This window comes from Haemaphysalis longicornis, unplaced genomic scaffold, assembly GCF_048455015.1.
Source record: "Haemaphysalis longicornis isolate Haplotype H1 unplaced genomic scaffold, Haemaphysalis longicornis Haplotype H1 scaffold_2, whole genome shotgun sequence".
NCBI classification, from domain to species: Eukaryota; Metazoa; Arthropoda; class Arachnida; order Ixodida; family Ixodidae; genus Haemaphysalis; species Haemaphysalis longicornis.
This window is the reverse complement of record NW_027526295.1, coordinates 114611555-114748194: the sequence shown is the minus strand read 5'-3', so window position 1 is coordinate 114748194 and position 136640 is coordinate 114611555. Positions and strand designations below refer to the sequence as shown.

Genomic DNA, 136640 nt, shown 5'->3' with positions numbered 1-136640 from the left:
GCGTTGATTTCGTCAATGTCGCCCAGTTCCGTATTGCGGAACTTGCTCCAGTTGACCAGTTTGTGTGTCTTGCTCTTGCCGCTGCTTGTTTCACCCTTGAGGTGGGCTAGCGGCAGTTCGATTTCGATAATGAAATGGTCACTACCTAGATTAATCCCCCGTGTTCCTCCACTTGGCGGTGCCACCTTCGGGTAGCAACCCAAAGGCTAGGTCTGGGTTCGTATCTCGGGTAGCCGACCTGCCTATCCTGGATGGTTGGGATGGGTTGGTTAGTAGTGTGAACCCGGCTGCCGCCGCGTCTTCGAGAATATATTTCCCTTTAGACGTAGTGGTCGTGTAGCCCAGTTCTCTGTCGGTCTCAGCGGGAGAGGCACTTGAGTTTCTCATCTTATCTATGCCGGAACGCAGTGCAGCTATCGCCGGGGCCCGTTGACCTTCTGCGAAACAAAAGTAGCGGTTGGTGTATGGGGGCGAAAAGTAGTCAACTCTAATTCTAAAGCACGTTCTTTACCACACCTTGATGTTGTCACAGATGTGTCGTCACATAGGCACAAATTCATGAAATTAGTTGGATGTTGGTGTTAATTTGCAGTGTTACGAACAGGACCTAAACCAATCGTGTCAATCGTTTTGTTTTACGCATCGTTTTTCACTACAAAGTAAACTTGCGAATTATCATTCAATTTGTATCCATTAATCTACTTAAGCCGGTAGACGAGTGGTTGCCCTGCTGTGTGAGTACGACGCCCTGCCCCGCCTGGGCCACGCCTGCGGACACAACCTCATCGCCGAGAGTGCGCTGGCTGCGGCTGTGGTACTGCGCGGTATTTTGCGACAACACCAAGAGCCGTGCGGAAAAGCACTAGAGGGAAAAGTGAGCCAAAATTTACGGCTGGCCGAAACGCGAACACTTAATGCCGACACGAAGTCCCTCTCACGTTTTTCCTTGGCTCTGCTCATGGCTCTTCATTTAAACACCTGTTCACTCTGTCTAAGAAGAGCATGGCACAGTAAGAACGGTTTTTTTTAAATCAATCCTAATGTTCACTCTGCATGCAGTAAAAACATCTTGAGTTTATCAAGGTGTCTGAGAAAATGGCTGCAGCATGCTCGTTTTAACCCGCAGGTTTAGCGTTGGATTTTCTTCGCTGTGAACGTTTAATTGCCGTTACTCTCTACGAAGTCAAAAAACAAAATTTTCTTAACCCTAGAAAGTCGATTGGGCGATCTCAGATTATCTCCATCAGTAACCAAAATGGGCTGCGGTTGTAGAAAACATGCAATGAGTTCTTGAAGCACGCTTGGTTATGCACTGTGACAGTAGATTCCACGGCTGTGACGGCAAGGGTTCACTTGCATGATTTATTACGTAGAAATCAAGAGTGTTTTCAATTGAGTTACACCACAATCTGTCTTCGCTACAGTATAAACGTTTGAAGAATGAAGTGACTTCAATGAAGAAGTTCTTATATTACCACCCCGCACATGCAGAGTTAAGTACACTGATGGTGACGTTGATTGGCACGTTGTTAATCTTAGCCTTAAGGTTATCAAACCTTAAGGGCCAAAACAGAAGAGGAAAGAACGGTCATGGGGGTTTTTCGTCCGCATCTTAAACGGAAGAAGCGGGGACGTCTCCGTTTCTGTGGATATTCAACTGAAAGACGCCTAGGTGTGCGGTGATGTCCCATACTTGTCTCTCGCTCGTGAAAAGCTATGATCACGTACCTGCGAAACACAGGTCAGGACCACACACAGTAAATACCGTACGCATTCGTGCGTATGAACATCTTTACCATCATCGCCCTTATCATTCAGGTGGCGTAGCAAGTTAGGCCTCTTAGCTCGACTGATGTCGTTAGACAAGTGAGAATCGTTCTCTCTCTTTTTGCTTCACTCTCAATCGAGAATCGGCTACGGAGAGAAGTGATTATAGCCAAGCCACAAGACATATACGGCCTTCGGAAACGCCAGTGGCAAACTTTCATGCTCTTTCAAGCTTTCCCGTTTTCTATTACGCATGCCACCATTTTACTTTTGTTGGGCTCAACTTTATAATAGATGGCATCCTATGGTCGCCATATAGCACCCAATACATGTACACCCTTATTTACCGTGACCTGCAGTGCTTCCTATAAAGCGAGAAAGTGGGGGCTGTAAAAAGTACCCACTTTTATATTACGTAAGTGCAGCCAAATATTGACAACTGCAGCACTCCTTGTACTCTGCAAGTTAAAGGGTACGTGCGGGGTGTTTCAGCAGGTTCACGTAAATGTTCAACTGCATGAGAAGCACTGTTTGTACGCTGAAAGCAAAGAAAAAAGGCAACACTAAAAAAAATCGCGCCAATCCACCCCGTGAATGTCATTGGAAAGCAAAGCTGTAAGCGGCACCCATAACGATTACCCATGCGACGTCACTTAAATTCGCTCACATCGCTCTACAAATAGTAAAACCAGAGAGAAGTGAAATGCACTTAACCACACCATTTATTACTTCAAAGGGATATTCTTGGTAACGTTAAATCAATGCATGATGCATGAACGGTGTTTGGTTGAGTTGTATTGGTGTAGCACAAGAGTGGAAACTTTTTTTATAAAATTAAAGTACGCTCCAACCCGGTGTTAGACGATCTCACTTCTCCGTCTCTGCGTTACGGACGGAGGCTACGAAATTTGCGGCAGAGAAGGAGGAGGAGGAGGAGTAAGAAATACTTCTGTTCATATTTCTGAACGGCTCAGAGTGCCGCCCTGGGGAGTGATCCCTTATTCTGTGGGGCCCACATGCTGCCCGCGCAGCCTGTGTTCTGTCCACCCGCTGAAGCTGGGTAGGTAGAGGACAGCATCATCTGGACAGCAGCATATCCCATTGCTCTTGTTGGGTAGTTGGCGGAAAGAGAGGAGGGTGCTCAGGGCTAAAGTCGCACATCCCGATGACGGGGCGGAGTGTTCCTACTTCTGAGCAAAATTTACATTCAGCGTCGTAGCGATTCGGATGCATTAAGTAAAGACGTGTAGGCTGTGGGAAGGAGCCCGGATTGTATGAGCCGTAGGGTAGTTTGTTGTACTCTGGAAAGGTCAGGGTAAGGTGGAGGTACGGCCTGTCTCAGAAGGCGATAATGCTGGGTTATCTCCCTGAACGTGACAAGCGGGTGACTGTCCTCGTGCAGCTCCATAGCACGGGAGGTAAAAGCGCAGGATTGTTGGGTGGGCGTATTTGTTGCCCTCCATTGAAGCGTGAGGGGGTGTCCAGATGAGCTGAATGGAACCGTTTGGGGAGTGGTTTTTTAGCACGCGCTGAGCAGGTCAGGACACCGCACCCGACTGGTAATTCCAGTAGGCTTGCTGGGAATCGGTGACTACCCTCCGAACCCCTGGTTGAGTGAGAGTCAAGGTGATGGCTGCCTCTTCTGCTACCGTCATTTCTTGGGTCCTAAGCGAGGTACACGCAAGGAGGTCGGTTCTGGAGGTAGCCACGATGATGGCGTATTGCTGCCATCGATGTTTGTAGGCGTGTGTGTAGATAACTGCATGCTCCCCACCGAGGGTGGTGTTAAGCGCTTGAGCCCGTCCTTTTCGGTGACCCTCGTCATGTGAGGGGTTCATATTTCTAAAGAAAGGGAGCATCTTTAGTTTTAGTCGCCAAGCGTCTGGGAGTACGTCAAGAGGAGTGACATTCTGGGCTGCCCAGTCAATCTGGTGAAGCATGCGATTACCCACCGCAGTTCTGAGTCGGACCTTCTGATTAGAAAGATGGCCTTCTATCAATTCTTCCACAGTGTTGTGGAGCCCCGTGCTAAGCAGCCTCTGTGTGGACGCACTCATGAGAAGACCAATGGCCTGCTCGACCGCCTTTCTAATCATTATATAAAGCATCTCTACGCCTTCCTTGTTGAGAAGAAGAGAGGGGGTTAACGTAAGTGACTGTCGAGAGGACAAAAGCTTCAATTAATCGAAAGGTACCGGATTCCTTTAGGCCTCGCTTCTTGGTGGCAATTCGGCTGATCATGTGTATGATTTGATTAATGCTGTTTTTGAGGCACTGCAAGTAGCCGTCACTCTTGTTGTTAGCCTCGAGATGTAAGACCAGAACCTTGATGCTGGGGCTTGGAGTGATGGCCTGGCCATCAAGGAGTATTTGAATGTATTCCTTGATTTGGCGTGCGGGCGGACGACAAGGAGCTGTGATTTTTTACGTGAACACTTTAGGCCACAGAATTTAGCACATTGGCGTACCAGAAGTGAGATGCCAAGCACTAATGTGAATTTCCTTTAATTTTTGTAACTCTTAGCACATGAGCAAGGTGCGCACATGGCCGCTAGGCGGGAGTGAGTGGTCACGTGACGCTTTCACGTGGCATTCAGCGAGAACGCATGGGGTAAACCCATAGATGTGCTTGGTGAGTACACCACCTGTCTTCCCCGTCTCCGCGTGGGCTCGTAGCTAAGTCGGTAAGACAACGGGATCTCGCTTTGTTAGTCTATTAGTTCCAGGTTCGATTCCTGGCGGTGCCGGTATATTCTTTATTTATTCGCTGGAGTTTTCTGGCGACACCAACGGTCGCGAAAGAACCCTTGGGGGGTAGAGGTAAAAATCTTTGCTTTAAAAATCCCCCAGAGCAACTAAATGTCCGCTTACCTGCTATGAAAACGAACGGCGGCGACACATTTCAATAACTTCTTTACGGGCACATCGCATTTGCGCATCTCTCTGCCTCTGTTTTTTTTTTTTTTGTATTTCAGCTCGAAATACTTCGACCGGCTTCCCTTCTGCCACGCGGTGTTTGCGGCTGTTTATTCGCTTTTCTTCGTCGTGCGGCGATAATCACGTCAGCAAGCAAAGTGACAGACGCCACAGCTTCCCTAGAATCATTGGCCTTCGGTGTTCCCCTCAAGAATCTGGCCTCATCATTGTACGGAAAAGCCCCCCTGCATTCAATAAAGAATCAGTTCAAATTACCCTCGATGGTCAGCTTATACATCCCAGACCTTCACTCAAGATGCTTGGTGTTACAATCCAGGCCAATACACGGAACGATCAGACATTATGCAAGCTCACCACAGTATTTACTCAAGTTACCCACATGCTTCGCCGAATCTCCAATCGACATCGCGGCGTGAAGGAGGAAGACCTTCTTCGCCTTATCCGCGCCTTCCTCATATCACGGGTCATCTACATCGCCCCCTACCTAACTCTCAGCAAAACTGGCACGGAAGCCATTATTCGCCTCATCCGCAAAGCTATAAAGAAAGCTCTTAATCTTCCTATGTCCACCGCGACAACTAAACTGCTCCAATTAGGAATTCACAACTCTGTCACGGAACTCATCGAAGGGCATCTTTCCAGTCAACGACTCCGCCTAACTCAAACACCAACAGGACTGCCACTTTTACAGGACCTCAAAATGTCAACTACGCAGACCACGGACAGAAAACCTCTTCCCCATATTGGCGTCAATCCATTCGTGTCCGCCCTCTTCCCAAAAATATGTATCCCACTTTGCACTCCGGTCGTCGACACGCCCGTAGCCAAGCCCAAGAACAAATCTACGGAAGCAATCGTAATGTTTTGTACACAGATGCCAGCCCTTACTCCAATCCGTCCCATCACTTAGCCATAGCAACCACTAAGGACAAGATCATCACCTGCGCCTCAATCAAGACCCCTTCTATCTGGGCCGCGGAAGAATTAGCTGTGGCCCTCGCCATCACTCAAACACCCGCAACGATTCTAATTACAGACTGTCAAGCCGTCTGTCGCAGCTTTTTATCAGGTTACGTGGCCTCAACTACGTGGAACCTCCTGGCTCAACACGCCCCCAACAGGAAGATCGACATTGCGCGGACCCCGGGACACTCCTCACTAACGGGCAATAATTTTGCCCATAGACAAGCCTGCGAACTCTCCTCCCAGGCCTGTGAGGAAACACCAAGTCTCGTTCCCCTGCTCACATTTCAAGACATCACCCAACATTACCGCACATCAAGACAACATTTTCCCCCTCCTCACCCGCAGCTTACTAAAACAGAAGAAGTAATACTCCGGAGGCTTCAAACAAACACCTTTCCTCACCCAACTTGGCTACATCGGATGTACCCCACCCAATACCCTGCCACCAGCCCTCCCACCTTCACCCACTTCCCTTCCCCTCCCTGAGCTGTGGCAGAACCTGACGACCAGCGCCGGCTTGGATGCACAACAACTCCTGGTGTCCAGGGCTGAGACAGCAAGGTCGTCCCATGGTCTCCTGGACTGAGGAGCCACTCCCACATCACCAGGCTCACAATAAAGGTTTTCCTCCTTCTCCTCCCTAGAATCAGGGTTCTCTGCAGTTAGTGTGCATCCATTCCATTCACGTGCGGTCACATTAAGACGTCACTCGCCACGCACCGTTAAACCACTTTGACCTTTCTAGTTCGTCGGTTTGTGAGGCCTCAGCAGCCGATCCGTGATTAGTACCGCCGTGCAAGCACGGCGTGTTCAACATCATATGAGGGAGAAAAAAGAGTGCGCAAGTGTAAAATAACCATGGGAAACGAATATAAAAGGAAATAAAATGATACTAAATTAGTAACCAAAATATCTGCTATTATGTGAGCTTATTCACCCAACCTTTTTCTTTAACCCGCGGCGGTGGCTCAGTAGCTACGGCGTTGTTCTGCTGAGCACGAGGACGTGGGTTCAACTCCCGGCCGCGGCGGCCGCTTTTCTGATGGAGGCGAAAAAACGCACGTGTGTACAAGATTTCTGCTTACGTTAAACAACCCCAAGTGGTCAAAATTATTCAAAAGCCTTCCACTACGGCGCGCCTCATCCCCTGCGTTTCGTTGGTGCATTCAACCTTACAATCAATCAATTACCGAAACTTTTTTATATTTCCTTTTATTTTTGTTTTTCATGAGCAGCTTTACGAAATTGCAGATACGTGTGGTGATAATGGACGCCAAAACCACCTGGACTTCATGAAGCCCAAGCGATATAGTGGTAACTACTGGTAGTCGTTATTTATAGAGAGATGCACCTACTTTATCCACTCTGACAACCCCGCAATACTGAAATTTTCTGGGGCTGTTGTTGACCACTCTCGTACCCCAGCGCCCAATTATTTAACCGTTCCGCCACAGCAATGATGACTACTTTCAAAAGGAAAGTTCTGGTAGTCAGTCCGGAGTGTATGAACATAATTACGCGGCAGGACTACCTTTTTTAATGTACCGACTTTTTTAATGTACGGACACTCGGTCAAAGAAAGAATTCATTCAAGTTGTAAGACTGGCCTGTTATGCGCGCGTAACCGTAGCCCACGCCGCACATAACGTAGTAAACATTCGCTGCAGTTTTATTTTGTAGAAAGCAGACTCGGTTGGTGTGGCTGATGCGGCTTACTACATTTATTTGAAGAGCGTAGACCCGGCGAGAAGTGGGAGTGGCAAGACGAGCTACCGCCCCGCTGCGCAGTCGTGTTCGATCTCGTGTGCAGCGCGTGGAACGGCTGACGCTGGCCAGGCACCGCTGATGATGACCCTGGCGCTCATGATGACAACGGCGACGGAGTCACGGCAGGGCTCCCCCCATTCCCCCCTCCCCACATTGAGCGCGTAGCGCGCTATGGGAAATAGAGGACGGATGTTGGGCAGAGCAACAAAACTATGTACAGGTGTGTAGACCACCGGTGATCAGTAAGTTGTTCTGTGGTCAATGTCTTTATACTGTCCTAGTAGGTCGAGGGAGGGCATCCGGTGAGTGCATTTCCCTCGGGGCGCCGGGCCTGGGAGTGGCGGAAACTAGCGTCGTGCGGCGCGGAAGCTGTAGCAACGCCAAGACATGAGAGTGATGCCAACCAAAGTTCGAGTGCACTGTCGGCGCCAAAAAACCTGCCAAGGAACCGGGACGACACGGCGTACGAGTGTTGGGCGGCTCCGCCATGTAGACAGCTTTGTCGTAGCGCGGAGCACGACCACGTGTGCGGCATAAGTGGCGCAGTCGCCACCGTGTTCGTCTAAGGATGGGCTACTGATGGGCCATTGACCATCGTGGCGGCTTGAAGTGAGGCTCCTCATATTGGGTCAAGGTAGGCGAGTCACGTAGAAGAGTGGTGAATGCCCTCCGAACTCGAACAAATAGGTGTAGATGTGGACGGACGAAAAGTCGCCTCCGCAGAGCGTGTGACATCCGCACTGTCATGGAAGGGTTGGGTTGATATGGAGTGATGAGTCGGGCGCAAGGTGAACGAAGCTTGTGAGTTCGCGTGTAGCTGCCCTGAATTGGACCGGAAGACACAGCGTCGTTAAGCGAAGGACCCGATGCAATGCATCAGATGGATAGAGAAGAGGAGGAGGATGACGAATGGCATCCTCCAGATTTTGAATTACCGTTCCCGACGAAATTTCTGGTGCAAGTAGTTCAGGAATGTTCATCTCAGTTCGTTCAGAGGCGGCCGCCACGTCCCGGTCACCACAGGTAGAAAGCAGATTCGGTTAGTGTGGGTGCTGCGGGTTCCTACATTTATTAGATGCGAAGAGTCTCATGCTCGTGGCTGTGTCCCTCCCTGCCTCGTTGTCGTTGTCCGCCGTCCGCACTCTACTGTGCATGCGCGTCTCTTCAGACCCGTCAGCGTTTGGGCTGACGTCAGCGCAGTCCACTATAAAAGGAAATACTTAGGCAGCGCCGGGTTTCAACCCCACAACTCTCTGGCCGCAACGGGAGGTACGTGGCACTCTTCCCACTGCGCTACAAACCGAGACGGGAGCATGTGCTACAAACGCACCTTATGTCCTTCGCTCATTCAAACTACGTCGAGAAGCTACTGATAGAACGAAGGCACGCGAAGCTGAACGTCAACGGAAACGACGAACTAAATACTAATGGGAACTTCAGTCGAGCCCATGGCTGCTTCACATACTACTCAGGGTTCCCCTGAGGGAATATGGTGTAATTTTTTTGAAGTGCGTAGGCCCGGCCAGAAATGGGAGTGGCGAAGACGAGCTACCGCCCGGCTGCGCAGACATGTTCGATCTCGTGTACAGCGCGTGGAACTGCTGACGCTAGCCGGACACCGCTGATGATGATCCTGGCGCTCACGATGACGATGGCGATGGTGTCGCTACAATGCATCCCAATTCAGCCTTATAAGCAGCGGTAGTTGTGCTAAATGAACACATTGCAATGTGACCAACTATGCCTTTATAAAGCGAAATTGGCTACCGCCATCTTGTTCGGCGAAGCGTTATGTCACCATTTTGCCGTAACATAAACTTTACCTCATATAACCCGCCGGAACGTGGCATGGCTGCGCATGGTCGGACATCGAACGATCTTCCATTGTCAATCTTAACTATCATAGAGTTTGTGCTACAGTCAAAATAGTGCCTGAATTAAATTGTTGGCGTCCACAGCTTTAAAGGTACGACACAAATAAACAAAGAGTTTCTGCTTCATTAGTCACAAAGTAGCGTTCGCAATTCGAAAAAAATTATCAACATATTTGGTCTTGTCGAGATATATGGCCATCTTTTTTGGTTGTCTTCGTGAACCCAGTTTAAAGGCCAAAATTGTAAATCATTCTCGTGCAACAGGATGATACTCGTAACGTCTTTTACTCTGCTCACTTGACTAGAAGCATAGCACGTTGAAAGAAATTTTATTCTTTTGTAGTTGTTCGCTGTATAATTATACTGCATCTTTTATAGCTGTTTGTAGCATGTATACTTTTTTTGTATTCCTCCATGTTGGCATAAAAGCCTCTTTAATACTCATAGTGACTTACTTATGCATGTACAATTCCGATGTGTTTTTCATATGTGTTTAATAACATTCCAGTCCTACGGTTGTTTATAAAAAAACAGCATGCACGCCCACCCCATTCTATACCTTTTGTTGGTAAAAGGAAAGTGCACTTCAGCCGCAGGAAAATTTAAAGTAATTGTTACCGAATAAAATCAAACCCTTCGCATGGTTGTTTCGGCTCACGTCGTTGCACTTATCCTCTGGTACAGCCGAATTTACGCGAGACAAATGGTATTGGCCGAGCAGGAACCCCATGCAAAGCTCACAGATATTCGGCTACGCGAGGAACACACAGTATCGTAACAACAGAAAAGATGTACATTTCTAATTTATTGGGCTTGACATTGCTTTCTTCGCAGGTAATTTATTAGCTTCAGCAATTATTCGCCGACACCGGCCGCTGGTGAGGTTGGAGTGCACAAGAGCCCTTTTGAAGCACGTACAGTTCACTGCTCTTTTTTGTCTCCCACGAGGCTGTCATGCAGTTTGCACACATCAGGCTCGAAGAGGTCGTGGAGCAGTGTGCCCTTCTCGTCGAACCAACTGGCGATGGACTTTTCCAGTTTGGCTTCGCAGGTCTTTTTTGTGGCGCCATGCTTGTACTGAATGTCCAGGTGGTAAATGTGGTCGAAACGCTTCAGCGATGAGCTTACCGTCCAGACGTTGTCGGGGTCCAATCCGGCTTGGTCTTTTTGCAGCGCCACGAGGAAGATGCTCTTTTCCACAAAGACCGAGTAGAGCTTGAGCAGGCCCATGAGCGAGAAGTAAGACAGTACGCAAGCGATGAGCACGGGTCTCGACTCAGGGAAAGGGTACAGAAAGTCCCACAGGAGCGCAAACCCTGCTGCACCAACGGCGAGGAGGCACAGAGCCAGCCGACAATCGACGAGTCGGTGGTTTTCCACGTAGTGATACTTCTCGGCGAACACTTTCTTCACCGCGTCGTCAAGAGCATTGCGCACGGCAGATCCATCCCATTTGTCAACTTTGACCGGCTTCTCGGCTTCTTTCTCTTTACCTGGCGCATCTCCAATGTTTTGGGTTTGCTTGAGAAGTGAAGCAGAGGAACGCTGCCCACGACGTGCCTTGGACACCATGGTGCACCTCCGCGAAGTAAAGCAGTCGAACGATTGCAATACCACTGGGTGATGTTGTCTTCTTCCTCCTCTTTTGGTCGTGAATTAAAGATTCATGATGATGATGATGATGCTGACTGGGTTGGATAATGGCACATACCCGCAATGGCAACTGGCCATGTCGAAGTAGGCTACTGCAGCATTAATAGTGGATACAAAATAATAACATTCATAAGAGCGAGTACAAAAACTACACTATGTAAATAGCGATGTTTAGTAGAATTTTCTTACGAACACTAAATACTGGTCCTCCGAGTGTGTCCTTATTTGTTAGAGTGTACCCCCGATGACCACCGTAATATATTTAGTTGTTCTTCCAGTGTTGGCGGAGCAAATTATACAAGGCAGCTAGAAATATCGTGTAAAGAGGCTTTATAATTGTTAGAATCGTGTGTGAGACAGTGTAGGCCGATTTTAATTATAAACTGGTCTAGCTCACGCAGCCTTGATGATGTAATTGGTGTGAACCCGAGGCGATGCCTGGCTGTGCCAATATATAAACGGGCGTAACACACATTAGGTAAGCCCAACAGCACGTTTTTTCTTTAAATCCTGATTCAACGGATTAAGTGTTGTTTGTGATAATTCATGAATTTAGTTTGTTGACAATAAAAAGCCTTACACATGAGCAAAAATGAGCCTGGTATTTGAACGGAAGTGCGACAACATGAAGAATTTGCGAAAGAAAATTTTCCTACGTATGCGATTTCGCCCGAATCGCTCGATATTTTTGGGCATTCCTCTTCATAAACGAAAGAACACGGAATTCTACTTACGGCACGTCCAACTTTCCCGCAAATGCTCAGTACCTCTAAAGCTATTTGGCGATATTCCCACTTTTCTAGGAACGTAATAAAAGAGCTGTGTCAAGCTGCTAAGCGAAATTTTGAGTGTGCAGTGGAACCTTGAAACCTCTCGGTGAACAGCTTAGTGTGTTTGTCCTACAGGTATTACATCTTACTCGTGTTCGCTTCTTTGGCGATGTAGTTTTGCAAATCCCCGCTCACCAATTTACATGTTCATGACCAATCTCGAAATGGCCTTTCGGGGTTTTCTCTGAGAAACATTTGTATGCAAAATCCAGTTGGATGAACGCAAAGGAAACCAAACCAAAACCAAAGGAATGAACGCATATTAAATGGCCTTTCGGGGTTTTCTCTGAGAAACATTTGTATGCAAAATCCAGTTGGATGAACGCAAAGGAAACCAAACCAAAACCAAAGGAATGAACGCATATTGTTGAATGTGTAAAATAAGCAATTTACCTCATATTCTCATTTCTCCTATTGGAGGCTAGATAGGAGAAAACGTTCCCAAGCAGGTTACAGAAATTCTTACCATGGATAACCGGCATTCGCAAAAAATGCCGTTTAATATTTCGATGGGCCTGCATTATAATTAGGAATGTAAAACATATTTGAAAGGTTTTTAGTTTTTCCGGGTTTCTAATAAAACAAATGCGGCCATATTAAGTTCCTACAGAATTATAGGAATGTATTGCTTAAATGTCAAGTCTCTACGGCCAACTTGGTCTGGACAACATGGCCGGGCGATGGTATTACCAGTTGCCCTTTTCACTCTGTTATAGGCCTTTATAGAAGACGTTTTGCCTTTTACCCACGTGTTGGGCCAATCACTGAAACATGTTTATACGCATTCGTATGGCTTATGTTTGCCAGAAAAAAACCGATTCGACATATTGAAGCTCCAAACAGACATACAGGAATACGTTAAAAGGCAATTTCGATTACCAGATACATATTCAAGCCAGAAGGATTAGTTAAAAGGAAAATTGCGAAAGCACTCTTTAGATGTTCCGCGCAAAGAGGCCACCATTTCTGCATTTGCCGCTTTAGAGGACAAAGGTGCCTGCGTGCCGAAGGCAGTCACTTCGGGGTGCGTCCCCGTGGGTGAGAAGGAAAGCCCCAAGATGGTTTTGTTGCTTCGAGGAGGCCCAGTCGATCTTGTAATATATCGGTGCCGTACGCATGGCTAATGTATTAATAATTTGACTTCCGTTGGGCTACTCTGGGTAACTAAATTATGGGATTCGCCAGATACAGGCATTTCGCTTGCCTATCGTAAATTCTACTACGGCTGGGTGTTAGTGCCCACGGCGATAAAAAGTTACACAGTAAAAGCTTGTTTATTCAAAGTACAAGGGGAGCTCTCCTCAGTTCCAATTTATGAAAGTCCGAAGTAACGAAATTCGAGACCAAAAGACGTACAATGCGACTGGGAACACTACACATAATTGCGTGAGAAAGTCTGCGGATGAAGCCTTCCTTTTATGATTGAACGCAAATGCTAGCACTTTTTGCTCTAACGAGTTAATGTAGCGGAGCGCTTCTACTTCAGGTATACTCCCGAACTGAAATATGAACTGCCTGCATTCTGTCCGGTCATCACTTCCGAGAGGTGGCCGCACTGGCGCTTCGTCCGCACCCTCCCCGTGGTGTTTGGCAGTGACAGGTTCTAGGCGTCAACCCTCAGACATGATGCCATCTGTCAGCACGCCCGATATTCGAGTTCACATTGACGCAAACTGGAAAGGAACTTCTTCCAAAACAGTCAGTCATGAGTGTTTTAGACAGCTTTTAACCGATTTAATTTCTCTTCATTTTTCTCGCCCTTCTAAAGGCGACGCATCCTCGTGTGTAGACAGCGGGTTCTCTAGCCGTGGTTCGCACCCAAGCTGCCGGTGCGGTGGCGCGTACATGGACTGATCGGTAGCGAAACCTAGTTCAAATTAACGGTCGTTATTAGATACCTTTTATAGATACCTATTATTAGATACCTTTTATTAGATACCTTTAATGACCGCTCGGCCGGACATATTGTACAGTTCGAATTATACATAAAGCCCAATAGCTGAATTTCGAACTACTGAGCTTTCAGTGTATAATGGTTTCAAAGCGTTTGCAGTGAAGCTGCGGATGGTTAGGTTTCGGTGGATTCTTGGCGTGCGTGCACAAGGACTCTCGAGAATACGAGGGTAATTCAGAAGTGCGAGACGTACCATGGCACGAGGCGTTCGTACGTGGGAGTTTGTTCGCTTGTTTCCTTGTTTGTTTGTTTGCGTGTTTATTTATTTGCGCCCTTCTGTGTCCGAATCTGCTTTACCTATGTAAGCTAAGGTTCTTAAAATATAATTTTCGCTCTGTTCTCGCACGAATGGGAAGACTGACGAATTTGCATCATTGAACGCGTTCGTGCGGACGTAGAGAGACAAGTTTGTTTGAGGGCTGGCAAATATTTGATGCAGAGCATCTGATTCCCTCGCCTTGTCCGTCCGGCGTCGTCGTCGTCGTCGTCGTCATCGTCGGCGTTGTCCACCCCTCCCCCATTCTTCTCGCCGCGCCAGCTGCGCTCTCCACCGTTCACCCCCTCTCCTCTCCGATAGCGAACACTCTCTCGCGAGGGGCATTGATTGGATTCGATTGGATTGGCTTGGATTGGCTTGGCTTGGCTTGGCCTGGCATGGGTTGGATTGGATTTGGATTGGATTGGATTAAAGTGGATTGTGTTGAATTGTGTTGCGTCATAGCCGCGGCACGTTGCGTCATAGCCGCGGCAGACGCGCTGGGGCCGGCGCATGTGCAGTACTCTCTCTTCCGCGGTTTCCTCTCCTTCGGGCGCGCTGCGCATATAACCGGTGTGCCGTTCTCCGGCGAAGCAACATTCACGCTTGGCTCAAACACTTAGAGTCCACGCCGCTTTACAAGCACGCCAACGTCGTCATCGACTGGGACCGGCTTACGTAGTCCCCTCTACGTTATGCGCGCTATAAAACGCGGTCCCTTCGCCGCTCCGCCTATGCGTCGCATCTACACAAGGGTTCCCGCGAGGGGAGGTGGGAGTTTTTCTTATTTAGTACAAAATTCTCACATGGTCTTAATTTCTTTCGAGTCGTGTCAATACATTAAAACTGGAAAGTGCGTGCTCAGTAATATTCTTCTTTAACAAGTCTATTTTGTTACGTGCAGTGAGAGGGAAAGTGGCCGAAATACGGGATTTATGTCGCCAATGTGGTCAGAGGTATTTGACAAGTGTGCGTTTTTATCGGTGTTGGTGCAGCTTGATGCCTTCTGGTGGCGTTGTTGCTCGCTTAGGCTACTTGCTCTTAACGCTATGCAGCGATTGATACTTAACACCGTATTTTAGCGCTGCTTTTTAACTTGTTGAATACTTAGAAAGTGCAGTGCATGAGTCGTAGGAGGCTCAAACAGTGCAGCACGAGGAATTAGGGGCCCGTTTTATTTTTGGGGTTTGTATTTTTAATGAAACCACCATCTCCGCATGCCCTAATTGTCCAAGGCCGGACTTTAATTTCAGTGATGAAGCGAGGTGTAAAAACCAATGCTCTTTAAATACTTTCCTCACCACCCATTGAACCAAAAATACCTTTATTTAGATTTTGGAGAATTGTTAATTAATTTCGAGTTAATTGAGGTCTATAAAAAGAAATGTACCACAACATATTATGAGAACACAGATGCTGCTAGTATCATCCAAGGAGCTGGAACCTGTAAAAAAAATAAATGGTGTGAAATTGAATACAACAAAAACAAATTTGTGCACTTTGCGGTAAATAACTCGTTTTTTACTTGGAAGGCCTCTGCCTATCCGTATTCTTTTGAAGTTTACCAGCTTACTGTAAAGTAACTATGCTATAGAAAGGATGTATTAAAAACTATGTACTTGTTAAAGAGATACTGTTTCAAGCTTTCCCTGTACTGCTGTTACTCGTACGCACAAAGAACATACATCAGTAGACAGGGTGTCGCGCCACACCTCTGGAGGCTTGAAATTAGTATGTAAATAAATTACAGAACAAATATCAATTTCAAAAAAGGTCAGCAGAAGAATGTTGATATAGCCTGATTCCGTGCGTTCTATACTATTTGCAGTTAATCATCCGTTGTGTCTGTCATCCGTTGGTGTCTGCGGTACGAATAACAAGCGATTCTATTGCGGAACAACGCTTGTTGGTTCATTCAGTGAGAAACAGATTCAAAACGCCTTTTTCGCTAAAACAAACTGCACGCAAGGCACAGATAAATTAAACGAAGCCCTAATAACGAAGCCACAAATAGCGGATCACGCGTATTGTCTGCTCGCCTGGCATCCTTACCCTCAACCTCTGGCGCGGTCGTGATGACGCCGAGTCAATGGCACTGCTGGAGCCGCTGCGCCGAGCAGGGCTTCCAAATATTCGGCGGCGATGACTACATAGCGCAGCAGGTTTATCGATATATTAATAGAATACAGAATGATGGCGAGTAACCCCACCAAGCCGTCGATGTCCATCTCATCGATGTGTTTTGAATTTTCCAAGCGGCGGCATTTTGTCAGGCTGTAAACCTGGAAATTTCAGACGAGAGAGTGTGTTTTAAATGATCGAATAGACGACATTGGATTCCTTCCAGTATTTACTCTCGGGAAGGGGTTGGTTAATGTGCGTGATAAAACAATTCTAGGGGAACGGTTCCTAACATAGAAAAGTATTGCCCATACATTCTGCAGTGCTCCCAATGAACATACAATTATAAGTGCTCCTTCGTCTCCATCGGGCGTATTTTCCTTTGTGAGCAGCGGGAATTGCTTTAAAATTTATATAAATGTCCGGTTTACTGCCCTTAATTGACAACTACTAGCACTTGTAGTTTGACGCTTTACCGATTGTTCGAATATTCGGTTGCAGCTAAACTGCAAATGGCCATACCGTTTTCACCTACGTTTACAAAAAAAAAATGTGCGCAGCATGCCCTAATGGTGCAAGGCCTGAGTCAACAGCGGAGCTTCCGACCACCTAGCTTTTACGTGGCTTGGCTAAGTTGCTTTTAGGTTTTGCCAGGTTATGTTAGGTTCTGGTATGTTGGCAGGCCTGCCAAAGTCGTTTTCAGGTTTCGTGATGTTATCCTAAGCTTGGCAAAACAGTTTCATAGTATCGCGAGGTTGTGCAAGGTTTTGCAAAGTTGTATTTAGGCTTTGCTAAGTTATGCGTGGCGGGTCTAAGTCTTATTCTCCTGCCGGCCGGTCGGTCCCCCACACATTACAGCGGTCACGATATGGGGGCACACTTCCTTAGCCACCACTTGAGTTGGATGCGGGGCGAAGCTATATGGGGTGAAGCTAGGTCATCACAAGCTGCGCCGCTGAATGCCGCCTTTTAACACTAGTTGAATCAGACCACATTTTTCCCACTTCAATATGAACCCACAATACCTCGCAGCTGCCAGACACAGCCAACACATCAGAAACATGGACCACCCTATCATTAACGGATCCTAAACCCGATCCCCAACCACAAGAGAGGCGGAAATCTGCAAAACAACCCCAGAAACGGTTTTGCCACCCTAATACACTCAGCATCTACACTGACGCATCTAAAACAGAATCCAGCACAACTTCGGCGTGGCATATACCGGCATTTAACTTCAATAGCGTTCATTCCTTGCCACCAGATACGACCATTAAAAGGGCAGAACAAGAAAGTATCATCCTCTCAGTTCGTCACATTGTTCATAACATATAATCTTTTTTAATGTAAAAACTCATACACATTCACATAGATAGTTGGGAAGCTTTCCTGGAATGTCGCCATCAACTATCATACAGCCTACGAGTAAAGAATATCTAAGAACTCAAGAGCATCCTTCATCAACAGAACATGGGTGCCCGGCCATGTCGGAATCCCCGTGAATGAGGCGGCCCATTTGGTTGCACGTGCATCGTTCCCAAACGTGCCCCAAGGCAGCTGGACGCCTTCGGACTGCGATAATGACCCTGACGAGCACCGGACCGCCATCAAACAACAACGAAAAGACATTCTCGCCTCCCTGGTAAACCACACTCCCATTCCCAAGTCCTATTCTCGCTATCAACAAGTCCGCCTCAGACAGCTAATGACACTTACCAACCTTTTCCCTGCAAAACGACAACAGTTTTTTTCTTTCGTCACCTAATCAAGGCATATGTATCCCCTGTGAAATTCCGGACACCACTGAACACATTATTTGGACATGCACCCAATTTCAAACTGAAAGACAGGTTCTCCTAGACACCCTTCCCGCTAACTTACCAAATTCCTTAAATGATCTCCTGCGTCTGTCCTACCCACCTAATTTAGCGAAGGCAGTGTGGGACACTCTGCTGCATTTCATATCCCGACCCACTATTTTCTCTTGCTGTTTCCCACCCATACCCATCGTGAACCTTAACTTATCGCTACCCCTAAGGGGGTCTGATGCACTAGCAAGAGACCCCCAGGTGTTTTTTCTACATTTCAATAAACGTTGAAAAAAAATATGAACCCATTTGGCTCTAATACTTCTGAAAATTCCTTCAGGCTTTTTTTTTTCTTGTAGGAATTGCGCACTGCGGGCTAACCTAACCTTTTTTCTTTTGGGTGAACATGTTATTGTTCCCCGCTGCTGCTAACCCCGCACCTCTCGGACTGTTGGGATTTCCCTGTAGTTCGGTTGCCGGTTCAACGGGGTAAAGGTCTCGGGATCAATTCACGGGACCCGGCTAACCGTATATTCTTATTCAGACGCGCACTCCCTCCCCACAGCCGCTTGTAGGCTCCTTTACCCCTCGCCACATTCCCTCACGCTTCTTGGCCTAGACGCATTTTCACCCTGTCCACTTCGGCGACCATTATAGTTTTCTGGTAGCGCTACAGGGTAAACCACAAAAGCTTGAACATGGCTCGGCTGGTAAAGTAATATGGACAACATATCCTTTCAGGTGATTGATTACGAAGGGAAGTGGCACATACATCGGCAAACAATGCACTTCGAACCTCAACGCCTTGGACTTATAACGGAACGTTAAATTAGGAGGATAGAAAACTGACGTTCGCTATAAGCATTCTGCCGCTCCAATTATTCAATCACGTGAGGTTGTACGAGGTACGATACACCAAGATACACCAGGATAAAAATCTTGAGCAGTGCCTTTTGACTAGGCTTATAGGTTCAACTGGTTAAATTACACATTGCGATATGACGACAGTGTAGATTTTTTCCGCATTGTAGCCTTTGCAGAAACATGACCCAGTTGTCGAAAACATTCGATGGAAAAGCCGCATATTGTCTCTTTTGGCTTCAATCTGGTGACCCAAATATGTTTCTTCTCTTTAAACGTGCGCCGCCCTTACCCTAGCGGGAAAATTCAACTGGATGTACGAGGTACATGATCACTTGTAATAATTTCTTTAGCACAATAAAGACATAAAGTGCTGTGCAAACATTGTATTTGCTAAATACGGGGGGGGGGGGGAGAACGTCCGGTATTGTGAGGCGTATTCTTGAGAAATCGCGGCCGTTGATGTTAGATAACAACCAACTGTTAATAGATAAAGTGTGGTCTCACAAATTAGGAAAGGAATATGCCTGTATCTACTTTCAGTGAAAGTAAAATTATATGGCTATTTGGGGACACAGATAACTTAAGGTATGTAAGCAGAAACGTGTCAACGATGCTTAGACGTCCACCTTTAATTACCATCGTCGAACACAATCAACGTCGTATTACGCTAGGCTGCGTGTAACCATGTAGTTCGTACTCCTGTTAGAGCTTGCAGGGGTGTAAATCAAAGTATTTGTGGCCTCCCCGCCACATTTACGGCCGGCCGTCGCATAGGCACGGCGTTGTAACCATAGCGAGAAATTTCTTGAATCTGGTTTGAGTGTATTCCAGTGTTTCATGCATTTCTTGCATTGAGGCAGAATGGACGTCGTTACTGCGTCTCCGTGTGATTACGTTATTAGATCATGCCCGATATTCTAAAGCTAATGTTTCAGGCGAAAGCAGCTAACCAGCACAGTTAACACAACACGCGTCCACAACACAGGACACATTAGAGGTAAGTTCAGACGGCATTCCTAGCTCGCAATCTGCCAACTTAAAGGTAATACCTTCGTTTTCTATATAACAACTAATCGCTTCCCAGCTGCCCACCTGAAACATATTTGGTGAGTTGTTTCTGAAAGGTGAGAAATACGGGAGCCAGGAGAAGAGGTCCCGTCTAAGGTATGCGTTGGAGACGTTGAAAAGAGGCGTGAAATTTAGGTAATCATCACGGTTGAACTTGAGATTTTTAAAGGTCGGCTGAAAAGAGAGAAAAAGAAAAAGAGGAAAAACATAGCTTTCCTAAAACACAAGTTTTAGGAAATCATTTCTATAACCGATTTTAAAACACCGGCAGGTATAGAAGACCGGTCAGGAGCAATGTGCGAACACTGGCACTTCAGCGCTACTGCAGCGCCATCTATGAAAGTGGGCGATGAACAGGATAACGGGAACGGCCGTCTGTGAGTTGTAGCAGCCCTGGTCGGCGTACTGTCTTTGGATTTAAGGCCCTGCTGTGCATACGTTATTGTCTTAATCATAAAACACGATTTAGGGGAATTGAAAGGTTTGCCTAAAATATTTAATATCTCAGAGAATAAAGCACCGTTTCCTGCCGAAAAAGCACTGGGTGCCACGAAAAAACACCAAATCTTTTTAATAAAATAAATTTGTATTTTGTCTGCATAGCCACTTTAAGCATCTCAATCTACTTTAGGGGAGCACCTTTAAACAACTGTGTAAAGAAAAAAGGATATCTATACCGCCAATCTTGAATGCGATTCATTTTTAGCTATTATATTAGAAACCTGAAAGCGAAGCCTAATTTGTACTACGGTATTTTAGGCTAAATAATTTCTTTTAATTCTCTCTTTCTAGATGATGACGCATGCTAGTCTAGGAACACGTGCGCGATACGAACCTGATTCGGTATTTCGGCCAGCAAACCATTCCGCAAAAGCCACACGGCGAGCACAGTAAAGCAGAAGGTAAGGACGAAAGCAATGCAGAGGACCAGAGCGTACAGAGGAAACAGGAGAAGCCATGCTCGGTGCGGCTGCGATAAGGCGAAAGCCAAGAACCTGACAACCTGCGAAGATAAAGGCAGAAGAGATACTCTGACACTTGAAGACTTATCGCGTCTTCTTTACATGTTTTTAGTCTAAAAATGTGCGACCTCCTCTAACTCACCGCAACAAAAGAGCTCGAGATTTAAAGCCGCGCCATAAAAACCTAGCACATCCTTCACCTTTATATGAACCTATATTTATGCCATGAGTGGGACAACACGGTTAAGTTCCGGGATATGTAAAATTTTGTTGTAGTGGTGCTGCTGGCACTTTAAATGTGTCTTCACGTGTCTGGGTTTGTACGGTAAATATTGCTACTTTCTGGAACACCAGTAATTCATTCGAATTTAGTATCGGTAGGCGAAAGACAAAACCACCGACAGACATTTGCACCAAAGTGAAATATTGGGTAACGGAATGCAAGACACCTAAACACAGCAAAACTGCAGTCACTGGGTATTTCACGGTAAAAAACTGAAATACCCTTTTGAGCATCCGTAAATAATCTAGAGAAGATAAACACGGAACAGTTTTGACACCACCCCCCGATGGGAATGAATGGTAGATACAATTTCGGGAAATAAGCCGTACAATCCTTGAAATCTGCCATGATGGTGACAACTATTGGGCGGCCTTAGCACAGCTTCCCAATAATATTCTGTTTGCACATAAGGTAATGTAAAGTTGTTTTCTTGCAAAAGTAGCGCTACGGTGGATTGCAAAAAGAGGAGATACTACGAACACTTCAGCGAACAACTACGACAGTAAAAACATGGGATAGCTAGGTCTAGTAAGAATACGTAAATTTGCATCATATGTTGTTCTGAGAAAGAATCTACGGGTGTTTGGAGGCTAATTTACTACCAGACCAGCTGACGTTTTGAAAACGTGATGCCGATTCTGTGTGTCTTCGTAATAGCATTGAGGGACACTTTCGCGGGGCGAAACCGAAGGAGTGTGAAGAGTCGGCCTACCTCCACCTGTTTAAACAGGCGTCTGAACAAGGACGAGGTATCATGCTCTTATTACCCTTTCACGGCTGAAGGAAGAATTGTGCGCACTAAACAGTGAGTAACAGCTGCTTCCGAGGGCTAACATGATAGTAAATCTCATCGGACGCACCCGGAATAAAGCCAACTTCAACTATTTCAGCCAAATCCGCACCGAGAGTTAACGATTGATGAACATCCGGTGACAGCTGAATTGTTCCGTCATTAAGTTTGCTCGGATGAGTCACTCCAGCGTGAGCTCATGCCGAGATTGGGTCGCACACGCTAGCCCCAGACAGGGTGTGCTACCCTGGAACAGACATCGGCAGCACTTCGCACCTGCTGGCAGGCCTGCTGATGTGGGGGACGACGCGAAAGCCTCAAGACCAACGTCACCCGGAACTAAGAAGAACCCTAAGACAAGCAACGCGTCTTGGATCCGTGATTTTTTTCGCTCACTTCCTTTGCACTAGACTTATTGTCGAATGCGTAGCGGGTGACTACACCAAATAACGCGTCCATCGGGAATGTTTGTATGCAATGTTCCCAAAATCACGTGCTTGAACTATGTATGAGTAATGCATCTCACTTTGCAAGCCACAGGGTCATTACGTTGTTTACTTTCATTTAGTGTGAATGAGAGTGGAGAGAAATATTGATGATTTATTTATGAGGATACCCCTAAACGCAATCGTGTGAAGCGATATCACAGGAAGCAACCTAGCCAGGAACAATGAGGCCAGAAGAATGGCGTATACATTGAGTAGCCAAACAGTACCAATGCCGGCTCTAGTTGATCCCGGGGGTGGACAGACAATCACAAGAAATATAGGCGCGTGCCCGGCCGAGCGCGCTAGAACATTAGAACCTTCTGTCATACTAGAAAATACGTTGAAATTAATAACAAATTGTACCGTTCCCACTTAAAACCCTTGATATAGTGCATGAACATTGCGGAACGTATAATTGACAGGGCGTTAGTACACTTATTTCCTTGAGCACAGTTTTTGCCAAAGCTATTTGGTAGTTTAGTAGGTATACCAAATTAGGCCTATTCCATATCAAAAGATAACCATTAACATTGAACGGTGAAAATCTGCGAGGAAAAGGCCAAAGGTTGAAAAAAAAAACACAGAAAACGACGCAAACGCGAAGCAGAGAGGACACAACACACAACAGCACACACGCAAGAGGCAACACACACGAAGTGAAGGATGTTTACAACTATGGCTGTTATTGGCATTATCCCTTTCGAGTTCTCCATCAATTTTTTTCGCCTCATACGATATGCCCAATTATTTTCGCGGTAGGTCATCATATTGACCTTCAGACTAAAGAGCGCCACTGGAGGGCAGCTAGTGCCCACCAGAGGGAGTTTGGGGGAAGGGGAGGTTTCACCAGCACACCAATTACAGTAGATGGAATGGCGAGATTGCAGAAAAAAACAAAGGGAGCGTATGGAAGCCGGGATGAGCAAGAAGAGGTACCACAGGTGCAGCTCGCCGACATACGTCGGCCGCATAACCTGAAGGATTGTAATAGCTTCGCGTGAACGATCATTGGCAATGGCTTCTGCTTATTTGTCTGGACTCCGCTCCTCTTCCTTCATTAGCAAGAAATAAAAGAAGCATTGTTTTCTCTACTTGAGTGTTTACAATAAATACACCATAGGTTTGTATTCACCTATGTTTATTTCATTTATAGGACTTCTAGACAGACGTGGGAACGCTTAGAACACTTCGTTACGGAACATACTAATTGTCATCTTTATTAAGATGTGAATATTGTTGCTAACAGATAGGTCGAAAAAAATCAGCGGCCATCGCAGGCATCACAATCGCCTTTCCGAAATATGCCCTCAGGCCTCTCGACATTTTGCCAAACTCACCTGTCTTTTGGCGTGAGCTCTCAGGCTCTCCAACAAGTTGCTGGCAATGGCAAGCAGGGCGCTCATGAGGACCGGACAAACGGCTGAAAAACTACGACATAGAACCGTATAAACTGCTGTTGTTGCTGTTGCTTTGGTAATGGAACATGGTTGGTTGGTTGGTTGGAACCAAAAATCAGTGGCGCGTACCCACTCTGGGGGATTGGCAAAGTCAGATTGGGGAAACTGGTCAAGAATTCAAACTAAGGGTAAAATAGAGCTGTGGAGTGTGAGGGCAGTGATGTTGGCAATTTTGAGGAAAAAAAAAACTATAACATACTGAAGTAAAAACAGATAGTACACGTACTCAGCTATACGCTTGGTTATGGAGATTATTCCTCTTCAGAGCCTTGGCACGTGCTACGTGACGTAGTCCAGCAAAAACTCGGAAAACAGGTAAGGTGGTAAACGACTAAGGCTGATCAAGCTACGTTCTTTAACGATCAGCTCGTAAATAAAAAAATGTTTTGAAATATGAAGGAATGCGGAAGCCCCACTTAGGTATAGCCGCAGTGCAGGGGTACGGATGTGTGAAAGGGGTCCTGGCTACCTTCCCCACTTTTCAGCTACACTGGCATATTCTAATTGCAAGAAATAAGACAGTTCTAAAAATATCAATGTCCATGCTTGGAGGCTGATCAATAATTGGGAAAACATCTTTTCAGCCAGAGCCAGGGGCTGTACACAGTAAGCAGAGTTACTGGATATATACCAGTTGCGAAACTCCCCATAGGCCCCATGCATCAAAATCCGGTCTTTGGTTGCCCCCCTGTGACGGGGCAAGCACGGGGCAAGTTGACTAGCCTGTCGTCTGTCGGCAGAACGTTGAAGTATTCCTCAAGAGTGTTTTCGGCTGCTGCCGTAAGTCCTAAAAAGAAAAGCCGCAAAAACACAAGTAAATTTCACCTAATTAATGTATTCTAATTTAAAAACCAGTCTTTATTTTACAAAGGAATTTTGAATAATAATAGTTAAGTGAAGTTCAGTTTTTTTCTCCTAGGTGCCGCGCACGTCGACAGAGCAGGAGGCTAGCGCCGCCCGGATTCTGAAGCGGAGTTTCGCAACTGTATGGGGAATTGGCCAGAAAGGGGGTAATCACCGAAGAAAACAATTTGTGGTGCTGAAACAATGTGACAATGGACTTAAGGGTTTAAACAAGAAACAACAAATTTAAGCTATTTGGGTATATGAATCTGGCAGGAGCAGGTAAAAAATAAAGTTGAGGCCAGTTGTCACACAGTGTATGATTGTCAAAACACTCCATCTTTCGCCGCCAAGCCTAGCACTCGCCCCACCGACCTAAAGCAGTGGCATGGTCTTCTGACGAGCCGATACAAGGCTTAGGAAACCTTTGCGGTCTCCCGTGCCAAAATTGTAGTCCCAAGAGTACCGGATGTCAAGCCAACCAGCTTCAGTGAGTAAGAGCTATACGACAAAAATAAATTTTTGTAGAGCCCTTGTCAGGCAAGAGGGACAGAAGCAGGCGTATTGTTGGAACTTGGCTATTCCATTTGCGTGGCACGAGCTCTTCTTGAGCGCTGGTGGGTAGACTGAGTAGCATCGGCCTGGGGGTGTTGAAAATGAGAATCATCAATTCAGTGATGTGGACTCTTTACTCAATATTATGCATCGTACACACCACCAGAATCGCAGAGATGCCAGACCTAAATAAATCGAGCAATCTTCGAAAAGTACGGCCACAACTCCACCCCAGTGTATACAGACGCAGCCACCTACCCCAGAAGACGAGCCATGACCACTGTTGTGAATACAACTCAAGCCCCCCACCCGAAACCATTATATCCTACCAGCGGTGCCCTACAGGCAGAAGAGGCCATCGCCCTAGCAATTGCCGAAATCCCTGCGCAGGACATTATTACAGACTGCCAACAAGCAACAAGAAATGTATAACTTTCTCGAGCGGCTTCTACTCACAGCTCTCTTCACAACCACAAATTTGACTGCAGAATCCACCCCAACACCACGTAAGAATTATTTAGGCTCCAGCCGATGGCAATATATGTGGCAACGAAACTGCCAACCTGCATGCCCCGCAGCTGACACACCGCGAAAGCCAGGCGTTCGGCGAGCCGTGGCGGGTCTGTCCCCTCTTGTCCTCTAAAGAAGCCAAGCAGCACCTGGACCTGGAACGAACAATATATCCTGCTCCACACAAAACCTCACGAAGGAACAAGAGCGCCATCTTCGAGGCATCCAAACCAACACCTTTCCCCGCCACAGTACAGTGCACATTATGGCCCCCACCCTGTACTCTTTTCTATTCTGCTTTTTCGAGGCTCCGGGTACAATCTACCGTTTTATGAGGGTTGCTGTGATACGAACCCCCCTGCTACCTCTGTGCGCTTCTCCTCCCCTGAGCACTGGGAGAAAGCACAGCCCAGCTGGGACCCTGACGACCAGGTTTGGCTCGTGCAGAGGGACCAAGAAGCCGGACGATGTCAAGGAGTCCTGGAATGGCGACTCTTTTCCAGGGCTATCTGCTCCGTAGTCACGTTTATCCCTCTTCCTTCAACAAAATCGACAGCTCGGCTAGTTGTTATCCGTCCATCCCAAACAGCGCTTGACAACCTGACAACGAGGAAGAGGGGACACAAGACGGCACTGACTCTCAACTAAATCTTTATTCGGAAGAAAGCACAAATATATAATCATAAACCACATGTGTCTCAAAACGTCATCACTACACAGCGGTGCGCCAACAATCTTATCGTAGCCCACTCACTGGCGTGGTAGATGATAATGGTAACTTAGGGCAGAAGATTACGGGCATGGGCCCCGCCATGCTCATGAGTATGCCGTCACAAGTCAAATCGGGAAGACTAATTCACTTGAAAACTTTATTGAAACCCGTCTTTTTCCATTGTGGAGTAGCCGCGGTAATTTTGCAGAAAAGCTGATACGACTGAATTCGCTTTGGAACTGAAATTCTGAGCAAATAATGAGGTGAAACTCAGCATCACTAAGACTCAATATAGTGCTTTTTCTCTCTAAGCATCGCAGTACATTTCTTGTTGTAGTTGAGCATGCTATGAATTGCGTCAACGTGCAGGCATTGAATTGTGAGTACAACTGGTTTACATGAGACCACCTTTACTAGAAGCGCACGTATTCGAGAGCACAGAAAAAATTCTGAATGTTATCAAGCTCAAGGAAGCGGGTTTGCCTCCCACCCGCAGCAGCCGCTTTTCTGATAGAGGTGAAAAGCAAGAAAGCCCATGTGTTCGAGATTTCATTTCACATTAAAGATCTCCAGGTGGTTAAAATTACACCTGAGTCCTCCATTACGGAGCCTCTCATCGCCTGTGTTGCGTCGGCAGATTACATCTCATAATCAATCAATAAATGTGCGGATTGCGGATGATTCGTTCAATCTTAAATTGAGGAATGGCTATTTGGAGGGGCGCAATCATGTCGTGGATACAGGGGGTGGAACATAACCACACTATTCCAAACAAAATTCCTCCATTTCACCTGCCTTTTATTTTTTTAAGAATATTGCTAGTGACCCCTATAACTGCTTTGTGGAGTAAAATATTAGCTTCATCTAAATAGGCAGCACTCCGCTACCCAGGACAATATGTTTACGACGTATAACCCGGAAGTTCTGTGCACAACTGCGGGTTTGGAATGGCAGCAGAAGAATCCATGGCAAAAGAGTTTATACCATTATCATATGTCAGGGCACCCCCGGAGAGGGGATGCACCAAAACCCCTGAGAAAAGTGAAAAAGAAGAACAACGGAATGGGAATTTCAAGTGCGCGCCAGGAGCGCACCAATGAGCGAGCGCCAGCGCCGAAACACTGAGGCATCATGGGAAAATATGGCGCTGTAGCGCACTGGTCATCCAATCAGAGAACGCCGCGCAGGAGACAAGTGGCGTGATGGCCATACATTGACATAGGAAAGGCGTAGAGCCAATGAGAGTGCGCTGCGGGAAAGCCCAGAGGGGATAGAAGCGGGGCGCACAAAAAGAAAGGGGAGGCAAGAAACGGGGAGGCAAGAAACCAGGAGGCGGAAGGAGCACGTGCGATTCAAGGAACGAGCCAGGGGGACGCGGTCAGGCCATTGACTATGCCATCCGAGGCTGGGCGGGAGCGGGCCGACTTCGCACCGGCCCCGTCATTCTAGGGGCACCACGAACCTGTGTCTTCGTGGCCCAAGCGGCATCGTTCAGGCACCAGCGGCCAACGTCGACGCTCCGTCGACCTTCGTCTCGACGGCCACGAAAGGCTACGTTCGTGCCGAGCCTATCTGGGACCTCCAGCGGCAGCGGCTACCAAGAGGTGGCCACCGAGGAAGCACGCCGCCCAAGGGATGACTGCGCGCGTCGAACGCCCGAATCAAGGACCTCCAACAGGAGCGGCTATCAGCGGGGAGCCGCAGAGGAAACTTCACGACGCGCGGAGCCCACGCCGTCCAAAGAAGTACCGCGCGCATCGAACGCCGGTACCTAATAGAGACGAGGACGGCTATTACCGAGTCGAGGCCACGCAACGGGTGCGACACGTCAGCGCCGACGACCTGGTAGGCCAGTCCGTTAGGGACACAGTCATAGGACACAACTATGGAGTTGTGAAGGGAAAGCCATTAACTAGGACTTGATGTAATGAGCGGATATGAACTGTGTAGGACTGTCTTGTAGATACTTCAAGGGTTTGCTTTGAATTGTATTTCGGTATATTGAGTATGAGGTTTGATTGTTCTCGGGTGTGTACCATTGATTTCTTAAGTTGTTTGTTTGAGTGTTTTTTCGTGTGCATTAAATGTATGTTTGGTTAAACACGTTAACGGCTTTCTTATGTCCATCTCTCTGAGCTAGTAAAAACAACCTGAACCCGCCGCGGTGGCCCAGTAGCTAAGGCGTTGCGCTGCTCAGCCTGAGGTCGCGGGTTCGATTCCCGGCTGCGGCGGCCGCTTTTCTGATGGAGGCGAAAAGCAAAAACGCCCGTGTGTACGAGATTTCGGCGCACGTTGAAGATCCCCAGGTGTTCAAAATTAATCCGGAGCCCTCCACTACGGCGCGCCTCATCGCCTGCGTTGCGTCGGCGCGTTAAACCCTACAATCAATCAATAAAGACAACCTGACCATCGGTTCACGTGACAACCATCACAGTGAACGTCTTGAGTAGCTACCTTCTAACCGAGGAGGAATACTCAGGTATACAACAGATTTCTATGTGAATGCTTTAGTCAGGGCGTGATGAATGTCGAATAAAGGTTAGGTACTATTTATCCTACCCCGTACGAACTACCATAATTTATTTTATTTTGAAATATACTTTGCTGTTATTTAAAAATGAATAGAATCTAGAGTGCAGTTTTTAGATTGCCCTCGCAGCGTAAACTTTCAGCAGACCAGAACTTTTTCGGGCTAGTAATAGCCTAAGGCAGAAACATTTTTTTTTCGATGTTTCCAATATATGGGTCCGGAAAATAATAAAAGGGGTATAACAACTGTGGAGGTGAGAGCGAACTTTATTAGATGTCATGTTTCTATTACGTATCAATGCCAGAAGAGTCCCTTCTGGCCCGATGAAACTCCTCCCAGGCGGCATCCACGAGACGCTGGTCGCACAACAGTTGGTAAGCAGTCAGTGCCAGCGCTTTTCCCACGTCCAGCGCAGCGTCCCGAGCCTCCTTTGTGCCAGCGGCACGGCAGAACTCCGCCGTGTGGATCACAGATGCCGACCCGATACGGTAGAAAGGGTGGATCGTAGGCACGCGGTGGGACACGTTCGTAACATCTGATGTTCCGCCATCTGGCCTTGGACGGCCGTCCTCTTCATCCACAAACGTCATACCTGTAAATAAGGGATTGACTTAACGCAAGAATCATTGATTTGCCTTACGCTTAATAACCTAGTTTGACAAATAAAAATGGTGCTAGGGCAACCTGCGTGACATACTTAGAAATGTATATTTTTGAAGCAGTGGTGGCACCACTCTCTGATGCACTTTAGAACTAAAATTCACAAGTATCTTAGAATCAGCAGTGTTGTGGGACCTGGTAATTGTGAGCTTTTTACCATGACGTCTCACTTATTATGAATCACGGGGCAAGCCACATACATTCGTTAACTGATTTGCAGTCTAGTACTTCCAGATGTATTCAATGGTGTGTTGCCTTTGAGAAGCCCTGTTTTTATCCGAGAGGATCCAGGAGAGCTCCGTTGATACTGCGGTGTCACCCTGGCAGTTTTCATGAGCGGGGTGAGCTGCAAAAAATTCATGCAGTAGGGAGCTGTGTTCTTAGCGTAAATTGAGTTGACTCTCTGGTTTCTTCGTTGGTTAAACGAACCCAGACACCCGAAATTGCTGCATTGCCAATATTGTTATCCTTGCAAAACGCCGGATTTTATCAAGTTCATTAGTATGTTTGCATTAAAAAAGGCGGAGCACCCTCACCGATTTCGTTTGTCATCAACCTTTAAAGTGGGTTTAGTAATTCTAGTCGAAAGTATGCATACGCGTTTTTCTGAAAGCAAACACCAGTTATACCTGTTTCAAGGGGAAGACGATGACAAAACAAACGTAGGGCTCATTCCGAAGGTTCGCTAACAGTGATGCCACAGTGGACAAAAACTTCCTTCACGTAAAGTGCAAGATTTGACAACATAGAATACGCAGGTGACTCGCTAGCTAATATCAGTGATGGAATGACACGACGGAACGTATTTGTGTGATTTACATAGGCCTACATCTAGCGGAAATTATGCAAGGAATGTGAGCTTGAAAAAGGGGCTACTGTGATTTAAATTCATTTATTATTTTCCAGCATTACTACTTTGAAAATAATACGTTAAGATGTGCGGAGGGGCGCAGCATAAACCGGCATCACGATGTCGACAAAAGATTACTGAGAGCACCGCCAAAAAAAAATGTCTCACCCTTCTAGCTCGCTTGCGACCTGGCTTGGTACGATGACGCATCATTAACAGCCCATGCAGAGCAGCGACCGGTTGGGCATCCAAAACGTTCGTACACACTAAACTTTTTTACGCCCTTTTGGCCAAAAAGGGTGTAAAATAATTGAAAAAAGGGTGTTGGGAGGCCCTTACGCCCTTTTTCTTGAATCTCAACACCCTTTTTTGTAGCTTTCCACCCTTTTTGCGTGAAAAAAAGGGTGTTGACCAACCTCACCACCCTTTTTTTTGGAAGGGTGTTGAAAGGGTGGGGAAAAGGTGTTCAGCTCATCATTGATTGAGGTCATGCATGCAATATAATTTCAAAAAGACATCCCATTGTGCCATCCACCCAACCTCGTCAAAAATGTTCAAAAGCAAAAAAAAAAAAGCTGCCAAATTCAATAAAAAGCAGCGGCAGCACCGACGTTGAAACAGGAAAAAATATCAGCCCTTGCTTATTACGACATCGACAGAATAACACTCCCCCTCCCACTTTTTGTTTTCTACAACCTTACACCGAGCACAGCACAACCTTGAACTGTGACATCTGTATCATCATTCCGTCGTTCCCTGTTCCTCTCCTGCCCCACCAGCACAATCATAGCCCCCTCTGACAACAGTCATTCTCGTCACTCAGTGGAGTTATAAAGTACTAGCAATCACAATTTTATTCCATTCTTATTGTTAGCGACCGTAAATATTGTGTACAAATGCAATAAACAGACCACCTAGTTTCTCCTACAGAAACAACGTTGGAGAACAAGGCAGATATCAAAAGAAAACAAAAGTTGGGAATGGAGGGGGCATGAAGTCGGGCGCTAAATAAACAGACGCCAAATAATAATACGATTACTTACACTAGAACACTACCAAATTTCATTGCGCAGTGTTATCTTACTATCTGCTGCTTTTTTTAACGTTCAAATGGAGCGCCAAAAAACTCGGTCCGCGTTTTGTGTTTGTAAACTTTAAAAATCTAAGCTTGTTTATTATATTGCACACAAAAAATAATAATTTACTGTTGTAGTCAGTAAAAGAGGCAATTATTTATTGTTGTCGTTTTAATTTCTTTACGCAACCCCCTGTCAACGGCCGAAACCCTGAGTACGGCAAGCGGCGGCGTGGCCGGATTCCGGAACAGATACCCCGTGACCCTCCATGCCGTGACCCGTCTTTCATGGATTGTTTACTGTGGTGTGCAGTTACACAAGCGCAGTTATTATGATTAATTGGACACCTCGTCGTCTTCGGTTATGTCTGTCGTGTTCGACTTCGCGATGAAGTATTTGAGAACAACTTTGCCACCTGAAGACGGCTAAATTCGTTCGGCGCTTGCCCCTGAACGTCGCTCGCTCTTCTGCTTCGTTTCCTGCAGGTAAGCTGTCTCGACACATTTGCCGCCTTTCTTTTCACTGGATGCCGTTTGTAGCTGTCAGCGCCGCTTTAAGGATTCGTTAACAGGAGCCCGCGTGTGTGAATTGTTTAACTGAACTAGCTAGGTTGAACCTTGAGGGCTCGTCTTTAGAAAGGCGATGTGCGAAAGAACATTGTGGTGCTTGCATTGAGCGCTGAACGCACTGGCGCTCAGTAACGCAGTGGCGCTCAGTAACTCAGTAACGTTTCCCATTCCGCAGCACTACATTGAACAGCTTCAGAGTTCACCACTGCAAACCACGTCTTACGCGTAGTTTATCAGAACACGGGCGGCTACTCCTCTAAACTGTGCTGCGCAGCGTTTTCGGCTTCGTTGATAACCGCAGTCGTTTGTGCCGTGTTGGGAATTGCGAGGGAGAATCGTTTGCGAGCGAATGTGCGCGCCTCGCAAGCTTCGTTGCGTTTGCGGCGAGCCACCTCACCATGTGTACGGTGCCGCGGTACGCGGGCATTGATTTTGGCTGAATATTGTGTTGCCCGAGTTGTAACATTCGTGCACTCAATAATTTCCATTCTTGCCTGTGTGGTAATCATGTGTCATCCTGTTTTAGACCTCTGGACGGTCTGAGCACATCACGTCCCTCCATTCAACCGGACAAGAGCCACAAGCATTGTCAACAGTGTTTGGCCGCCAGAACGTAAGTTTTCAAACACAGTTTTGGTAGCACAGTGGGCTACCATACTTCAATAATGTTCGATCACTTGAATGTACAAGTTCCCTCGTACAAGCCAGGAATTTTTTTGGGGGGGAGGGGGGGATGTGGTCGACCAAAAAATGGGACGGGGAAATATGTAGGCAAGGCATCTTGCGCGTTGTTTTGCAAACGAGGCTTGAAATAACTGACTTTAACATGCGATTTGTGTATGCTCAACACTACCTGTAAAGCCCACCTTAAAGGAGAGCCATGAGGACAAAATACAAGTTGGGTTTATTAGAAAGACTGCTTAGTCCCGATAACAATGATCCCAATATCATCGCAATCTTCGAAAAAATAACGGAGATATTAAGGAAAACGTTTGAAGCAGTCGCGAACCCCTAGCCAATTTCCCGCAACTTATTTATGACGTCACGGAACCTTGTTTGTGCGATTGGCGGCCGTCTAACTGACCTGTCGCGACGGCACATGACTGGACGTCTGTAATCCGGCCTCTAGTTTCATTTGACCGCATCACTTGAACGTTAACGTGCAGTTAAGGCACTGAAAATTATGTTTTATTGTGGGCCCGTATGACGTCATTCTTGCTCATAACACGCCACTGTGGCGCAAAATTTGAAAGTTTTTAAATACTTCTTGCTTTTTTTTCGTTAAAAAACATATTTTGCGGCTCTAATGGAGCTGAGTGACATACTGAATCCTAGTTCTTTCAAATTAAACGAAGTTGTATTTTCTCTTCATGGCTCCTTTAAGGAGCTTAGATGGTGATGATAGTGATGATCAGCTAAATTGCTGTTCGCTGGTCTATGGGCAGACTACGGGCGATTCATTCGTCCGCAGAGCAGGTGGTTAGGCGGACCCGCGCTCATGAGTGTGATCATGAGCGCGCTCGTGAGTGGCGCGCGGACCCCGAAGTTCGTCAGGCGGAAGTGGAGGCCAACACTGAATGTTTACTATCAAGATTCTCGTGTTTTAGAAAAGGGACTATTAAGTTTTCTTGTCAGCTATGAAGTACAGTCGAGCACGATTTGAAGGTTATCGAGTGGCCAAGCGTGCCACCAGCCCACGGTTTCGTTTCGGAACCATGAAAATCGAGATTTCACACTCTTCGCTCCCTTGTTGGCTGTTCCATGATACAACAATGGCCTGCACGACTGACTTGCCACCCTTTGGGTTTCAAGCTGTACAGGGCCGTCCACGCTAGGTGCGAACACGGTGCAGCGTGACCTTGCTCCGCGGAGCGCCAGCGCACAATCCGCGGCCGCACATTGAAGCTAAGCGGCGCAGGCGCACAGGGGCTTGGAGGCGGGGCTTCGTGTAGTCTGCTAGAGCGGGAGAGCGCCGTGCCTGCTTTGCTGTGAAGCACGCCTAACTGTAGGCTTGCCTGAAGCGTCTAAGCGCGCTGCGACGGCGTTGCGGGAAAGCGCACTTTCCTTACTACGGCGCGTTGTGTAGTTTCTGCGTACGAGAACCCACAGCTTCCGCTTTTCAGTTACGCGGTGCAGGTTAAATGCAAGTATTGTTGCAAACATTTCAGGACTGGCTTGGTTTGGTTCAATGGGAGACGCTGTATAGAACGGCATCGTATAATTTCGGCCACTAGGATTTATTTAATGCTCACTGGCATTACGCAGAACATAATTGTCTGTGCATTTCGCCTCCGTGGAATTTCGGTCACAGCGGCTGGGTTTCGATCTGCCGAATTTCTTCCAGATGTGTATTGGCTTTTTTCAAACATATGAATATCGCGCATCGTCGAGATGGTTCAAGCAGTCGCCCAGCCAGGAAGTCACGCCCCCAGCACAATCGTCTACTCTACGGTCGAATCCTGGACCGGTCCCACTCTAGTGTGCTAAATTATAATGCATACGTCATTGGTTGCGCTCCCTACATGGCTAGTTATTTGGAGAAAGCGGCCCCTCCCTTTGTTGCCACCTGTGCGCATCCTCCTTTATGGTAAGACCCGTACTTCCTCGCGACTCCTTGAACCATCTCAACGATGCGCGATATTCATATGTTTGAAAAAAGCCAATACACATCTGGAAGAAATTCGGCAGATCGAAACCCAGCCGCTGTGACCCAAATTCCATGGAGGCGAAATGCACAGACAATTATGTTCTGCGTAATGCCAGTGAGCATTAAATAAATCCTAGTCGCCGAAATTATACGATGCCGTTCTATACAGCGTCTCTCATTGAACCAAACCAAGCCGCCAGTCCTTAAATGTTTGCAACAATACTTGCATTTAACCTGCACCGCGTAACTGAAAAGCGGAAGCTGTGGGTTCTCGTACGCAGAAACTACACAACGCGCTGTAGTAAGGAAAGTGCGCTTTCCCGCAACGCCGTCGCAGCGCGCTTAGACGCTACAGGCAAGCCTACAGTTAGGCGTGCTTCACAGCAAAGCAGGCATGGCGCTCTCCCGCTCTAGCAGACTACACGAAGCCCCGCCTCCAAGCCCCTGTGCGCCTGCGCCGCTTAGCTTCAATGCGCGGCCGTGGATTGTGCGCTGGCGCTCCGCTGAGCGAGGCCACGCTGCGCCGTGTTCGCACCTAGCGTGGACGGCCCTGTACATTCGTTGTTATCAAGCACAGACTTGGACTTGGTTGCCCTTTATCTACACCAATGATAACGAAACTTGCATGGAATATTTGATAAAGCTGTTCTTCCTTCTTCCTGCTTCGTTTGAAAGAGTAGCTTTCCCGCGACAACCTCCGAATCGCAGTGGACTGTACATGCGGCGCATTCGTATATTATGGTGGTGAAACTAGCAAATGTGCGTCTTCGTCCTTAAGTAATCGCCTTTTGTTATTTTTTGTGCTAGTAGCGCGAGTAGTAAACTTTCGCTAAGCGGAACACCTTATTGCACTGCTGTTGAATGTTGAGCTTGTTGCACGTTTCTTAAATTTCATTATATTTCTATCTGTTAAATCGAAACAGACATGGCTTCAGTAAAACTCCTGTTCAGCAAATACAGAATGCTGATTCTAACCAAGAGGGAGGTCAAGGAAACTGGAATAGTGCCAAAAAAACAAAGCTCCGCATTAGGGAGAATTGTGTAGTTTTGTTGATGTGGAGGAAATACAAGATGGGCAGAGCAATGCTTTTTATGCAGCAGAAATTATGGATCTGCAATAGTCAATGAAATGCGATGTCGGTAGAAAAGTAAACATATCAAGGATTGATAGTTGACTGAACAAAATACAGCGACGTGCTCTGTCATGTGATTATACTTTGTACCAGTGTAGAGACAAGGAATGACACGCTCCCGACAACATGTAAGCCTATATGAGGCTTTTCCTGCTGTTCTGCCATTCCCCGGCCGTGCTGTTCCGCCATTGAAACAGTGGGGCTGTTTCGATTGGCTCGTGGCAGGTTCCCAGCGCTTGTCGGTGTATCCGGCGCGAAATGCAGCCGGGCTGTATATGTTGACAGGTACAGCATCTGGAGCGGGCGCAGGGATCAGACGTTGACATAGCCCTTGTTTTCAGCTTTATATGAGCAAGAATGTCCTTAAAACTGCAGGTTCCGCGCCTGCAGGTGACTTCAGGTGGTTTTTCAGGCTGCTTAAACCGCAGCCCAGCAGTTATCTTCTTGGATGTTCTTTTCCCCGGGGCTTCTCCTCCAAGCCGCAGTAGCGCTGAGGATCTGACCCCGGGTATCCTCAACCGACAAACTCAGCCTCTGATACAAAACTGTACATTTATTTACAGCCCGGCGGGCGACTAAAAAACAGTGCTCAGGCGGAGCTCGAAGACGACGGGCCGAGCTCTCCTGCGCCCGGACCACGTCTCCCGATGTCGTCTCCTTGTCTTCATCTTCCCTCCACCCTGACGCTGGGGGCTAGGGAAGAGGGAAAAGCGAATCCTTCGTGGGGGTCCAACCCCATGTGGTGGCCATTAGCGCATCCGGTGCGAGCAGGCGTGACCTTCCTCGGGATGCGCGGAGTTTCAAGGCGCCAAGCGGCACGTGCGTTCAATTTCTGTGCCGCTCGTCCCGGGGCCCGCGCCAGTTCGTGCGTCGAAGCGCGCGACACCTCCACCGCCACTGTGAAACATACCTTCAGGAATGTTTCACACATGAAACACACACCACACACACATTTGGCCCGTGCACCATCGTTCCTTCAGTTGACGACACAACAATCAGCACGGCCAGTGCCTCTTGACCCTGGCTGCAGGTCACCATGACAAATTAGGCACAATCCTCACATAGCTCATTCAGAGCGAGCGGCCTTTAGAATGCGATACGCACCGGCCGTCGTCGTCCGAAAACGCCCTTGCCATGCGCCGCACACCCTCACACAACAGTATCAGGGGCCCCTCTCTTCCTCGCTCGGGAAGGGACCACTGCTGGGTCGTCAGCATGCGTTGGAGCCACTCTGCACTGAGGTGAAGCTGACTGACGCTTGCGCCTCTTTCCAGGCGAACCCTCGGGTTCGGCCGCTTCTGACCCACCGTACGCGCACGAGGTGTCATTCTCTACGACACACCTTTGGTCAGGGTAAGCAGCAGAGGGCTGCTTCGTGGGCACGTTAACGCGGTCATGCAATGCCGGAGAGGCTATCTCTTCAGTCACTGCAGTTCTACCTGCAACTGCCTGGGGCTGTGTTACATGAGCGGCCGTACCCTGATTTGCACTTCCCTCTCTCAATTCGCTGGAGCTTCCCATGGCAATCATATTTTCGGGACTCGACATTCGGGGACCTCCAGAAACACACGATGCAGTGTGCGCGACACCAACTGCATCCGATTCTTCACGCGATTCCCGTGCTGCCGCATCCTGCAAAGCTACTGGCCGCTCGGCCACGCTCCCAGGATGTTCTCTGTCTCCGCACGGTGCGATGACAGGCTCACGCTCAGCTGAAGCCAGTCTCCGCCCCTTCAGAACGGCTGATTTAAGAACCTCATAGTTCTTCCGCTCCTTAATGTGCGAACCCTCGCGTTCGGCCGCTACTGAACCACCGTTCGCGCGCGAAGCGCCGTTCTCTACCACACACCGTTGTGTGACGCAAGGAGTAGAGAGGGGCTCATCGGTCACATGAATTAGAACATGCGACGCAGCTGAGGCTGTTTCTCTGGCTATCAGCTTTTTCACGGGCCTGCCCACACTCCTTCGACGCACGAACTGGCGCGGGCCCCGGGACGAGCGTCACAGAAATTGAACGCACGTGTCGCTCGGCGCCTTGAAACTCCGCGCATCCCGAGGAAGGTCGCGCCTGCTCGCACCGGATGCGCTAGTGGCCACCACATGGGGTTGGACCCGCACGAAGGACTCGCTTTTCCCTCTTCCCTGGCCCCCAGCGTCAGGGTGGAGGGAATATGAAGACAAGGAGACGAGAGAGACGCGGTCCGGGCACAGGAGAGCTCGGCCCGTCGTCTTCGAGCTCCGCCTGAGCACTGTTTTTTAGCCGCCCACTGGGCTGTAAATAAATGTACAGTTTTGATCGGAGGCTGAGTTTGTCGGTTGGAGATACCCGGGGTGAGATCCTCAGCGTGCAGCGCCTTGGAGGAGAAGCCCCGGGGAAAAGAACATCCAAGAAGATAACTGGCGCAGTCGACAGGATCTTCAACAGCGACGACTCAGCCAGCCGGCGGGCGAGATGGAGCAGGCGGAGAAGTCACGGCCTGCTGAACGGGATCGGCGGGAGCAGCGAGCTCGTCAGCCTGGTGGAGAAGCGGCTCGACCGGCGCTCAGCGGACTTCTCAACGGAGAGCGGCAGCCTGCTGAACGAGATCTGCAGGAGCAGCGAGCTCGCCACCCAGGTGGAGAAGCGGCTCGAGCGGCGCTCAACGGACGTCTCAACGGAGACCGAGGCAATCTCTGCGGCCTGCTGAGCAGCGGAGAAGCAGCTTGGCGAGCGGTCAGTGGAGGCATCAGCAGCCCACTGAAGGAGAAGCGGCAGGCGAGAAGTCGGCGGGCGATTGTTTGGTGGACACCTCGGCGGAAGGAGCGGTGCATAAATGAATAACCCATCTGCACCGGTGCGGCATCTCTACAGGCGCCGAGCTATACAGGTCAGTGCCTCGTTTGATGCTGGGTCTGCGGTTCACCATGACATCTAGCGGCTATCTAGGTGTAGCCGCGAGATAATGATGAGGATTAGGAAGCGTGCATGAACGTTGCAGGGACAGCAAGCATTGCAATGTCGTTCGCTGAGCAGAAGGCGCTATTGCTGGCGAAATTGAGAATCGCTGAGGCAGAGTTAGCAGCGGAACGTTCGAAGAGTGGACGTTTCAAGAGAGCTAACAACGTTCCTACCTCACCGATTGCTCAAACATTAATGTTCAGCGCTCGGGGAGAGAGTGAACTGGGGTGCTCCGGTACGCCGAAAGATGCGCTGGGTGGAACCCATTCACTGGGCGCGCGTAGTCCTCCTGTTTTGCGGGATCCGCCACGATCAGAGTCACGTGGGAAAGGCGAAGATAGGATAGTGGCGCACGTTTCTTCGTGGGCGTTGAGATTTTCTGCAACCGGGGAGCAGGATAGTGAAGCATCCCGCTTAGAGAATTTCACCGAAATAAAGATGGAGGTGAAGGAAGGTGTTACGCGCGAGGCTGCGTTGGTAAATGACAGGCAGTCAAAGTTGAATGAGAGTGTGCGCATGCCCGTGATGAAGCTGATGGCAAGAGAGAAAGGCTCCGCAGCGTCGCATGTTATTGTTCATGTTGCCGATGAGCCCCTCGCTACTCCTTGCTTCACACAACGTTGTGTGGTAGAGAACGGCGCTTTGTGCGCGCACAGGGGTGCAGTAGCGGCCGAACACGAGGGTTCGCACAGGAAGGAGGGGAAGAACTATGAAGTTCTTAAATCAGCCGTTGTGAAGGGGCTGGTTTCAGTCGAGCATGAGCCCGTTGTCACCGCGTTCAGAGAGGGAGAACGTCCCGGGAGCGTGGGCGAGCGGCCAGTTGCATTGCAGGATGCAGCAGCACGGGAATCGCGCGAGGAATCGGATGCAGTTGGTGTCACGCACACTGTATCTTGTGTTTCTCGAGATACCCAAATGTCGAGTACCGACAATGTGATTGCCATAGGGAGCTCCAGCGAATTCAGCGAGGAAAGTATAAGTCAGGGTACGGCCGCTCATATAATGCAGCCCAGGGCAGTTACAGGTAGGTCTGTAGGAGTGGCTGAAGAGATAGCCCCTACAGCATTTCATGTCAGCGTTGACGTAGCCGCTAAGCAGTCCTCTCCTGCTTACGCTGACCAACGGTGCGTAGTGGAGCACGGCGCTCCGAGCACAGAAGCGGCCGAACCCGAGGGTTCGCCTAGAAAGAGGCGAAAGCGTCAGTCAGCTTCACCTCAGTGCAGAGTGGCTTCAATGCATGGTGACGAGCCAGCAGTGGTCCCTTCCCGAGCGAGGAAGCGAGGAGGAGAGGGACCCATGATACTGTTGTGTGAGGGTGTGCGGCGCATGGCAAGGGTGTTTTCGGACGACGACGGCCGGTGCGTACCGCATTCTAAAGGCCGCTCGCTCTGAATGAGCTATGTGAGGATTGTGCCTAATTTGTCATGGTGACCTGCAGCCAGGGTCAAGGGGCACTGGCCGTGCTCATTGTTGTGTCGCCAATTGAAGGAACGATGGAGCACGCTCGCAAAGTGTGTGTGGTGTGTGAAACATTCCTGAAGTTATGTTTCACAGTGGCGGTGGAGGTGTCGGGCGCTTCGACGCATGAACTGGCGTGGGCCCTGGGACGAGCAGCACAGAAATTGAACGCACGTGTCGTGTCACGCGGCGCCTTGAAACTCCCCGCATTCCGAGGAGGGTCGCGCCTGCTCGCACCGGATGCGCTAATGGCCACCACATGGGGTTCCCACGAAGGACTCGCTTTTCCCTCTTCCCTGGCTCCCAGCGTCAGGGTGGAGGGAATATGAAGACAAGGAGACGAGAGAGACGCGGTCCGGGCACAGGAGAGCTCGGCCCGTCGTCTTCGAGCTCCGCCTGAGCGCTGTTTTTTAGCCGCCCACTGGGCTGTAAATAAATGTATAGTTTTGATCGGAGGCTGAGTTTGTCGGTTGGAGATACCCGGGGTGAGATCCTCAGCGCTGCAGCGGCTTGGAGGAGAAGCCCCGGGGAAAAGAACACCCACAAAGATAACTCCAGCCTTGACATAAAACATTATGAAGGGGGGGGGGGCACCGGGACCCCCCCTCCCTTCCCCCCCCCCCGGCTACGCCCTTGGCGTGTGCGTATTCTTTCTCTTGCATCCACCACATTCGAGTCGTCACGTTGATTTGGGAATGCTGGAATCCAGCATATGCTGGCAAGATACGAGAGCTTGAACACAACCCACTTGCCCGAAATGAGTTTTCAAAGATCTCCACCACCTGAAGGTACTGAAGTGAGATGTAAGCATTGCCTGAAAACCATACCAGATAAGGGTACCAAATCATAGTTATGGGTCTTTCTCGCCCATTTTAGTGTTTTGAACGAAAAAAGTGCCATTTAAAGGTGACACGTCGTTCCCTGCCGATTTCTGATGCCTGATTAAGTTTGTGGGCATAAATTTAGCAGCTTTCTCACATGTCTAACGTGTATGTGTGCTTGTTAGGAGTGAAGTAGGTAAAAATTGAAAGGTTTGATTGTAGTTGTGTATAGATTACCTACATTTTTTTCATTCCTAGAAAAGAAAAATTGAGGTAACCCTGCCAATTGTTCTGCATTGCTGCGTTTTATTATGCTTGTATGATTCGTAGAACCTGCAGGAGTTCAGCTGCTTGTTAACGGAAAAATGAACAGTGGTACAAAAAAAAGTGCATCTACTAAAAAAATCTTCACAATCGCAGGGTGCCAACGGTCCACCTACCAACTTGCGTCCTGCATTGTTTCTGCTGGCTGGAGCGGCGCATGGAGCATTTTTCAACTTCTCGAAGTTTGTGATCAAGCGCTGCCCCAAGTGAAGGATGCCGCAGAGGGATCTTCGGTTTTAATGCCACAATTTCATGTACTTAGCACTTACTCGTAAGGCATTTTAAATATTCATCATCCCAGAGGATATGTTACCTTCGTCTTGGGTGGAATGTGGCTGCAATCAGGTTATTTGTGACAGAAACAAGTGAACCACGTGGTGAGAGTCATTGAGGCCCTGTTGATTGCGCATGCTACTGAAATAACATTTTCATTCCGCTGAATACTTTCTAAATATTACAATTTGTGAACAAAATATGATAAAAGTCATGATTAGTTGTACTGCAGTGCAGGAAAGAAATGCCAGCACATGTTTTAGGAGCCTCTTATATTTCAGGTCATTGGCTGGTGAGCAATAAAACATAACCGAAAATTGTTTAAAGTGAAATCAAATATTTGTTGTCGCCAGTGCGTGGCCCGTAGTAAAAGCTATCTGGTCTCCCAATTTCAAATGAGACAGGAAATGCCAAAAAAATAAGGAAATAAACAAGTCAGCTTGCTACAATAAACCAATTCAAATAATTGCTCAATGTCTATAAAGTGGTGATTCAGGCGGGTTAGTTCGGTGTTGATGAAATACAAGCAGGCCCTCGCCTGGTCAAAAACAAATAAACAAAGACATTTTGGGCCCCTACTGGCCTTTGATCACAATGAAAGGGGGGTGAAAGGTCGCGATTATTTATAGGTTTGGTGGTGCAGAGTGTGCATGTATATCTCGGGGAGTTGGTTGAATATGCACTGATTCTAAAAGTAGTCGTGTCGACAGGCACTTCTCTGATGCGATTATGCTTGCGGAATCCCAATCGATGACGTGGTCAGTAGCCAGGTGATGATCCGCCAAGGCATTTCAGCTTGCATTGCCTTTTTTGACATCGTTCTGGTGCTATTGAATTCTTATTTTAAATATTTCCAGTTTCACCTATGTAGGGTGCGTCGCAATCCTTGCATGGAATTTTGTAGGCAACTCCGGGGAATCTTGATTTTTCTAAAGGGTCCTTCACGCGTACCAGCTTTTGCTTAAGCCTGTTCGTTGGCACGTGTGCAATTTTAATGCCATATGTGCCAAACACCCTTGCAAGAGCTTCACTGATGCCTTGCGTGTAGGGGACGGCAGCGCGTTTTTGCCCGTCTTCAGGAACCCTTTCGGAGGAGGCAACTGAATCCCGCAATTGTTGCGTCCTCACAAGCTTTGAAGGGTAGCCGTTGCTGCGAAGGTCCTTCCTTACCACGGCTAGCTTTTGCTTGCACAGACCAGGCTCAGAGCAGATTCGTGATGCGCGTGAGAAGAGTGCAGCGGCGACGAAGCGTTTTTGGCCTATAGGATGCGCAGAGTCGAACCCCAGGTATCTACCCGTGTGGGTCGGCTTTCGATAAACACTGGTTATAAATCCTTTGGCCGACCGTTTCAGAAGTACGTCGAGGAAGGCGATCTGTCCATTATTTTCCTGTTCCATGGTGAACTGGATACTTGGAACACAAGAGTTTAGATGCTCAATTAAAGGCATTACGTCTCGGCGGTGGATCACACAAAAGCAGTCTACGTAGCTGACAAAAATCTTGGGCCCATCTTGTACGAGCATAGCGCAGAATTTTTTAGAGCCTCTGAGGCAATATTTGCACAGACTGCTGAAACGGAAGCTCCCATCGCTGTTCCAAACCGCTGCTTTTAACATTGCACATTGAAAACAAAACGTGTTCTGCAGGCCAAATTCCAGGCAAAATTACGCGGTCCGGAGTTGCAAGGATCTACTCAAGAACGATGCATCTCTGCCTTCACGTTCACCAATTGAGATGCAAGACATATCGTCTCCTGGAATTTGGCCTGCAGAACACATATTTTGTTTTCAACGGACCAGCGGTTTCGAACAGCGATGGGAGCTTCCGTTTCAGTAGTCTGTGCGAATATTGCCCTAGAGGCTCTAGAAAATTCTGCGCTATGCTCGTACAAGACGGCCCCAAGATCTTTGTCTGCTACGTAGACGACTATTTTTGTGTGATCCACCGCCGAAACGTAATGCCTTTATTTGAGCATCTAAACTCGTGTGTTCCAAGCATCCAGTTCACCATGGAACAAGAAAATAATGGACAGATCGCCTTCCTCGACGTACTTGTGAGACGGTCGGCCAAAGGATTTACAACCAGTGTGTATCGAAAGCCGACCCACACGGGTAGATTCCTGGGGTTTGACTCTGCGCATCCTACAGGCCAAAAACGCTTCGTCGCCGCTGCACTCTTCTCACGCGCATCACGAATCTGCTGTGAGCCTGGTCTGTGCAAGCAAGAGCTAGCCGTGGTAATGAAGGACCTTCGCAGCAACGGCTACCCTTCAAAGCGTGTGAGGACGCAACAATTGCGGGCTTCAGTTGCCTCCCCCGAAAGGGTTCCTGAAGAATACAGGCAAAACCGCGTTGCCGTCCCCTACACGCAAGGCATCAGTGAAGCTCTTGCAAGGGTGTTTGGCACATATGGTGTTAAAATTAAAACATGGTGTTAAACGCGTACCAGCTTAATCGGAAGCTGGTACGCGTGAAGGACCCTTTAGAAAAATCAAGATTCCCCGTAGTTGCCTACAAAATTCCATGCAAGGATTGTGACGCATCCTACATGGGTGAAATCGAGAGCATGACGGAATCCCGTCTGGCCGGGAGGGTACATTAGAAACGAAAAAGAGATGCCGACCAGTCCAAACAAAACGTGCTGACGTTTCGGCTTCCAGCACGGAAGCCTTATTCACAATAAATGCATCACCAGAAGTGGGTCGTTTAAGTGGGCTTGAATAATCGCTGCAAAGAGCGTGCGTAGATCGGGTTTAGATTTCCGTCGTTACGATTGACTGTGTTAGATGTGGTCTGAATGATTAGTGATTCCAGATGTAGCTGTGATGCTGTCACTTTTTCTGTAGCGACGATTCTTGCATTGTCCCCATCAATCTTGTGGTCATTCACGATGGCGTGTTCGGCTACAGCATTGTTGCGGACGCTTTTATTCTTTACGTCACGTGCGTGCTGCTGCGGACGATTGTTATAATTTCCTGATTCCCCGATATACACGCCGCTGCAGTCTGCACAAGGTATCTCATATACCACACCGCGGAAGCGCTCCTTGGGCAAGCGGTCCTTGACTCTCACGAGCTCATGGCGCATCTTTTTGGCTGGAATGTGGGCCACCTGTCGAAGTTCCTGCTCCAAGTTCTGGCTCCGCTCGTCAATAAAGGGACCACTCACGTTCGTAATTCTTTCGATTTTGTCGAGAAGACTCGCAACACCGTGATCGAGAAAGACGACTTGATGGTGTCCTTCGACACGAAGTCCCTTTTCACGAGCATTCCGAGTGATCTGGCTGTCACCGTATGCACCGCTGCTCTCGAGGCTGATGAGACGTTGCCCGAGAGATCACCGTTGGATGTGCCAGAACTACACAGGCTTCTAGATTTTTGCCTGAACAATACGTACTTCGTCTTTATGGGCCATTTTTACAAGCAAAGGCAGGGGACTCCAATGGGTGCCGCTATTTCGGTCACGGCGGCGAACCTGCCCATGGAAGCGCTGGAAGCACGCACGCTAGCCTCCTTTGCCCCTCAACCAAGTGTTCTTGCGTTATGTCGATGATTGTTTCTGCGTCGTTCAGAAAGACGCGGCGAACAGCTTGCTGGCCCACCTCAACAGTCTGGACCGTGCCATTCAGTTCACGTCAGAAGAGGAGGCCGATGGCAAACTTCCCTTCCTGGACGTCCTCGTGTCTCGGCAGGGCCAGAGGCCACGTTTCAGCATGTACCGCAAGGAAACGCACACAGGCCGCTACCTGAACTTCAACTCCGTGCACCCCGCTTCCCACAAGAGGGCTGTTGTTGGCACGCTACTGCAGCGTGCGAAAAGATTGTGCTCGAAGCCCGAGGATGCGGCGGTAGACACGGCAAAGGTGCGGGACGACCTGGCTAGCTGCGGTTACCCGAGGCACTTTATAAACGCAACGGAACGCCAACTGACCCGACGGGGACAACTGGACGTGCCTCCTGCCCCGATGAAGCGAGCTCCTGTGCCCTACCTTCCAGGAACAAGTGAATGTTTGGCACGTATCCTACGGGAATATGACATGCAGGTGGCCCACGGTCCAGCCAAAAAGATGCGCCATGAGCTCGTGAGAGTCAAGGACCGCTTTCCCAAGGAGCGCTTCCCCAGTGTGGTATACGAGATACCTTGTGCAGACTGCAGCGGCGTGTATATCGGGGAATCAGGAAATTATAAGAATCGTCTGCAGCAGCACGCACGTGACGTAAAGAATAAAAGCCGAACACGCCGTCGTGAATGACCACAAGATTGATTGGGACAATGCAAGAATCGTCACTACAGAAAAAGTGACAGCATCACGGCTACATCTGGAATCACTAATCATTCAGACCACATCTAACACAGTCAATCGTAATGACTGAAATCTAAACCCGATCTACGCATTCTCTTTTCAGCGATTATTCAAGCCCACTTAACGACCCACTTCTGGTGATGCATTTATTGTGAACAAGGCTTCGTGCTGGAAGCCGAAACGTCAGTACGTTTTGTTTGGACTGGTCGGCGTTTCTTTTTCGTTCCTAATCCTACATAGGTGAAACTGGAAATTTTTAAAAGAATTCAATAGCACCAGAACGATGTCAAAAAAGGCAATGCAAGCTGAAATGCCTTGGCGGATCATCACCTGGCTACTGACCACGTCATCGATTAGGATTCCGCAAGCATAATCGCATTAGAGAAGCGCCTGTCGACACGACTACTTTTAGAATCGGTGCATATTCAACCAACTAAAAACACGACTAACCGGTCGTGGGGTAATCTCCCCGAGATATACATGCGCACTCTGCGCCACCGAACCTATAGATAGTCGCGACCTGTCAACCCCTCTTCATTGTGAACAAGGGGCCTGTAGGGGCCCCAAGGCGTCTTTATTTGTTTATTTGTTTTTGACCAGGCGAGTGCCTGCTTGTATTACCAGGCGAGTGCCTGCGTGTTTGTATTTCATCAATGAATAACCCTCCCCTGACGAGTTTTCGTCGAACCTTGGACTCTGTTAGGTGTCGGTAGGTTTACACAGCCAACTTGTGGGGACGCACATAAGCTCTTAACAAATGAGCTGCGTAGTGGCTATGCACTAACCATGGTTTTTATTAGTTGCTTTGATGAATATGACCTTCTGTCGCAGTGTTTTAGGTAGCTCACTCGCACATTATTCCTTTGTTTTTTGGACATTGTGGAGTGTCCAATGATTTTTCGTTCTATTTCTGATTTTTATTGCAACTGTAAATATGTCAGGAGTCCCGTAATGAGTTTCTGGCAGCAATAGAGCACTACTGTGTGCATGAAGGCAGCCTAAATAAAAAAATTGGCTACCTTGCCTTTGCTTAGAGGGGCCATGCAGACAACGCACAAGTTTGGTTCATTTGACAGATTGCGTCGTTAGAATCATACTGACACCATTTTTAACGCGCACTTCACTCGAATAAGCTATATAATTAGGAAAAAGGGAATGGCCATGCGACCCACTAGCTCATTTCCCACAGCAGTACCTATGATGTCATATGTCCCCAGCTGTGCGATTGGCTGAGGCCGGCAAAAGCAAACGCAAATAGGGCAGGCCTTATAAGCATGCCAAGCGAGCTATTTGCACTTAAATGTAATGCATATTCATTTTACAGCAGTAAAAATGGGGCAGTAAACAATGAAAGTTATGAAAATACGCGTAAACATACAAGTATCGATGCGCACTGCTGTTGGTACGGCGTGCACTATGCTTGTTTTAGCTGGACAGCACTCCGCCGCTTTGGAGTTGGCCTGCACGGCACTGGCCGATTGGCATAGGCGATGTTGTCTTACGTGACCCTGTTTGTCGAGGATACCCCATGTTTCACAAAACCATTACTTTCTACAGTAACGAAAACAAGCCAGGTGCAGACGCGGTCAAAAACAAAGCAATGGCAAACAACGGTTCGTGGATGAGTATGGTAGCTCCACCTGGGAGGACTGATGGCTATCAAGGCTGCAGACCCGAGTGACGAAGTAGTCTGTTTGATCACACGCACTTATGGCTTCATTGCTGACATCCCAAAAACACACAATATGGTGGGAGAATCAGACTTTTAACCTAAATTAATTTCTCAGTGAATGCAGCATCATTTGCTGCCGGTCAAGTGGTGGGGGCACTATAAAACAGGAAATATTTCGAACGAAACGAACTTCTATGTTGTCCAAATGGCCCCTTTAATGCACTGCATTGTATTTTTGGTTCCTGTAGTGATGTCACCATGAAGGAACCGCAGTAGACAACGTTAATGTCAGCGCTTTACCATGCATTTTTTTGTGTTTGATGGAAACAAATATAATACTCTAACCAAGGACTTTATCCGAAGCGTTCCAACGTTTCGGAACCTACTTGGCTCCTTCATTAGAACTGTCTGTTTGACCAAGAGCAATAGTTCTACACATAAACAATTTTTTTGTTTGCTGCAGCGGATCAGAGGCTAGGGCACAAATAGGGGGTAGGACAGCTAGATATCTGTTCATCTTTCGCCGGCTTGCTTGGGTGTGACAACTGTATCTAGTTGTCAATTCCAATTTGTTGTGGTCAGTTTTTCTCAACTAAATTGTAGCTTTTTTAAAGATTATATTGTTTTTGTGGGCCTAAAGGGTTGCCTCATTGCGTGTTTCGCCTATGTAGCGTTGAAAGCGGATATTTTGCTTCAAAGTGGAATGTCGGCCTAGCATCATGGTCCTTTGGTTGCTGCTCACTTTCATTCATGCCATTATTTTTTATATTATCACTTAAAATTAAAAGTTAACCAATCTGCTGTCATTTTAATTTTGTCACCTGCTTTATACTTTCTTTTTTTCCAACTGTCTGTAAGGAGTGACAATTCGTTTTTTTATGATACCAAGGCGTTGGACTGTGCTAGTTGGTACATGTTTGAATGGATGAAAAACCAGCGGAAAACACAGGGTACGGAAGAGAACGACGGGATAAGCTTGTCCCGTTGTTCTTTGTGTTTACCGCTGGTTTTTCATCCATTCAATTTTCATGAATTTGTTGAACAGTGATTAGTTTAAGTGCTCAAGCAATTTTTGGCTTGAAGGTTCCCTGTAGCATTTATATAAGTGCTCCCTGCTCTTTTTTTAGCCAAGACCCCATTACCAGCCTTAATGAGATTGTCTTTTGTAGACATGAAGTTGAAATAAATATTTGTTTGCATTGCTTTGCATATTTTGAAAGAATTGCTTGCTCACTTTTTTTTAACCCTGTTTCTTAATCCTGCTTAAAGCATTTTTCCATGTTTATTTTTTTTTTTTTTCAGAACCAGGAAGGGTGCTCATCCTCGGTTCTTGCTGAAGCACCAGTATCTGTACTTCACACGTGAGCTTTGAACATGCAGTACTTGCGGTATGAAACATTTTACCAGTATTAGCTTGCTTTGTAGAGGTCATTGTAGATGGCAAAGCTCTCGACAGTGTAGTACAGGGTCTGGTGTAGTGCACAATCTCTCTATAACAGCACCCGCTGGGTGCTTGTTGTAGAGAATAATATTGTGGCTATAATACTTGAGAATATTTTAAAATGTACGTCAAATACTAGTAAGAATAGCTCTCTAAATTGGTGACCATTTTCATGGTGGAGGCAGAAAGTGAAAATGCCCATGTGTGGAGATTTAAGTCCACAATAAATATCCCAAAGTTGCCAATGCTAATCCAGAGCCCTCCTCTTCGGTGCACTTAATATCCCATGTGCAGCTTTGTGTAAAAACAGCCAGAAATGTATGATCAATTTAAATTGATTTTAATGTTTCTAAATGCAAGTATTCTCAGTTTAAAGGCCAACTGCACTCAAACTTCACCTCGGCCAAATTTATTTTTAATGCGTAGTAAGTACCCCAAATAAGCTGGGACACAAGTGGTAGCCCCGTGAAACGCCTCGTTAATCAGTCAGAAGCGTTTAAAAAAGCTCCGCCGCAGACCACTCTGCACCTGCCGGCGGATCGCGTAAACAGGCATGACGCGCCTCTGACGTTCCAGCCGACGGTGGCTTTTTCCTCTGGCCAGCCACGCAGCGGGAGAACCCACTAATCTCCACTAGAGTGGGAGAACCGGTCGAGCTCTGCTGCCCCGTGCGCGCGTAGAGCTTGCGCGCAGACATTCTCCCGAACTGGTGACCGTCCGGCCGCTCGCTGGGCGGCTGCAACGTCACTGCAATGGCCGCGCTCTCCTCGGTTTCGGTTTCAAAATCGCCGATTTTTGCTGGCCGCTTGCGGCGTCCACGTGCGTATTTCAGCTGTCGTATTTTGCATGTTGCTTTCTTTTAGGGCAGACTATACGAAAATAGGGTTTTCAAGAAGTCGAAATTTTGAGTGCAGTTGGCCTTTAAGCTGCCTTATTTAGTAAAATATTTTCTAACAATTGCATATTTACCAAAGGTTTACAAAAAAGCTTTCATTGGTTATGCACCTTCTCAGCGAAACAAAAATGTCATTAAGAAAAGCAGAAAAAAACCTAAATATGGAAAGTAGCAACACTAAAGCTGCTAATAAAAAAGATGCTGAACGTTTTATCGATACTATTTTGCTGATTTTACTTCTGGTCAACTCTAAAAAGGGCTATAGACGGGTTTGATGCTTCCCATCAAGCACCTCGTAATACTAGACGAAACTAATGGGAAACCACATCCACCAGCAGCGACATAATGCAAGGCACCATGCACAAGCTAGACTCATGATAAAATAGCAACTAGCTATAGCAACAATGTCATCACATTTCAACCATGGGCTTCACCAGGGAACTCATATGCATTGTTCTGTGATGTTTACAGTTCTTGGTATTGCTATGTGGGGTCATTTTTCATGAAGCAAAAAGAATAATGTAAAATAAAATAAGTGGCAGTGAGGACCCAACTTTTATGGGTAGAATAAAGCCACAGTACGGAGGGAAGTATACATATTGCATTTGGTCTGCCTTAATATTGAGTTTTTCTGCTCAGCTCAAGAATAAGGCACTAAACATTGCGGGTAGCTACCGTGATTGGAAGTTTGATGCAGTGCTGAGAAGCCAAGGGTTTTAAGGTTCAAAGAACTTTTGTGCAGTTGATGTGTTGCACGCCTACTTGCTTTCACTGCATAACACGTTTATGCTGTGCAGTGAAGCTCGAAGGATGTGCACTGCAGTTCAGCAAAATGAACATAAAATTGAATTTTTAACACCGTTTCGAATAATCAACAACCTCTAATGATACAACTTCTGTCCTGCAATTTGGCTGTAATATTAGACTTTATAAATAGATGTTTCAAAAATCGGTGGGTCAAAAAGTTCAAGTAAATTATCAGCTGACATTGAGCTTCAATGGAATGTCTCGTAGAATGGAGCTTGGAAAGCACGAATGTTTCATACCGTAATTGTGTGTCATACTGTGCCATATGTGGCTGCACAGCTGCAGCGCCATTTGTGAACCGAGGATGATGCACCCTTTTTGTACCCCTTTAGGTGGGTGCTTTTGCAGGAAAAGCTCCTCAGATTGGGGTGCTAAGTAAACACACTATGATATTTTGGGCAGAAAAGGGTGCTCCTGCAGCGACAGAATCCAGGCACCCTAAAGGGTGTAAAATATTGTGTTATGAGGGTGCTCCTGCGGCGACAAGCTGAACGAACCCTTTTGAGAATAAAAATGTTTAGTGTGGGGTTCGATCGAGCTCCGCAAGACGGTGGTACTTGTCCGTGCTAAGCGCATGATATGGTTTGGACATTCCAAGCTCTAGCCCGCCGAACGCAAAGTAATGCCTTGACTCCAATGCGAGTGCTTTTAATAACAACTTTGATGACACCACTGTTGAGAATTGGTTGAAACGGAGCAGGCGACACACGTCGGTGTTATATTTTTCTTCGGCGTGCGGCCGCAGTGGCACGAGCCGCGCCATGTCCGTGGCGCGATCAGCCATGTTCGTGGCTATTTCAGTGTTGCCAAACAAAGAAATTGACAGCTAAACTTTTCAATTAATACCGGCTATAGGATGGGTCAAAGATAAATGTTCTTTATAGTTCAGACTGCTCTGTCCACCTCATTGCATTCGGAGGGAAGGAAGTTCATAATTGCTTGTATCTTGATATTTGGTATGTGCTTGGCTGTAAAGTTTTAAGGGAAGTTGCCAAAATGTTTATTAACAGACACCTCAATCATAGTTTATGGTTGTGAATTAGTTTTAGTCTCAGGATTCATGCACAGAATTTTGCAAACATTCTTGTTTCTTTTTTTTATGTTGCGACATTTACTGTCGATTGTAACAGTTTGTTCGGAAAACGTGGTTTCGTTCGGCTTGAGTCTCAAGATTTTTGACACAAAAGGAATTGTGCAATTTATGGTCAATTGAACTTATAAATGTGGTTGTCTGCCTTTTAAAAAAGTTGTGACGACAAATACCAATACAAGTTCTCTACGGGTGCACATGACATGGGATATTGTTTTTGGAAGCTACCACCAGAAAACATGATTGCAATTGTAGTGGGGCTCCAGTTCTGTCTAGTTGTATCACTTCAATGCTAATGTGTAGTGAGCACACTGATAACAGTTTTCAGTGGTCCCTCTAGTGCACCAACGTTGTGATCGTCACGTGCAGGAAATTGTGAAATTATTTCTTCTTTTTTGGTTCAGACTACTACGTTTTTTTTTTTGTGTCATGTCAAGTTAACCGATATTTCAAGATATCCGAGTTTGACGCCACGAGGGATCACTGTATATATAACTTAAAATTGTGCCATTAGTCATAAATTGTTGCATTTCATTTACTTACAGAGCCTCCAGACATACACCTGTCGCCATGAATTGCATTAGGACACCATGGTGATAGGTCGCAAGCCTCCAAGGCCCTGGTGATGACGCGCGCAGCACCATGGTACTGCGCATGCCATCACCGTTAAAAAACGGTGTGAGGATGCTCAACACCCTTTATTTAGGGTGTTGAGCGTCCTCACCACCCTTTAAGGGTGTTGAGCATCCTCAACACCCTTTTTTGAGCTCAACACCTTTTTTTTGTTCTTACACCCTCTTTTCGTCCATACACCCTTTTTTTGCGAAAACACCTTTTAAAGGTGTAAGCCATGGGACAAGGTTTTTACACCCTTTTCGGCCAGAAAGGGTGTAAAAAAGTTTAGTGTGTATTATCTGTCAGGGGCAGAACGCTTGCATCCTCGGCGTGCACAACACCGTCAAACTGGCATAAGTGAAACTGCCTTTTGCGTGACCCCGTTTTCGAGTCATTCCCGATGCCTCACGATGCAATTGGTATGAGTCGTAACAAAATAGATCGTGTGCAGGCTGTACAGGGACGATCATATGTAAACATGGCGGTTGAGAACAGGGGCCCATATAAAGAGTGAAGGGCATCGCTGCTTCACCTGGAAAAGCTGACGGTGACCAGTGGGCGCGCTTTTGGGAAGAGGGCAGCAGCAATTGTGGCTTCTTTTAGACCGCAGCATTTGGATGCTATATGAAATCGACCTAAATTGGTTTTAGCTACTCGCGTTGATTTCCTCTATGACGTCATGACACCTACGTGGCAGTGAGCGCGCAGAATTTTGTCCCTAATGGTTCTATTTCTGGGAAGATACAGCATCGTTTACGGCCAGACAAGTGCAGAGGGTACTATAAATGGGTTAATTTTCTGAATACAATACGTTGAATGTTGTCTTTACGGTCTCTTTCAAGCAAGTGATTATCATCAGCGAACATTTGCTTTTTGATTTTGGATGACGGAACGTTAATACCAAGAAGAAGACGTGGCTGTTTCAAATGTAGAACAAGCGGAGAGTGGCATATCGTTTTATTATGCCCTCTGATATTATTTTCTCCCCATATCCACTGAAGAAAGCTGTGTGGCTTCGGCCTCCACCGTCGCGGAATGACGCCGACATTTGCGTGTCCTTGCAGCTGTCTTTTCATACACTTCAGTGGATTCGCAATAGCACATACCGCCCAGTATTTAGGAATACGTGTAAAATGAAATGCACAACAATGTAGTCAATCAAGGCTGCCTTCAGGCACCAACTCGTGTTCGAGGTACTGAGAAGGTAGGTGTGCTGAGAAGGTAAGTTCATTTTTGAAAATGCGCGGCGAGCTTGGGCAGCTGTTTTTTACAGAGGAAACGAACGACACTCAAATGCATGTAAACTGGGATACAATCGTCTATAACCACCGAGGTTATTTTGAGCATTCTAAAGAATACAATACCAGCTTACTAAGGACCGTGTTGTTAAAATAGATCATCAAGACAGCATTTAGTGTCAGGATCCAGACTTCGAGAACTAGCACAATGTAATTCCACACAACAAAACATTGTTTTCACGGTGAGAGAAACTGCCATTTTTTGCAAAATTTCGAATACTTCGCTACCCAACGTCAGCAGAAACAGCATTGAAGGGAACCAAAAAGATAGCAGTCTATTTCGAATCCCCTTGCTAGATTTGAATTCCAAAGGCATTGTTCAACACAACCGGAGGCAGCAGTATACGCCAACAATCTGATTTATTGGCGTCAGTATTTTTTGATGGCCTCGAATCACAGAGACTAGTGTCGGTAGCGCCCAAAGTGCTTTGCGTGAAAGCGGCTGGTCGATGTTTACTTTGTGCCTGCTATCGTCAATATCTGCTTGAATTGTTCACAACTGGCACACAAATTGGAAGGAAAGTATTTGAGTTTGGGAAAGCTTCAAAGGAACGAAACTTCTATTTCGCCTCGATGGCCCCATCGAGAGCCGCAGGATATGTTTAAGTAATAACAATAGATGATATATATGCGTCGAATGAGAAATTATAAAGGGGATATGAGCACCCACCGTATTCTCTGGCATGGTGCTGGAAGACATTGAGCAGCGGTTCATTCAGATTCATGTGCTTGGACGCGACTGCCTGTTCAGACACCGTCACCTTACAACCTGTAGCCAATGCCGCCGCCTCCATACAGGAAACGAAATCGCTGCGGAGTTTCGCCATATGCTCCGAGCTGTGGGCCCGGACGCCGAAGTCCAGCCGGCTCCGTTGTACGTCAAGGCCGCTTGTAGACTCTGATCGAAGTAGAACGCCTGCACAAAGACACCAGCCTTGAATGTCCACGCGTGCTGCTATGGACAACTGAGGTGTTAGCGATTCCCATGTTATTAAATCGATAGCTATGCATGGAATATTTTGCAAAAATCTGGCGTTGGCGTCGTTGTCAGCGTGTCTACGATGATAGCAAAAGTCACATTGCCCGTGAGCTTAGTATAACCACACAAAATTATCCTTCCAAAGCGAGTAAAATTACCCTTCTAATAACAGGAAGAATTGTGTACTAAACAATGGAAGTTACGAAAGCACACACCTAAACGTATAGCTACCAGTGCGTACCGCTATTGATACTACGTGCACTATGTTTGTAATAGCTTTACTGCAGTCCACCGCTTGGGGTTGTGTCACATGACTCTGACCGATTGGTGTAAGCGACATTGTCTTACGTGACCCTGTTTGGCGAGCATAGCCAATGTTCCCCGAAACGATTACTGCCAAGCGTCACAAAAATAAGCCACCTACAAATACGGTCAGACACTAAGCGAGGGCGGATAGCGGTCCTGCAAAGTGTGGTGCCGCCATGTAGGGGTACTGACGCTAAACAAGACATTCCAGGTCTGCCGCAGATTAAACTGCCGACCAACGTTGGGAAAAGGCCGGTCCTTTTTTCGTTACAGAAAACGTCACGAAACACACAATTTGGAGGGAGAATCAAAATATCTACCTTATTTTAATAATTTTTCAGTGAATAAAGCATCGTTTACTGCCTGACTAGCGCTGGGGTCACTAGAAAACACCAATACCTTTGAATAAAACAAACTTGCATTTTGTCTGCATGGCCTTAAGCTATCGATGAAATTTTATTCGCCCGAGCGATTCTCAGATTGAGGTTTTGAGACGGGCAGGTTACCGGCTTAGCAATTACTGGGAAGCCATGCCGAAGTGGCATCCCTATGAGAAGAAGAACAACATCTGGGCTAAAACATGCCGTGGCAGCAAGCTTAAAAGGTACCTAATATGCGCCAGGCATGCAGTGTGTAAGACATTCAAGGGATCAACGCGCTTGGTAACACGGCCAGTAGCAAGATTATGACTATGAAAGATTATGAAACAAGTAGCAAGATAATGAAACAAACATAATTCGGACTAAATATATATAGCGTTCAGCGAATAAATTAGTGATGTAGCACATCTCGGAAAGCCCCCGTTAAAATAACTGCATGTGCAAAATGACAGTGGGTCACGTGGGCTATATAAAGCACACTAACTTGAAAAGAATTGTCTTTTGTTTCACTGCTTTGCGAATACAAGAAAATACACTCACTGCCTTTTTCAGAATCATTTTCAGAAAAATCATGTCAAATTCTCTATGTTTGGCTAAACAGAATTTTGCAGATTCATTATATACATAAAAACAAAGAACAAATCGTTCCATGTAGACAAGGCTTTCCCGTCATTTGTTTCTGAGTTTAAAACGGAAAATAGTAAATTTTTTATCACAGCGAGCCTGTTGAAGATATCTCCATAGAATAATTTCCTTACCTGCCCTTACGTTTCTACCGGGCCTAGCATCTACTCCTAATATCACCATCAGCTGGACCACAGGTCACAGGTCAGAGGCCCAGGTTCGCTCCCAGGGAACGAAACAGCTCATTCTGTGGCTCGCGAACTCTATTACCGTGCACTCCTGACGAGGCCGGCTGAATCTGACACCCCGACAGCCACGCTACACCATTACCAGCCACCTACCCTGACGTCTCGTCGCACTACCGCCACACCCTCCGCGAATACCCTCCTCCATACCCTATACTCACCAACAAGCAATCCCGAATGTGATGACGACTTCCAACAAATACATTCTACAACGCCACAACCCTGTCTCATATCTGCCCCAGCTATTTCACTAACAAGTACCCCGATTGAAACATCCCAGCCACAACTCCCAACCTCGTATTCCTCTCCCCACACCACTCCTCCACAGTGGAGTAAAATTCACAACAATTCCCTACTCACGAGCAGTGGGAATGCGCGCTGAGCAGCTCGGACCTGCAGGGCCAGCAAAACCTGATCCAGAGGGCCACCCAAGTAGCAAAAGCACTCGGCTACCTGGACGGAGGCGGCCACTCATCTGCTGTGAACTTCTAAAATAATCGTTTATTTCTCCTCGCCTCCCGCAACAAATAAAAAAGATAATTTATGGTGGCGCACATATCTTATAATGCTTCTGGACTTCACATTTGAAGGATTGAAAAAAATAACGAACTTCTCAACAAGTGAATGTACGGGGCCGTCCACTTTAGGTGTGAAGACGGCGCAGCGCGGCCGCGCTCCGGGGAGCGTCAGCGCAGAAGCAGCGGCCGCGCTACGAAGCACAGCGGGGCAGGCAAATAGGGGCTTCGAAGTGGGGCTTTGTGTCGTCTGCTAGCGCGGGAGCGCACCGTGCTAACTTTGCTGGGAGGCAAGCATGCTTGTAGAGGATTGCTCGGCCTGCTTGTAGCGTCTTAGCGTGACGTGACCCCGTTGCGGGAAAGCGCACTTCTGTCACTCCGCCGCGTCCGGTAGTTTCTGCGTACCTCTTTATGCGAATGACGCCGATTACTAGCATCGCAACTGTGCAAATATGCAATGATATTCAAACTTAATGGTGTTCGGCAATGCTCCCCTACAACAGCTTCGCAATTCAAGTCTTACCCGCCGCAGTGGCTCAGTGGCTAAGGCGTCGCGCTGCTGAGCCTTAGCCACTCGAACGCGGGTTCGATTGCCAGCCGCGGCGGCCGCTTTTCTGATGGAGGCGAAAAGCAAAAACGCCCCTGTGTATGAGATTTTGGCGCACGTCAAAAATCGCCAGGTGGTCAAAATTAATCCGGGGCCCTCCACTACGGCGTGCCTCATGTCTACGTTGCGTCGCCGCGTTGAATCCTACAATCAATCAATCAATCAATCAATCAATCAATCAATCAATCAATCAATCAATCAATCAATCAATCAATCAATTAGCAACTCAAATCTTGTGAGGGAGTGCAAGCTTCCTTAATTTTTTTATCGGAGTGTCATACGCTAAGTCTAGCTCGAGGACACTCGCTGACTGCTCGATGCGACTTTGAATGCGATAAATAAACTCATGGAAATCGACAACAAATATTGTAAATAGGAAAAGATATCAGAATACGTTCAGTCCACAATGCAAGTGTTTGCTTGTATTTAAGGAATTGTTTGCATTATTAAGAACATTGAAAACGTATTGAACATATCGGTGATTTTTCTGTGCGTGGCATTTGGCTAGGCAGTGTGTGTGAAGGTGTTAAAGAGAAGAACCCAGAGTTGTGGACCCCAAGAACGAAGAAGCTGTTCCCCAAATGTGTAGCATGGAACTGGTGACCACAGCTTCATTACTCACGTACGCTCATTGCGAGGAAGTCCGCGTCGTACCAGGTAGAAGGATTCGTAGCAGGTGGCAACAAAGGAAACAGCCGCTGTCTCCCAATATCTAGCCAGGGAGGCAGCGCAAACAATGGCATATCCATTATAATGTAGGAGAGTAGAGTGGACCCAGTCCAGGAATCGGCTGGAGAGTAGGACGATTGTGCTGAGTGCGTGACCCGCAGTCTGGGAGACGGCTTGGTCCATCTCGACGATGCGCGATATTCATATATCTATAAGAAATACAACACACATCGATACCAAAGTCGCGAGATCGAAACGCATTCGCTGTGACCAAAATTCCTTGGAGTCGAACTACATAGACACCAATAGTGGGCTTGGCATCTGTGACGCAATGCAGTTCGCTTACCCGTTCATCCCAACAATGCAGGTGTTCCTCGTAACCGTCGTTCGCCTGCTGCTGCCTGGCCTGGAAATCACTCCGTTGGACCCGTCGTCGAAATGCACCTTCCTTCCTGGCAATGGCGAAGCAGGCACTGGCCCTCCCCCCTGCGCTACCGCTCCGACGCTGCTGCCAGCGCCATGGCTTGACTACTCCTCCCCCACTTCACCTTGGACAGCCCCATCGAGGTCAACATCACCACTCCGAGCACCTATATATCGCGAACGGTCAGCGGCGTCAGCTTGTGGGCTTGGCAGCTGTGACACAATGCAGTTCGCTTACCCGTTCATCCCAACAATGCAGGTTAGTAAGCACAGCAGTCTCTACACGAAAAAATCAAGTGATTACTTTCTAGTGCAGCTGCCGGGCCCACAGTGTCTTGTCGCTATCCTTGCCGAGTGTTTACATGCCGTTTACTCTGCACTCTTGTTGTTATCCGGCGACATTGAAACTAACCCTGGTCCGGAAATGAACGAAATCCTCGCAGAACTCGGAAAAATTAGCGCTGGACAAAGCAAACTAATATCCGATTTTGAAGAAGTGAAGAAGCAGCTCCTAACAACCGACAAAACATTGTCGGATTTGGGGAAGCGCATGACCGAACTAGAACGCCACTACCAGAATATTGTGCCCATACGAACTGACATCGCCGCAATTCAAGCCGACACTACCGCAACCACACAGTTAGTTTCCGAACTTGAAAAACGGCGGCTGGATGACGCAGAAAACCGGTCACGCCGCAATAACTTAATCTTCTATAACCTTCCAGATACTAACGCCAAAGAAACAAATGTTGAAACAGAAGACCGGATTATTAACCACTGTCTTGAAAATTTGGAAATAAAAATTGACCCGAAAGAAATAGATCGAGCTCATCGCCTCGGCCGCCACACCACTTATCGTTGCCGCCCGATAATTGTCAGGTTCACATTCTACAAAATTAAAGAAAACACCCTCTCAAATGCCAAAAAGTTGAAAGGAACAGATTTCAGCATTAGCGAAGATTATTCTCTCTCGGTTCGTACTGCCCGTCATCATCTCGTTGCTTTCGCCAAGCAGAAATCAAAAAAATTCCAGATACGCTTCAAAACTTTGCACATGGGCTCCAAACGGTACATTTTTGACCACGCATCACAATCGGTCATAGAAGTCGCATAGCGATCACCGCTCCCGCAGACTAAACCGCGACACCGCCAAATCCAATCACGAAATGAACTTTCTTTTTCTGTTATCTTTACTAATATTCGCAGTCTCATGCCGAAGTGTCAACTCGTGTTTAACGTTGTGGCGTCTTCCAACAGCAATATTTTGGTACTAACAGAAACTTGGCTAACCAATGAAGTTACTGACGCCGAAGTGCTCTCGGATTTACCAGATTTTCAGTTATTCCGCACCGACCGCAAACGCGGCCGGGGAGGTGGTGTGCTAATCGCTGTTGGCCCAGAAATACCCTGTTGTGCATCATGAAAGTAGAAAAAACTGCGCGTAAAAGACAGGACCGTGACAAGTAGACAGGACAGGCACAGACTCACAACTAACTTTATTGAAACAATGAAGAAGAATATATGTCATTTCTGGCCCATGCGCACACAGAAGCCAGTTCGTTTATCGTTTCCTGTCAGTGCACCATCCTCTTTAAAAATTCAAATTCATTGCCGTACAAAGCAACGGATGGCACGCTAACACAAGTTTCGTCATTCCTGCGTATAAAAAACACCTCCATCAACTCTCGGGCGATTCGATCACGGCCTTTGCCCAGCACTGTAGTTTCATTTAAAAACGGCCGACATGACTTATCTTCACAGGCAAGACAATGGTGAGAAAGGTGGGACCCTGTTTTGTTTTTTATTGAAAGCTAGTTTTTTACTGTCAGAGAGTGCATTGAAGATGGCGATGTAATTTCATTCCAGAACTCGTGCGGCATGACACTAGATAATTTCATGACCCTGCTAGAATTCTATCTTCAGTCCACGGTTGTTTCATTCCGGGACAATTTGTACGTTCAACGTAGGGGCGTGTGTATTGGATCGTGCGTGGCCCCAGTTCTTTGTAATATGTTTTTGGCCCACATTGATCAATCTCTGGAGCACGACCTTGAAGGAAAGGTACTGAAGGTTTTTAGATACGTAGACGACTTCTTGATTATTTTAAAAGCATCATTGTTAACCTTACCTGTTTCTGAATACATTGTCACTGCTAACGAGATTTTAGAAGTGTTTCAACGAGTGGGGAAAGGCCTCTCTTTTACCAATGAAATGCCGAGCGATAACTGTCTCCAGTTTTTAGACCTGAACCTCACGTTTTTACCGGATCATGTATGCTGGATTTACAAGTCAAGGGTACGTAAAGGGTTGTTGCCTTATGAGTCTGCGCACTCAAAGACTGTGAAAAGGGCGGTTGCTATGGCATGTCTCCAAGGAGCGCTTGTTAAATCTTGCCACCACAGGGTGCGTGAAAGTTTTGTTGCCCAGGTGTCCAGGTTGTTAACTGCTGGTTTCCCTCTGATGGTGTTGATAGCGGTGGCTGAGTCACTGCTGAAAAAGATCAAGTGTAACCGGACCTGTGAGGCTGACGCTCCTAAGCGAAAAACCCCTGTAGTTTTGCCATATGTCCACAAAGTAGCGCACAACCTAAAAAATGTGGCCAACAGGCACGGAGTGCCGGTAGTCTTTTCTGCCCCTCGTAAGTTGGCTGGCTTATGCCCCAAGATTCTAAAAGGATCCGACAAGGCCGCAGCATGCCAAACGAAGCATGCTACACCGTTTGTGCGTTGCGCAACGGGGGTTGTGTATTCTATACCGCTCACTTGCGGGAAGGTATATATTGGGCAGACGGGGCGCTGCATCAATGACCGCCTGAGGGAACACCAGCTTTCAATAAAAAACAAAACAGGGTCCCACCTTCCGCACCATTGTCATGCCTGTGAAGATAAGCCATGTCGGCCGTTGTTAAATGAAACTACAGTGCTGGGCAAAGGCCGTGATCGAATCGCCCGAGAGTTGATGGAGGCGTTTTTTATACGCAGGAATGACGAAAATTGTGTTAGCGTGCCATCCGTTGCTTTGTACGGCAACGAATTTGAATTTTTAAAGAGGATGGTGCACTGACAGGAAAAGATAAACGAACTGGCTTCTGTGTGCGCATGTGCCAGAAATGACATATATTCTTCTTCATTGTTTCAATAAAGTTAGTTGTGAGTCTGCGCCTGTCCTGTCTACTTGTCACGGTCCTGTCTTTTACGAGCAGTTTTTTCTACTTTCATGATGCTGCACCAACTAGCCCAACAAAATGCTGTACTACCCTGTTCTGCTGTCGACAGAAAATCTGACCTGGAAATTTTGTGGCTGATTTGCCATGCTACTCCTCAAACATTCCTACTCGGGGTGTGCTACAGGCCACCGAACACCAATACAGGTTTTTCACATGATTTAAACAATATAATGAGGACACTCACGGCCACCTACCCTACCGCTCACATCTTACTTTTTGGTGACTTTAATTTTCCGAAAATTGATTGGCATAACCCTGCACTCTCGTCGGCAGACGATGTCGAAACGAAAGATTTTATAGACGTTTGTTTCAATTTTAACTTATCTCAAGTAGTGTCAGAGCCCACGCGCATAGCAGGCGGCTGTGCTAACATCCTAGATTTAATACTAACCGACCGTCCGGATTCCTTATCGTCAATTTCATACCTTCCCGAAATTAGTGACCACAAAGTAATACATGCAGATTTTTCCTTCCCTCTTGAGCGGCGCGACAAACTCAAGAAAACAATTACCTTATACGATAAAGGTAATAATGAGGCCATAAACAACGAGCTCGAAAACTTCTTTCCAGTCTTCGAACATGGCTTTCATTCCCGATCTGTCAACGATAACTGGGGGATCTTTAAAAGAAAGATGAATGAACTAACTGGCAAATTTATCCCCACAAAATCATTCCGTAGCACGCCGCCGAAACCGTGGTTTACAAACAAACTAAAGAGACTAGCGAATAGAAAAAAGCGCCTTTTTCGCACAGCAAAAGCAAAAGAAACGCCTGATGCTTGGGCGAAATACCACGCAGCCGAAAAAGAATATACTACCGCTATTACTAACGCGAAATATACGTTTTTGAACAATGATTTACCTGCCCTGCTAACCGATAACACACGAAAATTCTGGCAAATCGTGAACCCTCGGTCTACCAGCACCATCCACCTTACTAATGACTCTGGTCACGTGCTTTCAGATAATAAATGCGCTGATGTTTTTAACGCCGCATTTTCATCTGTATTTACTAACGAATCTAGCGTACCTTCCCCTCCTGCCCCGGTGCTGATGACATCCTGTATGTGTTCAATTGTTTTTTGCTAGATGGTATTTCATGTGCTATTCAAAACATGAAACTGTCCTCATCAGGTGGCATCGACGATATTAATTCAAAAGTGTTAAAAAACATCCATGAAACCATCTCCCCATTTCTGTGCTTGATGTATGCGCAGTCGCTCTCCAGTGTCCACAGGCATTCTTCCTGATGACTGGAACATGGGCAAGGTCGTTCCCATCTACAAATCAGGTGATAAGAACTGTCCATTGAACTACCGTCCCATTTCTTTAACAAGCGTCCCGTGCAAAATCATGGAACATGTCATTTACTCTCAGATTGTAAACTTTCTAGATTCTAACAACTTTTTTCACCCCAGCCAGCATGGTTTTAGGAAAGGATTCTCCTGCGAAACACAACTAGCAATATTTCTACACGATTTGCATGCTAACCTTGACAACAACTTACAAACTTGATTGATTGATTGATTGTGGGGTTAACGCGCCGACGCAACGCAGGCGATGAGGCGCGCCGTAGTGGAGGGCTCCGGATTAATTTTGACCACCTGGGGATCTTTATCGTGCGCCGAAATCTCGTACACACGGCCGTTTTTGCTTTTCGCCTCCATCAGAAAAGCGGCCGCCGCGGCCGGGAATCGAACCGGGACCTCGTGCTCAGCAGCGCAACGCCTTAGCCACTCAGCCACTGCGGCGGGGTACAACTTACAAACTGACGCAATCTTTCTTGATTACGCAAAGGCATTCGACACAGTACCCCACCAAAGACTAATGCTAAAACTATCCCAGTTAAACATAGACCCAAGTGTACTAAATTGGATCAAAGCATTTCTAACTAACCGTTCTCAGTTCGTGCATGTCAATAATAAATCTTCCGCGTATCTCAAAGTAACATCAGGCGTACCTCAAGGTTCAGTTCTCGGCCCCCTCCTGTTTCTAATATATATTAACGACCTACCCCTCAGCGTATCCTGCAAAATCCGCATGTTTGCAGATGACTGTGTAATCTATCGGACAGTAGCTAACACTCACGACCAAACTCTTCTCCAGAAAGATCTTAACCACATTCAAGAATGGTGCGATAATTGGCTTTTGTCTCTTAACCCTAACAAATGCAAACTTGTTACGTTTTCCCGCCGTAAAAATCCTTTAATTTTTTCTTATCATATCGCCAACGTCCCAGTACAGTCGCAACCATCCTTCAAGTATCTTGGTGTAACATTGCATTGCGATCTTACTTGGAATGCGCATATTACTAACGTCATTTCATCGGCAAATAAAACTCTGGGCTTCTTGAAGCGTCACCTACGTCATGCACCAAAACATGTGAAGTTGCTGGCATATCAGTCCCTCATCAGATCAAAACTCGAATATGCCTCCCTCATATGGAACCCGCCCCAAACATACCTCATTAACGACCTGGAATCTGTCCAAAATCGCACCGTTCGATTCATTTATTCGCAGTACTCGTACGACATCAGTGTTTCATCCTTGAAAGCACAATCCGGTTTATCACCCCTCTCTGTTCGCCGTCGTATCGCCACCCTTTCCCTCTTTCATAAATTTTTTCATTCTTCCCGCAATGCAGCTCCTTACATCCTCCCCCCGACATACATTTCACACCGCACAAGCCATCCACTTCAAGTGTCCCGTTATCGCAACAGAACTGTCACTTTTTCCGCTTCTTTTTTTCCCCGCGCCGTCAAGGATTGGAACGACCTTCCCTGTTCCATTGTTTCAACCACCTGCCCATCATCCTTCATTGCAAATGTTACAAATCACCTGTGCTGCGAAAATTAATGTGTTCAAATGTTTTCTTTTCCTGTGTATCCACCCCTTATGTAATACCCCCCAGTGGGGTCCTTAAGGAAATAAAAATGAAATGAAATGAAATGTGCTGCGTAATACCACTTCAAATGAAATAAATCCTGGTTTCCGAAATTATATGTCCCCTCCCCTATAGCCTCTCTAATTAAGCGAAACCAAGCCATTACGGAAATGTTTACAGCAATACATGCATTTAACTGGGACCGCGGACCTGAACCGAGGAAGCGCTCAGTAGTACGCAGAAACTACACGATGCGGCACAATGAGAGCAGTGCGCTTTCTCGCAACGCGGTCGCTGTGTACGAAAAGACGCTACAGGCACGCCCAGAGATAGGCGTGCTTCCCAGCAAAGCAAGCACGGCGCGCTCCCGCGCTGCCAGACGACACGAAGCCGCGCATCCAAGCTTACTTGATAAACAAGGAAATTTTCACATAATCCGAGAGGTAATTTTAGTAAAGTACCGCTATCCACTATAATTCATGTCGTACTAACTTTGTTGTTAGAAAACGTACAATTTGTAATATAATCAATTGTCACAGTTAGATCGTGTATGGTAAGCGTACGCTTGAGCACGAAAAGAACTACGAAAGACACCTGGTCCTGTAATGTGGCCACCCGCCGCGGTGGCTCAGTGGCTAAGGCGTTGCTCTGCTGAGCACGAGGACGCGGGTTCGATTCCCGGCCGCGGCGGCCGCTTTTCTGATGGAGGCGAAAAGCAAGAACGGACACGTGCACGAGATTTCGGCGCACGTTGAAGAACCCCAGGTGGTCAAAATTAATCCGGAGCCCTCCACTACGGTGGCCGAAACCTAAAGATGATGATCCAACTGTTAAGTGCGCATGCGTTTTTATTCATACACCGCAGTGATTTTAGGCTACCGCATTCAGTTTCGGCGGAGTCGCCTGGCGTCTATTGTACGTCGGGGTAAAAGCTAATACTCGCTGCATCGACTTTTTACTTGTGAAAGTAGAAGCTTGGCACTTCCGGTACGATGCTGAATGCAGGTTAAGGAAGGTAAGTCACAGCGCCTCGCACATAAACCAATCAAACAACATTTTTTTACCCAGAACTATGCGGGAACCGATCTGAGAGAACATTGTAACTATGAAAATCATGAGAATGCTGCAAAAAACAATCGCCAGTACTGCTTGGGCTCAATACCCCGCCTCGAGGGAAAGAATCCCACACTCTACAACTCCGTAAGACGGTACCGCGAGTTCATTTCAGGCGGTGCTCGAGCGAATAAGTGGAGCGTTCAAAGTGCACCAGTAGATTGCGCTAGTCGCAACACCAATTGTCGGGCTCGTACCCAGCTGTAAACGGGTTGTCGCTGGCAGCGCAGGAGATATATCCGCAATGGGCCAGCCACGCAGTGCTAATTGGATAACTCTACCGAGGCGTTGCCATTCGGTTTGACTTCCAAAGCTGGATTAGAGAAACAAATCTAACTTTCTAAATGATTTATAGTAACTGGGGTACCTTGTGTGCACTGTTGCTAACATCTGGTATGATTTTGTACACCAATTTAAGCAACACGCGTAAATTTAGTGCAAAACACAACAACAAAATGTGTCGTAAGGAAGCTCACCGTGTAGCCGGCAGTCCGGCCAGAGACGCTCTCTCAACAGGGACAGGTTAGCGTAGGCGAGAACCGCGGCATCCATGGCACGAGGCTCCACACCTGCTGGGTCGTCGGCAGCTTCAAATACTACGCCAAGCTGCGGAAGGTAACGATAACGTGGCGTTGGCGTTTATTCTCTGCAGAGCCCCATTTGTATGCTCACGCTGCATTCAGAAGAGTTCCGTAAGGGGACGTTGGGGCGTTAGTCATTTATCAAACAACCCGGCTTGGGGTTGTCGAGGCGAAAGAATTTTCGGGCCCTCTCAATGCGCTGACATTCTTAGGCGCCCGCCGCGCCTACAAGCAGGCATTTACTGGAGGTCTGCCGAAACGGGGGAGACAGCTGCCGCTCTCACTGTAGTAAATGCGATAGCCTGCTGTTCGGGCGCCGCGCCTATTTTAAATGTGGTTGTGATGAGGTGTCGCTGCAGTAGCGAATCAAGAGCGGTCAATCCGCCGAATGCTATGCGCATATAATGTACGAGGAAAAATAAGGAGATAAGATTTTCGGGCTCGAAGGCAGCAAGACGGGCACCCTCGTGGTGTAGTCCTGAGCCCCGTCACCGACGCTGCTGCCCGAACCACAACCCGCCTGTCAGCGAGACGACGGCCATCCGTCGAGTAGCAGGCCCGACGAATGTCTCCAGCGTTACCGCGAGAATCACGTACGCCCGAGAGTGAGCGGTGCGTCGGTGGCAGAGAGCGCGGGCCGCATTTCACTCTAGCCGTGGTGCAGACCTGAGCTCTTCCCTCCAACCGCTTGCCATTGGCCGCCGTTCCGTCCTTGTCCAGCGACACAACTCCTCAACGACTATAGTAACCTGCTTGGCGGCCAGACGGAAAAGTGCGTCTCAGATTCGGCGCATCGGAGATCGTCTCGAATCTTCGATCGTCGGCTGTGAGCGGATGACTTCATAACTTTGTCGCAGTCATCCGCACCTGAGTGTTCCTGCGTGAAGTTGGTCCGTGTGGTTAAGAGCCCATTCCCGCTTTGTACATCAATCCAGTTATTACATTATTTGGTGTGTGCGCGTGCGCGAGCATATAGTCCAGGTTCATGGCTTTATATACGTGGTCTGGCCCAATATTCATTACAGTGGTATGTGCATCAGTGTGCCGCGTGGTCGCAGTGGAAATTAAGCGCTAAGTGAGTGTAAGTTTATCGTACTTCGTATTCCTACTGAAATGCCACACCACTCCCTCGAAGGCAGCGCAATAGTCTAGTGTACCTAAAGCACCTCTCCCATAATCGTGCCTTGGTATTTTTAATCATGCATGACTGAGGCCGAACGAAAATATTTCTTCGCGAAATGGTAGAATCAGTTGGCTGTAAGGAGTTGAGAATCCTTTCAGTACCAAAAATAAAATCGTAATTTTTCCCCCTATTGCGGTAACAATTAACGTTCCGCAACTGGAATTGCTGAGTGGCGAAGTATCGATAACCACAGTGATTAAGCTCGAGCTTAACAGCTGTTATCTTAGGACTACACAGAACTATTTCCTTTTACGATTCAATGGCATCATTCCACATAGCCCTGCTTACAAGGTGCAGATATAGAATTTGTATAGGTGTTGTTTGCATTCATTTGAGGCATTCGACTACGGTTAATTCGGCTGACAAAGAAAGTAGAAAGTCGCATTAAATTGGTGAAATCAGCATTAGAATCCCGAATTCAAACGTAAAAAGTGCGTGATGCTCCGTAGCTGAGCACTTGTATTTTAGTTCAACCGCAGAAACGGTTCAGTACACCACTTCGCGCTTCTGAGCCATGGGTTCAGTTGCTCGCCAGTGCGATTGTTTCTTTGCGCTGCAGATACAAAATGAATAGACGCCTTGTGCACAAAATTGCACGGCACGCTAAATAGCCAAATATGTCCTAAATATAATCCGCAACCATATACTGCAGCGTGCCTAACCAGACGCCTAAGTGTAGCAAGGCCAATTAAAAACAGGATGTTCTATTGCAGGAACACGGACGCTAAAAAGCAAGCTGGCCTGCATCGGCACTTTAGTTTTTCGTGAATGCAAATAGAGAACTCGGAGCGTTATTAGTAGGTTTTTAATATTAAAAATTACAAAAACGTAGGCACAGGCTCCGCCGCCCCTTATACTTTAGCCCACAGAAATTGGTGACATCGCAAATCCCGAACTCCTGGAACTGGATTGTTGGAGCTCGCCTAAGCGTTCTCTATGTAATAAACACGGAGGCAGCGTCACGTACTCAAAAAATAAGTGCACCTGGAAACGTTGGCGGCACACGTGCGTTTTAAGAGAGACGAACATGATGTAGCAAACAAGATTAAATACGATGCCGCTCCGCGGGAGGCAGGTATTGCTTTAATGTCGCTTCCGTTGGATTGTTCCTCTTCCGGTACATGCGCAGACAAAATGTACAGGCGGGTGAACGTGACATCCTATTGTGCCTGCTTAGTGAATGTACAACGGGTATTGGCGGTGAGATGTTTCAGTGGCGCCCCCTGGCTCTGACGTCAGCTTAGGGACTCGCGCCGCTGTAGTGTGCTACACTTGCGCCGCTATCGCGCTGCTGTGGTCCGCTTGTGAGGGGCAGCAAAGCTTAAGCGAAAAATCGCCCGCTTTGGCCTTTTAGGCAATCAAAAAGCGTATTTCCAGTAATTCAGTGACTTTTCCAGCTTCTGACAACTCTTAACAACTTCAAGCTGTATACCGCACAAGTTTGCAACGAACGAGGAGAGAGAGACCAACTTTCTTCAGAGCATCGGTCATATAATCGTGTGTCGTCCTTTCTAGCTTATTTGCGAGGTTCAGGGCTCAGAGCTCCTCTATAAGTATGCAAAATGCGTTGGCTCCCGTAAAGTGCTTTCGAGATGTTCTTATGGAGACTCAGTGTAACGCTACGCACCAAGCAGCGCGTCCCTACACGCGCATCTCAAAGCAGGAAACAACGCTGTTGTCTTCTATTTATTTAGTTGTTGTTGACTTGTATCAGGTGAATGTTTTTTCTATGCTTAACGCATTAATTTTTCTGCACCGCCACACACGTCTTATTTGGAGGTTTGGGGATGCTTGAGAGGCGCACATAGTTCGTGTGGATATTTTCTTCAGGCTGTAAGGCATACACTACCTTCTTCAAAAATTGGCTTTCAGTACGGCTGCGTACAAGAAGGTGCATATTCGCAGCGTGCATTTATTCACTTGCAAATGCAATGAGAAGGCAAATGCAATGAGAAACAGCGCCGATGACGTTGTCCAGAGTACTCAAAGGCGACTTTTCCGCCCCGAATTTATATCGTAACTAAAGAACTGAATCTCAACCGGAACAGTTATGACATTATTACGGTGTTGAAGGCTTGATATACTCGCTTAGAAACACAAGAAATAGTGTACGTGCCAGTTTTCAGTATTGTTAAGAATCACAATCAATGAATACCTCCAAGCAACTATTTATTGTTTTCCCACCCCTTGAGGCGTAAAGAGCAAATCCTGGTCTAGTCGGGGGGATGTTCCACGAACTGAAAAAAATTACTCTTACTCTTTGTCCTGGGCTGAGGAACCCGCTCACTAACCAGCTCGATTTTACTGATAATGTTTTTTTTCTCATCCTCCTTCTCCTCGTACTCATGAGTGCATGCAGTGTTACTATAACGCATATCTGAATATTGGGAAGCCATGGCTGTCGGAAATGTACCGTAATGACCCTCAAGGCCTGAAGAAACCTATTGTTACTGTATTTTTACCGTACACGTTACCCGCTTCGCTCAATAATCCTCCGTACTGGTTAAAAGCCTGCACCAGCACACGCCTATTGGCGGTGAGATCTTTGAGTGGCGCCCCCTGGCTCTGACGTCGGCTTTGGGATTCGCACCGCTGTCGTCTGCTACACTCAGCTTGTGAGGGGCAACAGTGCCTGGGCTAGATAGAAATTGCCCGCTTCGTTGCTGTAGTGCGTTGAAAAGCGTATTTCTAGCCCCTCAGTTATTTTGCCAGCTTCTGATGCATCTGAATAATTTGAAGCAGTATCCCCAACAAGTTTGCAACACACGAAGAGATAGAGAACAATTTTCCTCAGACTATCGGTCAGAAGATCGTGTCTAACTCGTCCTTTCTTGCTTATTCGCGAGGATCAGCGATCAGAGCTTCTCGATAAGTGTTCAAAATGCGTAGGCTACCCTGCAGTATTTTTTGATGCTCCTATGAAGACTCAACAGTCTAATACTACGTACCAAGCAGCGGCCTCTGCACGCTCATCGCACAGCAGGAAACAAAGCGGCTGTCTTCTGTTTCTTTCGTTGTTGTCTTGTATCGGATTAATGTTTCTTGCTTTTTTTTCTGCCCAACGCATTAATTTTTCTGCGCCGTCACCAACTTTTTATTAGGAGGTTTCGGGATGTTTAGGAGCCTCACAAAGGTCGTGTGGATATTTCCTTCATTTTGTATGGCATACGTTCCCTTCTTCACAAATTTGCTTTCATTACGCTTGCGTGCAAGAAGGTGCATATCCACAGCGTGCTTTGTTTATTCACATGCAAATACAATGAGAAGGTTTGTGCTACGCCATTGCGATCGCGCCCTAAACAACGTGGTCCACAGTACTCGAAGGCGGCTTTTGTGCTCCGAATTTCTATCGTAATTATATCGTTATCATAACGAACTGACTCTCAACTCGAACAATAATGACATGATTACGGTGTTGAAGGCTTGATATACTCGCTAACTAACGTAATAAATAGTATACCTGCATATATTACAAGACTCGAAACCGAAGAAGAATTCCAAGTAGCTCTTTATCGCTTTCAACCCTTCCAGGCGCGAAGAACAAATCCTATTCTACTCGGGATGGCGTTCTATGATTTGAAGAAAATTACTTTTACTCTCTTGTCGTGGACTGAGGACCCGGCCCACTAACCAGATCGATTTAATTGTTAAACAAAGTTTTCCCCTCCCTCGCTTAGTCCTCCTCCTCCTCTTGAGTGCAGTTTTCCTATAACGCATATCCGAATATCGGGAAGATATGGCTTTGCAAAATGTTCCGAAATATCCGTCCAGGTCTTAACAAACATATATGTGTTACTATAAAACGAAGACATGACTCGTTTTGCTCAATAAAACTTCATACTGGTTAGATCCCTGGTATCGAATCAGCACGCGCGTATATACACACTGGGTGATTTGGAACTTAACCTACAGTTTTTGCAGTCTATAGTGCATGTCGGCAGACTTTCATGCCTGGACAACGTAACGTGATGTGACAAAACGCGTTCGAGCGTTCGGCAAGGTTGCAAAAACTGTTTTACCTTTCATATGATTACCGGGAATCGTAATGCCTTCTGGCAAAGCCAACAGCCCTGAAGGCCTAAAATTTGTTTTGGTCTTCCATTTTCGGTGTTGTCGGTTATTAGCAGCCGACTGTTCCTTTTGTTCGAATGCTTACTTGAGAAGCTGACGCCTAGCTCCGACTCTTCGCGCTCCGCACAGGACCTGCTTCGCAAGGAATGGGGTGGCGCCGGCAATGTTTCTCCCGTAGCGGTACCCAAAACTATACTTTAATTGACACCATGAGCTAGTGTATGAGATTTTAAGCCTATTATTATGATAAAAAGTTACCCACACGCCAATTCTGGCGCGGACAAGCATCAGACATTGACCGAGCGCAAAGAAACAGCAGGGAGAGCGACCCTGAGTGAAGCAGACGACAAATGCCAGAATCCCTAAGCTGACGTCACGGAGGCGTGCTTCGCAGCGCCGCCTGTGTTCGCACTCACTGCCAATACAACAGCCAGTGGTGAGATTATTATTGCGATCGCCTGCTCTTCTGTGCATGCCCGTTGCGCCTGTATTTCCAACACCTTCTCGCTGGCGGCGGTACCTTACGGGAATGTCACGGCATAAATACACAGTGCTTGATATTGAACTGTGTCTGGACATCACTACACCAGCATGGAATTACAAAGACACTTCCAATGTTTGTGCTGAAAGCAAAAGCCAAGGAGAACAAGCTTTCACAAAAATACCACAAATCATGCTAAGTCGAGCCCAGCCCACTCTGAGGGATTTTCGACGTGCTGAAAAAAAAAACACGCCTGTAGAAGTAAAAACGCAGAATCTTTCATTCAAAACAAAATAAATAATTCAGCCTTTCGTGTCCATTTTCGTTTCATCCTTTGTACTGGCGCAACTGAAACAGAAAAAAGAACCAAGAAAACAGGCTCGCCTTTGTGGATTATCACCAGCTCGCCCGCTGTGACGTTATTGCATTATGAATTGTCAATTTATTACTTCTATGATGTGACGTGATGGCGCGGCGACTTTCTTGAACTGACATGCATTATCTCTTTCTCCCTCGGCGCTAGAAAACGTGATGTTAGCGGAGTAGTACACCGTACTATGCAGCAGTCTAAGTTACGTCGTCGGCATGATCCGGCTTGTGAAAGAAATATTTGATGCAGGCTTTGTAATTATAGATTGAAAACCCGATCAAACGAAGTCACCGTGAACCACGAATGATCTCGTTGAATGGAGAACATCGTAAAGTAGGGGCTCTCAGTTTACAATAGCCTCCCTGGAAACATCGAATTTATTAAATCAGTGATTCTTTAAATTCGATGTTTTAGGAGTTGCGCATTCGAGCAGTCACCACGACATCGTAATTGCGGTGGCAGTCGCTTTCCGCTAATACACCAATAGTTCGCGGTGAAAATATTAACAATAAAACGCTGGGGTTTCTGGGAAACAATTTTATTTTCTGGCGACGAACCCTGTGATTTCTGCATGGGTGCGTTTCGTTGGCATTGGGCAGGCAGACTTTTCGTACCAAACAATGGCGTTTAAGCCGTCCTCGGTTCCTTCATGACGTGATCCCCAGAAAAGAACCTGAGCAAGTAAATACCATCCATCACCTAGCCTAGAGCGGGCACAGCACATTCAGCAGTTTATGAGTCGTTAGCACCATCTGGCACCTCTTGTGCGCCGGAAACCAACAATTTCTTCATCGCTCAAACCCTCCGTCGTGTCAGCGTATGCTTCGGCGCTGAGATTGTGATGGAAGCTCAGATCTGCTGCCACCTCGTTAAGCCGACGAAACTGTTCCCAGGAACTGATTTGATTGATTGGCGCGGCGACTTTCTTGAACTGACATGCATTATCTCTTTCTCCCTCGGCGCTAGAAAACGTGATGTTAGCGGAGTAGTACACCGTACTATGCAGCAGTCTAAGTTACGTCGTCGGCATGATCCGGCTTGTGAAAGAAATATTTGATGCAGGCTTTGTAATTATAGATTGAAAACCCGATCAAACGAAGTCACCGTGAACCACGAATGATCTCGTTTAACGCGCCGACGCAACGCAGGCGATGAGGCGCGCCGTAGTGGAGGGCTCCGGATTAATTTTGACCACCTGGGGATCTTTATCGTGCGCCGAAATCTCGTACACACGGGCGTTTTTGCTTTTCGCCTCCATCAGAAAAGCGGCCGCCGCGGCCGGCAATCGAACCCGCGACCTTGTGCTCAGCTGCGCAACGCCTTAGCCACTGAGCCACCGCGGCGGGTTTTCCCAGGAACTGGGCGCGGCGTGCTTGAAGCCGTTGACTACGACCTGACGCAATATTCTTGGGGGCATGCGTACAAATCACATTCGAAATTGCTCCTTTCACTGCGAAGCAGTGTATGTGTAACGCCCGCGGTTTTCATACCGGAGAAGCCGCTTTACTCGGCGCTTTATCGCTGAAGCCGCTCTACTTTACAAAAGCAGTTGCCGATTTACTCGTGCACGTGCGGGTAGTGGAGGGAGAAAGACGAGGCGTGCACACGAAGCTATAGATTGCTTGCTCTTACTGATAACATGTTCGTTGTTCTGGCGGGAGGCGTACAAGGGGACGTCAAACAGCCGAATGCGACCTGTATGGTGTCTTCACTGATCGAGTGGATTGCGTTGTGTGTTACATAGAAAGTGAGATGCCTACGATGTGTGAGGTAGACAGACAGCCGCATGTTTGTCCGCAACAATAAAGCTCAATTCTTGTCAAGTTTCATTCAGCTAAATGGCTAGCAAGCGCTCAATCGCGAATTACAAACAAACGGGGTTTGTTTCGTACACTCCGTGGACCGCGTCCAGCTTCGCCGGTCATGCATCTTCACTGAATTGAAGGGAGCTAAGGTTTTAACTGTGACTGCTTCCCGAAATATTTTGTTAAATCGAGAATGGCACTGAAGCCATTTGTTAGTTCGAGTTCATGAAACATTGAGCCGTACAGGCATCCGTGGAGGAATAAGAAATCGTTCGTTCAATCGGGAAAATCGTAAGAATGGATTACGGTGTATCGAATTTTGATTAGATAGCAATGACGTATGAACTACGTGATCGTAAGAACTGTTATTAGGTCGAGTGCATCGCTTGCTGAAATAACCATTGTGTTTTCAGACGAGTAGTTTAGGTGCGACGGTGGCTTGTGCGCGACAGTTATAAGACTAACGTGCAGTGTTAGTTATTCAGCCAAAGCAAAAACACTGACCGTACAGCGGGCTGACAGCAGCAGCCTCAGGCAGCTCCAATTCGCCGGGTGAGCCATGAGAGCAGCGTCGACGTCTTCAAATGCTCCGGCCTTCAGGAGGAACTCCTTGCCCATGCCGCCTTCTTCGGCAGGCGTGCCCAGTACCACCACCTCGTTGAAGAAGACCGGTCTCAGAAATTTGACATGGGAGAGCTGAAGCTTACTCGCGTGCCTGACTGCTGTGACATCCTGTTCTACGCCTGACCTGAATCCATTTAAGCAGAAGGTCCGATATCACAGGATAAACGAATTTCAAAAGACTGTGCGACACTTTTTTTGCAGCAGAGCTCTTAAGCTTTTAGTCCCACCGTCAAGCGTTACCAGAAAAAAATATTAAGAAATGCCGAGTGCAGGTGAGAGTGTCCTTCGTGAGGAGTGCCTGCCATCGTCCATTGGCTTCCGCATGGGCCTGCGCCACGTGAGGACCTCGCAAAAACCCTAGAAAACATACCAAGATCACGTGAGCATGTGCCTGGTCAGGAGAGCCAGGCGTCAGCCAGCTGGGCCTTCGAGAACTCTCCCCAGCGTCTGTGGCCTGACCTTTCGCGTGCTGCTTTACTGCCCAGTTCACGTGCGTTCGTGCCTGAAGTCGGGGAGCAGACCCCCAGTTCCCGCTAGTGACGCTCAGTTCGCGAGGCCTGTCTCCGCCTGTTGTAGCGCGTGCTAACGCGGTCCACTTTGGGGGAGATGTTAAACCCTGCGGACAAAACAATCCGGGTCTGGCAGTTAGAGAACTTTCCGAGGCAAGTTCGGAAATCCATGGGAGGTGCAAGATGCGGGTCTCCGACGAAGGGGAGGGGCCGCGAGGTCTGCTGTTTCTCCAGCTTTCCATAACCAGTGCAAGCTACGCCAATGTTTTCTACTTTTTTTTTAAATGTTAATGCCTTTAAAATGTATAATCAACAAACACGTCCAGAATTTAAAATAGGGATTCAGAAAGTACCTCTGCCAAAAATTACGGCTCTTTGCCCAACAGATAACTTTGAAACCTGCTCAAAACTATTTTCTCTTTCCTGAGCCTATTCCTCCCTTATCGAGCACAGAAATCCTAGCGCAGCACCATTACGAACGACGACAGTTTCCTCCACCACATCCCCATCTACACAGCGCCAAAGCGACGGCCTTTCGCCAACTTGAGACGAATTCCTATCCCCACAACACTTCCCTCGATGCCTTGTACCCAAACCTATACTACACTACCTGCAATTTTTGTTGCTAACATGGCACCCTGTACCCCATAGAATTGGAGTCTCAGAAAACCAAATATCATGGCCCCAATCCTCACCCAACCTACTAGCAGTCCGCGGGGCCAGCTGGCCAGCACCGACCTCTGAAACCAGCGTAGCATGGTGGAAAGGGCTTCCCGGACGAGATGAGGCCCCACACCGGGCGGGCGCCCAACCATCAGCGCCTGAAGCCCGTCTAAATAAAGTTTTTCACTCACCCTCACTCACACACCTGAGTCCTGGTGTTCTTCGAGCGCTCGTATACGTCATTACAGCAATGTAGCGACTATTGGTCGCTTCCTTTCACTTGAAACAAGAAGCGCAGTCTATACCCACTTTTCAAAAAATCCACAAAGCAAAGAAGTAACGGACAGCTGATACCTTTGTTGCGACGAGGAAATCGCGCAGTGCCGCTCAGTGCTGTTGATAACTGTAGCTTTGCGATGCGTCCAGACGCGAAGACGAGAGTGAAAGTGTTTATTGAAAGTGTTGCAAAGTAGCTTTAAAAGCGTTTGTCCACGGCGTAATATTACTGTGTTTTAATGTATTTCAGGAGCTTGTCGTCGCGGTACGTGGTACCCAAAAATATAAAAACAGAATGTTTTACTATGTCACCAACACAGTAATTTGAGAAAAATGCAATAGAAATCAAAAGTACACTAGGTAAGGTGTAGGCACCCGCCGGACGGGTGCGACAGCGCGCCGGGAGGTGGCGCTTGCACGTTATTCGATACGGCGTTTTTAATTTCAGAAGGGACTTCACTCCCGCCTTGCTCAACGGAGTATGGCTGCCCGGCGTAGGAATCCACAGCGCCCGCTTGAGCATTCAAAAGCATTTCTCGTTCCGTTGGGGACAAATCATAAAAGTCCAACCTAGCTTCTTCAGCCAGGCAAGCGTTTCCATAGTCGGTCATGGCTTGTTGACGGAAAAGCTACTTTTTCCAGCGTAAGAGCGTGTGGCGGCAACCTTTTAGGCTCTAGACCACACCGGTGCTCGCTCGTACTTAGTGACACAGTGGCTACGTAACTGAAAAATGAAAGAGCAACAGCTGAGAGAAATGACAGCTTCATTTACATATTTGTAAGCAAATAACGCAGCGTTTCTCGTCGAACAAAATCCCAGAGAGTTACGAAACATACGCTTGGTGTCAGTTAAAACAAAATTTCATCAAGCTTTTAGCGCCCCTTTAACTACACTGTGGGTTTTAGAATAAGCGTGCCTTAAATGTCATTTTCTCCCTTGTCACATTGAGCAATACTGTTTGCCAACCACTACGTGATCACAATGTGGATTCAAGGTAATGTGAAAGCATTAGGAAACTTTTCATAATGTAGGAAGTGCTACTTCCCACCATAACATTTTAACTTCAGCGTGGTCCCTGCTGAAAAGCCCTCGATGCCACAGTGTTGTAAATCTAACGGGCACCACAGCCTTTATAACTTGAAGGACTGCAACAGTAGTCAGGTTTTTGCTAACTTAAAGCCAGAGAACATTGTTTTTCTGGTTGAGCCATCTTAGTGGCTTACTGCGAAGTGTGGCTACGGGTGTGTTTTACAGCAAAGCTGTGTATACCTCTACCGCCAACGGTGTCATCACCATGGGTAAAATTGATCTCCGCGGGGAAAAACGCAAAGGCGCCGAGCGCACGCGTCAGTCTAATCAGGCATACAGCTTAGATCTCAGAATTCGTTTATGGAAACGACTAAAGAAATATCGGAACCGCGTTATTGATAACGGTTGAATAATTTGAGGCGCTAAACAACGGGGACCAGAAGAAACACGTAGACACAGACAAGGCGCCACTTCCCACTAATCTTTATTAGTGAAAACCCCTAGGCTGAAAACCCTAGGTTAACCTAGGGTTTTTTACTAATAAATTTTAGTTCGAACTGGAGCACGAGGTCGCGTGGTCGATTCCTGTCCGCGGCGGCCGCTCTACTGACGGAGGGGAAAACCAAAGCCCCCGTGTGTACGAGATTTCGGCGCGCGTTAAACGTCCCCAGGTGGTCGAAATTAATCCGAAATTAATTTAACGCGCCTCATCGCCTGCGTTGCGTCGGCGCGTTAGCTCTACAATTATCGTTAGCTCTAAGTGGCCACTTGTCTCTGTCCACGTGTTTCTTCTGGTCCCCGTTGTTTAGCGCGTCAAATTATTCAGTATGTTCAACCAACTAGCCATGGTCAGGCTTTTGATAAGGGTTATCTTTCAATCGCATTAGGAACGACGCCAGTCGCGTAGCCGCAGACAACGAAGGACAAGCTACGCCTACCAGAGTTGACCGACTAAAACGCATAAACAACAAATTGGCGGCGCCCGTGAACCACGGCAGTGTAAACAAATGTCGCGTAATTGGAACTGACCAATGATCACTGCGACGGCAGGGAACAAGAGGAGAAAAAAGTGTCCATACTCTGTACCCTAATCTAGTTACACTAGCCGAGCGCAAGCGACAAGCCCACCGAGACGACGAGAAACATTTCATACCACCCTCCAACACCATTTGTAGTGGTTTTTTTTTTGCTGGACATCCACTTCTTCAGGGCGGGACGGCGACCAATTTTTTTTTTTTTTACATGTTAAGTTTTGAGAAATTCTTCAAATTCTTCTAATGTACATGGACTGGCTCAGACAATCAGGAAATTACTCACTTTGCCCTGGTGGGTCGTCCCGGAAGATTCTTCGTGCCATCGCATGAGCTCTCGCACCGCCACAGCTGCAGCCAGCGCGCTCTGGGCGATCAGGTTGTGTCCACAGCCGTGGCCCAGTCCGGGAAGGGCGTCGTACTCACACAACAATGCCACCGCAGGGGAACCGGCTGCGGGCGGCCGAAGGGGTAGTGTAAGGCGGCAGGCACGCTCCAAGCAGAGCAAAACTGTGCCCAGGAAACAATTCTTTACGACGGCATCCGCAACTGTTATGTAAGGAGCACGTTAACCGACGGTGCATGCCGCGCAGTACGTGTGTGTGTTACCGATATCAGCGGCACATGCCGCACTGGTGGCAGCGGCAGAGGGTGAGAACATTTCACGCTTGCTATGACTGGCTGCCTAAGACAAGTTTGGAAGGTACGATGAAAGTGAAGTAGTACAGTCAGTCACGAAACACTACCTTCCTGCTTCGAGGATCCCTTGTCTACGCGATTAAAATACTCATGTGTTGTCCACAATGAACGAATTGTCTACAATAAACGTTATCTACAAAAACTTACGGCCTAATTTTCCTTCGCAGCAAGGCATGCGAAAGCTTTGACGACCCTTCAGTGAGCTCGGAAGAACCGAAAGGCAAGCTGTCACCATCCCTAGATTTGTTAAACAGGTTTCTACAATGCAACAGCAATTTCTACACACCAGTGAAATTTTATCAGTTTAAAGTAAAATATTCTTAGGTATTTCTGCCTAGGGCGCGCTGACGTTCTTCACCAGAGCGGAAATTGAAGTTACAACAACGTACAATCCCCCCCCCCCCCCCCCCCAATGAATACTCAAGAATTCTGTTGGCCCCCAAATGGGACCCCATACTTTCTTACCACCACCAAACCAGTAGCACGGAGAGTGGTGGCTGGCCGTTCAATCTAATTGGTTACTTGGTTGTGGGGTTTAACGCACCGACGTGACGCAGGCGATGAGGCGCGCCGTCGTGGAGGGCTGCCAATTAATTTTGACCACGTTGGGATCTTTAACGTGTGACGAAATCTCGAACACACCGATGTGTCCGCTTTTAGCCCGCATCAGAAAAGCGGCCGCCGCGGCCGGGAATCGAACCCGCGTCCTCGCACTCAGTCTTAGCCACTGAGGCACCGCGGGGGGTGGCCCTTCAATCTTAAGAATATGAGTTTGTGGCGCATTTTTTCCCCTAAAGCTGCCTGTGATTTGTGCCTGGACATGGTGATATGTTTTTTTAATAAGGAAGAAGGTTGCACAACTGAATCGCATTGTGTTGCGAACTTCTCATCTGTGCGAAGAAATTGGGGCTTTTGCATACTCCTAAGGGTAGATCTGAACAGAAAAATATTTGGCTGTTTATGTTCACTGCCGCCATTTCTATCCTACTAAAAATCGGGCAAGAACCGCAACGATACCTAAAATTATGCGCCACAGTGAACATAAAGAATATGGCGACACAGTGAAAACAATTGCGGCTTATCACAGAATTTTCAGAACGAAAAGACCCTGCCGTAGGTAGCTGATTACTGAAAGAAGACATTATTACATGAACGCCGGGCCGCATTTGTATCTTTGTAGCGGTCGACCACGGTAAAAAGACTGGCACTAAAAGAAGTTTGCAGATGGCGCTACATGTAATATTTTGAAATTTGCGCAATACAACATCCCTATCTCTTTAAAGGGGTAAGTCATGGAATATCTTTTTTGTTTTCCGAGTTTGCATGATGTGGTTACTTCCTTGGCAGTAGAAATGTGTTCTCTCGGTCATACTGGCGTCGTCCGAAAGCTTATTCCAAAGCTAGAGCGAAAATTTCAGATAGACAACCTGTGCTCACTCGTGATTACAGACACGCGTGCCACCTATGGGACTGCCCAAAATGACTCCGGTCCTCAGTATGTTACCTTTTCCAGTAAGAGGCAATACTTTAGATCAGCCTTACCTCATGTGTACCCCCAGGTTGACCAGCAACGATCGCTTCTCATCTCCGAGAGAGCAAAGCCCACTCAGCCACATGCGGGAGTGCTATCCCGCTTAAACATTCATTGAACTTCCTGAGTTTTGGGACATTTGGGGCGGCCGCGACAACTAACAGCAGTGTCCCCGTGCGAGAGGCGATGTTGATTGGACGATGTCCAACATTAGAATTCAAACCAGTTTCGGTTTCGGTTCAATGAAACGATATGCTTGGCATCCGACGTTATCGTTGAATGGGCATTCTCGATATTTCAGTAATCACCCATCCGCGCTTCTGCCATGTTTATCGGCTGTAATAAGGTAGGTTTGCAAGATAAGTTTGTAATCGTGACGATCACCAGCCGAGGCGTACGCAGTGGATGAACGCCCTCTGCAACACCAGACACGCTCAAATGCGATGCGCCTTGCCGCAACCTTTGAGGATTGCCTGCCTCGCGCCTGTATTGTAAAAGCGTGTTCGCACCAATCCGAAGGTAGGCTGGTCCGGCACTGTGCCCGCAAGCAGTCGGTGCTTATGGCAACACCACACCAACGAGAGTTCGCCGGCGTATGGCTGTCCGTCTGCACACATTTTGTCATCTCGCTCGTCGACCAATGAACGTTACAGCGCAAAAATAGTAAATTACGTATAGAATATATAACACAAAAATAAAAAATTCACTTCTAAAACAAAAGAGCCTACATTCAGCATCGGGACTTTGAACTTGCAAATGGCAAAACCAGACCCCTCGGCACTCTCGGGAACACCTCAGTACTCTCGGGAACCAAAATATAAAACCAATATATATATTACAGCCTGTTTACATTTTTGTTTAGTTTTATCATTCCCACCAACTGAGAAGACTATTTCTTGAATAACTCTCGTGCTGTAAACGTAACCAAACTTCACACAGATATCTCATCTCTACCGACTTCATTCCTCAGGCAGACAAGCGATCGAAAATGTGGTAGTGCTAGTGCTATTCCACCCGTCGCAAAAAAGTGATTCCCGAACCTTGCTTTTACACTGTGCACTAAAGTTTTATTTGTTTTTAATTCCTTAGCACCTATATTAACTTCGCTAATTTTTGGTGTCTTCAATTGACCATAGATTTTTTTACTAGCGTACAAGTCACCTAAGCGTGGCATGCGCGCTTGCGGGGAGCTACTTAGACTTAAATCTTTATACACTCTACACATTAACGAACTAAAGCCACCTTCTCACTGGCACAAACGTGTCGTGGCTTAGTTTAGACTAAGCGAACGAACTGCGACGGTCCGCCGGTGAACGGCCGACTCATCACTGTGCCGAATGAGTTTTTCAGAGGGTCGGTGACCCGGGCAGTAATTCAGTCAAGCCAAACCATCTCCATTGAGCGTCATACGAAATCTCAGAGGAAATCGGCAATGAGCATGCACAGAAAAGGTCGGCACTTCCGAATTGATGTTTAAACTAAAGAAAGTCGTGTACACGTAACGAGAGGGGTTGAAACATCCCCGCGACATTCCATACTAGAATTTGCGCAAGTAATCCCGCAATGCTTAAGAATCACTTCAGTGTCCCTTTACTGGGAAGGTGCTTACCTCCGTACTCTGCTCTGAAGGCGGTCTGCAGGACGTAATGTCTCCTGACCTCGAAGCCCTCGTCTTCGAGGAACGCACAGATGCAGTCATGGGCCATGTGCTCTTCGAAACGAATTTCTGGATTATCCCATAAGAACTGGCTCAAGGTGTGCAATTCTTTTGCTTTGGCTGCCACCGCTTCATCCGCAACTTTTCGGCACTGGTCCATCTGTAGTAAAATGTATATCAAGCCATAACGCATGCTGGTGCGGTTGGGCAAACCATACATTCGTTACTCGGCTAGCCAGCGATGGTCCAGTTGCTCCTCATCCATTCGACACAACAAAAAAAAATTCACCCACCTTCGCAATTGAGAATCTAAGACTGAAGAAACATCGGAGGTGGGTGTCTTCGTTAGTTTTAACTTGGCTTTTGTTCGGACGGCCCTTTTCGTAAGTGAAAAACCGCCAAAGAATCTAGCTGTCTCCATGCAAACTTAGTCAAATCAAAGTCCACAATCTACCCTCCTAAAGTCGCAAATAAAAACTGCCAAAGTCCGAAACCAAGTCTCACTCAGCCAAAGTCCAAAGCCAACGCCCGGGCTATAAAGCCGAAGAAAATGCTGTATGCCCAGAAGGCAGTGATGCCGCGATGGAATAGACGCCGGTTTTATAGCGTGTGGGACCTAGTTTCGATTCTGACCGCGGGAAGCGTTTTTTTTTTTTTTTTGCATGAGGCGCGAAAGTCCAACACCTGCTCGTGGGCTCCTTGCCTCATCGTCACTTTCTATCACACTTCTTGCCGCAGGCTTTGCATCCTCCTCCCCCCTCCCCTCCACGTCACCACGCGGAATTTTCTGTTCAAGATCCCCACAAACAGAAGAAGCCCTAAACAGTTCCCCTTTTACAAGTAACGGTTCTACAAGAACGAGACTTATATCAAGTCTAAAGCATCTGAGCATGCAGTAGATGGTCTGGACGAGCGCTTCTGCCGACTCTTTCCTCGGTCTAAACACCAGCAAAAAAACCGCAAACGCGCTTCCGAATAGGCGAACATATCACAAACGTCAACAAGGTTTAAGACGCAAGCGAAAAACGTCTCCCCAAGCTCGAGGCTACTTCTATGCAATTCCCATCAAGACAGCCTTGTATTGGAAAAGCTTAGCTTGAACACCGTCTTTAAATTATTACCATTATGTTGTGTCAACGACAAAATCCTAAAAAAAGGTTAAATATGGCAATGACCAAGGTATTTTGCAATATTTATGTGGACGAAAATATGAATTCTTACAGTTTGTTTTCAAAGAATTTTGTGTTTACGCACGCGCACTGCACAACCAGTGGCGCGATTGTTTCGTCGCCGTTGAAGATACGACAATCGGTAGTTAAATGCCTTTCTGCTGCTAAAGTTCCGTTTCCGCTGAGCGAGCTGGCGGGAGCGGAGCTTACTCTCAAAAACGGTCAGGTAATACGCTCCATTGGTACAAAAGCAATACAACCAATGCAGTGTTTTAAGTTCAGCTTTCAGAAGTATAATCTTTTGCTACAATTTTGGCAAATTTCCCCAGTACAATTGTGCAGCATGTATGGAACGTATCTAATACATACGAATCATGACACGTCTGTCACCGGACGGAAATCATGTGGTTTAACCCGGTGTTACCTTGTAGCTTTCCAATAATGTCATTCCACCAGCTAATCAATCAATCAAAGGTTTATTTTCAACACAAGGTTGGGGTTATATCAGGCGAAAAGCAGTTGCGTACTGCTTGAGGGTGCCTGACGAGCCTTGAAATGCAATCCAACTCAATTTTCTCGAACTTAATTACGCGCCATCCATTAGCAGGCAGTTTGTCTCCCAGCAGCCGGTGGGATCGACATCAACAGGCCAAGTGCTGGCATCCCTTGGTAACGGCTCTCCGCGCCATGTTCATTTCATCAGGGGATTACAAAAAAAAAAAAAAAAACGCGTCGTTGTTTGTCCTCGCGGCCAAAATTTGTGTTTCCGCTTACTATGATCAAACCCAACCCAATGAGCCTTTCTAACTGGATGGACAAGGGAACTGGCGGTTCACGTATATCTCACCTCAAATTTGCCTGCAATTTTCTCTGCGCTAAATTTTGGGGACACATGTAAGACAACTGCCAACGGTTCCAGTAGCTTTAAACGAATCTGCGCATATAAACCTCTTGTTTAAGAATCTTCTTGCCGGAAGGCTGAATCGAGAGACGAGCGGGTATATTTTCGGAACCTCGGTTAGGATGCGTGACTGCGGTGTCTAGATTGCCTGGCCGCAGATAAGCCACGACGGCAAGACTGGCCCCCCGGGGGGGGGGGGGGGGTTCTGCACTTAAAAACTTCGCCCTCACTTCCCAAGTAAAATTTAGAGGAGCGGGAAATCTTTCTTAGATACATCAAAAATGCGTCAAACGTGCTCCCAACCGTTGCCGAAAGTGCGTCCAATCGATCGTAAAATCTTTAAAGACCCAAATCGCAAACGCACAGCGAACCCATGCGACGATTTCTTGCGCACTAAGTAAACGCATCTACGACTGATCTAAGCGATGTAGTGGTATACTATTGTGATCCCTCTTCTTGAAAGGTGCGTGCATTGTCTTATCTAGAGCCGGTCTTTTTTCGATATTTACAACTGACTATTTCGACAGTATGGCACCACCTGTCACACACGCGCCGCGTGATAACAGACCCTAACAGAGATTTTCTGTCGAACTACCCGCTTTTGGGACAATGCATTAGTTTTTTGACAGGCCGCAATCGCTCCCACTAACAAAGCTTTCTCTTTAATATGCGCTCAGCTTCGAGTGTGCTTTTTTGTCCTATTAAGCATGGGATTTCAGGAACTGCGACCTTCCACAATATTCAAGAATGGCGATGACGTCTCCCGACGTAATCGAAGTCACACCAGCGGCGTGTTCCTCTCTCTCACGCGTCGCTCTACTCTCCACTCGACGCCCCTCCACCTCCGCTGTAACACCGCTTGTGTGACCCCTTCTACAGTCAGGGTGATTGATTGATTGTGGGGTTTAACGCGCCGACGCAACACGGGCGATGGGGCGCGCCGTAGTGGAGGGCTCCGGATTAATTTTGACCACCGGGGGATGTTCAACGTGCGCCGACACCTCGTACACACGGGCGTTTTTGCTTTTCACCTCCATCAGAAAAGCGGCCGCCGAAGCCGGGAATCCAACCCGCGACCTCGTGCTCAACAGCGCAACGCCTTGGTCAATGAGCCACCGCGGCGGGTGTACTGTCAGGGTGACCACAGGGCATATTGCGCATCTCCCAAAAGTGATGGGCATTTCATGCTAACCATTTCCTGCTAAAAGCAACGTTTAAGCGTGTTATGCGGAAAAGCAGAGCCATTTTTCACACGCGACTTCGTGTTAACGATTACAACTAAAGGCACTTGTGTCACGTTACCTCGGGCATAGGTAAAACGGTAGTAACAGTTGGCCGTTGCCTCTAAACACTTCCAAATAGAAGCCCACACGCACACGTAGATGTAAAGGACTTACCTTTCCAGACACTCAGGTGGTTTGGTTCTTATTACAGCCAGGCAAACTGCAGCGAATGTGGCGGATAAGTGTCGTGGAGTAACCTGCGTCAAAGCACGCACCTGCACGTTCGCTTTACGATGCAAGACTGCAGGAGTCACGATAAAGGACAGCACTTAGCTGATAACTAGAAAGTTGCTACGCGCTGCCATTTCTGCAATTACAATGTGGTGCCTTCTTTCCTTGAGCATATTTTTGTTTCGTGTTCACGTCTTCTTTTTAGGTACATCGTAGCGAACCATGTGTTGTTAGCTGTGCAGTGCTAGTTCGGCATAAAACTCAGCCTTTCTGTTACGCGCGATAACAACCACCCGTTTGGGAAAGAGATACGATAAAAAAAAACACGAGTTGAGCGATAAGATACAATTCTATACCGGGTCATTTCTTGACACCGGGTGGAAAAAAAAGGGAAGGCGTGCCAGCGGGTGGCAAAATGCAACGCTGCGCCATGTCAGATTGCGGTTCTGGCGTCCGGTCGTCGTTGCGCAAGTGCACGTCCGTCTGTGTTAGCCCCCTTGCATTTTTCTTGTTTGCAGCGGAAAGACTGAATACTTGCCGTATTCGGCGATATGTCCATTTTCAACAGCAGACCTGTTTAATATTTTACTTCGCCGGCAAGTGTTAGCAGAAAAATGCCCAGAAAACAGACCGAGCGAATCTCAGCGTGCGCCTCGTGATCAGCGCACGGCGTCGGCCAGGCTTGCACGTGGGCTTGCGCTACGTAATGAGGTCGCAAAAAATACCAAGAAAATTTACCGAGCACGTGAGCGTGTGCCTCGTGAAAAACTCCCGGGGTCTGCCAATATCTTTTTTCAAATTTACTTGCATCCTTGCCATATTTAAAAGAAAGGGAATTTGTAATTCTAAATGTTGTCTGCCGTAATTGGTTCTTGTCGTTGGCAACTTAGGCTGTTGCCGGCCAAAACTATATAAAGATGTGTCAGATACGTTATCAGCGATGAAGGAAATTATTGTATATATATTGCAAGATCCCAAAATAATAAAATTGATTTGCTTTAATTGGGAAGTATTTTATATAAAGGAGGGATGGCAAATATTCTGAACGACCCGTGTAGCACTCAAAATGCACAATACCTAATTGTGCAATTTTATCAGTCTGCAATAATTCGTTCTGGTGTTTATGCCCCATACCAAACTGCAATAACTTAATCCTGAATAGAAAAGTCAGTAGTAAAAGTTTCAGCCACGGGGGAATCAAGTGAGTTAGTGAGATACATTTTATTAAGCCGGTGAAGTGGGAGTGGTTCCTTATTCCAGGAAGCCATGCGATGAGCCGGCAGCCTTCGCTCTGGAGGGCAAAAGTGTCTGGACGTCCAGATAGCTGCTGGTTACCAGGTTCTCCCACAGCTCAGGGGTGGGAAGGGGGGATGGAAGAGGGGGGAGGTTGGGGTTGTGCTTGCAATCTAATATGATGTGGGGAAGAGTACCGAGTTGTAAGCAGAACTTGCATGCGGCCGGGAATTGCGTTCGAAACATGCGATGGAGGCAGACTTCGTGAGGGAACGTATTGCTCTGCAGTCGGCGAAGTAGGGATTCTTCCTCTTTTGAGAGTTTAGGATGCGGAGGAGGCAAGTGCTGTCGTTCAAACCGGTAATATTGAGTGATGTCTTGAAAAGTCAGTAGAGGGACGGACGGTTCGGTATCCTCAGGAGCCTGGAGGGACAGGGCGCAGGCTTGCTGGTGAGCAAAGTTATTTCCCGTCAGTGAGGAATGGCCAGGAGTCCAAACGAGGGTGACTTTCCGGCAGGGTTGATGCAAAGACAGTCGTTTTAAAGTTGAGCGGGCCACCCTTCCTGCTAGAAAGCTTCTGCAGGCTGCTTGAGAATCTGTGATGATTACGGGGTTCTTCGTATGAATGAGGGCTAATGCGATGGCGAACTCTTCGGCAATCGATGTTGACGACGTCTCGATTGTTGCTGAAGCTACGAGGGCGGTCTTGGTGGTGACTACGGCTACTTGATGTTGTCCGTTGAGGTAGGTGTTAGCGTCCGTGTAAGAGACATCTGCACCCTTTCCATAGATGGTATCGTGCACTTGACTTCACGCTTTTAGGCGGCCGCGTTGTAGGTCCGGGTCCATAATTTTTGGCAAGGGGCGAACCCGGATAACACTTCTCCAGTTATGAGGGAGGGGCTGAGAGGCAGTGGATTGACATGGGACGTGAAGACTTTTCAGGAGGGCTAAGCCCGCAGGTGTTCGGGTGAGACGGAGACGTTGACTAGATAAATGGCCTTCAATAAGAGTTCTGACACCATGTTGGGGAGGCCCAGTTGTAAAAGACGGGCAGTGGAGGTGTTCATAGGAAGATTTAGCACTTGTTTGAATGCTTTCCGTATAAGCCGGTCAATGGTGTCCGTGTCAATTTTGGTGAGGATAAGGTACGGTGCGGCATAAGTGACACGTGAAATAAGGAGAGACTGGACCAGTCGGACCATGTCTTTTTCCTTCATGCTATGGCCGCGGTTAGGAACACGTCGAAGCATGTGGGAGACTTGGTTGAAAGCCTTGGAGAGCTTAGATAAAGTTTCATTGTTGCAGGTATTCGCCTAGATGGTGAGGCCTAAAATCTTAAGGGAGGAGCCGGGCCGTACAGTATGGCCGTCGAGGTGGATGCAGAGTGGTTCTTTCTGTAGAGCAGGTGGATGTTTACGAATTATGAAAAGCTCAGATTTTTGGGAGGAGCATCGAAGTCTCGCGGAGGAGGCATAGTTGTGAACGACGTCGGTAGCCTGTTGAAGTTAGTCTTGGATGTTTCCCATGGAGTCTGTGTCTGTCCATATGGTGATGTCGTCTGCGTAAAGTGCGTGATGTATGTGAGAGACGGCGTCAAGTTTCTGGGGCAAATCCAGGAGGGCGAGATTGAAAAGGAGTGGAGAAAGAACTGAACCTTGAGGTTTGTTCTGGTCCCCCAAAGCAATAGGCTGGGATTTGATGTAACCTACACGAATAATAGCTTGCCGATGAGTAAGAAAATCTGAAATGTATGAGTACGTACGGTGGCCGCAGCCTGTTTGATTGAGGTGGGATAAAATGGAGGAATGCCAAACATGATCAAATGCCCGTTTTAAGTCCAAGGCAAGAATGGTCCGAGGGAAGCAACGAGTCGCTGGAGCAAGGACTTCTTTCATTCGAAGGAGAATATCTTGTGTGCTGGGATGCTTCCTGAAGCCATTCATGGTGTCGGGTATAAGGCCTTTTTCTTCAAGGAAGGGTTGGAGGCGCTTCAGTATCATTCTTTCCACTAACTTGCCCACGCAGGAGGTCAGAGAGATCGGTCTTAGGTTATCAAGATGAGGGGACTTATTTGGCTTGGGGATGAATCGTATTTCAGCCGTCTTCCACTGGGTAGGGAGGTGACCTGAGCTCCAGTGCGAATTGATGTGGTATAGAAGGTGATCCAGCGAGCCACCGTCCAGGTTGGGAATCAATGAGGTTTAACAATGCATGGAGTCTACCGACCTACTCAGATCAAATTATCAATGTGAACGTTCCAAGGGAGATTTTTCTGAAACCAGACACCCAAACATTTTTGGTGATTTTCCTGTTTTAGTTTCACCCCTCGAAACAATCTCGATGCGAGAATGTTTGGGCTATTGATGGGGGCAAAGATTATTTATTTGGTTTTATCAGAGTTTAGTTGGAGCTTATATAAGGTTAGTCAGGCGGATAAACGATTTAGATACATATTGACCATGTTTTCAAGCTGAAATGAAAATGTTAGTACGTATTATCGGCGTGCATAATTCTTTTAGGTGCATAAGATATGCTGCAAAAGTAGTTCGCATAAATTAGTAATAGCAGGGGTCCAAGGATACAGCCCTGAGGTACGCCTCTTTTCACTTTGATTTCGTCTGACGTGTCACCGCATACAATAACGTACTGACATCGATCAGTGAGGTAACTCTCTAATCACTTTAGTACCGCCACCCGAGCACCCCATTTCTGAAGTTCCGACAAAAGGGCATCATGGCACGCAGAGTCGAACGTATTGCGTAAGTCCACGAATAATCCTAGAGTATATAATCTGCTATCAAAATTATGTAATATGTCGTGCTTGATGGTAAGCAATGCAGCAGTAGGTTTTACGTTCTAAAAAGCCAATTACACATTGCTTATAATAATAAATATATTAAAAAACTTCTTCTTTCGAGTGTTTATCGCACATTCGAATACACTAGACAAGACTGGTAGAATTGAGATTGGCCTGTTATTGTTAATTTCTTTTTCACAGCCTCTCTTTTTTAACTGGTCGAGAAAAATACCGTCTCGAATGTTCTCTTAACAATAACTTCTAGGATAGGAGATATCATATCCGCTACGTAGTTAATGGGTACGACTTTTAGATCATCATTTGAATATGCATAATACCTTCCCTGATTTATTAGGTGTGACTGGGGTCAATGAGACAGAATTACCTATTTGGCTAACTCAGGATACGGCAAACTCCGATTCATCCCATGTTTATTCAGGGGCAATAGGGCTAGCAAAATCTTTTTCTGAGAACAAACAGCCTCATAGTACGTTTTAAAGCCTGTAGTTGTAGCTGTCTTTAGACAGCTCCGTTCTTTGTGACCACCTGTAAGGTTATTAATTTCATTCGTAATTTTCTTCTGGTGATTACGTATATTACTGAAGAACCATTCATAGTACACTACTTTTGCTCTTTTCTGTTCAGCATTTAACTGATTTCGGTACTTTTTGAAGGCAGCAAAGCTATCGCGGTCTTTTCACTGCAGAAAGGAATGAAACATTGTTCTTTTGTACGAAAAGCTATACTACGCTACCTTGGGCGCTCTTCGCTGGGTGACCGGTTTTTCCCTCGATAGCTATAGATCAAATACACCCCCTTCCGCAAGCCGCCGGCACCGAGAATCGACCGGATGATAGGGGGAAATAAGCTTAGGGGAGAAATAGGCTTATTCATAGACGAAACCAGGGCGAACCTAAACAAAACAAAGGAAGTAGAACACAAGGACAGCCGGTAATATCAAACCGAAAGTTTAACATCAAGAAGAATGAATATAAAGATTTACACGAAACAATAAAATCACTGTGCATGAGCAAAACGAGTTTACAAAATCCAAGGTGATAACGCAACCAGATAGACACCGGCTATAGTCAAGGCCCACGCAGATATGCAATCTCTTTGGGATAAAGACACGCGCTTGCTTGTCTGACAAACTTGTGTGCTTTTTCTGCTATTTTCGCGGGGCGTTTGTTCACGGTGCCTAAATAAAATGTCAGTGGTAGGAAAAATAGGCTTACATCCGTGGCACTTACTACGATGTGAAGAAAGATAGGATGATGGGGTCACTTTAATGACAATCCATTCTATCTCAAACGCACTTTGATAACGTTTGTTCCACTTACTCCGTCGTTGTTAAAGTTCGCGTTGGTTTCATCCAAGCATAGAGTTTCATACAATAATAACTAGAGGGGAAACTGGCGCTAGTGTAAACGATAACATGGAAGCGGCGCTTACGTTTCAATGGGAATGGTTGGTAGACAGCGCACTGCTGCCTAACTGCAACGGCGCCACATCGGCGCTCCTTTTCAAGCCAGGCGGTTGACGCTCGCGGCGCTGGGCCGCCCAAATCCTAAGCTGCGCTTGCAAACGGCCGTCGAAGGCGGGAGGGGGGAGAGAGAAGGGCGATATCTTTGTTCCGTATAGCCAGCCGGGTTGATCGCCGCAATCGTGTCTTCCGCGGAGAGGGAGCTGGAAAAAGCAGATATCATCCTTAGTTGCTCGTACCGTGCACCGCTGCCTCACTGCAAGAAAATTGGAAACCCTTCGCAGTTTCCTCTGTCCCGCTATTCGGGATCACAAGGTGTTAATTTCGATAATCTTTAAGACCTCCACTTGCACAAGAAAAAATGTAAAGCAATATGCAATACTCTGTACCAGATCATGATTTTGAATAAAACAACATTTCACCCGTTTCCTAGCTTAGAAGTACTCCAATACTGCCGCTGGAGGGGTCACATTGCGCAACAGTTTACCAGCCTCACAATATTCGTGTGTAACAATTGTACAATCAGCCCTTTTTGGTGCATTCACTGTGAAGACTTGTTCCAAAACCACTGTCACCCAGAACTTCCTGCGCCTCGAAACATGATCAGGCAATCATCAATTCAAGACCGGGCAGTAATAATTCACAGCTCTTCTATCCTCACGCAATAAAAATCTGGAATACTTGACCATGTGCGTACTCTTCTTCGCTAACAAAAAAAAACCTTTTGCGGAAAATTAGTGACAGTGAAGTGTCACCGGAAAGTGGTCTTACATAATATGCCTAGCGAATTTCGTCTGTGATATTTTTTCCTTTACGTATTTTGCGCCAGACTACGTCCACAAAAGTTTGCGTTGTACAGTGGCTTACTTTTACTGCTTGTGCTGTGGATGACCACTGTAAGTTGGCGACAGCCTGTGTCTCTCTACGAGTACATAAAACGTTAAAAAGACCGTAGACATTAATTAATACTAAACAAAGCGCAGCATTTCAATTACAGCTGCATCACACTATTTCACTAACCTATACGCTCATTAAAGATAGAAGGAGTTTTCTTGTCTGGTAGTGTTTTTAAACATTTTATTTTCGAGCACTTCATCATCGGTAACAGTAGTCCTTAGAAATATACCTAATTCAAATATATCAGATTCAAAGGACTGTATTCGACTGACATATTTGTTGCATGGACTCAGTAGTACTAAGTGTAGTCGAATGTTGTCCATGCTAGGAAATGAATACCGCGTTTCTTCGGGTGAAACTTTGTTAAAACAAGGTGCATTATTGTGGTCAGTAAGGAAATACCACAACAAGTACAGGCGTAACACTTTATTTTTAACAAATGATGCTTAGAAACTTAACTCAATTTTGCTTCAATAACGCTCGTCAAACGGCACAGATGTGGCGCCCCTCCAAAAAATCTCTGATCATACATCTGGCTGCTTCATTCCTGGCGTAGCAACAACAGCGAGCGCAATAGATACCGGTCTTGACAGCTGCTAGTAGTTGCCTTTCGTACTATATGAAATGCACTGCTGCTCTGCGAAAATGTCCGTTGGTAGTTTATTTAGGAGTGGTTTTTTTACGCTAGCTATTTTTATAGTTCTAGTTACATTGCTACTGAATCATGGCATAGGGGTCGCCACTATGAATGTATACTACTGAGATTACAGACAAGCCATTTTGGTGGGAGAAGGGAACAAACGGCCTATTGCGTTGGAAAGCCGTCGTCCGCCGTCTGCAGCAGTGACACGGCTTCGACAATGGGCGACGTTGCAAAGCGAATAAAAAGTAATTTTTGTGAAAGATGAGGAATAACCAACTAGCCTCCTGTAAAAATGAGAACGATGGTGACGCACAAAGCATTCGAAAATAAGCCCCGCAGCAAGCGAGCAAACACAGAAGCGAGCGTACACACATCCCACCACCTTACCATGCACGGAATGTATTTATTATCGGGACAATGTACTGCACCGAGATTGTGCTCTCTAGTGGTTTACTGATACGGGCATTCCATGCGTTTCCCTATTGTTCGAGCGTCGTCTTCTTTAGACGGACGGGTGCATTTTCTGTCGTTTTGCACATCCATGCACCTCTCCCAATCCAAGCTGCTTCGACCGTGCCAGAATAGCGCAATCGGATCGATGCCGGCTTCATAGCGCAAAAAACACAGGATGGATTAAGACGCGGGAAGAGTACACCATTTCTTCCCTTCACCCACGATCATCATCATCAGAGTCAGATAAAGTTTGCTTCATGCAGTGCGCTTTGGGGGGACTAAAGACGGCATCAGTGAGAGGCTGAAAGCTTCGCTTTATATTTGGGGCTACTTGGTAATCAAATACATTCGACTTGGAAAACGTCGATAACCGGTAGACGCAGCTCGACGCGCAAGGAGTTCAAAGATTCTTGGCCCGTCATTTGACTCAACTGTGCGGCGCTCACCAAACATTAGGTGTGAGTCGAAGCCTAACAAGTAAGGAATACTGTCGACTTGCCAATGGCGAGGGCTATCCAGTGAGGTTATCACGGCCCGATTACCGAATTCCTGTTCGTTCGGATGTCAACACATTGACTCAAACGAACATTATGGGGCGTTTGATTGGACAATAATGCTTTCGCATTAACCTCACATAGAAAGCTTCTACGTGACCTCGTAACTTTTCATTAAACTCAATCTACCATACTAGATTTCCGTGGAAAGACATAACGATAAAACTATAGACCTTTTAATCTTCTTCGTTCTGGGCGCTGCCATTTTATCAGTGGGCTGTGCTAGCGGCCCTATAATGGGCGCAGTCGTCGGGAAGATGTCACTGCGCATGCGCAACACAGCCCAGAACATGTCTTGATCTTATTAAAGATTAAGGGATGAAATGGTGCATCCATGAACAAAACGTGCAATAAGCGCACACAGAACACTTTCGGGGAGCTCGCGACATGGTCGAGAAAAATCACAGCATTTTAGCCCCAATGCAAACTCACGTGTTTGTTTCATTATTGACTTGAAACAGTGGATACTTCGTTATGCTATTAAATTTGCGGCAAACGTCAGGACCAAACGCGGAGAATAAAGAGTAAGAGACAGGATAACGGGTTCAGAAAAGAGAAGTATGAAACGTTCAGAAAGGATGAGACCGAAGGACGTAATGCGTTAAAAATGCAAACCTGGATGGGTAAGGTATACTACACCCATAACGACGCGTACAGCAGAAGGAACAGAATGGTAACCTAGAAACAACGGTGTCTCACAAAGGACGACAATGTTCGAACCGCCTTACAGGTTGCTGATTCCGGGTGTTGGCAATGCAGAAGCGCAGCGAGGGTTAAAAACACTAACGCCGGGATAGCAGGGCAGGTGGTGGTGGGGAGGAATGGAGCAGCAGCTGGTTCAGGAAACGACGAGGCAGGCAGTGAAAGCCGCTGAGGAGTAGTGGCGTACAGGTGTTGCACCAAGTTGTAACTGGCAACAGCACAGCGTTTCCGGCTAAAACTTGGTGTCTGTACCTACTGATGAAGCCTACAGAGCACTTTGGCTAGAGGCCACGAACCAGCGCTGCCGATGGCGACAGGGTTTCTGAGGGTCATACGACGGGCGTATAGCACCTATGTGCTGTCTTTCCGAACAACAGGCCTTACCACCCTCAAGGACCTGCCGTGTAGCTAGAGTGGGCCAGGCAGTTCTTCTCCTGCGCAGGCTTCTTGCTCCTTCTCCCGATTGATTTTTGCCTTGGCCGCATGGAGGAACGGAACGCTTGGGTTAGGCTCTGGTGTCCACCAGCCCATTGGGAGAAGTGTGGGGAAAGTCCCACGGTTATTTTGCGCTCATCGGAGGTCTCTGGCAACCTGGTTGTAGCAACAGCACTGAAGGCGGCCCACGGAGGCGCCACGTTACTGCGGGACACAGCCGGTAGCCAATGGTCGGCAGGCGGAGATTAAGCAGACGGCACCGGAGCGGGCGAAGGCGGCGGAGGTGGCGCGTGCACGCAAAACACAAGCAATAAAGGGCGACCTCCGAAAATGCTGCTGCCTGCAGCGTATAGGCGTTTCCTAGACAGCACAGCCAGAGGACTTGAGAATGTTTGAAGGTATATTTAGGGAATATTTGAAAGCATATCCACGTTCTTGGGGCAACCCATTGATTCGCTCAGAACCTCTTAGTCCTGCAGTGTAGTGGTTTCGCTTCCGCACAGCAATTGTCCAAATCCGAATTCTTAACCTGTTGGCGGTGTAGTAGTAGTAGTGCCACTTTATTTTACACGGGGTTCAGGGTAGGGGGATGGCGGAGGCCCAAAGGGCCCCCGCGACGTCCAGGGCTCTGTCCGTGACGGCTTCTTGCGTTGCGAGGTCAGAGCTCCCCAGAGCCTGCTCCCAGTGAGAAGGGGAGGGGAAAGGGGGGAAGGGGTCGCGCGGACGCTCACAGAGCGAGTGGAAGAGAGTGTCCAGCGCGCCACATGAGGGGCAGTGAGGGGAGGTGAATTGGTGTGGGTGAGTGTGCACAAGGAGAGTGCGGTGTGGGAAAGTGTGTGTTTGTAAGAGCCGCCACATGTGCGCTGCCGGCGGAGTAAGTGAAGGGTGCGGGGGAGGTAGGTTCCTGCGGAGGAGGCGGTAATGTTGAGTTATGTCCCTGTACGTAAGAAGGTACGCGTGGGACATTTTGGGGATGCCGTGTGTAGGCGTAAAAGAAACGGGAGCCCGGGATATCAAAGCTCGGGCGTGTTGGTGTGCCGTCTCATTACAACCTACGCCGGTGTGGGCCGGAGTCCACAGCAGCATCACGGGGTGGGCAGGGGGATTCTGAAGAAAAATTTTGAGGGCAGCTGTGGAAATGACGCCCTTTGTGTAATTTCGTATGGCAGTTTGGGAGTCAGATAAAATGATCGGGGGGGTAGGTAATTGAGTTAGGGCAAGGGCAGTGGCTGCCTCTTCCGCAGTTACCGAGGAGGTGGTGGCGACTGTAGCTGAAGCCTGAGGGATTGTTGGAGAAGCACCTACTACAGCGAGTGCGAAGGCAGGATGGGTTGGGTAGGCCGCTGCGTCTACGTAGAGAGTATGCTCAGAGGAAGGGTAGCGGGAGAGGTGTGCTTGGGCTCGGGCTAGACGGCGTCCGCGGTGGTAAGCTGGATGCATATTTCGCGGGATCGGCTTAATTTGGAGACGCCCGCGGAGAAGCCGGGGGATGTGCGCTGGAGCAGCTAGTATAAGCGGGGGGTTGGCATGAATTCGATCGAGGATCTGCCGACCAGCCGGGGTCTGGGAAAGGCGCGTAAGCTGGGCCAGGCGATGGGCTTCGATTAGTTCGTCTATGGTATTATGTATACCAAGCGCGAGGAGTCGTTGGGTGGGTGCGTGGGGGGGCAGTAGCAGCACGGAGCGATAGGCTCTCCGAAGTAAGGCATCGAGGGAGGTACGTTGAGAGGGGGTGAGCTGTGCGTACGGGAGGTGATAGCAAAAACGGCTCACCAGGAAGCACTGCACAATTCGCAGCCGTTATAATTCCGTTAGCCCATGTTTCCTAGTCGTGATACGTTTAATGAGACCAATAGTCTGGATGGTGTGAGTGCGCAAAAGATTTATGGTGTCTGTGCTGCTCCTGTTGGCTTGGAGATACATGCCGAGAAGGCGAAGCTGGGAGACCCGGGGGATTGGTTGTCCGTCCAGCATTACCTGAATGGTGGTCAGGGGAGTGGGTCTAATTCTAGGTGGAGGAAGGAGTAGGAGTGCTGATTTAGACGCCGAGCAAGTCAATCCTGCTTGTGCAGCAAGACGGGAGACTGTGGCAGCCCCTGCTGAGAGTGTGGCCTCTATGTGGGCGTCGCTGCCTTGCGTGACCCAAAGTGTAATGTCGTCCGCGTATATTGTCGAGTGGAGGGACGGTATATTTTCTAGAGCATTCGCGAGAGGGAGCATGGAGAGATTGAATAGTAGAGGCGAAAGAACGGCCCCTTTGGGGGTGCCTCTGTTGGGCATGTCGAAAATGTTTGATTTGACGGTGCCCAGTCGGAGAGTGGCGGTGCGATCGGTGAGGAAATTGCGTATGTAGGCGATGGCGGTGTTTGTGACGCTTCCACCGTCGCTCGAGACTAGAATATGCTTCCCAAAGGTGAAGCATTTTGGAGTCTACATACTCCGCAGGAATGTCCGGGTCGATTGGGCGATCGTGCTCTTGCTTTGTACGCAGAATGTTAGAGACCCACTCCTCTAAGTCCTCCTCGGTGCTCCCTTGTGGGGTGGTATGTGTTGGCTTTCTAATCGGAAGGCGTCCCAATCTGTGATCGCAGTGTGGGTGGGATGTTCATGGCGGGATAGCTGTAGCGAGGTGCTTAGCTCGGTAATATAATGATCACTTCTCAGTGTATGTGGAGTAGGTTGCCAAGCGGCCGGACCGAGGCAGTGGGAGAGTGTAAGGTCGGGTGCCTTGTCGCGTTGGACGCTGGTACCAATTCGGGTTGCTAGATCGGGCTCATTGTGTGCTGTAATGTGGAGGGCTTGAATAGTGTCCCAGAGGAGGCGACCCTTCTTGGTTGTGCGGTGATAACCCCAGGCGATGTGAGGGGCGTTAAAATCACCTAGGATGACGAGTGGATGACGGTTGGCGATTGTGAGAGCAGAGTGGAAGAGGTCGCGGAAGGCATGTTTTGTTTGCTTCGGAGAACTGTATATATTGAGAACGTGCAGCCTGGTCTGTCCGAGTTTCTTCGGCAGTATAACGGTGAAAATGTGGGGGATGTCCGAACAGAGAGTGTGCTGCTCTACGCTATAGTTGCGTTGAATTAGCGTGACCACTTGAGGAAAGTTAGGGTTAAGCTAGGGTGTGTAATTAAGTAGTTTTACATTGGGTCCAGTCTCTTGTAAAGCTATAATATCAGGGGTTTTGGGCAATGTGGTGAGGAGCGCCTGCAGGGTGTACCGCTTGTTTCGGTATCCACGGCAGTTCCATTGCCAGAAAACAGTGCATTTAGAGTTCTTGGTCGGCGTCAGCATCAATAGGAAGGGGGGCGTCGATGGGCGCTAGTAAGGGAGGGGCTGTGATCAGGGGCTGTTGGGTGATGGTGCGCATCCATTCAAGTACCTCTGTGTGAAGGTCATACATTGATTGTTGGAGTGCAGTTATTTGCTCAGTCGTCTTGTTTTGAAATGATAGAAAAAGCTCTTGATATTCGGCACGTAGTTCCAGCGTGGTGGGGGCAGAGGCCGCAGTTTGGGAAGGTTGATCGGTTTCTGCTTTTCGTTTGAGAGGGGGAGGGTGGGAGTCCGATGCAAGGGTAGCTTGTGCTTCTGGCTGCGTTGGTGCAGCAGGGTAGTTAAGGGTGGGGGAGTTGAGACGTTGGCGGAGAGCATGATTTTCCTGCGCGAGGCGCGCGTTCTCTTGGCGAAGTTGGAGGATTGTTTTCACGCATTGTTTGCATTTCGCGAAGTAAGTGTTTAGTGTCTAGTGCACTGCGCGTAAGGTGCGTGGAATTGGATAGAGAGGGAGGGGATAGTTTGGGAGGGCTCTGGGGGCTCACCTGTGATGCGGGGCCTCCGGGTGAGCGAGAAGGGTATCCTTCTGTGACTTGGCTGTAGGAAGGTTGGCCGATGGTATCGGTGATGGTTCGGGTGAGTGCTTTAGTGGCAGGCGGCGTGCTACTTGTCTTCAGGGAAGCGAGGTGTTGCCCAGTCATGGCTTGTGAAGTGGTCCTGCGCCGTGGTTTGAAGCGGTTGGTGCATCCAGTCGACCCAGTGAGGTGGGCCGCGCCACATAGGATACACGACGGCGTGCAGGGGTGGTTTGACTGGGGTGCTAGCGTCCCGCAGGTGGTGCAACGGTTCTCGGTGGGTGGATGAGGGCATACGTCTTTGCGGTGGCCGGGGCGCCAGCAGGCAAAGCAGGCCTCTTGTTTTCTTTTGTAGGGGTAGCAGCGCATAGTGGCTGCCTGGCTGCCCTGTAGCGGATCCAGTAGGGTATTACATTGCCTTGAAAGAGCACTTGCACAATTGTAGAGCCGTTCAGCCGCTTTGCGTCGATGATTCGAAGCGACTGGTTGTAATTCAACAGGCTCTCAAGGATAGTGTTTGCATCATCTTCTGGCGGTACCGTGAAGATGGCACCTACTACAGTGGCGCTGGGAGGAGGAATGTGGTTGGCTAGGGCGTAAGTGGCTTCCTTCCAGAGGAGGGAGGGGAGTTCAAGGTAGCACTGTGCCCGAGCTTCCGAAGGGGTGCTCACGACAATGAAGTTAGATCTGTAGTGCAGGCGTGCTTGGTCTGCCGCGTGTCGAGGTAGCTTGGCTTGGTCTTGCAGGACATCAGCTAGAGTCGCTGCGTTGACGCTGGTAAGGTCAAGGCCTCCTTGTGGACGAAGGATCACCTTAATGTTATTGTCCGGTAGAGGGTCTTGAGGTGGTGTGGGCTTGCGTTTGTGCCGTTTCCAGCAGCGCTTGCGTGGCTGGTCGCCAGTGGTGGGGGCTTGGGTGGTCCGTGTTGCTGCTGTGGCTTCAGCTGCGGCGATCTTGCGGCGAATGTTGAGCCATCCGGGTTCCGTGAGCACCTGGGGGTCAATGTCCTCGCCCTCGACCACGTACTCCATTCGATGGGAAGGCGAAGCCGACAAGTCGCTTGCATCGGCAGGAGCGAAAGAATTTGAACCGTCTGCCATGAAGGCCGACGAGGAGGAGGTGGGCGCCGGAGCCGGAGGTGCGCGTGCTAGTAGCACGCGCCCGTGCAAAGCCAGGCGCACGTGATCAGGCCGGTGCGGCGAGGAACTGGCGGAACCGAGCTGGCGCTGAAGGTCAGGCTTAGCTCCGCGTCGGCGTGGTCGCGAGAGAAATATGTTTCTTTCGGGCGTAAAAAACACCGGAGAGTCCAGAAACTCACTGTTTAGGTTCCCGAAAAGTTAATGTTCGTCGAGGCGGTTCAGTTGGCCGGTGTAAAGGCTCACTAATTGAAGAAACATGGCTTTTGTTCGGAGCTGACACGAAGGGCGTTCGAACAGCTCGGCCACCTGGTGGCGAGTGTTGGCGGCGTTTCGTATTTTTCAGTGGTTTGTCATACGTGAAGATTATTAAATTCAGTCACGTATATAGTGTATTTAAGACACCTTTATGCATTATGAACGGGTTTTCTGGTAGTTTCGTTCTATTTAGTTCAGTTTCAGCTCTTTCTTTTGCACGATTTTGTGGTTTAGCCTCTTTTTTTTGAGGGGGAAGGGGGGGGGGGGAGGGGCGGTGGCTAATTTCTTTATATTTTTAAACACTGTGGTTCTTTATCTGTTGCTTAGGCCTCGAATCACATTTTTGTATTTCAACTGCGGTGATTTTGTCTTGTCTAGGTTGGTTTTGCCTCTTCAAGTATGTCATCAAAGTGCTAGCTCAGCTAGCTGCGGTAAGGGTTTATGTACGTTATTTCTTTAGATGGCGTTGTTTCATTCATTTAGGTCAGTTTTGGCTGTTATTTACTTCAGTAGGATGGTTTTGTCTGCTTCAGGTAGCTTTCTGCTGTGATATAACCCCAATACCAAGCTCAGAACTTTTGGCTGGGCTCACAGGAAGCACATCTATGCCTTCCGGCTTCAGTAGAAGTGACGTCAGGGCCGTTCCCAAGATTTTCTTTTCTCTATAACAAGGTGCGGTCATTCCCTAGAGTTTCTTCCTATATACACTAGATAGAAATCTGGCGATATCGTCTATGCGGTTCATACCAAGGCCGTCTGCGTCGTCACAAACCGCCATTACACCGTGCGCTCGCCTTAGTTTCGTTATTGGCTTGGATTGAAACGTTTTCGTGGCCGGATATTCGAACCCAATGCCATAAAAACGCATATAATGGTGTAATCATATCGGTTTAAAAAAAACAGGCTGTTTGAAAGCTAAGGAAAAAGTAAGTAAAGCCTATTTTTGCCGGAATGGTCATTCCTACTGTTGTGTAGACCAGGGTAGTGGTTAGCAAGAATGTAATATTTTGGGGGCAACTTATTAGAGACTTATTTGATTAATTTTACCATTATTTCAAATATTACCTTGTTAGAGGACCTGAAAAATGTATTTGAGCCTGCGTATAGAACCGCCGCCTCCATGGGGAACCGGTACACCGACCGTCAGCTGCACTTAAAGAAAACTTGTTGCTGAGCGAGTTGGCTCATACTTGAAGAAAAAAGGAAACGTGGCGTTAAGCAGTCCTGGACGAAGACAAGACAGGATTCATATCTGTCGTATCTGTCGTATCGTCCGAACGACAGGCGCCCGTATCTGTCGTATCTTGTCATCGTCGAAGTACGTTTGGTTTCTTTTATTCTGCACCTACAACTTTCTCGGCGGCATATTACCCGGTCAGCCATACGTTGCTTCGACTTGCGCGTGACCCACGTTTAGTAAGATCACGCACTGTCCGCTCTTTCACTGAACACAGACTTGTCACGGCTCACGGCTACCACAAAACGGAGGATTTCTGCTACTTCGTAGCTTGTTGTTTTAATGCATAGGGTGTTCAGAACGACCTACGCCTATGGTCATCCTTCGTCCCTGCATGGAACCATACTTACGCGCTAAGATCGATGCTAGCTTTGTCCGGCACAGTTCTGAAGCACAGCATGGGGATTAGGGGAACGGCGATTCAATGCGCTATGACAGATACCGTCGGAAACTATAGACGTGTTCCACGGAGCCGACACCGAAACCGGTTAGAATAGCTATACAAAAAGAAACCACAACTAAATTTCTACACATGCTCACGTTTTCCTAAGAACAAATAAAATTGACACACACGCAGGTGCGGATGCATGGACTTTAAAATCTCAGACATCTTCCATCACTTCGATAGACGATTACGCAATTCCGCGTCACTGCTGTTGCTGTTGCGGCCGCCGCAGATGTCACAGCATGGTATTATTTCTTCTTTCAGAATTTATAAAAATCAATACTGTTTTATCGACCAAATAAACCATGAAATGTGTCTTTATTTGAACCCATCCATGGAATGCCAATACAGACGTTAACAAATTCACCTTAGTGTCCTCTAAATTGTTAGCATTACGTTATTGCTCTGTTTGCTTTCAGCGTAAGTTCCTTGTCGCTTTCGATGTAGGTATTTTCCTTTATTCACTGTTACGCCATTACTTAAGAATAGGATGCGTGTGGGGATAGGTAATAATGAAGATAGGTTACGTACTTCGTCAGAACACAGCACACAACCCCTTATGATTGGTGCATTGTTACATGCTGTCTCAAGATTAACGCTGCACCTTACTCAGTTAAAAATGATGATGAAATGGGTGCTTGTCAACCGCAATGACCCCGGCAATACAGGAGCAAACAAGACGGCCAAAGCTGCCGTCACCCGGGGCTGAGTGTGTGTGTTTGTGTGTGAGAGCGGGGGGGGGGACGACGGGTGGTCTCACTCACTCGACGATTCCCCTCTCGTGTCCAGCAGGGGTAGCCTCCTCACCTATTCCGATATCCACGCCCAATAAAGACGCGTAAGGTTACATTTCCCTCCGCCACATGCCTCACTCACATGCCATCAGGCCACCCCATTCCCAAGACCCCCAACTCAGTTCCTTCTCACAATAAGTTCACCTGGTATTATACACGCCATTCTACCGCGATTCATGTCCCTTGTACCACCTTTTCTGCCTCCCTTCGACAGATCCTATGGGCATGCCATTGATCCAGTCGGTGCAAAAGCGCCTACATCCCTTAATCATCAGCATCGCCTCAGCATCGTCGTAGGGGGCCGCCCTCATCGAGGAACCCGGCCTGTCTAGAAGAACTCTGCCGCCTAGCGGAAACACCGAATTGCCCCGGCGTGTGGCGCTGCACCCGTAAACACGAGCGCTGGGACCCTTTGGCAGCTGGTAAATTTGCAGATAAAGTTTGATCTCTTTCTCTCCCTCTCTCAATCACTGTCTCTCTCCCGTAGGTAGAGCGGAACAATCTAGGGTTTCTGGCGTTTCTGTACAGACTGGCTGGCTATCCACCTTCATCTGGTGTAATAGGTCGTACATTTTTCCAATAGGAATGCTCATGGGATACGTAAGAAACAGTCGGAATTGCTAAAGCTGGAACCCAGGAAATTAACGTCACAACGTGCGACTAAATTTCATGGCCCGAGATACCGAAATGTTTATTCGTTATGGGCAAAACATCAATGGGCGTTCATACGAATCTGTAGTTGTTTCTGCGCGAACACTACAAGTGAGAGCTTTTAACTGCCTCTGAACAAATTCTCATCGGCAGCAAGTTGTAACTGGCGATTGTACCGAAATAACTCGAAATGGTTGTGCTGTACGACAAATACGATAAATAAGGGCGAATGAACATACGATGGGCCAAGATGAGACAGAGTGATTAAAATCCTCACAGTGAGCACGGCAAGCGAGGTAGCTCAGGGCGCAGAAGACGTGACCCGCTAAGAAGCTTACGAGCTAGGAGCAAATATCACAAGACTGGCTCCAAACAATAAAAATCGATGTTGTAGAATTCAAATTTGGCGCCCTTGGAAGACTGCCGCATAGTCTCTACAATGGCAGAAAGAGGGCGCCAGGAGTCCGCTAGAAGTAGGAGTTCCTGCATAAACATCCCCCTCGCGAGGGGCACGATTAAATGCAGAGCATTTCAGGGGGCACACGACGTTAAGTAGTTTGCGTTACGTTAATGTTGTTGCACTTGTGTCAACGCTCGTCAGCAGTAATTTGAATGAGAGAGAGAGAGAGAGAGACAACCTTTAATAGAAAAGGATGACCACTGGTCACGATGGGGGAAAGGAATCGGGAGGGAGGGTAAGAGACTGAGAACGAGCAGCAGTAATTTGAATGAGTCAACGATATAAGGCGCGTTAGTAGCGTCCCATTCTGTGTCGGCTTTGTGGCGCAGTGGGTAGAGCACCATGTACATTGCGTTCCGCCCGCAGGGTCGAGGGATCGAAACCTGGCGCCGGATAGTATTTTCTTTTTTATATAGTAGGGATAACGATGGTGCGGACTACGGACGTCAACGCGGGTGACATCGTGAGTTACTGAAATGCTCTGTATTTAAAAGGAGCGGACAAGTAAGGACACACGGAGCGTAGGTTCAAGTGTCCCTTCATGTCCCCGTTTGGACCCTCAATTTTCAAGATGCGTCAATTCTAACCAGGCTGGCTCGTAGTTATGTTTCCATCCTCACAATATCGTGCGAGTGGCTGCCTCTCGCTGCTCGACCACTTCTCGAGGAAGAGCCCCTTCGCCGGTGCTTTTAGTTTCAAATTTTAAGTGATGCTCCGGGTACACGGCGCACGTATCTGTGGAAGGCGTCAATATCATGTTCGCGCGATATTGGTATGATGCTTTATCTTTGTATATTGGCCTAAACGGGTTAACAAACACGTCCAGCACGCCGCTATGCGGCTCTTTCAACGAGCTATTCATAAAAAATGTGACAATGAGAAAACTCTCCAAACAAGCGAAAAATATTTATCCAGTGTAGCCCGTGCACATAATATCGCTCAGTAATAGTTACTGATTTCATCTTAATGAATTGCACAGAAAGATTTGTCATAGGGTATTTCATCGTTAAAAATAGCGTGAGAAGTGCACCGAAAGCATATTGGAACACCCCAGGGATAACGACCTTCCTTCTGCTGAATTGAAATAAAGATTGGGATAGCAATATTTATACGTTTGTTAATTTTAAGAAACCAAACTTGGCGAAAACCTTTATTTAGTTAAGTGGTAAATAGGCAGACAGCTTTACGAGCATTCACTAGCTTTAGCCATTAAGAAACGTTTAGACAATTGTCGTCAACCTTAGATAATTGCCCCATCGAGCAATAACTTCAATTTTTACTTTAATAGTTGCCGGTGCGGAAAAAACGCGAGTACCACGACGAACATGAAACCTAGCACTCTGTATACACATCTTTCCACTCATGCTGCTGCTCAGTGTCACAATACAGTTGTATAAATTTTTTAAGTTAGTTATAATTGCGGGATGGGTATTTTCTGGAGCCATAAAACAGGTCCCAAGCGGCCTCCACGAAACGTCTGTCGCGCAGCAGTTCGAAGGTCGTGAGGGCCAGCGCTTAACCCACGTCAAGAGCTTTCTTGTGGGACTCTTGTGTGCCCGCGGCCTTGCAGCACTTATCCGTGGGCAATAGAGAGGCCGAGTTGATGCGCTAGAACGGGTAGATGGTTGGCAGTCGGTGCGACACGTTCCCAGCGCCCGAAGTCGCGCCGCATGCGCGCGCCCGGCAGTCCTCTTCACTTACGAAGGTCATCCCTGAACGACTTGTTGAAATGAAGTCGGGAGGATATATCACTTCGGCTTATGTTACATGTTACATTAGCAATTTTCTTTCGCGAAAACTTATCAAAGTGCGTCTGCGTAGTAGTGTGCACAGATTCTGTGATGCACGTAAGATCCAGAAGCCATAAATGAATACAAGTCTACTTTCACAAAAAGGATGGCAGCAATAAACAAAACACTTAAAAAGAAACACAATGCTAAATAAGACATGTACCACGCAGTGCGTAACAGATATCGGGGATTCGCTATTGCTGAGCGGGATAATAATTATGGGTTCGTGTTTTAAGCCGACTGCATTTGGTGTCGTGGTGTAAAGTGCAACCGTGTGATAACTTAGCTGCACAGAGATAATTATACTTGAATTTCTAGCTACCTCTTCAAGAAGCCATATTGCGGTAGACCAACGGATAGATAATCACCAGTGTTTGTTTGGCACTAATTAGGAAAAATTAGCATTTGTGCCGTTCATTATGCTTCGGTCGTACAAAGTGGACAATCGTACAATAAAGTGCCATGGTGCCCTATATTGGTTTGATTTAGAAGCGATGGCAGGTTCTTCTGCTGCAGAAATAAGATTTATCGCAACGAGAGGCACTAAAGGCGAAAAGGACGGGGCAAGCACTAGATCTTTTCACCATCCGTGTCTTTCGTTGCGCAAATCTGATTTCTGTAAATGAACCAACTCGCCCAACAACACGTCTTCTGCTGCAGTAACAGATGCCGTCTAAACTGTAGTCACCTGTAGTTCTGCACCGTTGTCGGTGCTGACGCCCACGGGATGGGCAGGATGTTCGGCGAGGCATTCATCTACTGGCAAAAGTAGGGAAAGGGCTCATATTTCGGATTCACGGTGTGCGCCGTTGTCGGTGACCTGCATATTTCTGGGGATGGCTTAGACCTTGATGGAGTATCGGATGGCTAGAAGGGTATGTTGTTTTTGTTCGCGTTTGGGGAAACGGCACAGACAGTGTGTCCGAAGACGGGCCAGTCTATGGCCGCTTTCTGGCATGTCCGGCCAGCATCCAGGTTCTGGCAGCCGCTGATCATATGACGAGCGGCCAACATTCGGCAACCAGCGCTTAAGTATTTTTCCGGCCACCCGTGTTCAGACGCACAACGGCAGCTTCCCGGCTGCCAGATATTCAGTTGCCTTTCGCCTGCCGATGTTGAGAAAGAAATCGGCCAGAGTACGGCTTTAGGGCATCCGTTTTAAAGCAAAGCTCTTTACCTCTACCCCCCAAGGGTTCTTTCGCGACCGTTGGTGTCACCAGAAAACTCCAGCGAACAAATAAAAGAATTTACTAGCACCGGCGGGAATCGAACCTAGAACTAACAGACTAACAAGGCGAGAGCCGGTTGTCTTACCGATTCAGCTACGAGCCCAAGCGGAGACTGGGAAGAAAGGTGGTGTACTCACCAAGCACATCTACGGGTTTACCCCCTGCGTTCTCGCTGAATGCCACGTGAAAGCGTCACGCGACCACTCACGCCCGTCTACCGGCCCTGTGCGCACCTTGCTCATGTGCTAAGAGTTACAAAAATTAAAGTAAGCTCACACCAATGCATGGCATCTCACTCCTAGTACACCAATGTGCTAAAGCCTGTGGCCTCCAGTGTTCACATAAACAATCACAGCTCCTTGTCGTCCGCCCTAACGCCAAACCAAGGAATACATTCAAATACTCCTTGATGGCCAGGCCATCACTCAAGCCCCAGCATCATGATCCTGGGCCTACATCTCGAGGCTAACACCAAGAGTTACGTCTCCTTGCAGCGCCTCAAAAACAGCATTAATCAAATCGTACACATGATCAGGCCAGTTGCCACCAAGAAGCGAGGCCTAAAGGAATCCGGTACCTTTCGATTAATTGAAGCTTTTGTCCTCTCGAGAGTTACTTACGTCAACCCCCTGTCTTCTTCTCGACAAGGAAGACATAGAGATGCTTTATATAATGATTAGAAAGACGGTCGAGCAGGCCATTGGTCTTCTCATGAGTGCGTCCACACAGAGGCTGCTTAGCACGGGGCTCCACAACACGGTGGAAGAGCTGATAGAAGGCCATCTTTCTAACCAGAAGGTGCGACTCAGAACTGCGATGGGTAACCGCATGCTTCACCAGATTGGCTGGGCAGCCCAGAATGTCACTCCTCTTGACGTACTCCCAGACTCTTGGCGACTAAAACAAATTATGCTCCCTTTGCTTAGAAATATGAACCCCTCACATGATGAGGGTCACCGAAAAACACGGGCTCAAGCACTAAACACCACCCTCGGTGGGGATAATGCAGTTATCTACACAGACGCCTCCAAACATCGAGGGCAGCAATACGCCATCATCGTGGCTACCTCCAGAACCAACCTCCTTGCGTGTACCTCGCTTAGGACCCAAGAAATGACGGCAGCAGAAGAGGCAGTCGTCACCTTGGCTCTCGCTCAACCAGGGGTTCGGAGGGTAGTCATCGATTCCCAGCAAGCCTACTGGAATTACCAGTAGGGTTGGGTGTCCTGACCTGCACTGCCCGGGCTAAAAAACCACTCCCCAAACGGTTCCATTCAGCTCATCTGGACACCCCCTCACGTTTCAATGGCGGTCAACAAATCCGCCCACCCAACAAGCCTGCGCTTTTACCTCCCGTGCTATGGAGCTGCACGAGGACAGTCACCCGCTTGTCACGTTCAGGGAGATCACCCAGCATTATCACCTTCTGGGACAGACCGTACCTTCGCCTTACCCTGACCTTTCCAGAGAATAACAAACTACCCGACGGCTCATACAATCCAGGCCCCTTCCCACAACCTACGCGTCTTGACTTAATGTATCCGAATTCCTACGACGCTGAATGTAAATTTTGCTCAGAAGTAGGAACACTCCGCCCTGTAATCAGGGTGTGCGACTTTAGCTCTGAGCACCCTCCTCTCTTTCCGTCAACTACCCAACAAGAGCAATGGGAGATGCTGCTGTCCAGGCCCTCTCTACCTACCCAGCTTCAGCGGGTGGACAGAACACAGGCCGCGCGGACTGCATATGGGCCCCATAGAAGAAGGAATCACTCCCCAGGACTGCACTCTGGTGTGTTCAGAAATCTGAGCAGAAGTATTTCTTCCTCCTCCTCCTGCTCTGCCGCAAATCTCGTCGCCTCCTTCCGCGGCGCAGAGACGGAGAAGACAGATCGTCTAACACCGGGTTGGAGCTTACTTTAATTTTATAAAAAAAGTTTCCACTCTTGTGCTACACCAATACAACTCAACCAAACGCCGTTCATGCTTCATGCATTGATTTAACCTTAACAAGAATATCTCTTTGAAGTAATAAATGGTGTGGTTAAGTGCATTTCCCTTTTCTCTGGTTTTGCTATTTGTAGAGCGATGTGAGTGAATTTAAGTGACGTCGCATGGGTAATCGTTATGGGTGCCGTTTACAGCTTTGCTTTCCAACCACATTCACGGGGTGGATTGGCGCGATTTTTTTTTTCGTTCGGGAAGCGGAATTCAGCCGAAGTACGGCAAGCGAACGGCCACAGGATATCCGTATTCTTGTGGCAGTTGGTGTTCGAAAGGAGACCGGCCGTAGCGCGGCTGCCGCGCATCCGAACGGTGAACCACGCGCCGGCGCAGAATATTCGTTTTCTTCGGGCAGCCGGTGTTACAAAGGAGACCGGCCGGCTTACGGCCTCAGAATGTACGTTTACCATTTGGTTAGTGGTCCTCGGCCGAATTACGGCAAGCGAACGGCCGCAGAATTTTCGGAAACCGGTGTTCAAGAGGAGATCGGCCTCCGTAAGGTATCAGGTTATACGTCATTATGCGAACAACGGCGCGCGTCTGGGCGCCGAGAATTCATGCAGAGACGTGCTTGGAAGAAGACCCGCTGATGTAGGACTGGTTTTTCCCTGGGTGAAGAAAGAGCCGTTAAGGAGTCGAATGGCGCAGACACGTTTTTCACCCTCTCGGTGTTTCTACATTTTAAATGAACGAACTACGTTTGTCAAACAGTAATGAGTGTTCTAGGTGAACGGGCAAAGTGCAAGGACTCACTGGACATTACCAGGGAAACGTTTAGGCCATCGAAATGCCATTTATTTCCCACAAGAAGACTGTGCCACACCGACGGGTGAGCTAAGCCTCGCCAGTCATAGCCGCTACAACGCCTCGCCCGTCGGCTTCGTCGACGCATCAGCTCGAGGCTATTCGCCATCTCAGGAAATAGAGACCATTGGAGACATCGACCCGGCAGCGATGTCCGACCCGAGATGGCGGTGGTTCACCAAAATAAGTGGCCTTAAAGGAGCCATGAAGAGAAAATACAACTTTCTTTAATTCGAAAGAACTAGGATACAGTATCTCACTCAGCTCCATTGCAGCCACAAAAGATGTTTTTTAAGAAAAAAAAGCAAGAATTATTTAAAAATTTTCAAATTTTGCGCCACAGTGACATGTTATGAGCAAGATTGACGTTATATGGGCCAACAATAAACCATAATTTTCAGTGCGTTAACTGCCCGTTAGCATTCAAGTGATGCGGTCAAATGAAACTAGAGACCCCATAACAGACGTCCAGTCATGTGTCGTCGCGACAGGTCAGTTAGGCGGCCGCCAATCGCACAAACAAGGTTTCGTGACGTCATAGAAAAGTTGCGGGAAATTGGCTGGGAGGTCGCGACTGCTTCACACGTTTTCTTCAATATTTCCGTTATTTGTTCGAAGATTATGATGATATTCGTATGATTGTTATGGAGACTAAGCAATCTTTCTAATAAATCCAACTTGTATTTTGTCTTCATGGCTCCTTTAAAGGGTGTCGAGCAAGCGGCCACCACGCAGGAGCTAAACCGGCGCCATGTCAAGGACTCCCCACCAAAGAAAGGCAAGGGCGCACAAAACGCAAGTTTCCGGCTATTCTTCTCATAATAATACTGCGAAAAACAATGTGCACTATATTGTTTGTGTTAAACGTAGAAGAGGCTAAGCTCGGGCATTGGTAGGCTCAACTTCGTGCCCTGCAGTATGTTACTTCATGGGATTTTATGACTGCCTATTTGGAAACAAGTGTTATTTTGAATTTGCCATAACAACAGAGCCTTGTGAATGGCGAAGCCTGGACGTTAATTTAGTTGCGGTGTTTGAAATTGAGATTAGCTACACTTGGGATATGACTCATTTCGTGAAACATAATCGCCAGAATCCTAGCAAACATGGATTTCGTCGGGTTTTTCTTGCTCGACGCAGCTTGTTGAGTTCACGCACGATTTGGCTCTAGCAATAGATAAGCTAAAGTAGCTGCCTATTTTCTTGTGCGGCAAAAAAGCATTTGACGGCGTTTCATATCACCTTCTTGTTAGTACATTGCGGGCAATAAACTGAATGAATCGGCTATTGGATGGATAGCCGAGTATATCTCTCTAAGACAGCAGTTGGTCGCTCTCAATGGTTGTTTGTCAGGATATGTTCCCGCGACCTCAGGAATTCCCCAAGGTTCAGCTGCGGGCCCTCTTTTGTTTGTGTGGCCTCAAATCTTTGTTAAAAATGTTCGCGAATGACTGTGTAATTTACAGGACTATAGCGAATGAACGTGATTCAAAATACTTGCAGCATGATGCAAATTAATAACATCCTGGTGTGCTGATTCAGAAAAGTCGTTGAATCTTAAAAAGCGTGTTAACGTCAACTTTACAAGAAAACCTTCATTCCAATCGAATGCGTATACAGTAAATTACACTGCTTTAAGAACAGCCGGGGAATATAAATAACGAGGAGTTTATTTAACGAGTTGTTAGAGAAATAGGCACGTTCACAACATAAAAGTTACGGCTGCACGTGTTTTTGGCTTTCCGAGATAAAATTTCAGCGAACCTCCACCTAACTTTAAAAAAAACCGTATTTCACTCATGTGCGCTCAATGTAGGAGTACGCATGTGTTTTCTGGGATCCCTACAGCAAACAGCTGGTTGATACGATCCAAAACATACAGAATAGGGCAGTGCGATTCGTATTAGGTATTGGCACTGTCAACTTACGATGAGGGAAAGTAGAAGCAAACTTATATGGTAAGACGGGAAAGATCATAGACGAAACCTGAGGTTGAAATTTTTTCGTAATATCTATCATTGGAAAACTGGAATAGAAGGGGAGAAGTATATCCAAGCGCCATTCTACATATCCCAAAGTAGGATAGCTAGCTTGAAGCAAATTATTAACTTTGAAACCTTTAAGGAGGCGCGTTCCGCGATTCATTGTATTTTAGATCAAGATGAGAGTGTAATTATCTCCCACGTATGATTTTATCCACTGTTTATAATGACGATTTTCACCGCGCTTTGTAGAATTATTTTGTTATTTGGTCTCATATTTGATGCCTAGTGCTATGTGTCTCCCTGCTGTATTGCACGCAAGGGCAAGCAGGCATCAAATAAATAAATAAATAAATAACTGAAAAAATAAATAAATAAATAAATAAATAAATAAATAAATGAACAAATCCATAAATAAACAAACAAATAAATAAATACATAAATAAATAAAGAAAGAAATAAAGAAGTAAACTTGCGGAGCTGGAAGTTCGCCTCCGACGGGTTGAGAACTCTAGGCATTCAAACTTGACCAATGAAATATTTATTGCTTTATTCGTTGCAGTATGCAAGGTTTGCTGTATGAATACTACAATTGCTAAGTTAGTTGTCTGAAAGAAAATATGAAACTATTGTCTTACGCCTTTCCTTGCGTGAATACAGACGGATACAACTGCAGCCATCTGAAGAAGGGCGTCATTCGCAACACGTCTAGAATTTTAACGTAGTACGACTTTAGAGGAAAATTAAGTTGTTTTGGACTATTCAGGAGTGTGCACGTAACTCACGAAAACAATATAAACAATATATTGAAACGGAAAGTACTTCTTTGATCTCTTCTAGGATCAGCCCTATGAAAGATCATCAGAAAAGTTGATCGAGTAGAAAATTTCTTTGCAAGAAAAATGGGCAAATACTGGACAAACTTTTTTGTGTGAAATAAATTATATTGAATGCTGATGTGTGTTTTGTGGAGTACCGAACTGCTTCGTAAAGGCATTGGCACCGGTTTTATATAAAACAAAAAACTGGTCAAGCAGCTGTTGTAAAAATAGCTGATTTAGTCAGAGCATGAAAGTGTTGTCTTCACAGAAATTGCCTAAAAGTGGCACTTTCAGCTTTGTGAAATGCAACCCACTGAAGTATGCGCCTTCTGCCCCCCCCCCCCCCCCCCCCTCGTCGTCCTTCCTTATTTATTACAGGTAAGCCGCCCCACAGAAGATATCAGGACCTGGACAATACATATATTCCAGCTCTGCAAAGAAATCAATATTTGCTGTATTCGACAGTAAAAGAGGTACAAAAATTAAAGGAACGACCATTTGTGAGCACTGTTGAAAAAATAATTCTGGTGTAAACTGACGCTGATAATTAAGCTAGGCTGCACTGAAGGCTGGACGGCTGGTGGTTGCGCGCGGGCTCACTTTGATGTTTGAGCAGAGGACCCAAAATAGTGGGTTTGTGCTGCTGTACAGCGCGATTGAGTCATCTGCTTGCGCTGCATGCAGTGGTCGTCCACCGGCCTCAGTACAGTTAACGTACTGTGGCTGAACTACAATTCCCGTAGCACGGCCGAATTTCCGGCAGCTTTAGTCCGGCTGGAGTCCGACGACCGCATCTTGGCTGTCCTCGGGTGGCCGTACTTCGGCCGCACACGGGTGGCTTTGGGATGGCCGGAGCCCTACGGCTGGAATCTGGCCGTATGAACGCAAGCCGGTCGACTGGCCGACGGACACTGGCCGTTGGACAGTGATAGGGGTACGGCCGTATACGGCCAAAATGCCCACATTTTGGCCGTATACACGGGACGAACATGATTGCTGGAGAAAGGCCGGGCAGAAAATCACCGGCCAAAGTACACCGGCTTGTGTAAGGCCGAACAGTCCTTTGCTGCCTGGATAGCCGAACCGCGGAAGTATAGCTATGCCACATGGTGTGAGCTTCAGGCGCGTAAATTGGGAGCTGAGAATTCGTTTTATTGGAAACATTGATTTATTTACCGGATACAATGAAGGGTGTAACAGGATTTTAAGGGTGTAGGGTCTGTGGAAGCCCGGTCGGCTTGTAGTGTCCAACGCCTTGTATTTGATTAAAATATGGAAAACAGATAGGCATCCATTAAGTTTGTGACATATTCGTTAATTTACGCCATTTACGAAGTGTGAGTGCGTCGCGTGTGTTGGTGTATTGTAAGTATGCTAACAAATTATCGAGGTTTAAGGGGAAATACCGAAACGACGTTGGGTGGCGTGTGATAAAAAAGAGTCAAAGAAGACAAAAAAATCAAGGAAGTTTGAATCGGCCGTCATGAAGCGGAACAATTGTGAAAAGTCCTGAAAAATACTCATGGGGGTGCGGCAAATAGAACAACACCCCTGTGGCTGAAGCAGCAGAGCCAACGGAAGAATGACGCTACCGCCGGGCGAACAAATTTAAGCCTGGGACAAGCGGGTCGTGGAGCAAGAGAAGAGCAGAATCAAGAAGCACCAGAGGCGGAAGGTCTGGGAAGGCCACGAAACTCCACGCAAGCATGGGCTGGACCAGGCCCGCATCGCATCGGTCCCAGCCTCCGATTCGCACTGCCAACCTGCGTATTCGCTGCAGCAGCGGTAGCGGTGGGGATCATGCGTCGAGGTTCTATGTTCGTCTGCCTGCGCTCAGACGGTCCCCAAGGGGCGGCGCTTTTGAATGCTCCCAGGTGCGTCCTGCTTTAACAGCGGCGGTTCCCAGTAAAGGGATCTCCTCCTGCTGCGTGGGCTACAGCAAGGGTACGCACACAGGACTCACGTCGGGATGCGCGGCGCTGAGGCAAACCACACGACGACCGCAAGCAGCTACACTGGCACCACCACCAGACAACTACGACTACCACCACGTCGCGACACGCAACGTCTACGGTATACAATAGCGCCGGCGTCCGGGTAGGCCCGTTTACTAGGGTCACGTAGCCGTAGGAGTTAAAGGAGATGTCGGTTGCATAGGAAATTTTAAAGGCTACTTACGATATCCGGATTTATTTGGGATGCTTGCTTAAAGGGTTTATTGTTGTTTGATTTATTCTTGCGGTGTGCGCAAGTGTGTGGTTTGCTTCAGGCTTTTAAATGCAGGGAATTTCTTTAACTCACATGTAGCGTCCGCCGTCCGTCCGCAACAGCTCAGCGCGCAGGTGCACCCTCTCCCCCACTCCTCCTCTCCCGCATCACGCTACCCTCCTCGTTCTCAACAACAGGTCCGCACCCCTCCCCCTACACTATTCGCTCTCAACAACAGGTCCGCACCCCTACCCCTACACTATATGTAAAAAAATAATAGTTATCGGCGCCTGGTTTAGATCCCACGACCCTGTGGGCGGAACGCGAGGTACATGGTGCTCTTCCCACTGCGCCACAAAAGCTTTTTTCTTTCTTTTTTTCTCTTTATTGCCGGTCTTCGACATTACAAAACATTAGGCACACGCGAGTTATAGAACATGACACGTAGAGCTACCAGCCTGACTTATGCTGGCATTGTCGCTTAAAATTCCTTAAGTGCCATCAGGGGTTCAACCCTTGACAGCCATTCGGGAAGGTAGTCCTTTGATTTCTGCACTTCCACGAATTGCGAGATACTCTCTATGAAATAATGTCTCGTTGGCCTCGCGTCCACTTCCCCGTGGAGCCAGGCCATGCGTGACCGCCAAATGCTGTGGAGGCCCAGCAACATGATCGAATCGTATGGAACCCCCTCTTCGTTGTCGACGCTCAAAAAACGGATGCCGTGAGGATGTAGCGGAAAGTCCTTGGTCCTCTGAAGGACGTCCCACAAAAAGACGGCCACCCAGCAATGCAAAAATACGTGCTCTATATTCTCAGGTTGCTTGGAAATAGAGCAATTGACTCCCCATGGTACAAATAGTCCTCTTTCTTGCATCCAGGTTTTTACTGAGAGTGTACCCGTATGCAACTTAAAGAAAAATGACTTGACTAACAGATTAACTTCGATTCGTTTTACGCGTTTTAACACATTTTGTCCTGGGCCTCCACAGTACAGAGCTCTGTACATCGCTATCGGAAGGACAGCGTCGCAGACATCTTTATACAGCCTTCTACGTGCGACTGAACTCAAGTATACGAGGGAAAAACGGGCAGTTAGGAACTGAAAAGACATCACAACCTCTTTCAAATAACCGTGAATGCCACCCGACATGCTACCCGAGGATACCACAAATGCAGGTAAAGCACGCGCCAATCGAACATGAATTACCGAGCTTAGACAAGAATCACGAGTATCCCGTAAAAAGAGAAAGCGATTAACAAGCTTTCGTACATACAATTGTGCCAGCCCCAGGCCGCCATCGCGGACCCGCCTGAACAAACTGGTGCAGCTGCACCTCTTCCACGTCGAAGACCACACAAAAACAGCAAAAACCCTGTGAAATTTCTGCACATTAACCCGTGAGCAATGCGATGCTTGCATAACAAACCAAATCTTCACAACAAAGAATAAATTACAGACAGTTGCCTTCGCGAAAATAGACATCGCAGCCCCCTTCCATTTTTCAGCCTTTTCCTTCAGTTCTTTTATCTGTCCGCGCCAGTAGGGCTCACTATCGCGGTAATTTTCCAGGGGCGTACCTAAGTATTTCACAGGCGTTGTCACCCAACTCACATTTTTCAAAGGTGCTGGGTGTCGATGACCAAGCCCCGTTCAAAAATCCGACACACTTTCCCCAATTGACCCGACTTCCCGTTACATCCCCGAAGCGCTTGACAGTTTGTATGACCCTTGAAATGCTCTCTTTGTCGGTACAAAATACCGCCACATCGTCTGCATATGCCAGAAGTTTTACCTCCGTGGCCTGCGCCACAAAAGCGACACAGAATCAAAGGGTACGACCGCGCCTTATATCCTTGACTCATTCAAACTACATCAAGAAGCTGCTGATACACGGCAGCAGTTGCATCGATCTCGTCTTCACCAGTTCGTGCAACGCACGACCACTGCTTAAAGACCCCTTAACAGTACATTTTAGCGACCACGAAGCCGTCGTTCTCAGCGTCCAATACAACGACAACAGCAACAAAAAAATAAATAAATAACGACTTACAACAACCTACTCCTTGCCTTCACTTCTTGCGTCACAAAAAAAAATTGGGCCCATCTCTCCACGAGGGGGGACTCGAGTCGAAAAATCACGAAAGTAATAATTAATATATGAAAGAAATAATAATAATAATTAGTAATAAGCAATAATAGTTTACACATTCACTACCACCCCACCACCACCCCCCAAACACTAACATTAACGCAATACACCCACCCCCTACGCGTCGCATTTACTCGAGTCCCCCCTCGTGGGGAGATGGGCCCATTTTTTTAGGTGCACATAAATGTGGAAGTTTTGTTCAACCTGACAGCGGCACTCCCGCGTCCATTCCTGTGATGTGGTCGGGACATAGCGTGACACAGGTATCTCCATAATTTGTTTTTCTTTGCTGCTGTGTAACTTTGCAAGCGTGGATTTATTAGACGCATATTTGTTATCTTTGTCACGTGTTTGCGGGGAACTTTTACTGAGTGCCCTCAGGGAGGTTATGGAGAGGTACGAGACATGCGATGCATCAACGCAATTACGCGAAGCTGCCGGCGTGGCATTCTGGTAATTCGTGTTCTGAAATCGGTCTATCTCCCGGAAACTTGAAAACACTGAAAACTACTTTTTTCACTGACACGCTGATATTACAGCTTTAAAAGGGCTATTTACGTCGATGATTTTGTTGACTTAAATAAATGTAACGTGTGCCACAGCGTATAAAAACAATTCTTTGTTGGGTTTTGGTTGGTTTAGTGTGTTGTACTGCTTTTACAATGCCACGCGCTTGCGCTGTTAACATGCTGCCTTTTTTTCAGCGTCATTTGAGCTGCCAAAATGGAAGTCATGCGGAACACACAACACGGCTAACAGAAACATAAAACCAATACTGTAAAAGGTAGTGTCGGTACTCATGTTGTAATGGTATAAACAGCTGTTATGTAATTTTCATTATTTCTCTGACTCCATTCTCTTTGCCGATATGTTTAAAAGATACTAATTGAGCTAGATGGTACATTTTATAAATTTCGACTACGTCAGAAATACAGTACTTGAAGCGCTCACGAAATAAAACCCCTATTACTTCAGCATGGGATCTCATACGCGAGAGAAAAATGGGAAGCCACGGCAGCCCTTTATTTGGTAGAACTAAATGCGTCGTTTGCGATGTTAGCACAGTTAGCCGTCATAATAAAAAAGACGAAGAATAACCAGAAGCGTTCAGAAATGTGTACATTATACATCGCTTTTGCATCACGCAGCCGCACTTTTTAGAACGCTGGAAGGAAAAGTGAAAGACTATAACATGTTTTCAGTGAAATAAGCAAGGAAGAGAGGAAGAAAGCATACCTTAGGGAACTAGATGCCAAGAGTGCTCTGGGTGGCTCGTAATGTTTGGTGCCCCTCCCGCTTTTTCCTCTCCCGCTACTCATATAGCATCTGAAGGTTCTGAGTTCGCACCTGTCGCCGGCAACATTTTCCCCATATATGCTGCTCGCGTCTTCACACGGGCACTGCTCGGACGAACGTTCATGGACACTTGCACAAGTTATACTGCCTTTGTGGTGCCGTTAAAGTGTGGTGCTATCACCGCGGGTGGCGGTACAAATGCGGCCCCTACCCATTCAAATCTAAGCAGTAGCCGCGACAGTGCAAGCTTTCGAAACTTGTTTATGCGAAACTGTTAACGGTAGCTCTCGTTGTACCATTGCAGTGCTTCATTCAACCAGTGCTCATTCAGAAAAAAATTGTCTTCATAAGGGCCTCCGAGCGAAGGTCGTTAGAGAGTTTAAACAAGTCTACATCTGTACCTTAACACCAAGTAAGGAGAATACCTGTTCAACTTGTCTGCGGGCGCATTTCGTGTTATAACAAAGCTGCGAATAAAATGAGGCTTGCAAAGAATATGTTAACAAAGCGAAAGCTTGTAAGGTTCCAGGGAATGAAAATCCGGCGTACATTTCGGCTCCCAAAGGTCACTTCGCTGTGATGCCTTCCATAGCGTCAGCCTTTGCATGAGAAATACAGGCACAAACGCGCTAATTCGCTTCGCAGCGAATAGCGCAGAGGTGTTCCGGCGGTTGTCGTACAGCGGGCAGCGACACGTGATTGCATCTTTGTTTGGCCGTGCGTGCCAGTGAAGAGAAGGCGCAGCGAAGGAGCAAAAAGAAACACCCAAGGGAGAGGGGAGCGAATGGCTTATTGGAAAACTCGAAAGAGCATCAAGCCTCACTTCATTCAAAACGCAAAAACACCCGTTAAACCTTTCTCATTCGCAATTGCTTATACTTGCTTAGGTGTCTCCGGCTTCTCGTAGTTCGCGGTCTTAGGTGTCTCTGTTCAGGTCTCTTCAGGGCACCGCGTATGGTGGACATTCATTTATTAGGCTATAAATAGACTTTATTTTTGTGCGCTGAACACTACAATTTCTGTTTATTTGACACCCTGCATCAAATCCTTCTGGCCGCATTGTACAACCTAGTAGCCGCGAAATCTTTGTCCAACATCCGTCCAGATAGTGGCCAGTGCTGCCGCCAACGTGGAACGGTGGTGCCAGGTCATCTCCGCCCCTAAAGCAATTGCAGACAGAGCGCAGCCGGCGGTATAAATCATTAAGTAATCGGAAAACGGCATATCAAACGCGACCACTGTCTCCTGGGGACGTGGTAGCCCCATCCCAGTGGCGTTTACACCGGCAAGGCCAGACTCTTCCAAAGCCAGCAGGAGTCTTCGGTGCTGGTGCCTGCAGCAATAACACAGAAAAGGTCATTATAGCCTTTTGCACAAGCGCAGAATACTTCCTGAGTACCTCACATGCAATTCTCGTGGTCAGTGAACTGAAATAGTTTGCTATTTTTTCAAGAATCCATATTGCAAATATTGTTTTATTTATGTTTTCCAACAGAGTAAAGATCTCGAAGGTGTTCACGTGCACCTCTATTCTTTAGAAGGCTACGGAAAAAACACAACTTTAATTTCAAAGAATGAAGTTTCAGAATCTCCATCTCAGCTCCATTCCAGCCATGAAAGATGTTTTATAACCAAAAAATGCGAAAAGCACTGAAAAAGTCAAATTCTGCGACAGACAGAGATGTTCCAGGCAGGAGTGAAGGGACGTGAGCAAAAACTAAAACAATGTTGTGCGTGTCAACAGCACGTTAGCATTCAATTCATGCGATCTAGTAGAACAAGAAGACCCACTGCAACCATCGAGTCATGCGGCTCAAGGTTGGGTTAGTTCGGCGTCCGCAAATCGCACGAACAAGCAAGACTCTGTGAAGTGATTGCCTGATTGTGGTGAGTTAGTCATCATTGATTCACATATTTTCTTTACCATGTCTTTACCATGTTCAACGTTTCTGATAAAATTGGCATTGTTTCAGGGATACAGCAGTCTTTTTAGTGAGCCGAATTTGTATTTTGTATTCATAGCCCATTTAAATATACCGCCCGTTATCAACGAGCTTTCGCCTCAACGCTTGATCACTACAAGGAAACGGAAATCGCATCTGGTACCAGCCGTTCACCCCCACTTTTTTTCTCTGCAAACACGTACAGATTAGTCCTTGCCCCAAAGAGAAACTTCTCCACAGCGTTTAAAAGATAACGGCTATGCAAACACTGATAATGTTATGCAATGTTTTATACGACTACTCGGCGAGAGTTTTGAAAACAATTATGCTGGACTGTACCAAGTCAGACTTAAATGACCAATGGTAGCAGACTCCAGAGGAATTCTAGCTGGTTAATTGGCAATTATCATTTGTGAATTGTACCTGGTTAGTTGTCAATGGATGTTAATTGGTAATCAGAAACGTCGCGAAAAGTTTGTTTTAACCTCCTTTATATTTATGCAAGCTTTGATAAACCACGGATATCCACAGCCGAATTTACAGTCTTACGCAATATCTTCTACCATTCCCTTCAACGCCATCGTCCCACAATACAAAGCAGGAGCACATCTTTGAGAAACAATGCCTTACGGAAGTTACCAGAGGCAGGAATAAGTAATTGCCCGTAGACAATACAGAGCGGTGTTTACACAACATGGCTGAATTTACAGTACGAGCAATAGAGGTTGTCAGAATTATCTTTTCGACTGAAAACTGCGCTTCGATTGTTTTACTTAAACGGTAGGGTGCATTTCTAATATACAGCACCAATATCCAGATGCAAATGTACACCAAAATCCTTCCTGTGTGGCGCATATAGCTTCTTCGTCAGTTGTGTAACACAATTTTCAGCTCAACTCCTGTTGACCCAGATGTCTACTTGAGCACGGTACCCTGCTCAACGCTATATTATAAAACGTGTTGAGAGCTGCAGCAATCCAGAAACACCCGCATTGTCTTCAGTATCAGAACTCTCCGTGGCGAAACAATGCATCCGACTGCCCATATTCAGCTGCGTCAACCAGTAAATGTGTTTGCGTTCACGATTGCATCAAGACAACCGGAGTTTCTGTATATATGTATGTCGTCATATAGATGTATTTCCGCACCTGCTCCAAGAAGATGACGCGTTATTCGGAGCAAAAGGGCAATGATGATGATAATAGCTTTATTTTGCCCAAAACTGGGTGAAAGGAGGTAGGGGAAGTGTGAGTCTTCCTGAATTCCTCCCCCTTAGATGGCGGCCTGCAGGCCTTGGGCGCGAGCGGCATCTTCGGCCAGTTGGACTGCCTTAACCTGTATTTCGGAGTCGGAACTAAGCAAACAGGTCTCCCACTGCTCCGCACTGTTGATTCGTAAGCATGCTCGTATATTTCGCGGCGGAGAATCACAAGCCCAAATCATGTGAGTGAGTGTGGCTCGCTGGGTGCACCACTTGCATTGGTCTTTATAAAGGTCGGGATAAATGTGGCTCAATACTGCAGGACTGGGGAAGGCATTAGCCTGCAGCTGACGCCAGGCCACAGATTGATGTCTATTGATGGTGGGATGTGCTGCGGGGTATTTCTGGCGCTCCATGCGATAGTGTTGAGCGATGACCCGGTAGGTCACCAGCCTGTCCCCAGCCCCCTGGTCCGAGCCAGCAGCGTCGTCAGGGCAATTCCGGAAGCTGAAACCTCTGGCCGCCTCGTGTGCTAGCTCGTTGCCCGTGAGAGATGCATGGGCCGGTGTCCAGATTATTTGCACGTTGCGCATACGAGTGGCTTGGACGGAGCGTAAGATGCGTAGGGTGGTATTAGAGATGTATGTGATATTTGCTGTTTTTTTCTTTATTCTTGCTGTGTTTCTCAACTTGTTGTAAATGTGTAATGGGCAATTCGTACAATGTTTGCAGCGGCTTTTCTAAAGCGCTTCCTGCGCAAGGTCGTTCTATGCGATCCTCGAAGATTCTAGTGTTCGAAGATTTATCATCTTGGTAAATGTTCCGGTATCCCTGAAGCGGCGGTTAAGGGGAAGGGTGATGCCTTTTTTGAAGCGTGGAAGTGCACAGTGGGCTACTGCTCGCGACTGAGAAGTACAGGTGCACCGAAGGAAAGGGCTGATAGCGACGTCTATGAAATGTTGCTCTCTATTCAACAGCAGTTGAATAGGCTTGGGGATCTGGCGCACAAAGTCGACAAGATCGAGGAATCGATCTCAATGATGTCTGCCAAATATGACGAAGTGTTGGTGACCATGGCAAGACAAGATGCAGAGTTAAAGGAACTGCGCAAGCGCGTGAACGTTCTTGAGGCTTATAATCAAAAACAGAAAACTGAGCAACTCAAACTAGCTGTTAACGACTTAGAATGGAGGAGCAGGCACCAGAATCTTGTACTTTATGAAATTTGTGCTACGCAAAACTGGAATTTGCTTGCGAAAGAGAACGAAGTTGCCAAATTAGAGAATTTGCCGGAACTGGGTCCAACAGATGTGGGTGCAGTGCACAGTCTTCCTGAGAAGCCTGTTCGCTTTCTGCAACAGTGTGTTAGAGATCAGTGGCTCCAGAAGAATAAGGGCCTAAAAAACTCGGACTCGAGTGTGCACATTGTTGAAAATATAACTCATCTGAACAGGATCCTACTCGCTGCAGCGAAAGGTTGGACCCAGAACAATGGCTACAGGTTTGCATGGCACAGCGACGGAAAAATACTTGTGGGGTGAGCAACTGGCGAGACTGCTTATGTAATCAAATGTGAGGCAGATTTAACCAGGTTGGCTCCCTAATGACTACATTCTCTGAGGATCTGTTCGACGGTTGTAAATAGCTCACCAAGTGAGGTTTCTAATCTTATATCTGGCCCTTTCCCTCAATTTTCTGTCCTGCAGTTGAATATACAATCTGTTCGCAAAAAGCAAAATGTTTTGCAAGTGTTTGTGAACGAATTTATATTTCAGTTTCCGGTGGTAATGCTCACAGAAACATAGACTTCGGACTTCGCACAAAACTGACTGCACCCGCCGCGGTGGCTCAGTGGCTAAGGCGTTGCGCTGCTGAGCACGAGGTCACGGGTTCGTTTCCCGGCCGCGGCGGCCGCTTTTCTGATGGAGGCGAAAAGCAAAAATGCTCGTGTGTACGAGATATCGGCGCACGTTAAAGATCACCAGGTGGTCAAAATTAATTCGGAGCCCTCCACTACGGCGCGCCTCATCGCCTGCGTTGCGTCGGCGCGTTAAACCCCACAATCAATCAATGATTTATTGGCGGCGATTTCAATATTGACATGAATGAGAAGTCGCCGCGAAGTTCTCGGTTGCCAATTCACCTTCCGTCTTATTCTCTTGTTAATATTGTACAAATAGCTACCCGCATAACCCCTGCTAGCGCAACGATTCTTGATTTACTGATAACCAATAGCTCAGCTCATTCCCTGTGTGGTGGTGTTATAGGCAGTGTGCTCAGGGACCACCTACCTGTGTTTTTAACGTGCACCCCTAATCATGAATATAAACATGTCAACAAAAAGAAGAAGTAAAGAGTCTATGTATCACTTCACAGACTTTAGATCTATTCCGAACCAAGGTTAACAACTTCAACTGGAAATAAATTTATTCACTAACTACATGTAATGAGGCATTTGATACTTTTATGAATATCTTTGTGTCCCTTTACAATGATTCTTTTTCGTATCAAGAAGTAAAGCGGCCTAAGCAAGCACGGAAGCCATGGGTTACCTCCCGCATATTTAAAATGATCTCAATGAAAAACAGGCTTTATCAAAACTTCTAACGCGATCGGGACCCTGAAACCTTTTCTGTTTTCAAATCTTATCGAAATAAGTTGAACTCGTCTTTAAGAAAAGGAACGGAACTACTATATTTTAATTTATTTGAAGGTACAACTGACTCAAGCAAAGTCTGGCGTCAACTAAATGAACTCTTACACCATTAAAAAATCCAATAGTGTGAACACCCTAGTCATTGGCGGAAAAACATATTCCGGAAATGAACTTGCAGATAAATTTAATAATTATTTTTCAACGATTATTTATAGTACACATGATTCTAGTGCGTTGCAATATTTGAATGCACATTTAAGTAAGAGTATATTTTTAACACCGTGTGATGAGGCCGAAGTACTGTCAGTATATAGAGATATAAAAAATAGCAACGGTGATACACGCTTTCAACCTTAAGATCAAACCCATTAAGTATGTGTTAAATATAGTATGTCGCATCTTAAGTCAAATTTATAATTTATCGTTGGCTTCTGGTGTCTTTCCGAGTGAAATAAAAAAGGCGAAAGTTATTGTTCTTCACAAAGGCGGTACCAGTGATGTTTTAAATAATTATAGACGTCTGTCTATTCTTCCGGTGTTTTCTAAATGTCTCGAAAAATTAATATTCCGGCGCCTTTCTAATTTCTGGATAAATACAATGTAATAACGTCTGAGCATTTCGGTTTCACGCCTAGAGCCTCCAAAGGGTTGGCATTACTTCGTCAAAAGGAAATAATTATCAGCAACATAGAACGTAAAAATATTACGCTTGGTATATTTGTTGACTTCTCGAAAGATTTTGACAGGATTAATCATTCAACTCTTCTTCAGAAACTTCCTGTATATATTATTAGAAATGAAGCCCTTGAAATAATTAGCAGCGATCTACATAATCGCCTCCAGTATGTGTCTATTGGCAATCATCGATCAGGTTCTTCTACTTTAAAACGCGGTGTTCCTCAGGGAAGTATCCTTGGACCATTGCTTTTTAATATAAATGATTTAGTTCCAATAGATAACGAAGTTCAGTATGTCATATATGCTGATGACACCAGCTTGTTTCTTTCGGGTACTGATGCTAACCTTTTAGTACTTAAGGCTAGTCGTATGTTGTATATATTACACGAATGGTCCGTGAAAAATGCACTGAATATTATCTTACTGAAAACTAAAGCAATATTTTCGGAGCTAAAGACGTAAAGTACAACATCGTTCATCCCCCCAGGCTAGGGAATGGTGTAATTGAAATAGCTAACGTTGTTAAAACCTTAGGAGTACGGTTCAACGAATTTATGCTCTGGGACAGCCATTTTGCGCAAATCCACACAAGCCTTGCGCGTGTAGTAGGTATTCGTCGTAATGGACAATGGATGCTGCCAAGAAAACTAAACTTTTGATTTACCATGCACTATTTCAGTCACATCTCAACTACTGTCATTTAGTTTGGGGGACCACAACTGCCAAAAATATGCACAAACGTTTAGTATTACAGAAGCAGGCCTTACAGGCAATTTCTCGTGTTCCACCTTTATCATCTTCCAGTCCCTTGTTGTCTAAATACCGCGTTATTAACGTCAATCACCTTTACGACTTTCGCCCTCTCCAAATATACAAAACTCAGATGCAAAACAATGTTACTTTTCTGTCTGACAGCGCTAGCTTGCACGAGAACTAAATTTCCCATTACACACGACACCATGAAAACTGGCACATAAAACCTGCGCGCACAAATTACGGTCTCCAGACTCTATCGCTCACATTGCTTATAACGTTAAACAAATAGGATTTCGACGATTTATCCATTCGCTCTATGTCTTACGGTACCCTCCGGAAATGTTGTTATGTTTTTACAATACAGTATGAATACCCCCATTTTAAGTAATTGATTTAAAACTATTTTATTGCGCTTGCATTTTCTTTTTGTTGTTATTGTTGTTTGCTTGCTTCTTATTTGCTTGCATTTTGCATTTCGTATTTCTTTCCCTGCCTCGTCTCTTCTGATCGTGTCGTAGTAAGTGGGAGCTCCGTCAACCCGCGAATACAGCGGTTTTTTTTCCCGCCTCCTCAGCCATTCTACTTGACTGGAATAAAGAGCTTCAACTTCAACTTCAACTTTAACTTCAACTTTTATTATTGAAATATTACGGTAGTTGGTATTCATGCTGGTTGCAATCAAAGGCTAAAAATATAAGCTTCATCGCGCAAACTACCGAAATGATTTTATAGGGAATTTCACTTATAGAAGAAAATGCACCCAAGCAAGGTCCAAAATGCAACAGATAACATCTTACATGTCCACCTATTCGATGAAACTCTCACATCAGTGGGGCTTGTTCACATTATGCTCGTACCGTTTTGTTCCGCCAACCTGTTATGATCTTCTTCTTCGGTAGTTGCGAACTTAATCGTAGGTGCATTTAATATCCCGCACCTTGAGACAATAGTGGCCCTTTGTCGTCTTACCTGAGTGGATATTTTCCATGCGTTGGTGACGTGGAAAAAAATGACATGAACGTCTGCTCCGCCACTGCATAGCCCAGCCATTGGTAAATTGACGACGCTTTTTTCCTGCACACAGACAGGCTGGCATGTGTACGCTTTGGAACTTTGGAACGGCAAGACCCACAGCAACTGTCGCCGCAGGACTGAAGCGCACTCCGGACTCTGTCCAAAGCTGAATGGTTTGATGGAGATTTATGAATTATGCTGGCAACAAGTGGAGTCATGCACGGCAAGATGCGACCGGCATTGAGCAATGCCAAGAAGTCATCGATGTTCTTTATTTCTGCAGATAACGCAGGCACACTTCGAGACGCCGTTAAATCACTCAAAACGTAGTTATGGAGAACAACCAATCCTAACAACCAAGCGCAATGCAATATTCTCCTTGAAGCTATGCTGGAGTCCGAGAGGGGAGGGGGGCTACGCCCGAGAAATGAGCTGACCAAGAAAATGCTTACATCATCCAAGCAGGGACGACCTTCGCCATCCAGACGACACCTGGCGTGGTCGACAAGAACGAACACTGCCGCGAATATCGGCAAGGAAAGAAAAAAGAGACAGAAAAAAGCCACCCAAGTGTTCGCGAAAGACGGCGGTACTGCTCGGGCAGGTAGGAAAACTAGGCAGATGTGAGTGGGAGGGTATGTAGTGTAGGCATACTGGAAACACGCGGCACCAGACGTGCCCAGAATATTTACCTCACCACAGTTTATGGGGTTAAAACCAAAAACTGCATCTACAGCACGGTCAAGAAGCAGCGAACCAGTGCGCCCTGCTGTGCTGTTGCGGCAAGTGAGAGAATTGTTCAATGCTTTGTAGGCATTCACTATGCTAGCAATGTCGTAGCGCAGCTCACCACCGCAGTAGTTTCCTGGCTTATCAAGGGCGCTATAGTACACATCTGCGTTCTTTGGAAACCGTTCGTGAGATAATGAGTAATGTGACAGGAAATCGGCGGGCGTATTAAAATATTTGCGTCTATTGCAGCCCCGGAACTCATTATGAGGCCCGTTGATTTCACGCTCGCTAACGGTAATCACCTGGCATACATGTTCTGAGAGCTTGCGAAGAAGCTGGTCGGGGTGTCGTACTGAAAAAATCCATTGCACATGGGCGTGATAGTCCTCAAAATTTGCGATTTCCTTAAATATCCGATCTGGCAGCATTTCGTGCATTGGGACAAGCACCAAGCCGGGTCTTTTGAACGTATCCCACTGAGCAACGTAACGGACGAAAGAATTGTGGCATTGGCTTGGTTCCAAACACGTCCACAGGGTCGCCGACAGATTAAAGTCCCGAGCCATCTTCCGCAGTTGACTGGAGTTTTGGCCGGAAGAGAGCACGGCCACTCTGGCTAGCGGTGAGTTCATGGCTGCCACTAAGTCATGCATTAGATGAGGCACCGGCCCCGCATGTTTTGGAAAAAATAACAACCAGAAGAACCCTGCGAAAGAAAAAGGGATCATTGTGAACACTTTAGCTGATGTGGGTGAACGAGCCGGTGCTTGAAAGGGCGGCAACTCAGACGAGTGTTTCCGTGCCAAATGTTAAAGCTAATGCGTACCAATCCAAACTGCACCTCTGATACTGAGACGAGAAGTGAGGTATAACTAAGCTTCTCAGTAAAAGGCTTGATAACAGTGCTCTACCCTGTACATTACATATTCTCTACTGAAGAGCGTGATCCTTTTGTTATGAAGGCTCTTGTATAATAGATTCTGGAAACGAGGATAAAGCCAGGCAACAATCGAAACACTGATTCGGTATACGGGCTTTCAAAATGTCAAATGTTGTTTAACTTTCCACCTCGCAGCTAGTACATGTGATGGGGCTTGTAACGCGTCTAAAAGCTCCACGTTTTGCTATGTTTTCCAAACAACAAATGACAGGCGCCCGTCTTATTCCGATACTCCATTAACAGTAAAGGTAACTATACCGAATTAGACTGAAGCTCTCCCTTTTGTCTGTCCGTCTTTGTTGCCAGACGTAGAGAAAGTTTCTTGAACACTTGTCCCCTGGTCATGCGTGTAATCACAGTCGTTTTAAGAAATTCATAAGCCAACACAATTTAGCGACAGCAAAGGCCCTAAATTGTGTTCCGAAGTTGGTAATTTATCTCAACCGTGTTCGCGTGACACTTGAAAGCACAGAGAAATGGACGACCTTCTCAAGAGTACTTGAAGTGAGTTGAACACAAAAACGTGCCCTGAAGACAAAGCCGATTAGTTGTACACCGGTGACCTTAAAACCCAGTCCTCCTTGCTTGCAGCGTAGTCGCAAAAACCTGGAAGCTGATTATGTTGCAACCAAAAATCTTCTGTGTTGAGCCCTACAAAAACGGGCACAAGTTTCGTAGTGCAAAGCGTATAGGATTTCACTTCCAATTTAGAAAAAAACTTAATTACTTTTTATGATTATTGTGAGCATAATGACACTGAAGTATATTATTCAAAAATCAAAATTGGGAAGGAAAACCCAAAATTATAGCGGCTTATTCGGCAGGGCAGAGGTGAGATCGCTAACCAGAGCAGAAAGTTACTTCCTTCGAACAAAAGGCAACGCAGCAGCCTCGACTCTGTTTCTGGTCTTCCTGATTATGGAATCGGGTGTTTTGCCAGAACTTCAATGAATGCCTGGTAGTCTAGGTGCGCTCGAGTTGCAACTGATTTTACGTATAACTCAGAGGAACAGCCAGTCTGTTCTCGTGTCTTCCCATACACTGCTAAGTCTATCGGCTGAGATGAAACCTGCCAATCAATATTGGTAAATGTGGTAGCAACGGTCAACGTTTGTCCGATGGCACTTCGCTTGCCGATAATGGTATCTGTTGAAAACAAAAGAAGAGAAATAAAAAAGTATAGCAGCAGTTTTCGGGTTTGGTTTACTCTTAGGAGCCATTAGCCAAAGGGCTTTGCCAGAAGAAAACGGTTTGGGAACTCACTGGAAAAGTATTTGAGCGTACGGCAGGGCATGGCACACGTTAGCTTTTGTGGCTAAAAGCGTTTCTACTAAATCGATGGTTGACGACCACGCAATTCGTAATCTGGCAGTCGGCTACGTCAGAAAATCTCCGCGCATTCATCAACGCGAAGTTCAGGTAGGCCATGCTGACACCCACGAATCTCCCTGCACGTCGTACTTTTTGTTTGCCGAATTAATATTTTTTGGCTATCTTAAATTTCACTTGAGATTTGTTTTTGCGTGCACATTTTTACATTATGTTTTTCGAAACAGAAGCGGCCACTAAACAGAGCTTTCGGACCGTCAGGTGATTTCATCACAGCAGGCGTTACGGCCAGTGTTTGAACCACAATCGACCTGTCACCGTCGCTTGGGCAGTAAACTTGCTGCGAAAGGCAGCAATGCAAAGACAGCCTTAAAAGTCTTCTCCTCCCGGTTCTAGCATAAAAACACAATAATCAGATGTCCCAGTTGGAACAAATATGCAAGTGGGGAAAATATTGATCGTGCTATCTTACAAACCCACTTCAGTCATTTTTTGACAAAACAGCAACGTCGCAAAGTGTTCTTGAACAGTAAGTAAACTGAAAACGGAGTCTTCCTCCGCCATGCTTGGAAACCCTTTTACCATTACGACAAGACGGTGGAGTGGAAAAGAGGCCTTGACATTTTCTTGTGCGTCACCTTCTATTTCAGCTTTCACGCCGTTACCGGGAGCAACCATACCCGAAGCACGTTTCGTGTCGCTGCAGGCAAGCAAACAGCTAAAACGTGGTCTCACGCAATAGTATATTGGACATTAGGCGCGACGAGTCCCCTTTAGTTCTCACAGTACGGACAAATCATGCCCCCAGATCTCTTCCTCTCAGTGCATTTGATACCATCTCTGAAGAATATCGCTGCTGTACCCTTGTGGCAAAGAACTGCTTTCAGCCCTGTGTGCAATTGTTATCCAGTATCAGCAGTTGCTCCCACAACCTTCGTCTCCGCCGTTCCTACCAGCTATGGATTCGTGCCGCTTTAAGTTAGAAGACGACAAAAACGGCACGACAACGGTACTTATGATACTGCCTCGTCGGAAACCGAAACACACATGCGGCCATTTGTTCTTCCACTGTGGTGATTCGCCCATACGCGCTTGTCACCGACATCGCCGGAAACTAGCGTACCTGATATTTTATTCACTACTTTGCTCTTCGATTTGCTTTTGCTCTTCGATTTGATATTTTATTCACTACTTTCCTCTTCGATTTGCTTTTGCTCTTCGATTTGATATTTTATTCACTACTTTGCTCTTCGATTTGCTTTTTCTCTTCGATTTGATATTTTATTCACTACTTTGCTCTTCGATTTGCTTTTGCTCTTCGATCTGATATTTTATTCACTACTATGCTCTTCAATTTGCTTTTGCTCTTCGATTTGATATTTCATTCACTTTATTGCTCTTTGATTTCCTTTTGCTCTTCGATTTGATATTTTATTCACTACTTTGCTCTTCGATTTGCTTTTGCTCTTTGATTTGATATTTTATTCACTACTTGGCTCTTCGATTTGCTTTTGCCCTTCGATTTGATATTGTATTCACTACTTTGCTCTTCGAGTATTGATTTTTTCCGAAGAAGTCAAAGTACTGAATAGTCGGCCCATAAGTATTTCCAACGTTCGTTTGGGGAATTTTTTATTATTCTTGGGTTTAGGTCGTAGATGTATTAAATGCATATTTTATTTTTTCAGGTAATTCTTGTGAAATTTATTTTTTAGCTGTCTTATGTGTTGGTTTTGTTATGGTGTTTTACCAATTATCTTCATTGAGGCTATTATAATGATTAGAAACGTTACTTTCGCCAAATCTGCCTTCTTGTGGAACTGCCAGGCTGTACGCGGTTTCTCGCAATATTAGCCATTTTTTTATTGGTATTTTGAACATCTTTTCTGCGTACACTTGTTTTCATACTTGGTTTTAATTTTGTCAGATCACTGTTGTGAATTTCTGTCTAGTTTTTATTTTGTTATTTTTAAGCTTCTGTTCTACCAATAATCTGCACTTAGGCCAATATAACAATTACTGGTGCTTTTTTCGCCAGATCTGCGATTTTTGTTGAAATGCAGGTTGTTACAGGGTTTGCCACCGTTTTCGATATCTTCTCTTAGAATTTTGGACGCCTTTTTACGGTCTTTTTAGTTTATTCTTGTGTTTTTGGAGGAGATATATTTAAAGTCATTTTTATTGTCATAGCTTTTCAATAAAAATTCTGTTTTTATTTTTTCTTATTTCACTTTATTTCAAAATTCTGCTGAACCAAGTATCTTCGTTTCCGCTATTTCAACGATTATTGGTGTTTTTTTCGCCAAATCTGCATTTTTGTGGAATTACAAGGTCTTACACGGTTTTTTGCCGTTTTCAAATGCTGTTTTTTTAGCGGTTTCTTGGGGCCATTTTTTATTTTTTGGTCTGGAAGATATGTATAATATGCATATTTTTTAATAAATGTTTTCCCGAAAATTTTATTCTTCTACTTCTTTTTGCTTTCTTAATTCTGCTCGTCCAATTACCTCCACTTACGCCGTTATAACGATTCAATTTATTAAACGGGCTCATGAACTGAAACCCTTCCCGTTCCACCGAGGTATAACGGGTAAATTAAATACATTGAAAATGGATGTTTGGATTTCAAATAAAAAAATGTGAAAAAGTAATTGTGTTACTTTCGCCAAAATAAGCATTTTTGTGTAAATGCAGGGTGTTCCACGATCCTTGCTGCGGGATACTTGCAGGATACTTGGCGGGATAATACGCTTCAAGAAAACAGCAAATGCTGCCCGGCCAAGGCATCCGGGTGCCAGGGCGATGATACACAGGCAATTCGTGGACAATCTAGCTTTGCTAGCTACTGCTCGCTACATATCAGAAATCCGCGCAATGTAGGCCGCGCTTGATATGCAGGGGCACATGAAAACTATGAATTATTTATGGAAGTGGCGGACGGGAGAAACGAACAGGTTAAAAGGGGTGGTCTGAGAGATATGGATGGGCTATCGCGGTTCGGCAACAGCTACAGTGTTCCAATTACTCCTGACGGCACCTGTGCTACTGTTGCGGAAAATATTTTGTAATAATAACTACTACTGCACCCTAGTTAATTAATGTGAACACCCCTCATAAATGAACGTGGAATATCTCGTGATTGCACATCAAAAAATGTTGATTAGTTGAAATCGTAACGTTTGTCTTGCAAATTTTTAGGATGAGTCGCTCCCCGTACAGACGAGTGACAATGGCAGACATTGCTGGAATATATTCTATTCCATGCCTCCGCAAGGTTGTTGGTCAGGTGTTTTCCGGTCCCCGTCGATTCATGCACGTTCTAGACGCTGTGATGGCATCTTGGTGCACATCTCCTGAGAATGCTTTTTCCACCCGTTTGGTATCCGGCGTAACGTACCACTTTCGTGCTGCCAAAGGTAGTCACGAAGCTCATCCGTTTGAGGAGGTGCTACTTTCCGAAAAACGTTTATTCCACTTACGACGTCATCTAATGCTAATAGTACTTTCTTAACCTTTTGAAAACTTAAAACAAAACAAAAATATCCAAGCTCCCCCTCCCCACCTCTTTCAATGCAACCGCCATAAAAGAACAAACCTCCCGGCATCTTTTAGAACAACGCCCTCATTACAAATTATTCCAATACGAATGTCCTCAGCTGTTACTAACCGGTATTTTATCAACAGGCCTATGCTAAATCTTCATGTGACGAACGGGCCGTACCCGTACAGGGCGGCTAGTAAGAAAACGTGAAATATAGTTATGTGCAATAATAAATACAAGAAAACAGGACATCAGTTAAAAACTAATGTGGGCGAACTCATTAACCGTGACAATTTGCGCCAAATGCCTCGAACACTTCAAACTGAGTAGGGATCATTTCGTCTCGGTTTCTACTTGGTAACACATCGTCCGTGCTTCCATTTGGGAAGATATTTTCCAGGACCATTTTTACCGGGTTCATATTAGGACCCAGTCAGGGTCATCGACCAGGATCATTTTCCGCGATCAATTGTCCGGGACCATCTTGACTTGGACCGTTCTGACCGAATCCCGGTGCGTGCTGCCTACGTGCAAATTAGGCCCCTGAAAACGTATCAAATTTGATGTCGCAGGCATTAAAAAAAATGTTTGGCGGCGTGGACTTATTTCACAAAAGTTTGTGTTTTCAGGGAATGCCCCTTACATGGGGGGAATGCTGGGGTGTAACTTGATTCATTGATAAATAATTGGATGAGTACACCTCTAGTCGACTGTACCGCCCATTAACTTCCGACCCTCCCTGCAAGCAGAAATGCCGTTCAGGGTCTAGAACGGATGACTGCAAAAAAAAACATTTATGAATGTGATTCAGTCGTGCATTCCGTCCTTAACCCTTAGAAACAGTTGTGCAGTGCCTGGGTTCACCCGGGCACTTCGCTGTTTAAACAATATGAAAAAGCGCCTTTACAGGCAAACACATAAAAACAGACTTGGTTTTTGGCTGTGCTATAAAGAGTAGAGTGTGGCAAGAGGTGCCAATCCCTTCTTAAATCTACTCGTCGCAATATCTACACTCACGACTTAATATCCATGATATGTAACAACCCTCGGAAATTCTGGCGCCAAATCAAGCCTCAAAGCTACCCTGACATAATTATTGTAGATCATAACGGCCAAACTGTTCCGGAATATGGATACGCGCAGATACGTAACTCATCTGCGTCGGTTTTTTCTTGGGAAGACGTTGCTTCATTACCGATCACAACTGGTTTCATGGATGGAATAATGCCTGAAATCGTCATTACTGATGGGGCAATTTATCTTTATTCAATTACCTTAAAATTCCATCAACATGAGATCATATGGCCATTAACAATAGAGTACAAAAAATACTTCCTTAAGCTTTGCTCCAGTATTAGAAGCACTTTTCACTCAGTCTTTATCCAAGGGTTCAGTCCCACATGACTGGTGTATAGGGAAAATTGCACCCTTCTTCGAATCCGGTGATCGTTCTTCACCACCAAAACTACCGACCCATCTCTCTATCACCAATTGTAAAATTATCGAGCTTATCATGCATTCTCAAGTTATTAGGTACTTAGAAGATCATAACACTATTTTCCAATTCCAACATGGTTTCCGCAAAGGCTACTTCTGCGAGACCCAATTGGCCGGATTTACTAATGGTTTATATACTTCAGTAGACTCCGGTTTGCAAGTTGATGCAGTCTTCTTAGATTTCTCTAAAGTCTTCGATCGCGTTCCTCACGATTGACTACTCCTCAAGCTATCTAAAATTTAATCTACATCCCGACGTTCTGGCTTGGTTCAAAGATTTCCGTACTTCTAGACTTCAGTTTACATTTGTCAACAATCAGGCATCTGCTTTCGCTCTAGTAACATCAGGAGTCCCTCAAGGTAGGCTATTAGGCCCATTACTTTTTCTAGTCTACATTAACGACCTTCCCTGGTGTGTATCATCTCGTGTTCGCCTATTTGCTGATGACCTTGTAATGTACCGTACCATTTCTTTTGATACCGACTGTTGCAGTCTCCAATCTGACCTAGATACTATTAACTCCTCGTGCTTAAAATGGTTGATGCACCTTAATTTATTTTAAACAAAGCAAATGTCATTTTCAGGTGGGATCTCCATTTTGCAACTTTTTATAGTTAGGTCATACTGCAATAGAGGTAACGAACACGTACAAATATCTTGGTCTTCATTTCAGGAATTATTTAACATGGCACCACCATATTAACGTCATCATTTCCTCAGCAAACTGCTCTTTAGAACTACTCGGGGGTAATCTAAAACAAGCCCCATTTGATGTAAAAAGACTTGCATTCATCAGCCTTATTCGTCCAAAAATACAATATGCCTCTCCAATCTAGGATCCTCAACAATCATATCACAAATAACCTCGAGTCATTGCAGAACCGTGCTGTTCGCTTCATCTTTTCTGATTATTTTATATTTTCAAGCGTCAGAGCATTAAAACAGCGTGCTGAACTGGATAAGTTATGCGTTCGTCGTGCGTATGCTCGCCTGTCCCTTTTCCATAAAATCTACTTCCATCCAACACTTCACAGCGATTTCTTTCAGCCTCCATCCGCTTTTTTTCCACGCAGGGTAATCCCAACAACGTTAAGCGGCCACTATGTCACTCGTCCTTGTATGCACACTCATTACTGCCCCACACCATAACTACTGGAACGATTTACTTTCACATATAGCAACCCAAATTGACATACCTAAATTTCAGAATTGCTTCTCCAATTGTGATGATTTGAATTACATTGTTCTTTGAAATCTATTATTGTGCACCCCACGCTCTTCTCTTTTTTTTCCTTCATCGCTTTTCTGTATTTAACTGTATTTAACTAGTTCCGTAGAGAAACTTCATCTGTAAGTGCCTTCTTCCGCAAGCGCAATCTGTTTATTTGTTCAAATTATTTTGCTTAAAACACATTGCATTCCTGCCATATTTTGTACTACTTAAATTGCCTCTTTTTGTTCTTTTCTGTGTTTTTCATTGAAACGAAGTATTCTTTTTTCGTTCATCTCCATCCTTTTTTTCCCCTGTTTTTCTACTTCTGCTTTCCACATGTATATTTTAAGTGTGTGTATGCCCCCCCCCCCCCTCTATGTAATACCCTCTATTGAGGTCCTTTATGGGTGCTATGAATTAATTAAAATTAAATAAGGAAAGTATCAAGTTTCCTTCCATCCTAACGGAGCAATATTTTGTTTATTTTTACAGATGCATGGCGGTGCCCGGAAGAAACGAGCTTTGAACAACAATACCTCACCCTTGAACCTTCCCGTGGTTATTTTGCACGCTCGACTGAGCTGCCTATCACGAAGCCCGGCCGCAGAAGATCTCGTGCTGGTTTTCAGCAAGCCGACACGCCTTCTGCTGACGCGTAGGGTTACCAAGAGGGCTGCACGAAGACGTCTTATAGTCGAAAGGGTTTGCCCTGCGCCCCAATGGCTTATTCAATGCTTCGGTGGCTAGTGATGACAATGGCGACGCTGGTGCTTCAATGAGTGGCGCCTTCTTAGTCGGAGGAATAAGCTCATTCAATTCAGTTGTTCCCCTGCCAACCCCTAATTCGCGAGGAAGCCAAAAAAGAAGACTTTGCATATTTCGCGCCCCTCGCGGCAAAGGTGATGGGAACACGAAATACGGCGCTCATAGTCGGCAGCTCAGCGGGACAGTGGT

The 136640-nt window shown here is 46.8% G+C and overlaps 2 protein-coding genes and 1 pseudogene across 3 annotated transcripts; 1 reads left to right on the top strand and 2 right to left on the bottom strand.

Moving 5' to 3' along the window:
* Positions 1-10232: 10232 nt before the first annotated feature.
* LOC144168233 (signal peptidase complex subunit 2 pseudogene) lies at positions 10233-10883 on the bottom strand (annotated as a pseudogene).
* An 18365-nt stretch (positions 10884-29248) lies between these two features.
* LOC144169128 (xaa-Arg dipeptidase-like) lies at positions 29249-91503 on the bottom strand. 2 transcript variants are annotated; one of them, XM_077698157.1, is made up of 8 exons: positions 91356-91503; positions 85814-85896; positions 82299-82506; positions 78746-78912; positions 74831-74980; positions 66312-66441; positions 54536-54781; positions 29249-29587 (listed from the first exon to the last, which is right to left on the bottom strand). In XM_077698157.1, exons 3-8 carry the CDS (start codon positions 82504-82506, stop codon positions 29283-29285), a joined length of 1206 nt encoding a protein of 401 aa, XP_077554283.1. In that variant the 5' UTR covers positions 85814-85896; positions 91356-91503; the 3' UTR covers positions 29249-29282. The 2 variants fall into 2 exon arrangements, with proteins under 2 accessions (XP_077554283.1, XP_077554282.1); XM_077698156.1 differs by lacking the exon at positions 91356-91503 and having other exon boundaries at positions 85814-86133.
* LOC144170916 (uncharacterized) lies at positions 31837-38751 on the top strand. The gene is made up of 3 exons (XM_077700921.1): positions 31837-32066; positions 32677-32763; positions 38344-38751. The coding sequence occupies exon 3, from the start codon at positions 38383-38385 to the stop codon at positions 38749-38751; it is 369 nt and encodes a 122-aa protein (XP_077557047.1). The 5' UTR covers positions 31837-32066; positions 32677-32763; positions 38344-38382.
* Positions 91504-136640: the final 45137 nt, after the last annotated feature.

What these genes read in the sequence shown, in the direction of transcription:
- LOC144169128 (XM_077698157.1), bottom strand. Translation starts at nt 82,506, where the DNA reads ATGGACCAGTGCCGAAAAGTTGCGGATGAAGCGGTGGCAGCCAAAGCA. An exon ending in CTTCAGAGCAGAGTACGGAG is followed by an intron (nt 78,913 to 82,298) that starts GTAAGCACCTTC and finishes GGCCGCCCGCAG; the next exon opens with CCGGTTCCCCTGCGGTGGCA. An exon ending in GGACGACCCACCAGGGCAAA is followed by an intron (nt 74,981 to 78,745) that starts GTGAGTAATTTC and finishes TTCTTCAACGAG; the next exon opens with GTGGTGGTACTGGGCACGCC.
- LOC144170916 (XM_077700921.1), top strand. Translation starts at nt 38,383, where the DNA reads ATGGAGCAGGCGGAGAAGTCACGGCCTGCTGAACGGGATCGGCGGGAG.